Raw genomic sequence first — 144,179 nt, 5'->3', positions numbered from 1 at the left:
TAGCCCAGAGTGGACTGCCTTACAGGGCAAACTTCACAAGTTTACATTTCAGGCAAGCTGTAGCCCCATGTCTTTTGAGAACTTGTGATGGTATTAAGAACTACCACAGTTTTACTGCACATCACCTGAGACGGACAGACTCCCTTCGAGACGGACAGACTCCCACGGCCCACCCTCCCCTCCCCAGGGACATTGCGTCAGACATTGACCCCCAACACACCTTCCACCTCTCCCCCCCTTCACCCTGCCCCTCCCCAATCAAGACTCAACGACCACCCCCACCCTCCCCAATCCAGACTCAACGACCACCACCACCCTCTCCAATCCAGACTCAACGACCTCCACCACACCTCTCACCCCCCTTTCCTCCTCCCTGAAACTAAGAATACACACTCAGGATGTGAGCCGACTATTCCAGAAACAGAAGCCCAGGAAAGCCCCCGGACCAGATGGCGTCTCACCCTCCTGCCTCAAAACCTGTGCTGAACAGCTGGCTCCCATCTTTACTCGCATCTTCAACAGATCCCTGGAGCTGTGTGAAGTTCCCTCCTGCTTCAAATGCTCCACCATCATCCCTGTTCCCAAGAAACCCACCATCACAGGACTGAATGACTACAGACCTGTCGCCTTGACGTCTGTGGTCATGAAATCCTTCGAACGACTGGTGCTAGCCCATCTGAAAGACATTACAGGCCACCAGCTGGACCCTCTGCAGTTTGCCTACCGGGCAAACAGGTCGGTGGATGATGCAGTGAACATGGGGCTGCATTACATCCTGCAACACCTTGACCGCCCGGGAACTTATGCCAGGGTCCTGTTTGTGGACTTTAGTTCGGCTTTTAACACCATTGTGCCTGAACTCCTTTCCTCCAAACTCTCCCAGCTCAGCGTGTCACCAGCTACCTGTCAGTGGATCACCAGCTTCCTGACAGACAAAAAGCAACAAGTGAGGCTGGGGGAGATCACCTCTGAAACCCGGTCCCTCAGTATTGGTGCCCCTCAAGGATGTGTCCTCTCACCACTACTGTTCTCCCTCTACACTAACGACTGCACCTCCAAGAACTCGGCTGTCAAACTCCTAAAGTTTGCAGATGACACCACTGTCATTGGCCTCATTCAAGATGGTGATGAGTCTGCATACCGGCAGGAAGTTGAGCGGCTGGTACTCTGGTGCAGTCAGCACAATCTGGAGCTGAACACTCTTAAGACTGTAGAGATGACAGTGGACTTCAGGAGACATCCCTCAACTCTGCTCCCCCTCACCATATCAGACAGCCCTGTGTCAACTGTGAAGACCTTGTTCCTGGGTACAACCATCTCCCAGGACCTGAAGTGGGAGACCGACATCAACTCCATCCTCAAAAAGACCCAGCAGAGGATGTACTTCCTGAGACAACTGGGGAAGTACAGTCTTCCACAGGAGCTGCTGATCCAGTTCTACACTGCGGTCATTGAGTCTGTCCTGTGCTCCTCCATCACAGTCTGGTATGGTGCAGCCATTAAACAGGACAGGAGCAGACTGCAGCGGACTGTACGGGCAGCAGAAAGGATCATCAGCGCCCCCCTGCCCTCCATCCAGGATCTGTACCTCTCAAGAACCAGGAAACGGGCAGGGAAAATCATCGCAGACCCCTCACACCCTGCACACAGACTTTTTGATTTGCTGCCCTCTGGCAGACGGTACAGAAGCCTGCAGACCAGGACCACCCAACACAGGAACAGTTTCTTTCCCCTCGCCATCTCCCTTCTTAACAGTTGACCTGTCACACTGCTCCCACTGCCAGACTGCAACTGCACCTTATGTACATTTTGTAGTATTCATTCCACCTCATTCATTTCTGTATTTTATGTATATAAGTTTAGATTCGTTATTTATAGTTGGTTTACACAGCTTTGTGTATGTATGTGTAATGTGTATATATAGACACTTGTGTGTGTGTGTGTGTGTGTGTGTGAGATTTACATTGCTGTGCTTGAGAGTTACCATCTACCGGAACCAAATTCCCTGTATGTGTCTGCACATATACTTGGCCAATAAACACGATTCTGATTCTGATTCTGATTGTTAAATGCAAGACACAGAACACAATCTATAAATGGTTTATTTTTTAGGTGTTCAATTTTAAGGCGGTAGTACTCCTCCTGAAGGGAAAGGACTTTTTTGTTGTTCAAATACATCAATTGTGAGTTGCAATCTGCTCTCCTGCAGGGATGCTGACGGAGCAGGTGCTGCGGATGGGAATGGTGTTTGATCCGCCGGGCTATCCTGAGTAGCAGCTGCAGATGGTTCAGGCGGCAATCTCATCTGCAAACTTGATGGGTCCGGTTCTTGTGATGGCTCCATGCTACAGAAATACATAGGCCTAGTTTAATTATTGTTTTGATTAAATTAATTTAATACAATGAGCATGGATAACACATGAAATGGCTTCTGCAATGAATAAACACTGTAGATATGAATAACCCTGTGTCCTACCTTTGCTGCACTTCAAGGGCCTGCATCATTGATGTGTCAATGCCTGTTGGCAGCCCGGTGACATTGACCTCAGAGTGTCCCAGGACTTGAAAGACAGTGTCGGCCACCTGGGACAGCCGCTTTGCAGGTGGTCCACCCCCTAGAAAGAAACAGTCAATGAACACAGTATTAGGCATGTAAATTAAGTTTGTCAGCAGGAGCAAGTTGCCAGATTATGTGGTAGGCTATAATATTTTGCTTACCTGTGAGTGAGGATTCCTGCTTGTGTGCTGCAATCTCATCTTTTGCCTTGGACTGCAGCACATACCACCTTTTCTCACAATCGTCGCCTGTCCGCGCCACCAGTGGAAAAGAGGCATTGATTGTTTGGGATATTGTGTCCCAGGCGCACCTCTTGCCTTGGCTAGTCGGGCCAAATTTTCCTCGTAACATACCTTTATGTTCGTTTAGCAACAAACCTTGCTCCTCAGTCCAGTTCGGCTTGCGAGTCCTTTTTTTTCTCCATTTTCTGTGTTTGTAGGATATTCGTTAACAAGCCTTTATAAATAGACCAGCCAGCAATCACAGACATTGATAAAAGCTGAGCCGTGTTACCCTTGTTAAGACCACACTGGACTTGTAACGTTGTGATTTCTACTTCATTAAAGACAGCCCCTTGAGATAGGCCATCTTGTTTTCAATGGGGTCCATATGGGAGTGAAAGTACACAATATGCCAGCTAGGATATTAATATGAGCAAATAAGACATGACTCATTATTTGAACAGGGTGTAATGAGTTTAAGTTTTCACATATTTTAGATTCTAATGTTAGGCTATAACCCCTACAACTTACTATTCATTTTCCGGATATTTTTTTGAATGTGAAATATTATTCACAATTACAGTCAGCATAAGATTAGAGTGTATAATTATGTTTATTGATTTGAGGGTACATCCTTTGCTCATTATCATCAAAAGCTCATTTCCATCAAACTTGTAGGATCAACCAATCACGGCTTTTGAAATGATGAATCATACCTAGCAACGGGGTCAACCACACCTCCTCACTAAGATAGGATTTTCCATCCATTCCTTGCTCAGTTCACTGAAAATGTTCTGGAATCACTTCTAAGCTAAAACTCCTGGCAAGGAATTTTTAGGTTAAGTTAGGAGCTCTCTGAGAGGATTCTCAGAATCTTTAGGGATACGGGCCCAGAACTCCCTTTGCAAAGAATCTGGGATTGTTCTTTGATAGCAGTTTTTCATTTGAGAAACAAATAAATTCTGTAGTAAAATCCAGCTTCTTCCAGCTCAGGGCCCTTGCAAAAACTAAGAACAATTAGTCAGTTGCTTACTTCGAGAAAGTGATGCATGCATTTATTTCATCCAGGCTTGACTACTGTAATGGTCTTTATTTTGGTATCAGCCATGCTCTGCTCTCTCATCTTCAGCTAGTTCAAAATGCTGCAGCCTGTAGTTATTCTTAAGTTCTGTTATTGAAGTTTAAAATGAAATAAATAAAAATTGTTGATGACAAAAAATGCTGCAGCCTGACTCTTGACAGGCACTCGTAAACATGACCATATTTCCCCAGTCTTGGCTCATTTAAACTGGCTTTCAGTGCGTTGTAGAATTCATTTTAAGATTTCATTGCTTGTTTTTAAATCTCTAAATGGATTAGCTCCATCATACGTCTGATCTGTTAACTAAAAATACTCCAAATAGAACTCTCACGTCAGCTGATAAGTTGTTTCTAGTTGTCCCTAGAAGCAGGCTAAAAAACAGATGTTAGTGGTTGTAAAATAGTCTGAAGTCACACAGTCTGTGCTCCAGAGTGAAGGTCTGTTGGCCAACAACAGGATAATGTGACATGCTTAAAAAATTTGATGCAGTTTTACTGAAAAACTTTAAATGATGATGAAAATTATGACAAATTTAACAGATGATGAAAGTCAGAAGTCATTTAGCCATTCATTAAAGCTTCATGAGGTGTACAGACGATGAATGTTCAAAGGTCAGCCTGACGCCTAACCTGACACTCCCTATCATAAGTGAATATCTACAAGCCTGCTGCAGGCCTCAGTTTTTCCCTAAAAACCTGGAACACGTCTCCCTCCTGTGGTGAAAATGTGTTTGTACAAACACTCTCGTAGAAAATGTGAATTGAAATTTTACAAATCACCTAAACTCACATGATACATTAATTTCTCTATTTCAAATTATGATGTTCAATTATTTCAAATGAACTATTAAATATATAAATTCCCCTCTTGCCTCTGTGGGCGGCCTTTTAGCCTTCAAGCTCAGGTCCAGAGGCCTGTGAGCTTGAGGGTCCTGCTCAGTATCTTTGCTGTTCCTAGGATTGCGCTCTTCTAGACAGAGATCTCTGACGTTTTTCCTGGGATCTGCTGGAGCCACTCACCTAATTTGGGGATCACTGCACCGAGTGGTCCGATTACCACTGGGACCACTGTTACCGTCACCCTCCACATCTTCTCAAGGTCTTCTCTGAGCTCTTGGTACTTCTTCAGCTTCTCGTGTTCCTTCTTCCTGATGTTATCATCGTCATTCGGTATCACTACATCTATCAGTTCCTCAGCTTGTCCACCACTGCTAAGTCCTACAATGACATAGTAGGGCTGGTTCTGCTAGAGTTTTTCCTTCCCACTGTCACCAAGTGCTTGCTCAAAGGAGTCATGTGATTGTTGGGGTTATCTCTGTATTGTTGTAGGACCTTTACCTTATAATATAAAGGCAGCTGTTATTGTGCATTGGTGCAATATAAACAAAACTGAATTGAAATGACAAGAACATCGATGCAGACAAATAAATAAAGTTTCAAACTTTAGAATCCACCAGTATTTATTTTTTAATAAACAGAGTATCCTCTGTTCCTTCAGTATTATAACTACTTATTATAACATTGCACTGCTAAGCAGTACCATGAATTTGTCACCAAATCCAATTATATCACTAGAGACTTTGTTCCATAAACACAGTATGTTGATAATAAGAAAGTTACAGTTTTTCTCAGTTGCTTTGGTGCATTTCTCACAACAGAATTAAACTTTGCACAATAGTTAAATCAACCTCCACAACATGTAGTCGTTTTGGCACAACCTTGTGGCGGTTTCATGTCCAAAGGCAAATGCCTTTGGACATGAAGCAGTTGAGTAAGTACAACTATCTAAAGAATGGTCACTTTTGACTTGCTATTCATCACTATCTCCTTGCTTTTATCATGAATGTCACAATTATTTATACTTGTACCGGCTGAATAGTCATTGTCCTTACAACTAATAGTCTTCATTTCATTGCTTGTGTCAGTGCACTCAAAATTGTTGAACATCTTGTCAAACAATTTGTACAGCCATTTTGAAAACCCTATTTTTAAGGAGTTTCCATGAAAATCTCCATAAATTACTTTTCTCAGGTGAACCTTATCTCACACTAATGAAAATTGGTGTGTGTTACTCTTACTTGCAACCAATGAAAAGCCTCTTCTACCCAGTCACAGGTGACGAGTGAAGGAGCTCCGTCACCAGTATGTACAGGTAAAACATGTTTGCATATGTACCTCTGTTTACTGTAAATGTTTAGGCCATGTACTGCACTTACATTTATGCATGTTACTGTAATCCTATTTACAATTCAAACTGTACAATCTGTTGTGCCAAATGCACCATTACAGACTTTTTTATTCTCATCCTTTGTATAGCGTATCCTGGAATTGGAAGCCAGGGAACCCCTGCACATGTTTGTATATCTTGACGAAGCGGGATTCAATCTCGCAAAAGGCAGACAGCGTGGACGAAATCACATTGGGGAAAGAGCCACCATTGATGTCCCAGGCCAACGAGGAGGAAATATTACAATGTGTGCAGCAATCTCAGAAAATGGCATCCACACCCATATTCCTCGTATTGGTGCATACAATACACAACCCCTGTTGGCTTTTCTGGACGCTCTTTATAGGGACCTAATCCCACAAAATGAAAGGGATGATCCTGGTGACAATCGGACAATGTATGTAGTGGTTTGGGATAATGTTAGCTTCCATCACTCTGCTGTAGTCAGGCAGTGGTTTGCAGGACACGACAGGATGCTTATGGAGTTTCTTCCTCCTTACACTCCATTCCTAAATCCAATTGAGGAGTTTTTCTCTTCCTGGAGGTGGAAGGTATATGACAGGCATCCACATACCCAAATGACCCTGCTAGCAGCTATGGATGCAGCTTGTGATGACATCACAGCAGAGTCCTGCAGAGGGTGGATTCGACACTCCAGAACATACTTTCCCCGATGCATCGATAGAGCTGACATTCGCTGTGATGTTGATGCAAATATGTGGGCAGACAGACGGGAGCATCTAGATATCAATGATTGATATGCAGCAGTGTCTGTTTTTCAGGGGTTTTTTTTGCTTCATAACTACTGCAGTAAGGTTTACTGTCTAAGTGAGTTTATGTTTGCTGTAAAATGTTTGATTTACTGTATTTCCCCAGTTGCACAATGCTGTGAATAGTTTCAATTAAATATTATCAAGAGTGCATATGAAGTGTCTTGATTTTCCTTTACAATTTATGGTTTTCAACATGCCATGGATGCTGTCCAGACTTGACATGTCATTGGGAAGCACCTACAAAGAAATCCGTCACAATGAGAACATGTTCAAACCATTTGATTTTGTGACCAAAGGTGCTGGTGTAATGACTTGTAATTGTGACAGCCCTGAAACGTTGATTGATATAAGTACTTGCTTTTGATGGATATATTATCTGTTTTGATTAAGGGACTTGCTTTTGAAGCATTGACTACTTATTTTGAACAACTGACTTTTCTTTTTGATGAAGTGACTCACTTTTGCAAGTTATCCACCATGTTTTGCAGTTTGCACTAATTGTTTTGAGAAGAGCCTTAGTAGTGGTGCAGAGATCAATTCTGTTGTGAGAAATGCACCAAAGCAACTGAGAAAAACTGTAATATTCATTGGTTTTTGGAGGAGGAAGCCTCAGAATTTGCAGCAAATTCTGCAGATACAGGGGTGCAGCAGCCACAGCAAATGTGACACTTGCTGCCACGGTTCTCTGTGTTATAAAGTGTCTGTGGGAAAAACAAGAGACATGAGCACAGTGTTCATCTGTAGCATTATAACTCACTCTGTTTATTTTCACCACATGTGGAGGAAGCACCAGAAGACTTCACTGACAAAACACATTCACTCAATATTAAATTGGTTAAAAGTATGTGGCCAAAGTCATTCAGTTAATGTTACCTTCCATGAGTCCACTGATACTTCCTCATGTGCTGCTGCTGGATTGTCCATGCTCATTGGACCCTTCAGTTCTTGTTCCTGTTAGTAAATTATTTACAGTAGAAGCCATATTTATTTAAACAAACATTTGTGGCATATAAGCTAATTTACTTGGACAAAGTCAAGTTGAGCACAATAAGCACCACAAATCCAGCACTGAATGTCGTCATATAGGAAAGTTTGAGGGGTCCCGACTTGGATTCTGATACTGTAACCTCTGTGATATAAACTGAGAAGTGCATTTAACATACAAAATGAAAACAACAGGCTATTTTATTAAAGCTTGTGTTAGCTTTACCATTTTGGATGTACTGACACATTATCAGCACCTAATGACAATGATTTTACTTAAATTGTAAAACTAAGCCGTTAACTCTAATATGATTTTTAACCGTGCACAAACTTGTTACTTTACTTGATCATGCAAAAATATATGAAGTATGAAATTACAGGAAAAATATTAAGCAAATAAATACCTGGTTATTATAAAAATTAATAGAAACAGGGAAGTATTTATATTCTTTCTTTGGCCAGGTTAATTCTTGCATGCAGTGTTATTATTTGTGTTGCATTTTAATCCTCCTGTCAGCTTAGTTGTTATTAATTTTTATTTATCATGTATTTGTTTAATATGAGCTGAATGTGCTAAATATTTTCTCAATGAGCCTCCTGGTATCAGCACACGATCCATGTGTTTATCAGTCATTAAAAGTACAGGTTGAAACAGCACTTTTGAAAGTGCACAACTGCTATTCACATTCCTCAAAACACCAGATGGCACTGTCACACATGGGTCTTTTTTATTACTTGTGGTTCCCTCTAGTTCTAAATAAGGTCTTCATAAAATGTATGACCAGAAAATGACTTGAATTGCTGACTATAAAGAGTTATCAGTAAACCTGACACTGGTGTTGATACGGTAATGAAGCTCACATTATATTTCCTCTTTTCGCAAATCTTGCTCAATGAGTATTCCTTTTTAATTCTCTAATCCTCACTGTGTGTGTCTGTATGTGTGAGGCATTATTTCCCCAAATGACTGTGGATTTTAAGCCTAATTACATAAATGATAAACTACAAACTAGCAAACACATCTAATTAAAATATTAACCTTAGCATTTATTTCTATGTTTTATTATTGTCATTATTATTTTGGGTGTTTTATTATTTTAGTTCTCTGTTACTAGTAGAGAAGTCTTCCCAGCTGTCAGACACTAAGAGAAGTTATTAAATATTGTGTTCAAATAGGTAGCACTTTTCAGAAGAAACAAAGAGCAAACAGTAAAAGACTCAGTAATCTGTCAGTTTGTGGTATAATTCTATTTTCAAATTTAAGTAAAGGCATATGTGTCGATGTTTAATATGTAACAGACGTCATGTGTTCATTAACAGGTACTTTTACTGCACTGTTATTTGATTTTATTGCTGTGATGACATTAGGTTGGCACGGCAACGTATTTTATGCACAATGACCTTTGAATTTATTGCTGCAGTTAAAATACAGTTGCAGTTAAGAGTTTCATTCCTGGAACTAAGTTTATTTTTGTATAATTAGGCTACAACTACTTCCTCCTGCAGTTACACTTCTAATAGTTTCTCCGTCTTTTGTTTTATACCTTTAAACTAAGTAAACAAACACCAAAGAAACTGTCAACAGTATAGTTGCAATAATAAATGGGCCTTCATTTGCAGCCCTCTTTGGGTCTTGTGAATAAGAAGATATTTATGTTCCTGTTCTGAACTTCTTTATTTTTTCAGTTACAGTTCCTTTCTTGTGAAATTTTAAACAACAGATAACAATCAACTACTGTGTCATTTCGTCTCTGGAAAAACAAAAACAAACAAAGAGACACATGTGACTTATGCATGCATTTTAAGACAGAAGTAAAAGTGTCACTAAAGCAGAACATGCTCTGTAAACTCAGTAGTTGAAAACGCATTTTATTCATTTGAAGAAGTATATTATTACAAATACATTAAAAATAACATGCAGCTATCATCATTGCACTCCTGAGTGAACAGGTGCAAACTGGTTACACATTTATTTAACTTTCATTTCGGCATGTGGCAGAAAAAAAGACATCACCTTTCAATGGACATAAAACACCCACAGGGACAATGCACATGTAGCTTGATCTTCAGTAATGGGTAACTAATGGGGGGAGGGCTGACTGAGATAACCTCTAGACAAATGCTGATGATGGGAGGGAGTCTTCTCTCATGGTTTCATGTGCTCTAAACTAACGTTATTGTTTTACACAGAAGACCAACAATGACCCAAGTACAGATTGCACACACAGTCAGAATTGATACATTTGATTTGAACTGAAGTGAATTGAATAGAAAGGGTGAATGACAAGTGTTGTTGGTCCACAGTTAAACAATGAATGGCATTGATTCAATGAGTTTAAAGCCAGAGTTAAGACAAACTACTCTTATTTGTTAATTGAAGCCTTGTTCTTTAAATAGACATAACTCCTTGTTACCAAATGCACACTAAGAAAAGGACAAGTGCCATCTCTGTCACGCATTTATTGCTTGAATGATTTCAAACACAATCCTTAGCAACACCTGCTAGGATCCAGTGCCTACTTGCAAATGAATTAGTTTGATACATGAAGCACACTACTAAGACTACTAAAAAATATTATATATTTCCACAGCAGCCACAGAACAAAGTAAAAGATGTTTTGTTATATGATGTCTTCATTTTATTTACAATACCCTTAAACTGAAGTCATACAGTTATTGACTGTCAACAGTTTTCAGTTCATTCAACATTAAAAAAAAAAAGAAAGAACTTTAAATCTGTAGTAAAACTCTCTGATCATATTTTACTCTCAAGTGGGATATTCTGATTTATTAAAAAGACACCTTAAAATGTGTGCAATTCTACTGCATCTAATGCCTTTACTGAAACATCGCACACTACAGTATCATTAAGCGCTGTTTATGTTTGCACTATTGAGATATAGATATTGACAGAGGAGGCAAATGCCTTGCTATCTTAGCCTGCAAACATGCATGAATGACCAGTGGACAATTTTGTGTAGAAATTTGTTTCTGTGTTTTTCAGAATTAACATGGCAGAAACATTTCAGACACAAATAGAAATGCACAGACAGAAAAGAATAGAAAACAGGAACAAGTAAAAAAAATAAAATAAAATAAAAAGAATAAGCCCTGCAATTCCCACATAGCACATTATACATTACTTAGCAAACATCTTAATAAAAAACATGGTGACAATTATGAAGATGAAGTCATCTAGGCATGTTGAAGGGATTTAAATGATAAAGTAGCTCACTGTTATCATACTGTCATCATAACTATACTCATCACACAGGTTCACCTGTCCCAGGAAAACATCTACAGTTCCCTCATGTTTATGTAAACCCTGACAAAGATAAAGCGTGCCTATATAAAGCATTTATTGTTATTTATCAGGGTAAGTAAAAAAAAAAAAAGATGTAGTATTATTCTGAAATATGATCCACATTCTGCTATCTTTTATGGCGTGGTCTGCTGGGGCGGCAGCATCTCTGCTGGGGACAGGAAGAGACTGAACAGGGTGATCCGAAGGGCCAGCTCTGTTCTAGGATGCCCTCTGGACCCAGTGGAGGTGGTGAGTGACAGGAGAACGGCGGCTAAGCTGTCATCCCTGTTGGACAACATCTCCCACCCCATGCAGCAGACTGTGACAGCACTGAGCAGCTCCTTCAGTGGGAGACTGCGGCACCCACGGTGTGGGACGGAGAGATTTCGCAGGTCTTTCCTCCCCACTGCTGTCAGACTCCATAATAAAGACTTTAACTGATCAAGCACACACATCCATACATATACAATAATACTAAGTGCAATAATCCTTTCTGTCATCGTTGTATTTTTACTCAGTTGTATATAGTATTTGTATTTGTATTCTATTTTTATCTTATTGTATATTTATTTTATTTTATTCTACTGTATATAGTATTTTATTCTATTCTGTACAGTTGTGTACTGTATTTATTCTTATTGTATTCTAATTTTTGCCTCATAACTTTTGCACTGTCCACTTCCTGCTGTGACAAAACAAATTTCCCACGTGTGGGACTAATAAAGGTTATCTTATCTTATCTTATCTTATTATTGTCTAGTGTGCAATGGATGATTTCCCCAAACCTGCCCAATAGCACCAGAAAATGTTTGAAAGTCTGGAGTCATTCAAATGATTTTAAACAGAAGCATTATTAGTTATTGTCACTGCTGACCTTTCGTTTGCAGGGACGATAAAGCAGATTTCATTTAAATCTTTAAATTGCTGCACCTTTACAGTTCACTAAGATAATGAAGTAATGAATTGTTACACTGATCATCAAGTAGCATCCAGGAGTGTTGCTTTTAAAAAATTACTACTTCACTATTGGCCACAAATAAGAATCTTGTATGAAATCACATGATAATATATTATGACAAAAGTGACAGATAAATATCTGAATCAAATAAAAAGAATATCACTGCTCAGATAACTGCACTTTGCACTGTACAAAGAAAATGCTGAACATAAGAACAGGAACACTATGATATGCCGTTTACTCAAAGTAATAAGGAAACATTGTTCCCATGGCAATAAATTTCAGAGCTGGTTGATTATTGACTACTTTTAAAGTGCTTTGACTCAGGAGTTCAAGTCCAAGCTAGCCCACAATAAATGGAGTGCGATTGACTGCTTCTGGCCGGCTTGGATATGAATCTATCAGATCCAGTACACTCAGCGTACGCGAACCTGAGCATAGGTTTCTGCAGCATTAGGATCAGGCTGAGGGGCGGGCCTCCTCACGTGGTGCATGTGAGCATCATATGTAGGGAGGGAGGATGCTGCAGGAGCCCTGCTGTTCGCTTGAACCTGAGCATAATTTGAGGATTCACTCTGTACCCCCATCTGAACTCTCCCATCATTTCTCTTTGGGAAAAACCTAACATCTACATAGTTCAACTCCTACAGAGGAAACAGAGAGTAGAATAAGATTATAACTGTGAAATACAGGGAGTCTTATCGTATTTGTTTTAGACCCTTTAAGATCCAACTTTCATTCAGTTACATTGCAATAAATTAAATATTAAACACATATATGGCTAATTTTATGAAAAACACAACCATGAGCCCGACAGTTGTATCCAGCTGTTAAGTTGGGTTTAACTCAAAGTCTGACAAGGTTCAAAGTCTGATGCTGAGCATAAGGTACACAAGTGTTAGCTGTATGTTAGGAGGCATACTCTGTTAATCGGTCCATATAAACTATATATGGACTAAGCTTTAGTCCATAAGTGTGTCTCAAAACTCCAAGATTATGAATCTGTGATCATTTTTCTAGCAAAATTTATAAAAATAAGAAAATAGTTGATTTGAGGAATATTGGTTTTAATTCGTCTGATGTTTCTGTAAATGATTTAAGTAATGGGTTTAGGGATGAAACATTGTTTCCTTAAACATATACTCAGGTATATAAATACTCATGTGAATTTAAAGGAATTAGCAACTTTTACCTGATTTGAGGAAGCTGCAGTTCCCTGGCCTCCTTTAACACAACAACAAATAATAATAACAGGAGTTAAATGTAGGGAGAAGCAATAATTCCTTTACATGTACTCAGCAGGGGTAATATTAACTAAAAGAAACTGAGATTAATACAGCATGTAAATTAAGACATGTAAATTAATTAACTTTCACCATAAACTGATCCCAATACAACCAGTACAGTTTTAGTACAGGCTGCATTTACTGATTCATATACCATTTTATTATTATTGTCATTATTTTTGTCTTCTAATGCTTTAATGCTACCACTCAAACACACACAGCTGGGGATTAAATGACCAACCTTCTGATTAGCAGATGACCCACTTTATCTGTTGAGCCACTAGCTGCCAATACTACAAAATACCCTTGATCCAGACACACACACACACACACACACACACACACACACACACACACACACACACACACACACTAACCTGTTGTAGATTTCTTCAGAGGTCCTCTGTTGAGAAAGATAAAGACTTATGACTACATTACACATATAAAAATTTGCCAAATAACAATAATATAGTCAATATATATTAAGTATTAATATAATCAATATATCAATAATCACTATATTATCAACATTACTAGAAATTGAATTTCTGTTTGACTCTTTTTATACTTTTAGTCCCTGTTTTTTTTAAGCATGTCACACTATCCTGTTGTTCAAAAGGTGCAAATATTAATCATATATTTGCACCTTTGCAAATAATAATCAGTAAGTCCAAACTATTTTTTATTTCAAGTTTTTCAAGTGTTTTACTCAACTGACATTTTTATAACAAATACTGATAAAACATATTATCAATTTAAAAAAAATTTCAAATACAATTTTCCAGCGTCCCCATAAGAAGTAGCAATAAAGACTTGTCAAATTAAAGCTGTAGTAATCATTAAAACCACACAGACAATGCACATTCAGAAAATGGTGCACTTTTAGAAAAATGTCCACTTGTTTCCAACTTACTTTTTCTTATAAAAGTAGTATCCACCACCAACAGCTGCAGCAACAAGGACTAAACATGCAATTACTATTCCAGCGATGGCACCAGCAGATAATCCTGATGATTTTCCTGGGAATGTACAAAAAGCAATAAATATTGGATGATAGGAATTACTCCATCATCTCACAGTCACTTAATAGTTTCCTTTGAATTTGTAACTGGTCAAGTTTCAGTGTCAATTTATTACACAGCAGAGCTGCTGAACTCCTTGCGTGGGGAACATTTTGTAATTTAATTTTTTAATGTTCTGTTATAACATTAAAGGACATTAAAGACACTGCAGGACATTATGGACAATACAGGGCATCCTCTATATATGGTCATAAACAACCAGAGGAGTCTGCTCAGCAACAGGTTGCTTCTCCTAAAGTCTAGGACAAACAGACTTAAAAACTTCTCTGTCCAACATGCCATCAAACTGTTTAACTCCTCACTAGAAAGGAGAGGGAGGGGAAACAGGAGGACAAAGGAGGGTGTGGACAACTAAGCTGTCATATTCTCTTATTCCCCTTTATTTATCTAATTCTGTAATTATTTACAAAGTTCTGTCGGTGTTCTGCTACTGGAAACTGGAAATTGGAAGCTGGAAGCTACCTAAGAGAATAATAAAGTTCTATCTATCTATCTATCTATCTATCTATCTATCTAGATAGATAGATAGATAGATAGATAGATAGATAGATAGATAGACTGTGGAGGCACCGTGAGGCCTTGACAAACAACTATCTTTAAATGGAGTTCTGTAATTAAAAACACTGTTGTCTCATGAGCTTGAAATGAATCTTAACCTTATTAGATGAAAGATTAATTATTAATTCATCTTAATCTTGTTAGTATCAAAGATCTCTAAGAAAATATTAGGAAGCCTATTAGTGGCATGACAGTTAAAGCTATCTAAAAAATCCAAGACATGCAGGTACCTGTTACAGTCAGTCCATGCACCACTGATGATGATGTTCTCTCAGTTATATTATTCCATGCTTGACAGATGTAGTTTCCACTGTCAGAAAGTTCAATCTCTTCTTTAATGTACTCAACTGAATTTGTGAGTTTCTCTGTCCCATTAAAGAACCAGGTGAATCTGGCAGATGGTGTGGATTCAGCAGAGCAGGTCAGTTTTAAGGTGCCTTTGATATTTATCTCATTTGGACCTTTGATTTGAACATTTTCTGGTCCATCTGAAAAACAGGTAAAATAATAAATGTGTTCGTTACTTTTAAATTTCTGCATTACTAGACTACATATCATATTAGTTGTACCATTCAAAGTTTGAAATTATTTTACTGTATGCATGAACAAGAAGTGTAGACTGACCAGGATGTTACTTACAATTAACAGTCATGATGTATTTGGCTCCATGACTGCTGATAGGGTTGCTGATCTGGCAGAAATATTCTCCACTGTCTTTCCTCTTCACAGTGTCAAAGGTCAACACTCTGTTATTGTCAGAAAGGGTCATGTTGTCAGCCAGGGTCAGTTTGGAGCCATCCTTTATCCAGTTCCTTGTAAAGACTGAGCCAAAAGCCTCACAGGTTAAACTGACAGATGTTCCCTCAACTGGCAGGTTTGTTGATGGTTTGACAGAAGAACCTGATATTTCCTCTGTTTGCCAAAAAAATAATAATTAAGAACAAAAATATGGTAAATGGTAAATGGCCTGTATTTATATAGCGCTTTTACTAGTCCCTAAGGACCCCAAAGCGCTTTACATATCCAGTCATCCACCCATTCACACACACATTCACACACTGGTGATGGCAAGCTACATTGTAGCCACAGCCACCCTGGGGCGCACTGACAGAGGCGAGGCTGCCGGACACTGGCGCCACCGGGCCCTCTGACCACCACCAGTAGGCAACGGGTGAAGTGTCTTGCCCAAGGACACAACGACCGAGACTGTCCAAGCCGGGGCTCGAACCGGCAACCTTCTGATTGCAAGGCGAACTCCCAATGTGCAGGATAGGGATCAACACTAAATTAGAGTTATATTATCTAATACTAAAAATATTTATTATTGTTTGAAATTTTCATACAACTTCATCTTCAAGGTCAAGGCATCTAATATTCAATTTAAACTTGCCGGACACTTTTAATTTGGCTATTTTCTCCAATACCAATTTAATACTAAGTGATACCAGACACTTTTTTTACCCTATTTAAATATTAGTGATGTTTTGTGAGTAGATGACGAGGACAACGACAGAGAGAGACAACTTTTTATTTATGTCTTTTTGTGGTGCCAAGGATGCTACCTCTATAAGAAAGTTTATGAAGATGTGGAGTTGGAGGCAGGGGTGATAAGATTATAACATGAATACAGTAAAGTCCACTCTCGCCCCTGTGGGTGGTTTTATATTCTTCAAGCTTGGGTTCTCTATCAGAGGCTGGTAGCTTGAGGCTCCTGTGTAGTATCGATGCTGTTCCTAAGTCTGTGATCTTCTGGATAGAGATCTTGGATGTTTTCCCTGGGATTGCCTTGACAGTTTAAGGGTCACTGCCCTGAGTCCTCCAATTACCACTGAGACAACTGTTGCCTTCCCCCTCCACACCTTCTCTAGCTCCTCTATTAGCCCTTAGTATTTCTCAAGCTCCACATGTTCCTTCATCCTGATTTTGCTATCACTTGGTATTGCTACATCTATCACTACGGCTGTCTTCCTCTACTTGTCCACCACTTGTCTGTCCAGTTGGTTAGCCATCACCTGTTCATCTGAATCTGAAGGTTACACAGGATCTTTGCTTGGTTATTCTCAAATATCCTAAGGAAGGTATCCCAATTTGACCTCAGGGTTTTGAGATTATAGTCGGCACAGATGTTCCTGTATACTATGCCGGACACTTGGTTATAACTTTCCATGTCTGCCCTGCCTGCTAGGATCTACCTTTTTTTTTCTCAGCTTCACAAGAAATTGAATTAAAATAAAAATCATCACAGTCAAAGTGCACTTGCTCTACAGTGAAAAAGTGCATAATAACCTTTTCATTACATTTTCCTTGTGTTAAAGGGTGATTTGTTGTAAATCCTTCACTCTGACTGAGTTTCTTTTTTCTATCAGCTCCAGTTTTTTTCTACATGAGAAAATATGTCAAAAGCCTGTAGTATATGAGTAAACCATTTTATTTGAAAATTGTTTTTCTGTATTGTTTATCTCCACAAATATTTTATATGTGTGAAATTATTATCTGAATATAGCTCTAGTCAAAAATATATGCATGAATCACACAATTTAACAATAAATCAAACCTACCCAGCACAGTGATGGCTGAAGGCTGAGATGTTTGAGATCTCAGAGTTTTGCTGTTAAAGGCCTGACAGCTGTAGTTTCCACTGTGACTCATCTGAACATTCATCAGTCTGAGCTCTGATCCAGTATCAAGCAGCTGATCTCCATTCAGAAACCACTTAAACTGAGCAGGAGGTCTGGATCCAACCGAGCAGGTAAGGCTGATGTCTGACCCCACAGCAAAGTATCCTTGTGGTGGAGATAATATCAAATTGATATTTTCTGGGCCATCTAAATGTAGAGGGGACATAGAAAAGTTAATGTTAATTGTATGAAACATTTAAAGGTATACAGCAGGGATTTCAAAGTTCTTTTAAATTGTGGGCCACCTACAGTCTACTTTGCTCTTAGGTGGGTCAAACCAGTGAAACTCCAATTTCAGCCAGTGTCGAGAGATTTACTTACACAATTTATCAGCTGTCATAGTATAAGACAAAGAGGAGCTTTTTCAACAGCATGTTTAAGATTTTTCACATGATAAAGAAATAAAGTGTAGTACATTAAAGACATCTCTCGGCTTGACTCTGGGTTTAAAATGTAAGAGGTAATGTGTAAAATTACAGAAATCTGTCATTTAAGTACTTTGGTGTATTGTGAATGCCCTTGAAGGAGTTCTTTATCAGAACAAAAAGGTGTAAAACCTAAAAAGAATAACAGTTAATAGTCCAAAATTTCTGTCCTCCTTCACCTTCCAAAACCATCCAATGGGCCAGACTGGAATCTTTGTCAGGCTGATTCTGGCCCACAGGCCTTTGTATGACAACCCTGGTATATACCATTCAGTTTGGCTTATTGTGAAACTGTGACATTATTAGCCAAATCATTCCACATTATATCACAATAAATAAATCGACTTACTCTGTATGAAACGTTGGTGAATGTATACGTTTGAAATAAAAAAGAACTGAACTGAACTGAATGTATGAAAACAAAACCATCTAAATGAAACTAACTGGAGTGTGATTTTAATTATTTAAATCACCTAATAATTAAAAAAAATAAACAAATCCCAGTAACTCACAGCTGATGGAGAGGTTTAATGGATCACTGGTAACAGTACTGACAGGATTGGACACACGACACCTGAATGGTCCCTGGTCAAAGCGGGTCACATTGACTATAGTCAGATTGGAGCCTCCATCAGTGAGCTGAACTCTGTCACTTGCTGTAACCTCAGAGCTGCCGTTCAACCAGAGGAAAGAGAGAGAGGATCCAGAGGCAGAGCAGGACAGAGAGACAGAAGCACTGAACTCAACCAAGTCTGTGCTGCTGGAAGTTACCAACACATTGGAGACTTTCTCTGTGAAAGAAAAACAAGAATAAAATAGTTGTATTTTTTGGCATCAACAATAGAAAATAAGCATTAAAATTACAAAAAACTTCAATTGCAGCTAAACCTAAAATAGAAACAATATATTTATAATTAAACCTTAAAAGAAGTACTGTACCAACCAAAACCTTCAAATACTTAAATTCACATAACTGACAATATCAACTCTATTCTGACTATTCTGAACAGAATAAATTAGATTAATTGAGTTCTCAGCTCGTTCTTTATAGTATGGGGTCAATACTACCTTATAAAATAAATAAGCCATTCAGTTTCTTACAGCCACTTTGTAAAGTTTGTAATATCACAGTCTTAAGAATAAGATGAAGTATTGCAAGAATGCATTACTGCAGTGAGTAGAGATGTAACAAACATGTGCTAATCATTGCAGGTGTTTTTACATGTTCAATATATTGTAAACTTGCTTAAATATTTAAATATTGCAAAAACACTTAAGCTGTTGAATTTCTACATCTGCTCACCGTATATCCCCAGAGTAGTACGGCCATTCTGGATTTTTCCATCTTGTATAATACTAACAGTGTAATCTCCAGTGTCATTCAGAGTGAGACTCCTGAGCCCCAAAGACGCAGTAGATGGGAACAAGGTGATCCTGCCTTCATACTCAGGTCCAATAGTTTCTTCTGAGTTAATCATGATTATTATAGTCGTAGTGGAATTAAAACTCCAGCTGACAGATGTAAACGGTTTCTCTGTTGGAGACAGTGTTGTAGTGAACATCACAGTTCCTCCTACAGCTGCATTCAGACGATCAGGCAACACACCATCTCCTTCAGTGAAACCTGCGGGAGAAGAATAGCAAAGTGCTGTTGTTACTCAAACATATAAAACAGTTGATGAATATATAAAGATTAGCATGAAATATAGCAGGTCTGAAGAGTTTGAGTTATTTTCATTAAAGTCTAATGTCAGCTTTTCCAGATAATACTGCACATAATTCTGATCGAGTTTCAGGAACTCGCTCAATAATTGCGTGGTTATTAAAACTGTTAACCAGCTGTTGCTTTTGGTGACTTGTTGCTATTCTAAGCCCTTGAACAACAGAAGGAAAATCTGACTTTTTGTAAAGAGACCATAAGTTCTACTGAACATCATCATTTTGAGACTTACCTGCAAATGCCACTAAGACAATAAGAAGCTGTAGTAACAAAGCCATTAATTAAATATCCGTGAAGTGTGCAGTTAGGAAAGTTTTACTATCAAACTGACCAAAAATCTACTGACTCAGTATGGTGAATGAAACTCTACTTAACAAGATGCAGTGTCAGTTTCCTGCGCAAAGAGAGTCATAGGTTTTTTTGTTGTTTTTTGTTTTTTGTTTTTTGTTTTTTTGTAAGCTGTTGCACCAGAAAACTTGCAGGATGCCTCCCTCATGTGGTGCAACTGTGTTAGTGCAAGATGGAAAACTTGGAATGTATAAAGACGGTGATGTCCAGTCACTAGTACGGATGTTTTTCCGATTATCCCACACAGTTTAATTGATCAACAGAAAATAAACCACTATGCAGTAATAAATTCCTCACTGCATTCCATAGCCCTAGTTATTTGTTTAGTTAAAAATACTCAGAAAGATACCGAGAATGTTTTATAACCTTCCAAAATGACCTAAAAATATCAACAGAATGCAACCAATGTTGAAACAATTCATTTATTGCAAACTTTTGCAAAGTTTTTTTTCAGTATTTAAAATTCCGAGTAAGACAGTGAAGCAAGGGAAAATGGTGTCTAGCATGCCCTGAGTCCAAGAAGAATAAATGTATATCTCAAAAAAACTGAATCATTTATTTTCCTTTTGACATAGAGAATTTCACGGCAGGCATAACCAAAACAACAAACAAAATACAGGCCTTTTAACTGCCTCCCTAGACTAAACAGGAGAAAACATTTTAAAACAGTACAGCTACCACGTCTGTTCTCTTCAGAATGATCATTTGCAACATTTAAAATATGTACAAAATAATGAATCTTGTTTTTATTTATTTTGTTTAAGTGCAGAAAATCGGTCACACAACGACACACAGCTAAACATACAAAGCCTTGTTGGAAGCTGGAAGTACATATAGGCAGGGCACAGCTGGTCTGGACGGGTCCCAATTAATAGCCAGCCTTATTCAGTCTCCCAAACCAATGGTCAGCTTCCACCTGGAACTTATATAAGCAAAAAAACAGTGAAGAAAATTAATAAAACCACCCCCACAATACAGAAAACCATGATCTGGATCATAACAACTATCCAACAGAGTCACAGAGCTTGTTCCTATCCCACCTGCCCCAGGGTAGTAAGAGGCTCAAAAGTGTAATAATCTAAGTTGTGATATGTCAGAGAAACAAAAACAAGACACTATCACAGAAGACAAGATCAGAAACTGTATTTCACTTTATTTCAAACAAAGATTTAGAGGACGTGACCTACAGTACAGTTCCCAGAGGACAACATGCACTACAAACCAACCACATGCAAATTGCTCACACTGCACACAGTGAAAACAATTACTTAAAAACCCAAAAATGATCAGGATAATGCCACCCCCATCCTCTAACCCCTAAAAATGACATAGAAAACTAAATGTCTATGTTTCTATGGGTTTTTTTTTATGTCTAATATCTCCACTTATATTGATAAATAATTTGCAGTCAGCAGAACTTGTGAAAGTAATTATATATATACAATAAGTAAGTAAGTAAGTAAAATTTATTTATATAGCGCTTTTCAAAAAAAAAAAAAAATCACAAAGTGCTTTACAACACAAGGAATTGAGATATAAAACAATGTAACATTAAATAGCAATGTAAAACAATAAAACAATAAAAACAATGTAAGAGGAAATTAATAAAATGCTTTTCTAAATAAAATGTCTTCAGCTGTTTTTTAAAAGAATCAATGGAGTCCGTGCAGCATAGAGACAGTGGAAAAGACTTCCACAACTGTGGTGCCACTGCCTGAAAGGCCTGATCACCACGAGTTTAAAATGAGTGCGCGATGCCACCAGCAGTCTCTGATCTAATGACCTTAAAGCTTGAGAAGATGAATGTGGTTTCAGAAGGTCAGATAAATATTGGGGAGCCTGACCATGTAGGGCCCTAAAGGTTAGAACTAAAATTTTAAAATGAAACCTAAAACTTACAGGCAACCAGTGAAGGGAGGCTAAAACTGGAGTAATATGAGATCTTCTCTTGGTGCCTGTTAAGAGTCGTGCTGCAGCATTCTGCACAGTCTGAAGACAATTTAAGGCTGATTTGTTAAAACAAGTAAAAAGGCCGTTACAGTAGTCTAAATGAGAGGAAATGAAAGCATGAATAATCATCTCAAGTTCAGGTTTTGACACCATTAGTTTGAGTTTAGAAATATAGTTTCGGACCAGCTGCTTAGAATGCTGCTCGAGCAACACTGAGCTGTCAAATATGACACAGAGGTTTCTGAGGCTCGATTTAACAGAAGGGTCTAAGAAGCTGATATGCCGCCTTAATAAATATAAAGAATAGAACAGTTTGCAAGTATCTTTAGGACTGCGGTATAGTACATACTCCATGTTCTACATTATAATCAGTCCAGTCTTTTTTAGCCACTTAAAGTATCTTTGGGTTGTTGTTGTGTTTTGGTGCAATTTCTCCTGCCCTCTTGGCCTGAACTCGCTTGAAAAAGTCATTTTTACAATGAGAGTCATGCATTCATAAATGAAGGATATATAAAATTTGCTTTGCCAAAATCTGTTTTTTTTTTTCTTTTCTTTCTTTCTTTCTTTCTTTCTTTCTTTCTTTCTTTTCTTTTCTTTTTTACAAAAACTGATTGCAGCATCAACAGAAATGTTCTTTCTGGCTGAAAATGGCTTACTATCATTCACAAGAGATATGCTTGACATTTGTTTCACAGATTATAGGGCAAAAAGTCATTTATAACCATTTAAATGCAGAAAATGGTCCAGTTGGCTTCATCAGGTGATGGCCTCCATCTGGCCTTGGAACAGTTCGCAGCCGAGTGCGAAGCAGTGGGAATGAGAATCAGCACCTTCAATCTGAGGCCATGGTCCTCAGCCGGAAAAGGGTGGAGTGCCCACTCTGGGTCAGGGACGAGTTCCTGCCCCAAGTGGAGGAGTTTAAGTATCTTGGGGTCTTGTTCACGAGTGATGGGAGAAGAGAACGGGAGATCGACAGACTGATTGGTGCAGCGGCTGCAGTGATGCGGACGTTGTACCGGTCTGTTGTGGTGAAGAGAGAGCTGAGTGTAAAAGCGAAGCTCTCAATTTACCGGTCGATCTACAGCTCTACCCTCACCCATGGCCACGAGCTGTGGGTAGTGACCAAAAGAACGAGATTGCGAATACAAGCATTGGAAATGGGTTTCCTCCGAAGGGTGGCTGGCCTCTCCCTTAGAGATAGGGTGAGAAGTTCAGCCATTCGACTTGAGGGCTCAGAGTAGAGCCGCTGCTCCTCCACATCGAAAGGAGACAGTTGAGGTGGTTCGGGCATCTGACAAGGATGCTGGTGAGGTTTTCCGGGCATGTCCCACCAGGAGTAGGCCCCAGGGCAGACCCAGGACACGCTGGAGAGATTGTATCTCTCGGCTGGCCTGGGAACGCCTTGGTCTTCCCCCTGATAAGCTGGTGGAGGTGGCTGGGGAGAGGGAGGTCTGGGCTCCTCTGCTTAGGCTGCTGCCCCCGCGACCCGGACCCAGATAAACGGAAGCAACTGGATGGATAGATGGATTAAATGCACAAAAGTTGTATTTTTCTGTGAGAAGGCACTGATATTTTCATCAACATTACTGTTACTTATTAAGTTATTATCACTATTGTTACGTCCCCCCCGAAGGGGTCTAGGCGTGCGAGTGAGGGGACCAGTAACAAATGAGTCCAGAACAGAATGAAAGGAAAACAGACAGGTGTTCTTAGTAAATAACATAGTCTTTATTATAGATAATCATAACATAAGGAGCCGGCAACGCCGTATTACCAATAACATGCCGAAAAAGGGAAAAAAAGGTTGCAACAACAAAGAACACAACAACCAAACAAAAACTCCACACCACAAGGAGGCACTTCCAGGGGCCCACAAGCTCACCCTGTCACTAACAGCAGCTGGCTTTACTGCTGCCAAGGCCCACAAGCCCACACTACTCACATAAAGCAGCTATACTGCTTCCACAACTCCACAACTCCACAACTCCACAACTCCACAACTCCACAACTCCACAACTCCACAACTCCACAACTCCACAACTCCACAACTCCACAACTCCACAACTCCACAACTCCACAACTCCACAACTCCACAACTCCACAACTCCACAACTCCACACTTCAGGCATGCTACCTACACACCAAGCAGAGACACCCCCACACCCTGTTCACAGCTCATCCCCAGCTTATATGACCTCAGAGAGGTGATTGCTGACTGGGCCCAGGTGGTAAATGAGTCCAATGAGCAGCAGCTGTGTCCTGGGGAGAGAGAAGAGCAAGAGAGAGACAGAGGGGTAGAGCAAAAGAGGAGGAGGCGGAGAAAAACACCACGCCCACACAAGGGCAGTATCAGGAGGCCCAGCTAGGGCCGTAACAACTATTAATACATTACTTCTACTTACCTACATTGTCAAAGTCGATACTGACATCCTTACTTTAGTCCAGTCATTCTTTTTGCTTGCTTTGAGTGAATCGATCAGTCTTCAGTTTGTGTGCTTAAATCTCAGTGCTTTTCTGTCTTTATGCTTTTCAAATTTTCATTCATGTAACTCACATGCTGGCCATCTCAAACTGGTCACAAAACCCATCCAAGCCTCCATGGTCAATGGTCAATGGTGACTTTATTTAAATCGTATTGATTTGCCGTCTGCCCATACACCGAGAGACAAAACAAACAAACACAACACACACACTGATACAAACAAACACCTCCAACTTCACAACCCAGTATTGCCTTTGGAGAGGCAAAGCATGAAAAGGACAAGGTGGACCAGCGTCTTGTGTTCTGTCACTGCTGCGATGGGTCATTGGAGCCTAATTGCCAAAATAGATCAATTAATTTCTCTCTGACAATAAATCATGTTGAATTCTTCCAAGTGACACATCCTGTAACTAGCTGTTACAGTACAGAAGGAAAGCTTAATGTGACTGAACAGAATCTGACACAAAAATTTAGTAGAAAGGTTTGTTAATGATTAACAAGTTCATGAAGTTTAACCTTTCAGAATAACAACATTACTTCCTTATGACACCATATACTGAATGAACATTCATGTATTAGCAAAGGAAAAGGCAAAGAGTGAAGGACTGCTTTAGAAATGGAAACATTTTCTGATGTACTTGTGATATACTTCTTCATTTTTGGGTCCATCTCAGGTGAGCTCTCACTGCTTGATGTGGCAGAAAAAACTGTCTGCTCACACTGACTTCAAAGTTTTACTTTGTTTATTGTTTGTTTGTTTTTTACTTTATGAGACATCTGTTGAATACATTTCTAGTTTATGTTTAATCATATGTAACCTGAATACATACGCTCAGATAACATGGATCAGAGAAGAAGCAGGTTGGTACAAAAGTATTTTAAATGAGAGTAGGAGAGCAGTGACATGGTCCTTATAATTCTCTAGTAATGCTTAGTTTTCCTCGTCCTTTGTGTCGTTGTTCATTGATCGTTAATTGTTCATCATGTGGCTTTAACTCTTTTTACTTCTCTGATTTGTTCTTCATGAGTATAGAGAGAGAAGAGTGGAAACAAAAGACATTTAAAAGAAAGTTGAGTGCTTCCTTCTGAATCTCAGTTTAAATCTATTCCAATTAAATCCTATAGTTCTTGTCTCCTTTCTGCTCCGGATGCAGGAATTGGGACACCTTTTTCAAGACTGATTTCAGATGTAGGACAGAGGAGACAGGAGAAATATGGGAAGCCTTTGATCAGGTTGCTTCAGTTGGCCCCCCTGTTGGCTACCTGTTTCTAGATTATGTTGTACGTGAATCTGTCAATGTCAGTTTTGTTTCTTGAATTAACCTGCCGTGTGTGCTTCTTTTTCTTTTTTCTTTTTGAATAAATCTCTGATTAAAATAACTTGAACTTTTCAGACTTGCTTTATTTTCTACTAATCAATTAAACTGTTTGAGATTTATTTTTTTAATGTGACTGGACATCAACATCTTTATAGCAACAATTCAAGTTTTATATCTTGCTCTAACACAGTTGCACCACATGAGGGAGGCATCCTGCAAGTTTTCTGGTGCATCAGATTACAGAAACAAACAAACAAAAAAAAAAAAAACAATCTACAATTCTCTTTGCGCAGGAAACTGACACTGCATCTTGTTAAGTAGAGTTTCATTCACCACTGAGTCAGTAGGTTCGTGGTCAGTTTGATAGTTGAACATTCCTAGCTGCACTCTTCACAGATGTTTAATTAATGGCTTTGTTACTACAGCTTCTTGTTGTTTTTGTGACATTTGCAAGTAAGTCTCAAAATTAAGATGTTCAGCAGAACTTATGTCTCTTTACAAAAAGTCAGATTTTCCTTCTGTTGTTCAAGGGCTTAGAATAGCAACAAGTCACCAAAAGCAACAGCTGGTTAACAGTTTTAATAAGCACGCAATTATTGAGCGAGTTCCTGAAACTCGATCAGAATTATGTGCAGTATTATCTGGAAAAGCTGACATTAGACTTTAATGAAAATAACTCAAACTCTTCAGACCTGCTATATTTCATGCTAATCTTTATATATTCATCAACTGTTTTATATGTTTGAGTAACAACAGCACTTTGCTATTCTTCTCCTGCAGGTTTCACTGAAGGAGCTGGTGTGTTGCCTGATCGTCTGAATGCAGCTGTAGGAGGAACTGTGATGTTCACTACAACACTGTCTCCAACAGAGAAACCGTTTACATCTGTCAGCTGGAGTTTTAATTCCACTACGACTATAATAATCATGATTAACTCAGAAGAAACTATTGGACCTGAGTATGAAGGCAGGATCACCTTGTTCCCATCTACTGCGTCTTTGGAGCTCAGGAGTCTCACTCTGGATGACACTGGAGATTACACTGTTAGTATTATACAAGATGGAAAAATCCAGAGTGGCCGTACTACTCTGGTGATATACGGTGAGCAGATGTAGAAATTCAACAGCTTAACTGTTTTTGCAATATTTAAGCAAGTTTACAATATATTGAACATGTAAAAATACCTGTAATGATTAGTACATGTTTGTTACATCTCTACTCACTGCAGTAATGCATTCTTGCAATACTTCATCTTATTCTTAAGACTGTGATATTAAAGCCTTTAAAAAGTGGCTGTAAGAAACTGAATGGTTTATTTGAAGGTAATATTGATCAGAATAGTCACTTAAAGAGAGTTGATTTATTTATTTTTACAAATGAAAATATTTCAAGATTTTGATTGGTACAGTATTTCTTTCAATTATTGCTATTCTGTCTTTTTAGGTTGTGTATGTAATATATCCTCCTTAACATGACATAGTTCAGCTGGAATTGATTTGTAATTATTTCAATGCTTATTTTCTATTTTTGATGCCAACAATGAAACTATTTTGTTTTTCTTTCACAGAGAAAGTCTCCAGTGTGTTGGTAACTTCCAGCAGCACAGACTTGGTTGAGTTCAGTGCTTCTGTCTCTCTGTCCTGCTCTGCCTCTGGATCCTCTCTCTCTTTCCTCTGGTTGAACGGCAGCTCTGAGGTTACAGCAAGTGACAGAGTTCAGCTCACTGATGGAGGCTCCAGTCTGACTATAATCAATGTGACCCGCTTTGACCAGGGACCATTCAGGTGTAATGTGTCCAATCCTGGCAGTACTGGTACCAGTGATCCAGTAAACCTCTCCATCAGCTGTGAGTTACTAAACTAAATGTTCAGTAGTTTATCTGAAAACATCTGCACACAAACATCAGAGTGTTTAGATATCATTTTAGATTTCAGAATATTAGATATGTCCGATAAGCTGAATAAAAGATGGATGAGATCTTTTTTCTGTTGACATGATGTGAAGCAATGTAGTTGTGTGAAATACTTTTACAATTTCACAAGAGAAACTGAATGTAATATGCTTTTACATTTTTCATCCACCCAACGTAACTTTTCTATGTCCCCTCTACATTTAGATGGCCCAGAAAATATCAATTTGATCTTATCTCCATCACAAGGATACTTTGCTGTGGGGTCAGACATCAGCCTCACCTGCTCAGTTGGATCCAGACCTCCTGCCCAGTTTAACTGGTTTCTGAATGGAGATCAGCAGCCTGACACTGGATCAGAGCTCAGACTGATGAATGTTCAGATGAGTCAGAGTGGAAACTACAGCTGTCAGGCCTTTAACAGCAAAACTCTGAGATCTCAAACATCTCAGCCTTCAGCCATCACTGTGCTTGGTGAGCCTAATTTATTGTTAAAAAATGTAAGATTCATGCATTCTTTGCTCTCTGGATTCTCAGCCACATGTAAAATAAATTCTTCTTTGTTTTACATGTGGCTGTTATGATAACAACGTTGGTTATGATTTCATTACATATTGTGAGCTTTATGCGATTAGCCTAACATTATCACAATTTGTATAAGCCGGCAAAAAAGTCTTCAGTTCATTTCTGACATGCTAACAGGTAGTAAACATTATTCAGTTCATTTATGGTTTCAGGTTGAAAGAAAGACATTTTTGAGGGTATTTTTTTATTTGCAATTAAGTAAAGCATGAATAAATTGTTATCCACTTGTTTTAAATATATATTTAATCACCATGGGATAATTGCTCATTGGAGATTAATAATGAGTTAATAGGAACACTAGCTAATTTTAATAGCTTTGGGAGTCATCATTGCTACGACATAGTTAAGCTAAAGAACCATATCATCAGAATGTTCATAATATTAAAAATGATAGTACTTAGCACTACTTAGCGTTACATTTTTTGAGAGAGGATCATACAGGTATGCATCACCAGCAAGCAGATAAAACTCTCTTTTATCTCTTAGTTTCTAACCTGTATGTAAAGAATTGTATGTGCATTTTCTTTCTCAAAAATCTGTCTCTTGGCAAACAGAGAAAATATCAGGTCCTTCAATCTTGCTTAAATCTTCAACAAACCTGCCAGCTGAGGGGACTTCTGTCAGCTTAACCTGTGAGGTTTCTGGCTCAGTCTTTACCAGAAACTGGATGAAGGATGGCTCCAAACTGACCCTGACTGACAACATGACCCTTTCTGACAATAACAGAGTTTTGACTTTTAACATTTTGAAGAAGAAAGACGAAGGAGAATATTTTTGTAATATCAGCAACCCTGTCAGCAGTGATGGAGCGAAATATGTTCTGATTTTTAACTGTAAGTAACATCCTGTTCAGTTTACACTAACTGTTCACACGTATGGTTATATAATATTGAGGTACAATATTGGTACTACTAACAATATATTTAATCAATCATTGCAATTGTTTTTTTTTTTAATTTAATGCAATGAACACATTTATTGTTTGTATTACTTTACTATGTGTCCTTCAGATGGACCAGAAAATGTTCAAATTGGAGCTCCAAAAAAGATCCATATCAATATCAAAGACACCTTAAATTTGACTTCTATCCAGCTGTTCATGTTCATTCATTTTCAATAGTGTTCGGTCCTTTGGGGCAAGTCAGCCAAGTGACATAATCTCTCCAGTGAGTCCTGGAGTCATCCAATTCAAATGCTTATTTATTTCAATGCCTATTTCTGCTATCATAGATGTTGTCGGAATCCCTTACGCAGGATCACTGTAACATACAAGCTGCAGTAAGGTGTACATTTAAAGAGGGGTTAAATTTGACCTGCTCTTCTAAATCCACACAATCTTCCAGATCTACCTCATTCTTTATTTCAATTCAATTTATTTATATAGCACTCGTCACAGGATATAAACCACAAAGTGCTTCACAATAATATAAGAACAGATATACATATAAAACAGCCCAATCAAACATTCAGCACAAATCTAATTAAAAGCCAATCTAAATAAAAGAATCTTGAGCTGCTTTTTGAAAGAATAAATACAATCAAGGCTATGCAATGATGGAGGGAGAGGATTCCACAACCTGGGGGCCACCGCTCTAAAAGATCTATCTCCTCTGGTCTTACAACGAGTTCATGGGACTACCGTGGGGTTCTAAAAGATCAGAAACGTAGGCAGGGGCATCACAATTCAAAGCTTTAAAAGTCAGTACCAAGATTTTAAAATGAATTCTAAAATGTACTGGAAGCCAGTGTAATGAACGTAAAACTTGTGTAGCATGCTCTCTTTTTCGTGTCTTAGTTAAAAGCCTTGCAGCAGCATTCTGGACTAACTGGAGACGGTCAAGATTCCTTTTGCTCAAACAAAGAAAAAGACTGTTACAATAATGTAAGCAAGATGAAATAAAAGCATGAATAACTATTTCTAACTCAGATTTAGACAACAAAGTTCACAGTTGGGAGATATTTCTGAGCTGAAAAAGGCAATTCCTAATTAACTGTCGAGAGTGTTGTTGGCAGAATCAAAAATGGGACAGATCATTACCAATTTGGGTGACTACATAAAAATAGAGGTTTTTAAGCATCACTCTCTCTTCAGAGGGCATCATCATCCGCAGTGTATGGATTTGATGTGAAAGGTACCTGTGTGCTCTGATACTCTTGGATGTTGCAGTGTGCGTATAGTATGGTACCACTAATAGTTTAAATGATGTACGTTTCCTGTAGTTTTAATATTTTCTATGAACTAAATTTTGGAAATGTTTCCTAACACTTAACTACCCTTTATCAAAACATTAATCTTCAGCAAAATATTTGCTGAAACTACACAGTGCACTCATCATTTTGACAAATACAAGTGCTCTCCAGACAAAGACAGCAATGCACTGACCAAAAGTACTCTGAAACTTGTTCAATTATGAAATCAAACAAAGAGAGACAGTTTTGGAGAGTTTTGAGATGGTGAGACAACTTTGTGTCATCTTTATTTTATCTCTATTTGAACTTCCCCAGACCAATCATCAGAATGTGCTGCAGGTTGTATTGCTGGAATTGTAATCGCATGTTTTGCCATCGTTGCTGTTGCTTGTGGTGTAGGATACTACTTTTATAGGCGAAGGTAGGTGGATAATTTCTTAATGATCTTATTAGTCTCTGAATCTGTGTACTCAGTCCACTTCTAAACACATAAGCAAAAGCATATGCTTGTGCTTAACTTAGCAATGTTATGTGTAATTCATTTAACATCATATCATTTCATGAAACAACCACAGAGGTGCAAGTATTTCAGTGCGCTGTTTGTTTGAACAAACAAGTCTTTATCATTTATCATTAAGGTTGGCTTTAAACAATTTAAATGTTTAGTGTTACAGTTTTGTGTAACTTTGTGGACAGACTTTGATATATGCTTCATTTATTATATTTAGAACCAACAAAAATCCACTGACACATAATACAGGTGAGTAATATTTTTAATATACATTTAAAATATTGGGGGCAATCGTGGCTCAAGAGTTGGCAGTTTGTCTTGTAATCGGAAGGTTGCCGGTTTGAGCCCCGGCTCCAACAGTCTCGGTCGTTGTGTCCTTGGGCAAGTATAAATAAAATTACTGTATCAAAATCTTTTTTTTTTGACCAGGAGAACATGTGTATGAGAACACTTCCCCAAATGACAAGAAAAATTGAACTGTATTTCCATTTTAAGGTAAGTATTAAATTCACTGTTGTGTTTTATTAAGAAAGAATACCGCTATATATTATACTTATACAATGAAGAAAAGAGTGAAAGATTTTTTCTCTGTATAAAAATCTATCATTTTTCCAATAGTGCTGAAAGCTAATGCCCACTCGCATGCAGTTTATAGTGTTTGTCTGCTAGAAAACAATGTCTATGTTTTCTTGTCCTGCAGATGAAACATTTGTGAAGTCTCTGTCTGCTCCAGGAAGACAAAAGTTATTGTTTTTGTTAGTTTGTTGGTTATAATATTTTTTGGGGTCATTATGAAAATATTTTAACAGGACATATGAAGATTGTTTATAAATTATTAGCCTACAACAATAAATATGAAGGTTTTTTAAGTTGCTATTATTTTGATATAGGTCTCTGACTGTAGCCTCTTATTGATCATTAAATGTAAAATAAATACACAGAGGTTGTAGCCCTTGCTCTTACATCAGTTTATCACTCATAAATGTGGTCCTGTATGTTTTAATGGTGAACTCAATCTACATGTTGGAAAAATCTGGATGATTACAGAAAGCCTTCAAAGGTTTTGCAGGCCTTATGCTGTCTGAAGACACTGAGAAAAGCAGTACTGTCAAGTTTTACTGTGTGAGAGTGTGTTGGGGGGTAGGTGGGAGGTAGTAAAGAGTTCAGTCTTCTGACAGCCTCATGAATGGAGCTATTCAAGAGTTTAGTGGAGTGGAGGAGAGATTAGGCCTTCTTGGCCACAGAAGCACAGTAGATGTTCAGTTGGGTATGCTGGGAATGACTGTTCCTGAAATCTGCCATAATCCCTTTGGTGTCTTTGGTCTTTTCCACATTCATATATATATATATATATATATATATATATATATATATATATATATATATATATATATATATATATATATATATTAGGGGTGCAACGATACACAAAATTCACGGTTTGGTTCGATACTTTGGTGTCACGGTTCGATATTTTTTCGATACAAAAAAAATGTTCATGCCTTTTTAATTTGTCATTTATTAAAATTTTAAATATATATTTTAACTCAAAAGTACAGTTTTTAAATTTAATGTTGCTGAAACAACAAAGTAATAAAATAATAAATCTATCTGATCGAGAAATCACTCATCTTTGGAAAAGAGAGTTTATTACACAGAAATGGCTCTTTCCAATATAAAAGCTATACTATACGCTTCTTCTGGGCTATATTCTCAGCAGCATATTAAACATATCAGGTCCCCATAAGGAGAATCATGTGCTAACGGCTGTCTAAATCAGCGGTCCCCAACCCCCGGGCCTTGGTACTGGTCCGTGAGTCGTTTGGTATATACACAACAATACAGGTAGAAAAACTTTTTTTTTCCAAATCAGGTAAACCCCTTAATTGTATTATCGCTCTTAATGTTGTGTTGGCAGCAGCACTACTACACCAACCAAAAGAAGGTTTCTCACAAACTCTCACAAACTAAGCAAGTGACCTGAAGGCCCAAAGATATAAAGGTCTGGATGACCTCTAATTTTCTGCTTTTAAATTCACCTGAATCTGAGGTTGTTTTACTCTAAATACCCTAAAAACTCATGAAAAAACATGGTGCCTAGCGAGATACTTACTTTGGATGGCATTGCCTTGGCCTCCAGGAGAGTTTTCTTTCTTGTTTTTGTACATCTCTAATAATGCATAACACATTCTGTACAAAAGAGTTTGAAAACTGGATTTAAAAAAACTATAATAAATGTAATGAACTTTTATACATTTAGGTCTTACTGATTACCAATGTTAGATTTGTATTGTTCATTGTCATTTATGCTTATAAATATTTACTCATATATGCTTAGAAGTATATAATCATTTGTAGATTGAAAAAATGTCTCATCCTAGGAGGTCTGTAACAACTCTGTGTGGCATGAAGAGGGGGGTGCGTTCACTCCTCTACAGAGTGTTCTGGCATAGATCACACACCTCCTAGGAGAGGTCGTATCTTGTCTTGCTGATATATGGTATAGCAAACACACGTATATCTGTTTGAGTGTAAGAGCCTTTTGTTTAGATGGACCGCTAGACTCCTGGCACCAGCTTTGGGGAGTCTTCACAGGGTCACATCTTGACCCCCCCCCCCCCCACACACACACACACACACGCGCACACACACATACTTACACAATGCACAGGCAAGGTACTCTTTGTGTGTATGTAGATGTCTTATGTTAATGAACCTATGTATATTCATGTGAGCTCAATAAAAGAACAATGTTATGTGGGAGCGGACAAGAGCGACTGGGGTCAAGCGAAGGAACGGCGCTTGTTGTAGTTCTCTCCCTCATGCATGAGTAACACGAAGAACTTTGCCTACTTGTGTCTTGCTTTTGCTGTGTAATTAAATTGTCTTGAAAGTTCCAGCGAATAGGTTCAAACTACAAACCTATCAACCAATATAAAGACCAGGCTGGAGGCACCACAGAGTTTGGATACTCTGTAAACAAAGCTTAAACTAAGTTCTAAATTTAATATATGACATTATTGAGTCATTTTACCTGAGTACATATTCAACATGATATCAGCGAAATGATTGAAACATTTTTTAGCGGTCTTTTACTGCAACGTCTAAGCTTTTTTCAAAAATTATAGTTCTACTTTGTGTTTTTAAGCTAAATATAATATAATACAAACCTTTGAAAAAGCCTCAACATAACATAATTTAGATGGACTTCAATGAAATATTTTAATGTTTATCTTCAGCCTCGTTGTTAGCTGATATCAACGATGAAACCATTTTACCACTTCTTTTACAGAGTCACTCTGCCCCTTCGACTTTCCTCTGATTCAACAGTTACAGTCATTTAGGAACTTAGACTCCATTAAAAGTTGGATGGCTGACAACTTCCTCCAGTTTTAATGATCAAAAAACTGAAGTCCTTGTTTGTTCCCCTGACAGATTTATGCCTCAGGTAATGAAAGCTCTGAGTTTTATTGTAAATCATCTCTCAGTAACATCAGTCTCTTTTATCACATGTGAAATATTGCTAAGTTAAGTCCCATTGTGTCACACTTTGAACTGGAGATTGTTATTCATGTATTTAATTCACTGTTCATTGGTCTAAGCAAAAACTCCCTGGGACATCTACAGGTTGTTGGATTTCCAACACTGCTGAGAGGCTTCTCACTAAATTTTCTAAGTACTCTCATGTCATACGTTTGCCGATCCAGCTACATTGGATACCTCAAAATTTGGGACAGGGGCATCAAAATGTTGAAGATCTGAGCGGTACTAAAAGAAAATGCTTGTGGAGCACCAGTAACATAACTGAGTATAAAAACATCATGTTAGAGAGGCAGACTTATTTAAAGTAACGATGGGCAGATGTTAATCAATTTGAAAAAACTGTGACTGAAAATTGCTGAACATCATCCAGGAAAACTGCCTTCTTCTCTGGGCCAAAGTACTTTAAAACTGGTTTCATAAATGCTGAAAGGTGTACGCATGTTTTACAGAAACATGTTCTCCATCATGTTACTCCATAATAACATAGCTTCATATATCACCAACTGAAAACATTTTGAGTGTCATGAAGTATAAAATACAGCAAAGAAGAGCCAGGTCTCTTGAGCAGAATCATATATCAGAAAACATGAGAACACATTCCTCTCCAAAAAGTTCAGAATCTGGTCTCTTCTCTTCCCAGATGTTTACTGACTGTTGTTAAAGACGGGATGCTACACAGCCAAAACTTTTTAAAGATGTGTTGCTGCCATCAAATTCAAAATGACCTTATTTTTTAATCATACTTTAAATGGTGCAAATGAAGATTTGTACATCATTATATTTAGTTTTTTATTCATATTTTAAACCATAGCCAACTTTTATGGAATAGGAGATATTTTCCTATTCTATTATTCTATTCTATTCCTACTACTACTATTAAATGTTGTTTGGGGGGGGGACCGAACACTCATATAAATATAGAGGACAACTTTTACTGAAACAGGTTATTTATTTATTTGTTTGATTTTTGATTGCTTGTTAACTGTGCAAAAAGAAAATGAGGGGGTGAACATTTAGTAGAAAACTGTGTTGAAGATTAACAAGTTCAGGAAGTTAAACCTTTCAAAAGAACACATTTACTTCCTTATGAGACCATATATTGAAATTAGCTTTCATGTACTGGTATCAGTAAAGGAAAAGTCAGAGTGAAAGACACCACTTTAGAAATGGAAACATTTCTGATATACTTCTTCATTCTCGGTGCCGTCTCAGGTGAGCTCTCACTGCTTGATGTGGCAGAAAAAAACCTGTTCACACTGACTTTAAAGTTTTACTTCCTCATTTTCCTTTCAATATGTCCTTAAACTCATTTGTTTGGCTAATATTTATATCACTGTTTTCATGAGATATCTGCTGAATACTTCTAGTTCATGTATAATCATTTGAAACCTGAATATTCTACGCAGGAATAATAATAATAATAATAATAATAATAATAATAATAATAATAATAATCAACTTTATTTATAAAGCACACTTAAAAACCAAGGGTATGCCAAGGTGCTTAACAAGTAACATAGAGAACAGAAGGAAGATAATAGAAATAGGACCAAAGCAAGTACTAAGTATGCAAGCAGGTAGCTGTCACTGATACATAGGAAAGCAACAGGTACAGAGCAAACAAGAAATTAAATGAGCATAAAAGTGCATAATATAAAATCATAAAAGAAATATTAACTAGAGGGAAAGGCAAGATTGAATAAGTGGGTTTTTAGTCGTGATTTGAACAGTGCAATGGAATCAGATGCGCGGAGGTCGAGAGGAGGGTATTCCACAGTACCGGGGCAGCCAGAGCAAACGCACGGTCACCCCGGGACTTCAGCAGAGATCTGGGTTGGGTCAGAAGTAGTTGAGTGGCAGATCTGAGTGTTCTAGCAGGAGTATGTGATTTGAGAAGTTCACTAAGATAACTTGGCGCTAATTTATTAATAGTTTCGTTAATTAATTGTTAGAATACTCAGATAAGATCAGATAACATGGATCAGTGTCTTAAGGAGCAGGTTTATGTACTGATGGTATACATTAAATGAGATAAAGAGAGACCTGTTTTCATTCGTTTCTCTAGTAATCCTTAATGCTCCTATTTCTTTCAGTCTTTGAACACTGATTCTTGAATGTTGAAATCACAAGTTGTTTGTTTTGGGTTTGTTTTGTTTTTTGAGTTTTCCTTTTTGTTTTTGTTTCTTTTCTTCTTTTGTAACCCTTTATCTACATCTCCTTGTTGTCGCGATGAATTTTCAATACACAAATTTTCTTGTGTCACTTTAATTGATTTTACTTCTCTGCTTTAATCTTCATCAGTGAGGAGACAGAAGTCAAGGCAAAAATCATTTCAATGATACATCTGTGCTTCTGAAGATTTAAAGCTCAATTAAATGTCATCATTGGAACAGCTTCATCATAAATTGTTTTCTTTTAATTCAACTAGTTTTTTTTTATCACAACATCTCTTTATGTTTAGAGCTACCTTTACACACAGACAAATAATGAAGGACAGGAATTTTTTAAAACCTGTTTGCTCAACACGGGGATTTTGAATTCTATAAGATAAAGCCATAAATATGTGTATGTGAGTCTTCTATCAAAAGTTATAGCTATCTTTATGAAGTTGTACAAAAACGCTTTAATTTTTTGATAATCCTAAAAGACTAAAACAGACGGAAACAGAAGTTTTAAGTCTTCCTCACACCATGGTTTATATATTACAGATGTGTATCTGTTACATTCGCTGACCTCTAGTGGCTATCCCTATGTGAGAGAGCCTTTTCTCCCTCTCCTGTGATCCAGGTCTGCCTCATGAGCCACAGCTGAGGTGTGTTGCAGCTCAAGCTCTTTTGTTGCAATTGTTTTCTCCTGTTTTTTGGCTGGACAGGGAGCTCAGCCATTGTATTGTTGTTTTTGGGTAGAGAGTCCTTGGTTTGTTTTTTAGTTAGAAAGGGGGTGCTTTGTTTGTTGTTTTGGCCTTGGAGACCCTGAAGAAAAGAGCTTCCCTGTGTTCAGTTTTATTTTAGTTGTTTTGTGTAATAAATGTACTTTGCGGCAGTTTATCATTTCTTTTTCACTTTGTTACTCCCCATCCCAGACAACACTTTGTTTTTAAGTGGGGCGTAACAATTTCATTCCTCTTTTAGACACTGAATGAAAGCATTTCTGCAAAGGACACTGCTTTGATCCTTCATCATAGCTCCTCCAAAAGCTTCTGAGTACTTGAGATATATTTTTCTAAATTTCAGATGGACAGAGGAGACAGGGTGATACAAATTAGGAAAACAAGAAAAACCTTTGGTCAGGTTTTTTTACCTGTTAAGTTTCTTTTGTATCTTCTTTTGGCTCTGTTGTCTGGATTTGTCCCTGCATCTGTCAGTGTCACATCATTGCTTCTTGTAGCAATTTATATATATATTTTTTGCAGGTGAACTTCCAATTAAACACTTAAATAAAAACATTACAGCTATTTTTTTTCCATTTTCAAATGCAATGTTTTAATTTCATTTAGTCAAACAAAAATGTCTCCTATGCTTAATTAAAGGAGCTGGTGTGTTGCCTGATGGTTTTGTTGGATCACTATGACAACAATTCCACACACACCCACACAAAACTTCTCCAACTTCACAACCCAGTATTGCCTTTGGAGAGGCAAAGCATGAAATGGACAAGGTGGACCAGCGTGTCTGTTACCCGTTTTGGTGTGATATTGGTTGATCTTCACGACCAACATCTAGACTCTGGGACGGGCTGGGTTCCTGTCTTGTGTTCTATCACTGCTGTGATGGGTCATTGGAGCCTAATTGCCAAAATAGATCAATTAATTTCTCTCTGACAATAAATCATGTTGAATTCTTCCAAGTGACACATCCTGTAACTAGCTGTTACAGTACAGAAGGAAAGCTTAATGTGACTGAACAGAATCTGACACAAACATTTAGTAGAAAGGTTTGTTAATGATTAACAAGTTCAGGAAGTTTTACCTTTCAGAATAACAATGTTACTTCCTTATGACACTATATACTGAATGAACATTCATGTACTGGTATCAGCAAAGGAAAAGGCAAAGAGTGAAGGACTGCTTTAGAAATGGAAACATTTTCTGATATACTTCTGATATACTTCTTCATTTTCGGTTCCATCTCAGGTGAGCTTTCAGTGCTTGATGTGGCAGAAAAAACTCACACTGACTTCAAAGTTTTACTTTGTTTATTGTTTGTTTGTTTTTTACTTTATGAGACATCTGTTGAATGCATTTCTAGTTCATGTTTAATCATATGTAACCTGAATACATATGCTCAGATAACATGGATCAGAGAAGAAGCAAGTTTGTACAAAAGTATTTTAAATGAGAGTAGGAGAGCAGTGCCATGGTCCTTATAATTCTCTAGTAATGCTTAGTTTTCCTCGTCCTTTGTGTCATTCTTCATTGATCGTTAATTGTTCATCATGCGACTTTAACTCTTTTTACTTCTCTGATTTGTTCTTCATGAGTATAGAGAGAGAAGAGTGGAAACAAAAGACATTTAAAAGAAAGTTGAGTGCTTCCTTCTGAATCTCAGTTTAAATCTATTCCAATTAAATCCTATAGTTCGTGTCTCCTTTCTCCTCCGGATGCAGGACTTGGGACACCTTTTTCAAGACTGATTTCAGATGGAAGACAGAGGAGACAAAAGAAATATGGGAAGCCTTTGATCAGGTTGCTTCAGTTGGCTCCCCTGTTGGCTACCTGTTTCTAGATTATGTTGTACGTGAATCTGTCAGTGTCAGTTTTGTTTCTTGAATTAACCTGCTGTGTGTGCTTCTTTTTCTTTTTTCTTTTTGAATAAATCTCTGATTAAAATAACTTGAACTTTTCAGACTTGCTTTATTTTCTACAGATTAATCAAACTTTTTGAGATTTTTTATATATGTGACTGGACATCTGGACGTCTTTATAGCAACATTTCAAGTTTTACATCTTGCACTAACACAGTTGCACCACTTGAGGAAGGCATCCTGCAAGTTTTCTGTTGCATGAAACTGACACTGCATCTTGTTAAGTAGAGTTTCATTCACCACTGAGTCAGTAGATTTTTGGTCACTTTGATAGTTGAACATTACTAACTGCACACTTCACAGATATTTAATTAATGTCTTTGTTACTACAGCTTCTTGTTGTTTTTGTGACATTTGCAAGTAAGTCTCAAAATTAAGATGTTCAGTATAACTTGTGGTCTCTTTACAAAAAGTCAGATTTTCCTTCGGTTGTTCGCCAAGGGCTTAGAATAGTAACAAGTCACCAAAAACAACAGCTGGTTAACAGTTTTAATAACCACGTGATTATGGAGCGAGTTCCTGAAACTCAACCAGAATTATGTGCAGTATTATCTGGAAAAGCAGACATTAGACTTTAATGAAAATAACTCTTAATCTTTATATATTCCACAAGTGTTTCATATGTTTGAGTAACAACAGCACTTTGCTATTCTTCTCCCGCAGGTTTCACTGAAGGAGTTGGTGTGTTGCCTGATGGTCCTCTGAATGCAGGTGTAGGAGAAACTGTGATGTTCACTACAACACTGTCTCCAACAGAGAAACCGTTTACATCTGTGAACTGGAATGTTAATTTATCTACAACTATAGTAGTCATGATTAACTCAGAAGAAACTATTGGACCTGAGTATGAAGGCAGGATCACCTTCTTCCCATCTACTGCGTCTTTGGGGCTCAGGAGTCTCACTCTGGATGACACTGGAGAATACACTGTTAACATTATACAAGATGGAAAACCCCAGAATGGCCGTACTACTCTGGTGATATACGGTGAGCAGATGTAGAAATTCAACAGCTTAACTGTTTTTGCAATATTTAAGCAAGTTTACAATATATTGAACATGTAAAAATACCTGTAATGATTTGGACATGTTTGTTACATCTCTACTCTGTAATAATACATTCTTGCAATAATTCATCTTTTTCTTAAGACTGTGATAATAAAGACTTTTAAAAAGTGGCTGTAAGAAACTGAATGGTTTATTTGGAGGTAATATTGATCCCCATAAAGCAAAGAACAAGCTGAGAACTCAACTGTCTCATTTTTTCTGTTCAGAATATTCACTTAAAGGGAGTTGATTCATTTATTTATACAAATAAAAATATTTCAAGATTTTGACTAGTACAGTATTTCTTTCAATTATTGATATTCTGTCATTTTAGGTTGGTTATGTAATATATCCTCCTTAACATGACATAGTTCAGCTGGAATTGATTTGTCCATCCATCCATTCGCTTCCGCTTATCCTTTTCAGGGTCGCGGGGGGCGCTGGAGCCTATCCCAGCTGTCATAGGGCGAGAGGCAGGGTACACCCTGGACAGGTCGCCAGTCTGTCGCGACTGTAATTGTAATGTGTAATGTGTTGTAATTATTTTAATGCTTATTTTCTATTGTTGTATTTTTCTTTCACAGAGCAAGTCTCCAATGTGTTGGTAACTTCCAGCAGCACAGACTTGGTTGAGTTCAATGGTTCTGTCTCTCTGTCCTGCTCTGCCTCTGGACCCTCTCTCTCTTTCCTCTGGTTGAACGGCAGCTCTGAGGTTACAGCAAGTGACAGAGTTCAGCTCACTGATGGAGGCTCCAGTCTGACTATAATCAATGTGACCCGCTTTGACCAGGGACCATTCAGGTGTCGTGTGTCCAACCCTGTCAGTACTGTTACCAGTGATCCAGTAAACCTCTCCATCAGCTGTGAGTTACTAAAGTAAATGCTCAGTAATTTATCTGAAAACATCTGCACACAAGCATCAGAGTGTTTAGACATCATTTTAGATTTCAGAATATTAGATATGTCCGATAAGCTGAATAAAAGATGGATGAGATCGTTTTTTCTGTTGACATGATGTGAAGCAATGTAGTTGTGTGAAATACTTTTGCGATTTCACAAGAAAAACTGAATTTAATATACTTTTACATTTTTCATCCACCCAACGTAACTTTTCTATGTCCCCTCTACATTTAGATGGCCCAGAAAATATCAATTTGATATTACCTCCATCACAAGGATACTTTGCTGTGGGGTCAGACATCAGCCTCACCTGCTCGGTTGGATCCAGACCTCCTGCCCAGTTTAACTGGTTTCTGAATGGAGATCAGCTGCCTGATACTGTATCAGAGCTCAGACTGATGAATGTTAACATGAGTAACAGTGGAAACTACAGCTGTCAGGCCTTTAACAGCAAAACTCTGAGCTCTCAAACATCTCAGCCTTCAGCCATCACTGTGCTGGGTAGGTTTGATTTATTGTTAAATTGTGTGATTCATGCATATATTTTTGACTAGAGCTATATTCAGCTAATAATTTCACACATATAAAAATATTTGTGGAGATAAACAATACAGAAAAACAATTTTCAAATAAAATGGTTATATACTGCAGGCTTTTGACATATTTTCTCACGCAGAAAACAAATGGGGCTGATAGAGAAAAGAAGATCAGTCAGAGCAAAAAATTTACAACAAAATGCTCTTCAGGAAAAACAGGAAAATCTTCTCTGTCCAGACGATCGTAGACCTAGAAACAGCATTGATACCGTGCAGGACCCTCAAGCTACCGGGTCAATGTTCGAGGACATGAGCATGACTGTAATCATGTTATAATCTTACCACCCCCGCCTCCAATTCCATACCTGCATAAACCTTCTTATAGAAGTAGCATCCTTGGCTACTTCAAAAAGTCATAAAAAAGTTGTCTGTCTTTGTCAATGTCCTCTTCATTTGCTCACAAAACATCAGTTATATGTAAATAGGGTTAGAAAAAAAGTGTCTGCCTGAGTCTTGAACAGTGTTTCCACATATTCATATCAATTAGTATTAAATTGGTATTGGAGATAAATAGGCAATTTAAAAGTGTCCGGCACATTTAAATTTAATATTATTCGTCTTGACCTTTAAGGTGAAGTTGTTTGAAAATGTCAAACAATAATAAATATTTTTAGTTGTAGATAATATAACTTGAATTTAGTGTTAATCATTATCCTGTAAATTATTCTACAGAGAATTACCATACCATATCTCAAGAGTTCTCCTCATCTCTGGTTTTGTTTGGTGTTTTTAATCTCATTTTATAGATTTTCCAGTTGTTCTCTTTTATTTCACCATCACTGATTTTTTGCTTTTGTTCTTATTATGATATTATTTATTTTCTAAATCAATTTTTTTTTGGCAAACAGAGGAAATATCAGGTTCTTCTGTCAAACCATCAACAAACCTGCCAGTTGAGGGAACCTCTGTCAGTTTAATCTGTGAGGCTTCTGGCTCAGTCTTTACCAGAAACTGGATGAAGGATGGCTCCGAACTGACCCTGACTGACAACATAATCCTTTCTGACAATAACAGAGTGTTGACCTTTGACACTGTGAAGAGGAAAGACAATGGAGAATATTTCTGCCAGATCAGCAACCCCATCAGTAGTCATGGAGATAAATACATCATGACTGTTAATTGTAAGTAACATCCTGGTCAGTCTACACTTCTTGTTCATGCATACAGTAAAATAATTTCAAAGTTTGAATGGTACAACTAATATGATATGTAGTCTAGTAATGCAGAAATTTAAAAGTAATGAACACATTTATTATTTTTACCTGTTTTTCAGATGGACCAGAAAATGTTCAAATCAAAGGTCCAAATAAGGTAAATATCAAAGGCACCTTAAAACTGACCTGCTCTGCTAAATCCACACCATCTGCCAGATTCACCTGGTTCTTAAATGGGACAGAGATACTCACCAATTCAGCTGAGTACATTAAAGAGGAGGTTGAACTTTCTAACAGTGGAAACTACATCTGTCAAGCCTGGAATAATATAACTGAGAGAACATCATCATCAGTGGTGCATGGACTGACTGTAACAGGTATCTGTGTGTGTACATACTCTTTGATGGTACTATTGAAAGTTTAACAGGTGGTACATTTGCTCTAGTTTTCTATCTACGGTGTCCCCTAGAGACAAAGCACATACAAACTCCAAAGCACACACAAACACAACGGAAGTGCTCCAGGACGCTACGGGCACTGTTGAGCTTTTGTTACCTAGTGGCTGAAAAAGCCAGGAAGTACCAATGACCGGATTAGGTGTGTTGTAGTTACAGGTCAATTTAAAATGTAAAAACTATTTGAATACATGAGTGTGGTTGTATCCAACTCCATGTGTTTGCAACAAACTTGCCGTTTAATTTGCAAATTGACCTCAACACTCCCCCTAGCATGCTGGAGCACATGCGTTGTGTTTTGGAGTTTGCATGTGTTTCGCTGTTTTAACGTGCTTTGGAGTTTGCGCTTTTCAGTTTGTACGTGTTTTTTGAAGTTTGTACATGCTTTGTCTCTAGGGGCCATCGTATCTATCAATAAATTTTGGAGGTTCATCTTCAGATAACATAACAGTTGTTTCTAACACCACACTACCCTTTAGCAAGACTTTAATTAATTGTCAGCATATTGTTAACTGAAACCACATAGTGCATCCACCACTTTTCCAAACACAAGTACTTTCGATGCAACAAGAGCACCAATCAAAAGTCCTCTGATAGTTCTAAAATTATAAAAATCAAATAAAGAAAGAAGCTATTGGATGGTTTTGGGATGATAAGACAATTTTGTATAAAAAAGTATTCATTATCTTTACCAATATTTTTCCAGAGAAATCATCAGGATGTGCTGCTGGTTGCATCGCTGGAATAGTAATCGCATGTTGTGTCATCGTCGCTGCAGCTGTTGGTGGAGGGTACTACATTTATAAGAAAAAGTAAGTTAAGAATGTATTTGAAAAATCACCAGGAAAACATTTTTCCTTTTTGAATATACATAATTATTGTAATCTTTGAAATATGTCTAGAATTCAGGGGTACGATTCAACAAATGGTTCATATTCTGCAAACAGTCACTTGCTAACGTTCATCTTCTGCTGGTCTCAGAGTAATCACGAAGAAGAATTAATTCTTTTCAGTTCTTGTTTATGTTAATCATGCAGAATAAACACTTTTCATAATAAATTTGTGGATTCCTTGTTAAATTCAAATAAACCTTAGTGTTGCCGTTTTGTGTTGCATTTAATTGCATGACCACATTTTAATAATGCTTCATTTCAAATATTTAGATTCAACAAAAATCCTCAGAAGCAAAACACAGGTATGGTATTTTTTTTCTTTTTGAAATCTAAAGTCATCTTACATGTCTGCTATAGCAAAATAAAAAAAATTAGAGAATCAAAATTATTATCTGAATGGATACCTACATGCACTGTTACAAATCTTTGTTTTCTTAGAACAAGAAGAAAATATGTATGAGAACATTTCCATTACAAGAAAATAAAATATATAAACCAAGTGATGACCTTGACATTTAAAGGTAAGTTTGACATTTGTTCTCAATGTTATTTAAGAAGGAACTATTTTGTTAATTAACAAGAATATTTTTCTATTTCTGTAGATGATGCATTTTTAGAAGTCTTCACCTGCTGCAGGAGGAGTAACATTATAATTTTCATTGGCTTGAGATCATATAAAGTTAAACAAGATATGTTAAGATTTTTTTTACCTAATAGATTATTACTCTTCATCTCAAATAACTATTAATACTTTCTCTGTAATAAATCTTCTAATATTTGCTACTTTATTTTAAATATATATAAAACAATCAACACATCACAGTTGTGTCTCTGTGTCTATATGTTTATATAAACTTATTACTTATCAGTTACCAACTGTAGTATAATAATTACATGACTTTGCACGTTAATGTTAAAATCTACCTTCAGAGTGATGTCCAAACTGTGGACCGTGGCCTCTTGTTGGGACTGCAGGCGTGCCGCAGTGATAACAGAAATTCAGTTTGAAATTATAGTATTTACAGGTATATATTTATGTAAATTTATTTAAAAAGGGAAAGTTATACAAAGCTTCAAGTAAAACTGGTAACAGGAGTTTGTTAGTTTGGTATTTCATAAATTACTCTGACATTGAGTCTCTCATCTTTGTATCTCAGTTGCTTTGCACGTGAATGGGTAACATTAGCAATTTTTAGCCAACCGCCTGTGTTGTTTGCATGTATCGAATAAAACATTCAATGAAATACTTCGCTCTTTCTCTTGTATTTTAATTAGAGTGAAGATTCAACATTGGATGGACCCCACAGGATTTTCTGGTTTTTAAGTCAAAAAACAGTTGGCTGAAGGTTTTATAGCCACTGATAAGACCTTACAGTGTGCAAAGGATGAAAGTCCAAACTCAGAGTCAGCCTAATGAGTCAGTCGGTTCAGTATGATTCAGTAGTTATGGGGGCTAGGAGATTCATCAGTACTGGAGAATAATGGGTATTATTGGGAGTTTCTCAGAAGGCAGTGCGTCACGTTTTTAGTGTTCTTTGTCTCAACCTCAGGAGACAAAGCTGATTGAACACAATCCACCTTGTGTAATATATATAATTGTTAAATGGCTAAATAGTTCAATGAAATGCTGTAGCAGATTAGCCGGTGATGTTGGGCTACATGTTTTTTTGTGGTTTTTGAGTGGTCACTTTAACAGTGTTTCACAGTGCTCCAACCTCTGACTGTCCTCTCTATTATGCAGGAATAAAACTGTTCATAACATATTGCTATAAAACCAAATGTTATACTTCTTATAAATCACACAAAGATGAGAAAGGGTAGAAACTTTTATCAAAATCTTATATAAAACTTATAGATTCAGGCAACTGTTTGGCTGAGTCCTGTTACGAAATCAGTTTTACCCCGGTTCTTTTTATTCCTCGAGCATCCAGAGATGGCACCGGACTCAGTAGTCATTTTCACAAAATCTTTATTCATATTTTACTCATCTTCATTTATCTTTACTCTTCTTCATTTATCTTCATTTAAGCATGCACTTCTAGAAGGGAAGACGAGGCCGGTGTCCCTATCCAAATCTTCACCCCTTTGTTAGTTACAGCCAGCTTTATAGAAGCAACCCCATCATAAAACCCCCACGGTGTGCTGCAAACTCTGTCTGTGTCTATGTGCACGAGCACATGAATGCCTACATGTGCGCGTTTCCTCGTGTCTATGTGAGTGCTCGTGTGTGACTGTGTACGCATACCTGTGTGTATGTGTGAGTGCACATGAGTGAGTGTGCGTGTGGATGTGTGTGCATGACAGTTAAAACACTGTGGGTGTAGGTAACTCCCTAGAGGTCATAAAACCCATCTCCCTTCCAGACCACAGTTACAAATGTTGAGACCCCCACCCCAAACATCCTCTGGGGAATTTCCACTCAGTGGGGGAGAGGTCTCCTACAATCTACTCCTAAGTTCACGACACAGTCAGCCTTTATTACTTTAAGGGCAGTGTCTCTACAATAGTTCTACATTATATTTTAACACATTTCTAAACTCTAAAATCAGCTAAACATTCTACAGTCCTCACATCATTGTTCAATTCTGTTCAATTTTATTTATATAGTGCCAAATCACAACAACAATTGCCTCAAAGCGCTTTATATTATAAGGTAAACCATACAGTTACACATACAAAGAAAAAGCCGACAATCATATGACTCCGTGTGAGCAGGCACTTTGGTGAAAGTGGGAAAGAAAATCTCCTTTTTAACCGGAAGAAACCTCCAGCAGAACCAGGCTCAGGGAGGGGCGGGGCCATCTGCTGTGACCAGTTGGGGTGAGAGAAGGAAGACAGGATAAAGACATGATGTGGAAGAGAGACAGAGGTTAATAACAAGTATGATTCAATCCAGAGAGGTCTATTAACACACAGTGAGGGAGAAAGGTGACTGAAGAAGAAATACTCAAGAAATACTGCTGTCCTGTAAGTATATAACAATATAACACGTCCTCACTCCCAAAGCGTAACATTTTATGCTAAGTGACAAATCATCGATATATATTATGCTTCTGGGCACCCAACACATCCATATATTTTGGAAAATTGAGGAAACCGTTTGGAATGAATCTACACATGTAAATTCATTTAACTTAAATCACTTCGGAAAACATTATCTAACATTTGTATTTGTATTTGTATCTTTATTTATTTCAGACATAATAAAACAAACAAAAAAAAAACCAATATATACTCGTCTACATGTATTTTCATTTACGAATATGAATATATGTGTAGATATACACACACACACGTATTTGTACAGACAAACAAGAAAAATATAATAAAATAAAACACATTCGTCTAACATGAGATAACAGTTGTTTGGTCTGAAAAGGAGTAGGAAGAAGTATGCACATACTTATTAACTCCTACCCCTGCTCAACATCTTATTAATCCCACATATTTACCTAATTCTCCTCATCACATATTCCACACAATACACAAGAAAACTTATATCAACAAGGCTGGCACGATATTTATAATTTAAATACGAGTTGACATATTTATACATACAATGGGTGATTGTCTTTTTCAATATCATATCCTTCCAAGAGTAATTTTCGAAGTGTCTTTATGAATTTGCCAATTCCTGAGCATTGCTGTAATTCTGCAGTAAAGCTATTCCACAGTTTTACTCCATAAATAGTTACGCAAAAGGTTTTAACATTTGACCGTGCTTTAAGAATCTTCAGATTCAATTTACCCCTTAGTTCATAGTCTCCTTCTCTGTCATAGAACATCCTCTGTATATTTCTTGGTAACATATTGTATCTAGCTTTATACATAATTTTTGCCGTTTTGTATTTTATAAGATCCATAAACTTCAATATTTTTAATTTCAAAAACATGGTGTTAGTATGGTCTCTATATCCAGCTTTACTAATTATCCTGATTGCTTTTTTTTTAATTTTACATATTGGTTGAAGTGACGTTTTATATGTGTTTCCCCAAATTTCCGCACAGTATTCCAAATATGGCAATATAAGTGAACAGTAAAGTACCCGGAGTGATTTGGAAGGCAAAAAATATTTAACTTTACTGGCTGGCAACATCATTAAAGTGCTGGTTAAGGTTAGGGAAAAGGTTATGGTTAGGGCTCGAATACATGCCTGGAGTTTGTATTACCATGGGAATATTAACTGGATTTCATCCATAACCCAGCATGTTTGTAGGTTTATTTATTTAACAAGCAGCAGCACCTCAGAGTTCTGGTTACCCTGCAAATTGTCAGTGAATATCTGCAAATGTTGTTGTTTTAATTTGTGTCCCTTTTATATGAATGTGCTCAGGAACTCATTGTCTTAAAACTCACTTGTGTTCCTAGTTTTAGCATTTTAATAGAGCAGTTCCATGTGCAGTTCCACATGATTATTAAGGTTCACACTCCCTTGCTACCTCCCAGAGTCCTTGAAGAGACAAAAGACTCTTCCTGTGGAGTTGTGTGCTTCCCCCAACTTTCCTACTAGACCCCACCATTTGTCTAACTGTATGAGTGTGAGACATGTTAAAATCCAGTGGCACCAAGGCATTATACGATAAAATAATGTGATTAATACATAAATAAAAGGAATTCCTATACAGCACTCACAGTGTTTTAGTGAGGAATTCATTGAACAAAGGAAACAGACCCTACTTACAGAAGAGTCCGCCACCCATCTTTACTACCCTCTTGTCAGGTAGATCAGTCACTTCACACAGGTCACCCACAGTTCAAAAGGATATATGAAACAAATAAGTTAAAAAACTATTATCTTGTCCAGAGACAGGAGTCAGGCACTGCCTTAATTACGAAGATACTGCAAGCCTGCACTTTTCCTACATGCGGGGATCAAAGGGTTAAACATAACAGGCATGGGTCAAAGAAAACTGTATCTTAGTATATAACAAATAATCTTCTACAGAGGGTCTTTGGGAACAACCCCCACTAGAGTTTAAATACCTGGGATCCTCTCTTTTACTTTTATAACTCACTTTCTTAAATAAGAGATGAAACATCTGCACAGAACTTCCTAAAATCCTTAGACTACAACGACCTGGATGACTGAGAACCTACACCGATCTATTATATTTATCTCAAATTCTATTAAAAAAAATACTGCCAGAAGAGTTTTCTTCTTTTTTTTTGTACATCTCTACTAATGCATAACAAATTTTGTACAAAAGAGTTTGTAAACTGAATATAAAAAAAACTATAATAAATGTAATGAACTTTAATACATTTAGGTCTTAATGATGATCAGTATAAAGAAAAGACTGGCGGCACCACAGAGTTTGGATACTCTGTAAACAAAAGCTTAAATTAAATTATAAATTAATTATTGAAATTATTGAGCCATTTTACCTGTGTAGATATTAACCACGATGTCATAGAAATGATTGAAATATTTTTTAGCAGTCTTTTACTACAACCTTTAAGGGTTCATTTTATTCCTACTTGTGTTTTTAAGCTAAATGTAATATAATTCAAACCTTTGACATCAGCCTCAATTCCTCAACATGACATAATTTAGATAGCCTTCAATGAAATAACTTTATTTTTATTTTCAGCCCTGTTGTTAGTTGATATTGGAACCATTTAACTTTTTCTTTTACAAAGTCAGTCTTCTCTCCTCTGGATCTCCCAAGTCTTTCCTCTGATTCAACAGTTACAGTCATTTAGGAACTTAGACTCCATTAAAAGTTGAATGGCTGAAAACTTCCTCCAGTTTTAATGAACAAAAAACTGAAGTCCTTGTTTGTTCCCCTGACAGATTTATGCCTAAGATAATGAAAGCTCTGGTTCTCATTTCATAACTCACTTTCTTAAATAAGAGACTATTTGCTAAATCTCTCAGTCTCTGGGGTAACTTTTGACTCTGCTCTCAGTTTGTATGTTTTATTCAAAAATCTGGTTCAATCTTAATTTTTTCACTTAAGAAATATTGTCAAGTTAAGTCAGATTGTGTCACACTCTGAACTGGAGATCGTTATTCATGTATTTAATTCATCGTTCTAAGCAAAAACTCCCTGGGACGTTTACAGGTTGTTGAATTTCCAACATTGCTGGTACTGCAGATATTACTGTCTAATAACATAGCTTCATGTATCACCAAGTGAAAAAATTTTGAGTGTCGTTTAGTATAAAATACAGCAAAGAAGAGCCAGGTCTCTTGAACAGCTAGAATCCTATATCAGAAAACATGAGACAAAATTCCCCTTTCAAAAAGTCCAACATCTGGTCTGCTCACTTTCCAGATGTTTACAGACTGTTGTTAAAGAGGGATCTTATGGAGATCTTTCATAAATTATTTGTCTGCAACAATAAAAAATTGGAACATTTTCTCTAAATTTGTAATTTTTTTAGTTGCTTCTATTTTCACAAAAGGTCTGCATCTAGCATCCTAATGATTACTTTAAATGTAAAATAAATACACCCAATACAGAAAAGTTGTACCCCTGGCTTTCACATCAGCTTATCACTTATAAATGTGGTTCAGTAATTACACAGCGTTTTAATGCTGAAGCCTGTCCACCTTATAAAAAGTTTGGATTTACATAAAGACTTCAAAGGTGACCCTTTCAATTTATAAGCTACAATATACTGCCCTCATGTGGCATGTCTGTGGTTCTGCAGGCACTATAGTGTGTAAAGACATTGGGGAAAGCAGTATTGGAGCTCTTCATCTCTCCATCACACCTTAGTCTTCTCTCTCTAACAAGTAGCAAAATCAGCACATCTACACAACTCTTGCAGTAGGTATGACAGTGGTGCCGATAGATGCAGTAAAAAGATTTTCAGCAGCATTACAAGATTTAAATGTAGCTTTGTGTGACAGAGCTGTTCAACAGTGGAGTGGAGTGGAGGAGATATTGGGCCTTCTTGGCCAGTGATGTGGTGTTATTCGACCATGAGAGTTCCTCGGAGATGTGCTCATCCAGGAACACTTTGCTTAGATCAGTGAACTTTTACATCCATACGTCCCCAGCAGGTCCCTGAGGTCAAGTGCATCATACGAGGAGGAAAACTAAAGGTAACAGAGCTTTTACCATATAATTTACAAATGTTATAGAAAGCTTGACATTAAACATGCTGCCTTCATGGGATATCTGTTGTTATGCAGGCAAGATTATGACTGAAGACAAAAGCTGTGTAGAACAAAGACTGTTTAATGATTACTGCTTTTATAAAACCCTCGTCTCCTCAGTTGCCAGATGTTTACAGGTTACATTTAAAAGAAGATGCTACACAGAGCTCAACGTGGCCTTGTCCCATCTTTTTTCATGCACTGCTGCCATCAAAAAAATGTAAAATGTCTTAGTTTAAACGTTTAATGTTTTCTATATGCTATTGTAAATAAAATATGGCTTTATGAGATTTGGAATCATTTGATTCTATTTTTATTTATTATACATGCAAATTCTTATATTTATTTTACACAACAGCCAAACTGTTTGAACCTGGAGTTTTAATTTTAGAAAGAACAGATTGAATTTCAAATAGCCATAGCCAAGCTGTAGGTGTGTGATTACAAATGGTTACACATTGTGTTAACCAGAGCATACGCCATAGTCTGAACAACCATATGGTTCCCATTACCCAGATTTGGATAAGTGGCTAAAAAATCTAAAATCAAATAAAAAAAATGGATAGGTACATCTATCTAATAAAGAATTTACAAGGTATAAGTTATTCTATCAAGCTGCATTTACCTGTAAAGTCAGATGGGTGTCAGGATTCCTGGGTCATTGACCCAGCGTTTTCAGTTCATGTTCTGTTTTTTCCACTCCTACCATTTCCTGTTTCATTATGTTCAGCTGTGTATTCCCCTGTGTCCAGTTATCATCATCATCCAGTCTGTGTATTTAAGTTCCTCAGTTTTACCAGTTCTCTGTCGTGTCATTGTCGCTGTTAGGTTGTCCTATGTTCAGTTCCGTCAGGTCAGTCAGTCAGTCAGTCGTCAAGTCGCTGACTTTTCACATTTCATACTTCTGTTATAATAAACACCAACCTTCACCCACCTGGGAGTCCAGCGTTTGGGTCCTTCCCTCATCCGCACTGCAACCCCTGACAATGGGGACTGTAATTTAAACTCAAAGTATATAATTAGATCGGACCAATTGTCTATTTCAGCATGTGACTAAATGAATCCAGAAAAAAGGTCGTACTTATTAACTGTGTGCCTGCAAAATATGGAAATAACTGCAGAATCCTTAAACTGACATAATAAATGTTTCAAGTGCTTTATGGTGTTTCTTGTTCTAAATTAGTCAAAGGAGCACGATAATGTTTCTTGTTTAAATTTGAAATTTTGAGGAAACCTTAGAAATGTGTTCAGAAGTTCTATGTCATAAAATTTGGTGCTTTGGTGATTTGGTGATTTTTACACTTGACTACGACACAATAAGAAAACGGCAGCTGTTGAAGAAATCATAAGTGTTTTATCTCTTGTCTTAAAACATCTTTAATATTTAATCTAATAACTTTTTTCCCCATACACTGACCTCTTTATTTATCTAAAAAAAAGTCAAGTAGTTGCTGTTGGATTTAGTAATATAAAAGACGAAATATGTTATTTATCCCATATTCAGGATTTTTTTTAAAGGTGTAGTTTTCTTTTATTTGTATTTACTTTTATGAAAAAAGTAAAATAAGAGCAATATGCTTTGCTTTCAAGTCAGTAACATCAGGTGAACTCCTGTGGTATATTTGGCAGCAGCACTATTTCCCTAGCAGAGGGCGCCACATCTTATTTTAAAAAGTTTAAATCTTTCTCTCATTCTCAAAAACTATGAGCAAGTGGCCACTTTTTTTTCTTCCAGTGATGTTTTTCTACAAAATAAAACTGATGCTTGTGAATTTGAACAACAAGTCTGTTTTTATCATAAATTCTGTGGATTTTCTCAATTTTGGTAAACCATTCACCTAACCCTCATGATAAACTATCGGAATCTGAGTAATCCCCTTAATTTAATTTAGCACCACCATTTGATTGTAATCCATTTAAGGAAACAACAACAACACTAGTCTTTGAATTTAAAATTTTCATGAATTTAAATGAGTGCCCTATAAATTGTGTTATGATATCAGTTTAGTGCTTTATTGTTGCCAATAATTGCATCTCAGATACGATCAAACATACTTCTGGGGATAAAATTAGTTTGAATGAAGGCAGTCGAGTGTTGTCTATCAGCCCAGTGCACAGGGCAGACACTGGATGTCAGGGTCCTGGGTCTCCTGACCCAGTGTTTTCAATTCTTTGTGATTTTTGTATTATGTCAAGTTCATTTGTGATTTATTCTATGGTTCCTAGATTTTGTTCCCTTGCCCCTCATGTTTCTCTGTGCCCCCTCTGCTCTGTGTTTAGTCTTTTCTGCCCATGTGTTCCCTCTGTGTAAAGTCCGTGTTTCTTGGTCTGTGTCTTCACATGTGTGAGTTTCCTGTTTTATTTTGAAGGTCTGTTAAACCAGTCTTAACACTACTTGACCCTCCAGGTGTTGTGTAACAGATGTGGCATTCTTTGTCCTTGTGTTTTTCAGGCTTCAAAGGTAATTATCTTTACCAAATCTGATAATGTCTTATCAAATTCTTACTAGAATAAACTTTTATTAAAATTCTCCATCTGGTTTGTAGTATGTAAGAACACCACTATATCCCTTGCATTGTTTTCCACAACACTGCGCTGATGCAGCTCCAATAAGATTCAACTGGTGAAGCGCCCTTTTACTTAAAATAGCTACCATCACCAGTATCAGCAGCAAATGATAATTACTGTAAATTGGAGCAATGTTAACTTTGCAAATGTATAAAGTACAGTTTGTTGTGTTATTTTGGCTACTATGGCATACGCATCAGTGATGATTCTGTATTTTTATCCCACAGCACAAGTATCCAATGTGAAGGCAAATAACTAACACCACAGCAGCAGCTCCATCAGTCTGTCCAGCTCCTCTGGCTGAACAGCATCACTGAGGTTGTAGCAAGTGACAGAGTTTATCTCACTGATGGAGGCTCCACTGTCACTATAATTAACGTGACTCGTTATGATCAGGGGCCGTACAGATGTCATGTGTCCAATCCAGTCAGTAATGGCACCAGCGATCCCATTAACCTCTTAATCTGTAAGTTAAATTCCAGACACTTAAAAATGAGTAATTTTTCATCTTGGACTTGTTTTATACTAACAGCACTACTGTACAGTACGTGACATGCATGTACATGTGCCTTTAATATGTATTCCCCTCAAGCCTGTAATTTTATTAATCTTGTTATTATTTTCAGTTTTTGCCTCATATTTTATTAATGACAATATCTTTTTTATGTTTCTCGCTGCAGATGGACCAGAAAACATTCATCTGACTCAGTGTCCATACCAAGAATATTATGACAAAGGATCTGACATGAACCTCATCTGTTCAGTTGACTCAGGTCCTGTTCCTGAAATTAAGTGGTTTCTGAATAGAGGCCTGCTCTCTGATGCTGGATCAAAGCTCAGGCTGGTGAACGTTCAGAAGAGTCACAGAGGAAACTACATCTGCCAGGCCTTAAACAGCAGAAGTCAGAGGAATCACACATCTCAGGCTGAAACTATAACTGTACTGACATATTTAATCAAATGTTAGTAACACAAATGGTTTTGTTTGATAAATAATCAGTAACACCTAACATCGTTTCATTTTCTTTTCTTATAGCTGAAATCTCCAGTGTGGTGCTGACTGCTAACACCACAGATCTGTCAGAGTTCAACAGCTCCATCAGGCTGTCCCGCTCCTGCTCCTCCCCCTCCTTCTTCTGGCTGAACAGCAGCTCTGAGGTCACAGCCAATGCAAGAGTTCAGTTCACTGATGAAGACGCCACTCTCACTATAATCAACATCACCCGCTATGACCTGGGGCCATTCATGTGTTATGTGTTTAATAATTTCAGTAATGACATCAGCAATCTGGTGAAGCTCTCCATCAGCTGTGAGTTATCGTGTCTATTATATAGCTTTTTAAATTTCTTCAGCTTGAATTATAATTACTACAAAACATTATCTTTCTTGCTTTCTTGTGTGAACTACTGTTTAATTTGCATCATGTGGTTCATAGTGAATAAATAAATAACTGTATTTAGTTCATTTATGCAGTTCTTCACGTAAAAGTTGATAATTCTGTACTGCTCACCGCTTTTTACCAGGTCGCCAGAAAATATAATTCTGAGGACATCTCCATCAGGAGAATACTACGAGGAAGGATTGAACATCAGGCTGACATGCTGGGCCATCTCCAGACCTTCTGCCCTGTTTTACTGGTTTTTGAATGGTGTTAAGCTCACCCATACTGGACCACAGCTCAGACTCATGCATGTTACATCAGTCAGGCCTTGAATGATGAAACTCAGTGATATCAACCATCTCAAGCTTCTGTTATATCAGTTCAGAGTAAGGTTTTAGTAAGATAAATTGTTACAATATTCGTCCTACATCCCATTTTTATTCCTTTTTCCACCCTCGGCTGCAGTCGCAGATGTGTCGGTGATTTCAAACCACAAAGTTTTGCTGGAGTTCAGCAGTTCTGTCACTCTGTCCTGCTCCTCCTCTGGATCCTCCCTCTCTTCCCTCTGACTGAATGACAGCTCTGAGGTTACAGAAGGTGCCAGAGTTCAGCTCACTGATGGAGGCTCCAGTCTCACTATCATCAGTGTGACCTGTTATGATCAGGGGCCATTCAGGTGCAATGTGTCAGTTATGAAATCAGCCGACCAGTGAATCTTTTCATCCAGTGTGAGTTTATGGCAACAGTACAGCACACCTGCCAGTTATTATCAGACTCTGTACAAATTCCACCTGTTTCAGCAGAAACTATGGCTCTAAAGGTTATATTGAAGCTCATCCTAAAATCTGAGCCCATAAGTCTCATAGACTGTAAATAACATGACCTGTGGGCTCCAGTGGTGCAAGAGATCCAGACTCCGCAGTATTAAATGGCTCAGGGTTTAATAAATGATCAGTCATCAGACATCCTAGCAGTTTTAAAGCACTGAATGGTCATTATTCACTTTCTGAGTATATCAGCTTGGTCTTACATAAAGAGGAAAACTATTCTATTGTGTGAAACTGAGAACAGTATTGAAACAGATTAAAGACAGCCTGTTGTTTTTATCTTATTCAACAAAACAGAAGATACAAAGTATGCAAAGTAAAGCAAAGTATTCATTGCATTGCAACGGGAAACAAACAACTTACTGTAATCACATCTTGTTAGATTAAAGAATGAAACAGAGCGAGTGTCGCACCCTGAGCCCACTCACATCTGTGTGTTTGTGAGTCTGAGCTTTGGGGCTTTTTTTCTTTTTTTAACCATCTCTATTTCAATAATCAGACATGGTTTGGAAAAACTGAACACAGAAGGTAATTAAGTTATTTGTAGATTAGACTCCAATGATTTATCATAGCAGAAACATTTATTAGGGTATAGATGCTGGTTTTGGTGAAGATGAAGATGGAGGCTTTGATGTGGCTCTGAGGGACCAGGATGAGACTGAGATGGGGAGGAGGCGGGTCGCATGGATGAAAGTCAGAAAGAAAGAAGAGCACTTAGACTCTCACGGAGGTTGATTGTCTCGTAGAAGACAACCAACAAAATGACTTGATCAGAGTAATGATGTCAGTAGTGAGTTTGACAGCATGGGAAAATTAATAATGAAAGTAAAAAAGTTAATATAAGTTAATATAAGTTTTACATTGTAACTTCAAAGGTTTATCTAAATAGTTGATTGACTTTTTAGTCAAAGCAGGCTCACCATATTTTAACAATAGGATTTTTTTTTCAGAGTAAACAACAAAAATCCAACATTTGAAAAGGTTTCTCTTCAGCTCATTTAAATTCTTGTCTTATTTCATTGCAATGGAAAGACTTAATAGCCAATCATAAGTGAATCATTAGATCTAACATAGCTCTGTTCTGACTCCTTGGCAAAAATGAGTGTGAAGCAGATCCATTCAGAGCTGTACAAGAAATCAGTACAGAACGATTTGTATTCATTTCCCACAAAGGTGAGTCTGAATGTTTCTACAGACGTAGTTTTCAACATAAATACTGAATCATCCTTTTAATGACTTCTTAACTTCTCCTCCTCAGAATGAAAACAATGAAGAACAGAAAAAAGGACTCGAGTTCTTAGTAAATACATTTTAGAAAAGAATAAATTAATTAATTAATACTTGTGTTAAGTGTGCAAAAAGGTCCAAGTAATTAAAATAATTATAAGGTGTTTAAAGAATGTGAGTTTTATTTTTACACCTTGTCTTTATTATAAGACACATGTATCTGTATGTAAATGCATTCCCAATAAAGCTTAAAAAGAGTGCCTTTTGTATGATTGCTTCTGTCACAGCTTACTACAGAGGGATAAATACACCTAACTTTACTTGTGAAGATAGGCAAAAACAAAAAACAAAAAAAAGCAATACAAGTATGAAGTTTTTTCCAGCCTGTATTAAGGCCACCAAATTGAGCACCATTTCAGGTCAGTGGTGCCACATGAGGCCGCATGCTGCTGGAGGCTGAAGAGCAGTGTCCTGGGTTCAAGCTCAATCCACATCCCTTTGCTGTGTGTCTTTCCCATCTTTCTCTCTCCCTACTTTTCTATCCATCTTTAACATCACTATGAAACAGGCAAAAAGCCAACAAAACAAAAGACCATGTTAATGCAGCCTTAGCTTATTGGGAGAATATTTGTAATCTGCAGATGCAAACCAGCAATTTGTGTACCACATTTCCCTGCAGTTTGATCCATTCATCTATCAGTTTTCTTCTGCGTATCCAGTTGAGGGTCAGTTGCCTGTAGAATATCCCAGCTATCATGAGGCAAGAGGGGAGGTACACCCTGGAAATGTCACTAATTTGTCACAGCTTACAAGATACAGAGACAGACAACCATTCACATTTACAGCTATGGTTGTGAATCGCCATTAAAAACCACCATTTAATCTTAACATGCATGTGTCTGGATTGTGGGAGGAAGCCAGAAAGAATCCACACAGGCATAGGGGGGACCAAACATCAGTGCACAAACTCCACACAGATGAAATTCATCCCATAGCTGTCAAAATGTTTAATCTAAATGGATTAATCTTATAGACTCAGAAACACTACAATGATCAAACGACTTGAGGAAGTGTTGGCTTCACTTTGGATTCACACTCACACTGATACTGGTCACACTGACAGTGATCACACTGGAGGTGGAGTGGGCTGATTGCAGGACTGATGAGGCACTGTTGACGAAATTTCCTCCCAGTGAGCCGGCATTTTATGGCTGACTGTTGGTTTGAAAGGAAATTGAGTGACTCTGTGAATGCAGTCACAGAGGGGGTTGATTGTACACAAAGAAGACAATTTGTGACCTCCTTTGTGGAGTTTTTGTTTCCCCTCAAAGTTCTTTAAGCATCACCTTATCTAGTTTTACAAGCTGTGAGTGTTGATGTTAGATACTGTAACGATAAAGGTGATAAGCTGATTGTAATGCTTTCCAGCTAAATTAATGCTCACAATATTGGTCACTTCTTCATCAGATGGTGATGACCACATACATAAGGTCAAGTTGTTCTGCATTACTTTGAATGTTACTCAGCTAATCTTATCTTTAAAGCTCATACAGCAATAACAATATTCTTAAACTGCTTATCTCTTTTACTCTTTTCATGTGCCATATCTTAAATTCACTTTTTATTTAATGAGCTTTAGTCAGTTGATGTAATTTGAAAGTATTAAGTGATTCTAGCTTTTATCTTTATATTATTATCTTATAAGTGTCAAAGAAATTCCAGATTATGCAGGAAGTTCCCAAACTGTTTGCCCTGTTGATTCTTAAAATAAATTGCCATTGTTTCTTGCATATACTGACTAAATTAATGCTAACTGTGTTGGAGAAAAACTGTCATGGTCCTGGGTCATTTTGACCCAGCGTTTTGTGTTTTCTTGAAGTTCATTTTTGTGCCTTGTGTTTATTCTGATTTTGTATTAGTTTAGGGTTGAACCTGAAGTTTGGTGTATATTCAGCCCTACCTGTGTCTGTCCTTGGTGCTCTGTTCATGTCCCCGTGTTGTGTTGTAAATCAGTCTGTGTGTTTCCTGCTTTACTTTGAAGGCTCGTGTTCTGGATTTCCTGCTCTATTCTGAAGGTCTGTGTCTGTTGTCATTGTATTCAGCTTGTGTCCTCCAGTCATCATGTGTATGCAGATCAGCTGTTCTTCCCTCCTGTGTGCGATTACCCGATTACCTTGTGTGTGTGTGTATATATAGTGGGTGTCGGTCTGTGTTCGTTGTCGGCTCGTCTGCGTTCTATGGTGTTTTGGTCCTGTCTCTGCGGCTCTCCGCCCTGCACCCCTTTTATATGGTCTCAGGTTTGTCATTTAGTTCTCCCAGTTTAGGTTTCTTCGGTTGTTTTGTCATGCCTCACTGCCTGTTTTTGCCACTCCACCATTTGTAAATAAACATCACTCGAATCATCAGTCACTGCCGCATTTTGGGTCCTCCTTTCCTCCAACACCACACGGCTCACCCCGCCAGCCGTGACAAAAACAATGCAAATGTAGTGACAGTTATTTTTTGCAGTCTGTAGCTCTCTCCCTCCTGCTGCTGAAAGGATTGCTGGTTCCCAGTACTTTTTGTAGATCCAGATGGAAAATGACCATCCTGTTTACTAGACTTTTCAAATATATTCAAATTCAAATTCAAATTTTATTTGTCACGTACACAGTCATACACAGTACGATATGTAGTGAAATGCTTGGACAACTGCTCGTGACCTAAAGAAAAACAAAAAAGGAAAAGGCTATGAATAAGATAGGAAATAAATATGAAAAATTAAAAAGGGTAAATTTAACTAGGAAGGAATAAAATATAAATTAAGGTTAAAAATGAAATAACTGTACAACACAAATTAGAATGAAGGGTAAATTTAACTGGGAGAATAAGATAAAATATATAAATTAAAGTTGAAAATAAAATAACTGTACAACAAAATACACAATATAGAACTATATAAGAATGTATGAAGAAATATAAATAAATATATACACAATAACAGCAGCGTGATTTAAGTAATGAAGTGAAAACAATGTCCAGAATGTCCAGTGTGTGTAAGAACTGTATGTGTGGGTCAGTACTGTGTGGTTGTGTGATTGAGAGACCGTATCGCCTGCGGGAAGAAGCTCCTCCTCAGTCTCTCTGTGTTGGTCTTCAGGGAGCGGAATCGCTTTCCTGACCTCAACAGAGAGAACAGAGAACATATATTGATAATGCACATGAAACAACAGAAAATGATCTTTGATAATAAGAGGGTAACTCACTGAAGGGAACCTTCATAGTTTAAACAAGGCAAACCAACATTATGAAAATGGATTGATCTAATTTATCTGAGAGTTGTGGCATATTAAAGGGAATGTTAGTTTATTTCCAACCTGTGTTTATGTTGATGTACTCACCCACTTGCTGCACATAATGCCCTCTTTGTATATACTCATTCACTGTATATAAAGTTCTGTCTCTCTTTTTCGCACAGTCGAGGAGCGTATCAGGTCACATTTCACTGAGTGTTATATCTCAAGGATGCCAGCTGCCGTTAAACCCCGAAGAAGAAGAAGAAGAAGAAGCTGTGTCCCAGAATTTACAGCGCTCTTAGCGACTTTTTTTCTAAAATGTGACTAGCGACAAATCTGGCGACTTTTTCTGGTGTTATTGGAGACTTATTTATGACGTGAAAGCACGTATTGCTCCTACTCTTATCAAGCAGCGGATGCTGGAATGGGCACCTCGTCCGTGCCAAAGCACTCACAGGCGGAGGATAGTCCTGCCCCAGCTGCTATCAGGGCAGAAGATGTTCACACCTATGTGTCCAAACTGCAAATGAATCACTCATGAGCGAAGCCGCTGCTCCCGCACTGACTGTAACGCAGTCAGTTCTTCTTTAACTCTTATGCTGTTTTGTGGATCACAAGGTTTAAAACTACTTTTAATCACACACACACACAAAGTAAACTCCACCAGGTTTAAAACTACTTTTTTTTTTAAATTTTTTATAAATTTTATTTTCAGTCACAGCAGCATGTTAACAACAAAACATTGAACATACAGTAGTTTGCTGTTCAGTATTTACAATACCCCAAAAGATAACAGAAATAGAGAAGGAAAACAAACAAACAAACCAAAGAAACCCCTACAAAAAAACAAACAAACAAACAAACAACAACAAACAAATATAAAAATAAAATGTATAAGGGATATTCAGTGTACAGTTAACTATGATAGTGATATAGAGATATGGCATCATTCAAAAACTCATGTCTCAGAAATAAGCACAGCTGTTCATGTTTGTCATTAGAGTTTTATTTGTAAGAAAATTATGAACTTCATATTGTGCATTAAATAAAAGAACATTTCACAACTCTGAGTCAACAGAAACAGGTAACAGAAATGTCTCTAATGTAGACATGTACAGTGTAGTGTAAGCATTAAAAGATCATAAAGGAAACACTAACATTTATGTGAAACTAATTGTAATAAAAAATGAACAGGTGCTTTATAGATTTAAAAGAAAGAATCTGAAAACAACACTTTTTTGGTCTAAGTGATCAAAGTAGAAAACAGAACTGATGTTCAAGAACAAACCGTAGCTGCACTAATATTACACATCTCCATTGTTGTGGTGAACAGACATGTTGCTTTTAAAACCACATGCAGTGTGTGACCGTGACTGTTCACTGAGACCATGAACGCCACTTCGCTGAAGCCTTCGCCTTCTTCTTCTTCTTCTAAAATGGAAGCAGAAGGAGCACGAGCTGCTCTGATCTACTTGTAAGAAACTCCATTCCGGGTTTCTCTGAGGCGTGGGCTTTCATCATCAGAGTTCATCCTTTAACCTATAACAATTAAAATATTCTCAAGTAACACTCAAATATGATCAATGGTTAATTACGGCACCGGCCGGAGTACCGGGAGCAGTTTGGAAGAACAAAAAGACGCGGAGACTGTTCTAAATTGTCATCCCAAACTAACTCAAAGGTTTATTCATCATACAACAGTTTATATAGAGGAAAAAGGTTCGTGTGTCAGCAGATTCTCAGTTCAAACCGGTACAGACCAAATAAGGAAGCGTCTTCCTGCCCTCTGAGCAAAGAAGTATCCTTTGTATAGTTTATCAGTTCAGCTTCAGTTCAGGCTGGGAAAATCATCAGAGACCCCAGTCACCCATCACATGGACTCTTCACCCTCCTGCCCTCTGGGAGGCGCCACAGGAGCCTCCGGACTAAGACCACCAGGTACCGGAACAGCTTCTTCCCCACAGCTGTCAGACTCCTGAACTCTGCCTCCTGACATCTGACCCACGTTAAACTCATGGACTGGACATACACACACCCACAATGGACAACTGTACCCTCAAACACACAATAATAACATGGACTGAACCACCACTCACAACCACTAGCACTTTATATAGCCTCTGTAGAAACTATCTACACCCTCACTTATCTTAACTGCACTACTGTATAGCTCTGTGTAAATAATCATTCTGTACATTCGATAATCTTTAATCCTACAACTGTTTACAACTTGCATAGTTCCCATTTCTGTATAGCTGTATATCTCAGATTCTGTAAAGTTATTTTATTTCATATTCTGTATAGTTTTTCATATTTATATCCTCTTCATAGCCTGTACATACTTATAGTTATAGAATATTCACAACATACTTCATACCGTGTACATTATAACATACCATAATAGACCCATTTCTGTAATATACTCACATATCTATATTATTGCTAATATATATTGTAATATATCTATATCATGGCTAAAGCACTTCTGGATGGATGCAAACTGCATTTCGTTGCCCTGTACCTGTGCATGTGCAATGACAATAAAGTTGAATTCTATTCTATTCTATTCTACAATTTATGATTATCCCAGCGAAATACACTCCTAGACATAGAATACAGAGCTCTTTCATTAGTGAATTCTGAAACAAACCACCTGGCCTTTAACAAGCCCTTTTCTAAGAGATAAAGAAGGGAGGATGGGAGTAAGGGAGTGATCTCTGTGGTATTTTCGACCTTGAGGTACCAGCCTGTGATTCTTACACATCAATTCTTGGGTCACAGAGAAAGTGAAAAACTACTAATAAATGGGCCTTATTGAGTAACAGTTTTCCTGTATAATATCACTATAAAACAATATCCTGTAAATGCTCCCATGGTGCTAAAATACATAACACTACTGAAAGGAAAAAGCAGAACATCTGAGCTGAAACCAGTCAGCTGAAATCATTAAGACAGGAACAATCATTCAATGCAGTGGCTCAGGTGGCTTAGCCTGTTACAACTGTTGATACAAGCTAAATACGGTTAACACACAGTGTCAGGGAGCTCCAGTGTGGGAACTAGTGGCTTTAGGTTTGTAGTCATTTAACTTTCATCCATTCATTCATTTAATTCAGGAGGAAGAAATGTCAGGTTGATGCAGACTGGTTACATGCATTTGGTCCCATGCTGTCTTTAACTAAATGACTTGGCTCACTTTATGGCAGACCTGTCCCCAGGAGTACCTGTCCCCTGTTAGACTTAGAAAGTTTCTCCATAAGCAGAGTTTCTAACTCTTCTAGCACATCTGTGGCTGACAGCTTTTTGGTGGCTCTTTTTACCCCACACTGGTTGTGAGTGTGTAAATACCACTAGTTCTTTTGGGTTGCAGTTAACTAGGGAGGAAGAGGTAGGTCTGCCATGACTAGATGAATAACAATTATCTGGGATACATAAATTTCATAATGCATGCATATATCTCTATAAACCTGGCCTGAGGGCTGCCATTTTTTACATTCAGTTATTTCTTTGTTGGATCTAAATAATGAATGTGTTACAGTTAAACTGACACTGGTCAGTGTAAATGGCTCATAGGGACACAGAAACCTTTAAATTAAACCCCATCACCTGATATCGAGTGTCAAACAATATCAAAGCTGTAAAAGCTGTTTACAGTCAGAATTTATAAAACTATGATTGTAAATAAATTCAAACAAGTGAGCTTTTCTCTTTGTGCTGAATATCAACACTGTGGTTTCTTAGACTGTAAGCTTTACTTCAGCACAACCAGTTGTAGAAGCTGCCACTCCAAATGTCTTTGATAACAAGAAAAAAATACCTTTTCAGTCCACGGCCTGAAGTTCTTCTCTGACATCTTCTGCCATCAGCTTTGTCTGCTGGTTTGAAGACAATAAACCACAAAAAAGATGATTTAGTCACTTTGTCTGCGTCATGCAGCTCGAATGTGTCGTGTAACGATGTTGAATAGCCGTCGTTATCCCTCTGCTGTGTCAGTAGGATTGTACTGTACAGCATCTCATTGATATGTGAGGAATGCTAATGTAACACGATAACAGACTTACATCATTAAAACATAAAGGGCAGGAGATATTTAGATATTTTTATATTTATATTACATTTTATAGCTGACGGATATTACTAAATAGATAGAATTTACTAAATAGCTGGATGAACATGAAAAATATGTCTATAATAACAAATGACCATGAGAGCCAGTAGAATTAATTCAACTGGACACTCAAAAGACGTCCTTAAATGCTCTTTAAGTGGCAGAACAGATGAACAAACAGTTAATCGCTTACTTGAGATGAAATCTGCTCAGCTACTTTGAAAACAGCTTCTAACTGGTTCCTCCTTTAACAGGATGACGGCTCAGGGGTAAGGCCATCATGCAGTCCAGCAACCTTTATGGTTCTGCTTTGATTCACCAGGAACTATTAGGGAAACCTTCCAGCGCCTCCTGTGAAAGACACAGGCATAAACACACAAACATTTATTAACATGTTCCACAGTCTTCCAGTTTGAGTTTCTCATCCTGTGGACAACAACGTACATGGATGCAGGTTTATTGTTAACTTTTGTAAGGTTTATTTAGTGAACATATCAAGCTGCAGCTCCACTGTGATCCTGAACTGGATAAGCACTTAAGAAAATTTGTCAATAAATGGACAAACATCAACTAACTATATTTATCCAAACAGACGGGACCAATAATGCTTCACTGAGTTAGAGACTTTAACAGACTCTTCTATGTAAGAATGTCTCGTGCTGATATACCTGCAAACTTGACAACAAAGGTTTTTCAGACTGCATGTAGCTCTCCTCTATGTCAGCTAACACATTTACATTCATGTCACACTTATTTCTGCTTTCCCATTTTATAATTATTACTTACATTTTGATTAGATACCTTGAGTTTGTAAATGATCAGATTACATAATTGGAATACAATGTATCCAATTCAGGGTTGCAGGAGGATGAAGCCTATCCCAGCTGATACAGGACAAAGACAGGCTGCCAGTTTATCGCAGGGCTAACACAATATGTGTAACAGAAAATCCACTTAAATGTTTGATATTTCTTATAATAATCATAATTATGACTATTATTTAAAGGTTTCTTTATAAATACATTTTCATTTTTTTATAACCTCTAAACTATAAACCTGAGCTGTTTCAGATTCTGACCTCTGACCTCAGTGACCTGGCTGTGTCCTCACTGCAGCTACCTCTTGGAAGTACGTCTGCTTCTCGTCTACCCCCAGTGTTGACCGCCTGCCCTTGATATCACGTACTGTACCTGAGGAACAAAAAAGGACAAACACTTGCCTTCATTTAAGAAGTACATTCATACAGAGGTAATCTATGGAAACACACTAGTTCACCCTTTGGGAGGAATCAGTTCCTGTGAAACATTTCTGTAAATGAACATCATGTGGAGAATGAATGAAATGAGTTCTTCAGGTGACTCAGCAGTCCCACACTGACAAATGAAATCTAGTTAAACTATTAAGCATATTTGCTCTTCTGAAATCTGTGTTAAACAACAACAAACATAAATTAGTAACAAAAATACAGCTGAGTAGAGGCTTTACAAACCACCAGCAGCCATAATGCTAAATTTTAATCTTTAAATGTTTCTGAGCCGTCTTCAACCTGCTTTTAACACATTAAAGTCCCACAGTCAATGCAGCCTGACTCAATCCTAGATGTTCAGCACACAGAGACACAGAGGTGCCGTTTAAAGTTTAGTGTTAACATGAGTCACTGATCATTTGCAGTATTACAGAGTCTGGCAGTCTTTGCATGATGTCCACGTCACTGTAAGTTTCTAGCTGACTCTCAGGTGTGACAGGTGTGCCAGCAGGAAAGAGTAATAATAACCTGCATCCTGAGGTTTGTCATGCAGGATTAAAGGAGCCAGGCTTTGTTCACACAGCTAGGATTGTATTTTACACTGACCCTGGGTCAGTATAAGTATCATACAGTTTAAACGAAGCACTGAAACTTGCACATATTTATTATAGATGCACTGAAGCTAATCGAGATATTTGCTGTCAATCTGTGGCTGCGATTAATCACTTTACTGGAAACTTTATTAACTAGTAACTTCATCAGTCATGACAGAAGCTAATATTTCTGTGCTAACATCGTTTAAACAGTAACAGCTTTACTCCAATATAAGCTAACGTTTACACCGTAACTTTAAGCTAGCACCATAAAGACGGTAAAACACGTAATAATATCTACAAATGCATCTTAAAGCTGTTATATTAGCACTCGGTGTATTACTAACATAACCACATTAACATTACTGACACTCGCTGACTTTTAATAGTCATTCTATAAATGCTGTCCGTTTAAATGGTCTTACCTGTACACACTGCATATCCACCGGATTCCAGCCAGAGTGGATTCTGGAGTCTTCCACGCTCCTGTTAGTGATCCTCCATCTGGATGGATGAGAACAACCTTCTGAACAATCTAGCAGGAGATGGCCCATATCTATGGGACTGATTTGTGCTAATAACGCCCATTGTATGGACTGATAACAGCCGAAGCGGGTGAATAAAGTCACCCAGTAGCTAGCTGTGCCATTACCCAGCATACATCACTCCCTCCATAAATGCAATAAACGATACAAAAGTATCGTTCTACCTGTTTTTCAGGTAGTTGTTTACATTATATAATTTATTGTGTTCTGTATACGTCACTACAATGTGATTTGGAAAATGTCTAAATATACCGACAACAGGCACTTCCGCGGCAATCTCTTCAATCGGAGGACCCTTCACGTCAATTCCCGACGCGAGAGGGGTACCCTGCGCGTCCATAAGTGAAGCAGAGGGAGCCTGACCATGCGTCACACATTTGACGAGTTGGGAGTGAGAACATGTTGCTCTGGCAGCAAGGGCGCTGCTGAAGCACCCCCAAAAATAGGCTAAAATCGCCCCTGGTTAAGACAACATATGATCTGATGACTAAGGTCACTACAGCAGTAATGTGGTCTTTTCAATCATGTCACATGATCTCTATCAGCAGGTTTGTAGAATTGTTAAACTTCTGTTTATTTGGGTTTAAAAAATCTCAGGGAAGTCTCAACAAATGCAGCAGCTTGTTTAGTTTCTGCTCATGCCTTCGTGCCTGAGGCGCTGACACAGTATCAGGTGGCACTGCCGCCCTCTAGTGCTAAAACTATTTAATGCCACCAGCTGTGTCGCTGCTGACCGCAAAGCCTGAAAAATGTGATGTGACAGAGAAAACCGAAATGACAGAATTAAGCGTCTGCAGGGTGAAATCTCTCAGTACTTCCTTTTGGAAAACCTTTAGATTTTTAGTCACATGATTTTATTATGTCTTTTGCCTTTCAATTATATTGTACACCAGTTTAAAAAAAAAGAGGTTAGGACAACATGTAATCATCACAGTATCCTATAACACAAAGTCAGTTAAACTTCAGTGATGTCAGTCAGACCACTGTGGATCCATTTTTACCTGCTGTGGTGAAAATTAAAGTCTTTTTTTCAGATTTGCTTTTTTTTAAAAGTGTCTTTGTAGCTTGAGATGGTGTATTCAGCTAGCCCAGCACCCAGCACAGCGTCAGAGATAAGCCATCACATGTGTGTAGAGGGCATCAGTCCAGCAGCAGGCCCAGTATTTACTCCTCTGTTCAAGAAGGAAGAGGAAGATGATTACGAGGGTCCCACAGAATGACCTCCAGTGAGAACCCATGTGCATGTGTTTGGTGGAAATGTTAGAAACAGAATCTGTGAGCATGGAATCAGAGCAGGGGCGGGGAATTAATTTCCCCAAGAGGCTGTATGAGAAATCAGGACTCAAGGTGGGGCCCTCCACAACAATCCCAGTTTCTCATGTGGACTCTTGGGAAATATAATTGCCATCCCTGCTTCAGAGGGACGTGCTCACAGCCCAGCACGGTGCAGATCAACTGACATTCGCCAGAGAACATCAGAACTGGCAGGACTGCCACTGGCGCCTTGTTGTCGTCACAGATGAGAGCAGGTTCACTCTGAGCACATGTGACAGATGCCACAGCATCTCCAGACTCTTTCATATGTGCACACTGAACTATGACGATTGATTTTTCCCTAATTTTATTATTTTCCCAGTTTAGTTCAACTTTCTGTTTTTCCCTCTTCTTCATTATCTTTGTTTGTGTTGATTATGTTCAGCTGTTCCTCTTTCCTGATATAGAAACATGAATTAAGCAGCTGCATCTTAACAATATGGTCACACTATAATATACAAGATTCAACTTTGAAGTAATGCAGCCGAGAAAAAAAAAATGCAGAATAGTTATAACCGTTTTAATCTGTTGAGTGGTGAATGTAAATACTGTCCCTTGTTCTAACGTCACCTTTTTGATTAAGGATATAGGGAGTGGACCAAACCACTGTGACCCACAGGAGGGGGGAGTCCACTTTTTTCATCTTCAAAAGTTGGTTTTCTTACCACAAGAGCTGCCAGTGCTTATTACTAATATTTAGTATCATAAAGGTATCCTTCTAATATTGCATTGAGGAGGACGAGAGAGAAAGCTGATCTGGACACCCTCGTCTTACTCAGAGTTTGCACCCCTGTTGCACTGTCTGTCTGACTCAGCAAAGATGATATTGGATGAACAATAAAAGGAATCATGAAAAGATCATAACATAGTTTTTAATGGTGGGAATTGAGCATTACAAAGCAAGCACAGACTTCATCTATCCGTCATTCACAGATAAAATCCCTGAAGAGATAACAATGCATTTTATGGATTATAACAGCATGCTTCGTGAGCACAGAGGACTTTAAAAAAAAAAAAGGTTTTCCATCATTACTTTTAGGGAAACGTCCACACGGAGATAATGGTAAAACTAAACCCATTCTTCTCTGCAAACTGGAAAAAATAATACAGGAAAATATCCTATTGGAACCTAATGAAACAAAACAGTAATGTGAATAAAAGCGTTTTGGCTGCTATCATAAAAAGAAACACCGTTTGCAGTTTACTGTATCCCCTGAACTGAAGTGGTGAAACGAGTTTTGATGGTTATTTCTGCAGTGAACATGCAGGTCTTGTGTGTCGAGCCTTTTAACTGTTAAACATTCCCAGTGAAAATGCTGCCATACAGCAGCTTATCCACAAATCAGCGTTTTACATAATTTTCATGTCAAATTTTAAAGAAAACTAAGAAGAGGCTGTGAACCAATCACTGGGTCTGACCGGCCTACACAATTTGTCAAAGGCTGAAAAAGCTAACAATACTGCATTCTGTGGCCAAGTTATGTCACTGGTCAAGTAGTACTTGTAGTCATACTGGGAAATCTATAATAATGCACTTAGTATAAGGGACAGTCGTTTTTCTTCATCCTCAGAACTCAAGCAGAGGTGTGAAGGTTTTTATAATCTTGAAAGCAATCAGAAACTCAAGAACTGTCACACACCATAAATACCTATTGATAAGTATCTTCTGTAGCCTGCGGACTGTTGTGGAATATACAAAAATAAATTAATATATGGAAATAAATGCAAGGAGCTGTAATGGTAACGTCACCATGCACTGGAAGGTTTCAGTCAAAGAGAAAATAAACGAAAGAAAATGTTGAGAATCTTTGACGTTTCCACAGATCCTATCAAATGTTGGTGTAAAAGGACAAAAAACTCAATGTGCCGTTTCATAAAATCCTGCAACGCGCATACATGAGCATTCCACTACTAGGTTTATAAAACAGCAAATGGCTTCAGGCTTGAAATCATCAAATCATGTCCCACACTAGTTTTTGGTTTTGTAAACATTAACATTCAGAAAAAGTCTTCACTGACGTCCTATTAAGATACAGTATATAAGAATCCGTAAACTGCAGTCAGATGATCAGAAGAGTTAAAATGGTCAGTCTGTTGAACAAAAGGCCAGTGTATGAATGGATGAGTCAGAGTTACTCTGAATCGATTACATGTGTGCTTGTGCATGTGTGAAAAAGGCCCACTACTTTGACACACCACTGCTCCTCTGTCTATGACTGTAAACATTTCCATATTTATTCCTTGACATTCCTTTCTTCCAAACTGCAGTATCTCATTAAATAAACCAATCAATCAATAAATAAACAGATAATAACATAGAATACATTCAAGTACATCAGCTTTGATATTGGAATGCAAGCTTGCAGCACTCTACAGTCTGGCTCTTGGCTATCCATCTGGTTTGTTTGGTACAGTACGTGCACAGCTAGTCAGTCACCACATGCGCCTCGGCGATCTCTGCCTTGATAACCAGAAAAAAAACTGTTAACCGGCCCCAGTTTTTTGAGCTTCCTAGGAACAGCACCGCAAGCCAAGAGTCCCAGGTCACACTTATCCACACCTACAGCAGCTGTGAGCTCACTGGTGACCTCACGGATGTGGAGTTGAACGCCACAGGTCGCAAGGCTGAAGGTAATTTCTCGAAGGGCTGTGGTCGCCTCAGAGTGCAGTGAGGGTGCGGAACAGCTGAGTGAGGCAGAAGACTGAGGCGGTGAGTGCTGTGCACTGTTTGGCTAGCAGCTTGGTGCTCAGGTCCTGGCAGCTGCGTTTGCTGCTGGCACGCTCCGCTGCCAGGCAGAAGTCCCTGAATGAGCGGGCCACGTCTGCCAGACCTGCGACGGCCTCTGCGTTCCTCCGGTCGCACCTGTCGCACCCAGAAAACCAGAGGCACACGCCTGCCAGCTCCACCAGGGTCCGGAAACTGTTGGCCAGAGAGTGAAGCATCTCCTCTGGGCTCTGTCCGATCCCCACCACCTTTTGGCAGCCTGACATCAGCCGCCGTGCTTCCATCTGGAGCACCCTTTTGTTCTCTGTAAAGTGAGCAGGGCACGTTTCTCTTGGGTGACGAGCTCTGTGTCCTCCTACAGATCGGTCAGCATTGCTACTTTCTAGAATGGAAAGAAGCTGGTCTACATCTAAGCGGAGTACTTGGAAACCCGTGGGAGGTTCTGGGTAGCGCTGCTGACCCAGCCGACTCATGGTGTCCTTGTGCGTTTGAGAAGTGAAAGGGTCAGAGGTGTCGGAGAGAGGCGAGAGGAGAGGGCTGAGCTCAGAGGTAGAAGAGGAGAAAAGAATGGAACGAGGAAAAGAGGGGGAATGGGAGGACGTAGGGGAAAGAAAGGAGGGAACAGGGGAAGAGCTCATTAGAGGAAGACCTGCCCCAGAAGTCTGCGTTACTCCGCTGCTCTGTGTGCGGCAGGAGAACTCGTAGACCGTCAGCTCATCATCGAAGCTGTCCTCGCTGCCGAAGCAGTTTGTGTAAACAGCTGGGCAACCACAAGCATCCAGTGGCACCTGCACCCCCTCTACGATCGACTCGCATCCAGAAGATAGCACAGAACCACACCCAAACTCTGACTTCAGAGGTGGAGCAGACACCACCTCGGCCTGGGCCTTTGTCTCTGTTGGATCCTCACAGATAGTGAATACTCTGCAGCCTGAAGGAGGTGTTTTTGGTGAGCCTGAAACTTTCTCTGAAGGTCTACAAAGATCCATTAAAGGCCTGTCGCTACTTGTCCTTCTTATTTTCTGTGGCTGAAAAGGAAGCCTGGGCCCATTTAGATTCTCTGTGGTCACCACGATTGCAGGAGGGATGGAAGGTGATCGATTGGTTGTTTTATAACCTGGTACGTCTGCATCTGGACTTGTGACTTTGGAGTTTGGTTCTGGAGAGTCTTTTATGGGACCAGGAGTGTCCATCTTTAAACCTGCGGCATCTCTTTGGAGTTGGCTCACTATGGAGGCTGGGGGCTCTGTTATCGGTCCTGGTGTGTCCTTATCAGATCCAGAGTACAACAAATTTCGATGTTGGGGCTTAGGCTCAGTCTGAACAGGCAGGTCAGAGCTGACCTCCTCCTTCACCTCTCTCCCTGAATTAAGACTCTTTGCTGATGTTAGTTCTACAAAAAACTCCCCGTCCACCTCTGATCCTGTGACCGTTGTATCCGAATCATCTGACTCTACCGACTCCGCAGTGTTGCCAACTTCTAAGTCAGCATTTTGTTTGACACCATTAACGTCTGTTACTTTAATGGTGACCTCTGCTTCTTGCTTGGTGTTGTCCTCAGCAGGACTCTGGGCCACGTTCCCAATCCCGGGTTGACTGAGAGACTCTTGAGATCGTGATAAATAAAGAGGAAGCTGTTGAATCTTCCCCCTAAGCGTTGATGCAGATAATCGGCCCATGATGGCAGGGGAACAGGTTTGGAAGAGGAAATGAGTCGGAGAAGTAGGCCGTTTAGCGAGATCGGTGATTGTAGCAATGCTAGTCTTTTCTAACTTAGAACTAACTAAACTTTCTTTATCTTCAGCACTTTGGGTTTCACTTCTGGGTCTATCCACGGTTTGATTTAAAGCACTGAGAAATGTGATCTCGCTTTTCAATCCAACACCTGAATTAAAAGTAGGAGACGTGGCGCTTGTTGCAGCTCCGAGCTTTGCTGTAATTGAGTTTATAGCACGAGTATAATCAGAATGAATTCTTGTGCGAGACTTGATTTGTGACTCGCTTTGACCTGCTGATTTAGCTCTACACTTTGTAGCTTTAGTCCTGTCACCTCTCCTGTCACTCAGTGAATTACTCACTTCATCATCATCATCATCAAAAACATTGTCAGAAGTGGTGCTGTCTGTAACTTCATCGCTTATGGTCACAGCCCCGATGGCATCATCGTCGTTAACGCTTGTGACTTTTACGTGTGCCTGTTCTTTGTCATTGCTTGTCTTGGGATTGTGTTCCATATAATCTGAAGCTGTAATTTTGTTTTGGATTTCCATGTACTCGCTGCCCTCTTCCTCCTTCACTAGACAGCCACTCTGGGATTTGTGAAGGACTGGTACTGAGGGCAGAGGGGATGAAGGTGGGGGTGGTGGTGGTGAATATGAGGGGCCTTTAAGCATGTATTCCTCTGCATCTTTCATCTCTGGTGCAATCAAACTGGACACCAAAAGGCCGTTACTGCCCTTTTTATTCCCGTCTGGTAAACATGTAGACAATATGTGGATTTCTGGTGGCGCCTGCACACCCACAAGTGGTCTCTTTAAGCTAGACGAGTATGCTCCCACTCCCTCTTTCTTCTCTTCCTCCTCTTTAATCTTCTGTTTAGTGATTTCTTGCAAAAACATATGACTAGTGAACGGTCCATTCCCTGTCAAACCTGCTGACTCCGGCTTCCCTTCCTCTTTCCCTTCCCTATCCTGCTCCTGTCCCTCCCCTTCCTCCTTTCCGTCACCCCTCCGATCGGCACTCTCCTTTCCGTCTGGATCCACACGGCAGCGGACAACAGTGATGGTTGGAGACACTGATTTCACCAGATCGGTGACCGATTTGGACTCCATTGCGTCAGGTTCCATCTCCATTTCCTGTTTCCTGGTTTTGGGAGCAGGCTTTGGGTCTCTAGGCTGATCAAGAGAACCAAAACCTGGTGCACGCGAGCAGAGTGTTGACAGAATGGGCTTTGACTCAAGCTGAGCAGGTTCCCCTTCAGAGTGAGTAAGTGAGGAGACAGTGGGGCTAGGATTCTTGGTTTGCTCTGAAGGTTCAGGATCTGAACTGAGGATCTGGGCATCGCTAACTTCTTCCAAATGTTTTTTATGACATCGCTTGGAAGCCAGGGCCTGCTTTGACTCTGGATCTGGCTCTGGATACGACACCCTGGACGTGTAATCGGTTTCCATGAAGGAACGCCGCTTCTTCGATCTTTTCCTGAGCTGGAACAAAGTTTCTCTGCCTCCTCCTTCTTCCTCTCTCCATTTTCTATCATCTTCTGCTTCTCTAACTTTGTCTGTGTCCGGCACAGAGACTCTGATATCACTGAGGCTCAGTGTGCTGAGGAAGTCCAGCTTCATCTCTGTGCAAATGTCTGCAAGATAGCACAAAAATTTCAGCTTTTGTGTTTAAAGCAGAACAAATATCACAACAAAATTTATATTCCTCTGTGTGCAGTGCACAGACACACAAAATAGGCCATAAATGTACATTCAATGAAAATTACAGGTTTTGCATCACTTTTTCCTTTAAGGTTAGTTTTTCGTTTTGCACAGCAGCTGCCATTAAACTATTTGTCTGCAATTTTTTGTATTAGTTTTGCTCCAATGTTTACTGTTAGTAGCTAATGTGGTGGTAGATGGACACTCTACTTAAAGGGGATATATTCAGCTCATTTCCAGTGTCATATTTTTATTGTACTCTACTAGAGTAGAGTGGGCCTGGAGTAGCCCATCAGCTCATCATCTCTGAAATAAGCTTGCTTTTAAATCAAATCAAATGAAAACAAAAAATCCCGTAAATTGGAGCAATTTAAGCTTCAGCTTTTTTCCTTCATGGGAGTAGAGGTAAAACATAACATTACATGTCAAATGTAGAACAAAAACATTAAACAATGTAAAGGAAAAGTACATAAGCATTATTCATGCATTATATTTAAAATAGTTCTTCCATTGACATGTTTATATAGGTCCAAATTATGTATTAGATTAATAGATGAGTCAATAGAGTGAAATCTAACTTTTATAGCTAGTCAAAGCTGGATCATCCACCAAAAGATTAAAAGATAAATAAGATGGTATTAATGGGGTGTGGAGAAAACATGCAGTTATAGAAGATTATATTCACTTTGGTACTTTTTTCCAATAATAATCCCCTGTAATTCTTTGCCTTTGGAAAGTAATCGGTAAGAACATAACCCCTTAAATGTAGTAGAATAACGGTATGAAGTACTGTAGTGGAGTTTGGAAATATTTATTTGAGGCATATCATAAAAGCCCTCAGATGCAGTTAGACTATACTTCTATCCCACCTGGACTGATGCAGTAAAGGAAATGGCAGTTTTTTTCTTGCATAAGAGTGTCATCAGGATCAGTAGACCACATCTACCATTATTGTTAGGTGTGGCAATTATGTAACATGTTCTGGCAATTATGTAACATTTTCAGTAATCCAGTAAATATTCTAACTCTTTTAGGGAGTAACCACTTCAGCCACTAGATGGCAACAAAGCAGAATTTACAACCTTTATTGCTGATCGGTATACAAGACTTGAAAATTCTTGAGATCAGCCTCACAGTGAAAAGTAAATCACCTCTTGGCACAGCCCCTGATGTCGGGTCTTCAGGTGAGGTGAAACGATCCCTGGCGTCAAAGAACTCCTCATCAGAGCTGCTGTCTCCAAAGCCAGGGGGCGGGTGCAGGATGGGTATTGGCTCCAGGTCTTCATCTTGAGTCTCCTCTCCCTCCTCCCTCTCTTCTCTCTGTTTATGAGAAAGGCTGCGTGCACTGTCGGGGGTGATGTTGGAGCAGATGTTGTAGTAGCAGCGTGCGTCGCTCTGGTCAAAGTTAAACACAAAGTCTGTGTTTGAAGAAGGGGAAGGCGATGACGAATATTCTTTAAAACCACCTTCCTTGCTTACACTTCCTCCCTCTCTTCCCCCATCTGTTTCTTTTAACGCATTCCTCCTCCTCCTCAACTCTTCTTCGTCGTCGTCTTCCTCGCTGGCCTCTGGAGGGCTCGGCAGGAAGTCCACGAGGCGGGAGAGCTCCGCGAAACACAGGGAGCTGTCATCAGTGCAGAGGTTACCTGAAGATCTTTGGGCATCAGCAAGGCTCTGAGAAGAAGTGGAGACGGGTGAGGTGAGCTGGGGATCGGCTCCATCGCCAGATCTCCTGCAGGCCCCTCCTCCTCCTCTGTCAGGAGTTGTGAGGTGAATCAGGGGATGAGAGTGCGCAGGTGGTGGGGCAAGCAGGTGAGGCTGTACATGGCCATGAGAATAAGGGTGAAGGTGAAACAAAGAGTGGACACTGGTGTGACTTTGTGAAGCAGCACTGGGGTGGATAGAGGAAGAGGAGCATGACATCAAGTCATCTTCCTCCAGGCCATCGAGAGTGTCACTGGAGGCGCTGGTGAGGACATGAGAGTCCGTATGACATGAATCTGATACAGACGGCTCCTCCTCTGCTGCTCGCACATCCTCTTCACATCCCATCTCCCCTTCCTGTCTAGCGTGTCTCCCCGAATCATTGTCCGTTACGTGGATCTCTATTTGTCCACAATCCTGCACTCTCTTCACCTCCTTCCTGTGCTCTGAGCTTTCATTTCTCGTCATTCTTATCGAGCTGAAACTTTTCTGTTTTAGTGTCAGAACCCTTTTCATCTTTTAGCCTTTTATCCTCGCCAGGTTTCTCTCCCCTTTCACTCTCATCTTTGTTTCTCCGACTGTCTTTTCTGTTCCGTCCATCTGGATCTGACGAAGATCTGATTCGAAGGCGGGGCTTCTTTTCAGACACCAGGTTGACCAGCGGTTCCATGTCTAAGTCTGAGGATTCATCGGAGTCACTGCCACACCGTGAAACATAACCTGTGAACATGAATCCAAATTAAAACGAGATAACATTTATTGATTGTTACAGGTGTGATGAATGCATTGTTGTCTTTGTACCTTCCTCAGCAGAGATTCTGTGCTTCTTGGAGTCATCTATCCAGGGAAAGACGTTGAGGTCAGGGTCAACAAACACTCGGCAGTACCCTGCTATTAAGCAGGACATATCCTTAGCTGCAGCTGACTCCAGTAGTAAAGTAATGGGCTTTATGAAAGAGAATGGAAAAAGAGAGGTTGTGGGGAAAGACAATTCAGCAGTGTAAAGGCACTTAGCATAAAGTTCAACCACTGTTTCGCTGAGGTTTGTATATTGTATGCAAGGGGGTGCAGAGAATAATATAAAGAGGTTATGAAAAACAGAAATTGTTCATCTTAATTCATTAAAACACTGCAGTAAAGGTGGGTCGTGTTAAGATGAATGCTAATTAATATTGTGCTTAAGCAGTTAAGGAGGTCTGGAAGTCAGCAGCTTATTAAGAGAGCTTTTAAAGCTAATTAACAATCATCCAAACAGAACAAAACTCTGTTTCCAAACTGCAAAACTGATAAGGATCTGCACAATTACTCGTGTTCACCTAATGAAAAGGGGAAACATGCAGATCAAAACAACATGTGCTAAATACAAAATGCACCAATAAAGAGATGAAAAATAATACTAATTCGTTTCCAGCTTAAGCAGAAACCTCCAGAGCTGACAAAAATGGATAGCCTGTGGATAGACATTGATATAAAATATCTAGCTAATGTGAGAAAGACATTATTTAATGAAGGGCTATCCTAAACGTCAAGCTGGGTGAGTGACAAACTGTGGGAGATGGCTTCCTCATCCGGTGACATTTTGACTAACATTGATCATAGCTCACAAAACTAACAGGAAATGTCATCAGGAAAGTGTTTACAGTGTTGCAGATGAGGTATTCTGTTCCTCTTGCATATTAGGTTTGGGTGTGTATCCTTTTAGGTCTCACCTTGATGTCCTGCAGGTATATTTTGACCAGGCTGACCTTTTCCGATTCAGGCAGCAGCTCGATGCGTGTTATGCTGGTGAATTCTGTGAGGGTGGACAGGATGCTCAGCTTGTGGTTGACGATCTGACTCACCCCGTGCCGTGCTCCCACTAATAGGGTCACCATCGACTCCCTGTCCTGGAGCTGAACAACACAGAGGAGGTGGAGAAAGTGCAGAGAAAGAAGATGATTCAAATTAAAATAAACAACCAAATCTCAAGAACAAAAGTATACAGATCAAATCCTACCATCATGGTGGCACCAAAAGATTTCCCTCCAAATGATTTGAGTTCACTCAGCTCCTCCAGATAGTTGATCCGTGTCTGATCGACTGACAGGCCCTTTTGCTTGGGATCGTACAGGGATTGGCTCTTCTTTATGTGGTAGCCGATGGCCTTTCTCAGATCCTTTTCTCGCATGTTCCTCAGCAAGGTGGATGACACAAAGTTCTCTATGCCCCAAGTCTTTCTGAGGGAAACACACAAATGCAGATTGAAAGGGTTTGCTTTTGTTTAGAAGGATATTAAAACTTTTTCACACACAAAACAACTAGCCTGTTAAACCTGCATGTTAAACAGGGAAAGGCACTCATTTAAGCAAAAAGAGATTTGTGGTCGTCTTCATTTTTGGACCGCTCGCTTTATGAGTCGCCACAGCAGATGATCTGCCTCCATCTCGATTGCATCTTCTTCCCTCACACCAACCGTCTGCATGTTCTCCTTCACTACATCCATTCTTTCTCTTCAACATATACTGTATATCCCACTATCTCTCCTCTGCAGATGTCCTAACCATCTCAGCCTTGCATCTATGTGTCTCCCGATCGCTCAACATGAGCTGTCCCTCTGATGTACTTATTTCTAATACTCTCCCTTCTGAACAATCCCAATGAAACCCTTAACACCTTAAAATCATAAATCATGACAGGTGTCACTACCATCCTGTAAACTTCACCTTTCACTATTGCTGCTATCTGAGACACTCGTCTCCACCCACTCCAACCTGCCTGCACTTTCCTCTTCAACTCTCTTGTGCACTGTCTTCTGCTTTAAATGGTAGAGGCCAGCTGTTTAAACTAATCTCACCACAGATCACAATGTTGTCTGCAAACATCACAGTCCAAAGACACTCCTGCCTGACTTCATCTGTCAAACTATTCATCACCATTGCAAACAAAAAGAGGCTCAGAGGCTCCACAAGGTCCCGAAATAAGAGATGATTTTAGCTGCAGGTGATGCACTAATAAGGCAGGCTCAGGTTGTTAATTGTGATTTGTTTAGAAAAAAAAAGGTTTTTTAAAGTCTTGTGTGTATCTGTGATCTACATCTCACGTACTGTCAACGTGCACGCAGCTGAATTTGTGTAGGCTTGAAATAAAAAACGTGTTAGAGCACAGCTCATGAGAAAGCTGTGTGCCCTGTCCATGGTCCTGAAATTAGAACAGTTAAATTTGAGCGTAATAAAACTTTATTAAGGAAAATGTATTTTAAAGCATATTAATGTAAATGTGCTGGTCAGAACAAACAAATAGTACCTTTAAACTATCAAACAAATTCCAAACATCAAATTGAAAAATGGGCTATTAAGACTTCCTGTGCCTGATGTCCGTGCCATATTTTTTGCATTTGATATTAGTGGTGCAACGGATCAAAAATCTCACGGTTCGGATCGGATCAGGGTTTTAAGTCACGGATCGGATCAATTTTCGGATCAGCAAAAAAAAGAAAAAAGACAAAAATTTAACATTTACTTATTGAAGTATTTTTTGCCTGTTAAAAACATTCAACTGAAGACTCATTCCACGCAATTATTAAAAAAATAATAATTATGGTACAATATAGGGCAGTATAGGTCTTTGTATCTACCACTCAATTCAATTCAATTTTATTTATAAAGCGCCAAATCACAAAAACAGTCGGCTCTTTATATTGTAAGGTAGACCCTACAATAATACATACTGCTCATTATATCGCAATCCGCTGTGATATAATGAGCTGTCACGGTCACGTAGCTTTGAAAGTAGCTTGTCCTGGAGGTCCCTATGGGCTCAAATTGCGGTCATAAATATTTTGTACTTGTAAATCAGTTTTGCACTTGTAAATCAGGATTTGTATGCGTATAAAAAGATTTGTGTGTGCCAAAAAATACGTGTGAAACTCTGCACTCAAGTTTCAAGTTACAAGTACAAATTTTGACCCTATTTTTCTTCCTTTCATCTGATTGGTCAATGTCATGTCAATCACAAATTTAACAATCCAATCAGAGAACAGATGGGTTTGGCTATTGAAAGGGTGCTTTTTTGAACTGCAGGTCCTTGAAGGATAGTTACAAAGCTTTCTTCGTTATGAATTAGCGATTCATGTTTTTATTGAACATTTGAAGATAAAAAAAAAAAATAATTTATTAATAAAGTTTTATTACACTCAAACTAAACTGTTATAATTTCAGCACCATAGACAGCACACAACATTTCTCATGAGCTGTAGTGTAACATGTAACTATTAGTGGTGGACCTTCACAAATTCAGCTTCATGCCCTCTGACAATACATTAGTATGTTACTACAGTTGCAGACACAGGCAGCTGAGGGTTTTAACACAGACAACTGCATGTCTCCTTGCGACTACTGTCGGCCATTGCTGACCAAACAAAGAAAGCAGGTTTACAGCACTTCCACATTAGCTACGCCATCTTTTCTGTACAGTCCACGTATAAAGGTGTGTCTATATCTCACGTGATCATCTTCAGGTTGGTTTTGGGTGACTGTCCACAGCTCGCTAGCCTCTCCATAATGTGTAGTGCAGCAAGTCGCAAGGCGGTGTTACACCTCATCTCTACTGCAAAACGCTCCTGCAGTACATCGTTCACCCCCTAGCACAAACAGACAACATACATCAGAATTAATCATTGTGTAGCAACTGATTTGTCTTGTTTGCAGCAGTTTGTAGCTAATTGGAGAAAAACGTCCAAAATAGCAGGGTCAGCTTTGGTATTAAAACAAACACAAACTTCCTTCTTTTAAGAGAATCACGGTGCAGGTGGGATTTAATGAAAAACTGCACACTTACAAACAAGCTGACCTTTCAGTCTGATGATTTGCATCACGGTGAAATGAGCCAACTGCAGCAATAAGTGTACTTTTGGAAGTGTTACAACACTTTGCCTATTGATTTGATTCAGAGTTGAGAATCCTGTTTTTCTATTGATGCTTTAGGTCAGTTTGCAGTGACTCAATTAATCAGAATTGATATTAATAGCAGCCATTTCATATGAATAAAGTAACTATTAATATCCTTAAATAGAAAAACAATAATTATAACAGATAATAAAAGAGAGTAGTGATCTGACAAGCCCAGCAGTGTGCACATTCATCAGTCTACCTGCAGGTAGAGGTACTCAAAGGCAGCGGGATCCTGCTGCAGCAGCATCTGAAGGTTTTTGGGCATGAAACAAACACGAAATAAACACCTGTAGTCATGGGCCTCTTTCTTCTGGACCACCTGCAGAAACACGGATGCTTATATTATTTGGAATGCATTTTATACTTTTTTTGCTTAAATGTAATTTGTGTGTGTGTGCGCATACCTGCTGTATCCTCTCCTCATCATGTAGCAACAGCAATTTGCTGATGCTGTGCTGCTGCTCCAGCACTAGCGAGAAATGCTCAATGCGGCTCAGAGAAAGCTTTTCCTTCAGTGTCATCACAATGTCCTGATGTGCAAAGAAAATTACACCTTCAGAGATAATATTTTATAACGTCAGGGAACACATTTGCTGAGGTGAGCTGAGTTAAGGTGTTAAGGTGTCAGAGTGGTAACAGAAAGTTTCAGAGTAGCTGTCAAATCCAGGAAACAAATGCATGCCTAATACTAATAACTGCTGAGGAAGTGAGTAAATCACTCGGCTGTATCTGGTAAATTCAATTCAACGTTATATGGTTACAGTTTAATGTGGAGCTTGCTGTCAGACTGATTGACATTCAGGAAGAAACGCACTTCTACAGGGTCTAGTTTAAAACTTTGATTTAGTTTTTGTCTCAGGAGGAAATCTGAGATTTTTTTCCTGCTTCACGAGCCTCAGCTTCAACTCTGAAACTCTGCTAGAGCTGCTAGGTGTGTGTCATTATAATGCCACACTCCAGTATCGCTACAGAGTACCTTGACTGTGGTACTGGGCTCAAATTTGAAGGCCTTGGTCTGCCCGTTCTCGAGGTACACCTTCAGTACATTGGGCAGGAAGAGCAGGGAGTTCCCCTGTGAAAAAAATAAAAGCAGTCTGAATTTAGTTGGTTTCAGGAGTAAAAGTCTGACAGGGAGCAGGGTGGCTCTTTCTGTGTGCAATAATGTGGGAAATCTTAAAGGTGTGTTGCAGTTTCTGGGTCTATGAGTCTGTTAGGGTCCACTTGGGAGCGAATGTCCGTGTGCCTGTTAATTTTTTATGACGGTACAGGGTTGTCCGCAGAGAGACTGTACTACAATGTACCAACGAGGCATGCTTCCTGCGGGCAGACTTCAGAGTATAACAGGATTGACTGCTGATCTGTGGCGCCTGCAGCTGTTCATGTCTGAATCTGTAATTCCTGTCTTGCCATCATTGAGCTGTAGTCTGGAAGTTTCTTCTCCATAAAAAAAAAACAAAAACCTTCTTACACTTATGTGTTTAATTTTATGTTGCATTACTGTTGACTTTAGCTGCTGATCTGTCTGATAATCATCTTTGGGTTCCAGTAGGTATATATTCATGGTGGGAAAGTTACATTAGTGGTACAGCACTATCACAGTCTATCACCAAAATAGTGTACCCTCAGAAACCCATCCTGAACCCCACCAAAAATGCACCACTCAATGCTGTTTCAATAGCATCTAACCCTAACCCTTTTCATCTAACATGCTTGTCTTTTAGGAAGAAACTCTTCAGAAAGTTTTAATTCCAGAACTTTCTTGCTGTGAGACGACTGCACTGTTCTCTGTACCGCCACATCGCTGGCATCCAAAACAGAATGAAACCTCCAACAATGTTTTATGAGTAAAATATATCAATTTTACAAAAATAAAAGCAAAAAACTCAAGGAACTGCCTTCCGCCAGCTTCACCCGGTCACCCTGATTTCTTCACAGCCTTTGAATTAAGCTCGTCTCGTCTGTCATCCAGTGGGGAAAGTGGGAAAAACGGAGCCTTTTAAAATGTGGGACACATCAAGTGGGAGTCCTGGTCATGAGACAGATTTGCTGAATTTTCCTGACGTATGTTTGTCGCTTGAACACAACCACTGTTATTTTTAAATGCTGGCAATCCCGACTGAGAATACTGAATATGTTTAGCACATTATAACAGACCATAAAGTGAGAGAGCAGTGTTATTTCATCTTCAGCTCTTCTCACAGAGCATTTTTCTTCGCATCATATCCTCTGGCCTGTTTCTGTCTACCCGGCTCGTTCTCCGCGGTGACTCATCTTTCCCGCTACATCCCTCTTCTCTTATGATTTAAGAAAGTGTTTTTCTGTATTGACACTGTGATACAATGCAACATTGATGTCTGCATGTTTTGAAGTTGAAACAGAGGGCGTTCAAATTTTAGACAACCCCTCCCTTGCCAGCTTCCCATCCCCCGTTACATATTTTGTCTTCCTTTTAACGATGATAAAAACATCCCGCCCCCTCCCCTCCACCTCTCTTGGTCTCTTTACCATCTCCTTCTACCCTTTTTTCTCCTTAATCTGATATTTATTGTCCTGTAATCACAGACATTAGGACCGGAGAATGGGGAGGATATTGATCTGTGTTTTCTCTGTGTTTAGTAATGGGCTCTCCGGCCTCAGTGGTTTTCCTCGTTCTGCTAATTTCACATCCGCTTGCAGGGTAGGAACCCTGAACAACCACAGGCAGATTTATAAAGGAACAAAGTGCATCGAGTTTGCAGTAAAGCTGAATCTAATGTTGGTTTTACTGACAAGCACTCATCGTCATAGTGCAAAGGAACATCTAGAAACCATAAATCACGTTTTAAAGCTTCTCTGCGGTTTCCACTATTTTCTTGTTCAGGACAATACAATTCCAAATGAAAAATTTCTTTGGGTCTTCACAAATATGACACACCACTTCAAGTGGTGCTGTTAGCATTGTATGTTGTGTTGAAAATGTGTTCCTATAGCACAGAATACATGTTTATGACACTTAAGGCATTCTGTAAGTAAAAGAATCTGAGGAAAGATCCTGCTTACAGCCGATTTTAAAGAAAAAAATCTGAACTCTAACCGAGTTATGTGTTCATCATTAGTTACCATGGTGATCGAGCTAAATAAAAAAGAGAGAGCCACCTTTGGGTGACTGAAAACTCATCACAGAGGCCACTAACCATTAATATCCCTTTCTTCAATGGAACTCCGGTCTCTTTGCATAATTTTACTACCTGCCTTTATTAGTTCTTATCTGTGTTTGATTTGCTACAACTGTTCCCAATTAGCCAGTCAGACTTCCTTTTATACCCCTGGTGCAATACTTCCTGTTGCAAGCGTGCCATATTCACACCAGTCGAGCTTTTCCAACTACTGCCTACAGTTTCTTATTGTCCCTGTACTATTCTTTGTTTTCACAGTGAATGACACCTAGGACTGTTTCTGGATTTTGCCTGCCGCTCACTTTAATCGTCTGCTTCGCTGTCTGATCTACTGTTAATGACCCACAGCTGGCTGGATTAAAGCTTTTGATTTTGAACTGTGATACATGGCATCAACTAAACTTCTGTTCTGCAAACTAGTGCAAAAAATCTGAGAAAGTTTCAAAAATCCTAAAAACCAACATTATGTCTTAAATGTAAGCAGTCAGAAATTTTCATGGTTCAAGCACTTAAAATCTCTTAAAGTACTTTTCTTCTAAATAAATGAGCTTTACATTCAGTCTTATTGAGAGAACGACACAGTGTGTATGACTGAGATCTAAGTACAGCTTTGGATGCCTTTTTTAAAAACACACATTATGATATATTTTTTTAAATGCAGCATTGATGAGAGCCATGTTCACTTGCTGTGTATTAAATCAACCTCCCACATGCCTGCATGTGCACACCACAGACTCTGAACCTGCTCACTAAATGGCATCTCTGTTGTGCTACCCCACATCAAATCAGGAAACCTGTCAGAATAAATTATCCATGAAGTGTCTCAGAACTGAAAAAATAGACTTTGTCTCAAAAGCTTTGAAAAATATATCAGAATACTATGAGCTTTTAGGTCCATTAATCTGGTATTTTAATGTAAATTCTGGTCATGTGTATATCTCGTTATTGACAGTGGAAGGCTGAGTGAAGATTATAAAGATAAAATTATTTTCTATTTTTGGACAATGTATTGGTCAGAGATGCTTATGCAGCACTCTGGTACTGCCTTATATGGATTTATTTTGTGTTGTGCCCGTGGCCTAAGCCCACTTGTATATGCAGTATATTCCAAATGTACATCAGGTTACAGTGAAAATATAAGAAGCACTCTGAGACTGCAAACCTGCGCCAAGGCCCCTCACTCTCTGGGCAGTATTTACTTTTTAGGGAATAGCATTGTATTTTGTATACAAACATTATTTTGGAGTAGATAATGGATAATAGGTATTCATTTGTAGATAGCTGGACATGAATAACTTGAGGTTATTATGTATTATTGTACTACAACACTCTGGGCAGCTCATTCTCTTTGTGATGACAATACTTTATTTCTACAAATTTTGAGGCCAACCTGAAAAAAGGGCAGATGTGAAATGTAAAAGTGATATCACAGATAAAAACTGTGGTGTGACATTCAGATGCAGATTATAATGTGATATTTAAAATCCCCATATGTGAGCATGAATACTTAAACGATGCCAATGCAAACAAGTGCAGTAGAATTTTAAGTTTTAAAGACAAAAGACATGAAAGTTTGACCTTATCTGACTTTGAAGGAGAGGCCAAAGGTCAAATGTTACAGTGTTTTTTTTAAATGTTGACAATACACATCGCATTTGTAAGAAATCTAGTTTCTAAGTTATAAGGCTTTTTGTCAATATTCACCCAATAAATCATGATGCTGACCTTGAAGACCTTGGTAGATGTAGATCAAATTTTAATGAGTTGTTAACATGACCCCGCTCTACAGCCAAATGAAGTTTTATCAGAATTAACAGTCAACTTTTTGACCTCTCTTGTTTACAGACAGATGCTATGAAAACCATAATCTCCTTGATGGAGATAATGAATTAAATACTGAAAGTGTCAACCTGGCCATAAGCAAGACAAACGTGTAACGATATATCCTTTGGTTAAAACAGTCAGACCCTCATGTATATAGAGTCATGTTTAAATATTATCTGTGCAGTTTGACTCCATTCAGGAAAATAGGTGACTGAATACAATCAGGGAACTGAGTCGTGTAAAATGTGCTTCAGCAAGTCATAATCAAGACTGTAGCACACTGATGCTTCTCTATATTAAATCAGTCTATAATATTTGCATCCTGAACACAATGCAGAAAGAAATAACACGAAGAATTATTTATAACAGACGTAAATGCAAGTAGCAGTCATCAGATTTGATCACCCAGACCGTGTAGAGCTGGTTTAGATGGGGTGTTAATGACTCCTGTGCACTGATGTAAATGTGGAGAGCTGAGCATGATCTATTACCATCACATGACATTTCTATAAAACTTCAAATGTGACATCATCTATCCACAATCACATAAGCTGTCTCAGAGACACAATGATACACTACAGAGGCAGCCAGAGGATTTAAAGTTGGCAGTGCTACGAATAGCTGCATAGTATATTTTCAAACTCACCTGTGTGTGTCCGTTAACTTCCACCTCCTCAGCAAAGTGGACTTTCACAGGGTTGGACCTGAGCTTGGCCCTCTTCTCCGGTGTGATAAATGATGACTTTGGGCCCTGTGAGAAATACGAGTCAATAAGCTGTGAAGCAGTTTCTCACAGGATACGTATGTTCTCTTTCTTTCTTACAATCTAATCAGGGCTGAATTTGGTGCAGTGCAGAGATGTATAAATACATATAAGGACATTATAAGACACTCTCTGGCTTTTGTTTTTCCAAGCTGTAGTTTAAACAAGCACTTATAACATGGAGTTGAGTTTCATATATAAGACACACACATATATATATATCTATATATATATATATATATATAACATTCAAGGTTATAAATGACCACTGTTTGCTACTGTTGTTCTTTATAACATGTAACAACACTAATATGTAAAAAATGTCTAAAAGGTTCATGAATGTGATGATTGTAATATTGGTCATCACATCACAGCATCATGATAAATCGGCTGAAGGACTTGTTTGGGATTACTGGTGTTGTTTTAAAATGGTTTATGTCGTATCTATCTGAGAGATCCTTTACTGTCTGTATGAATCATGTGTTGTCTGAAACATCAGTTCTGCCTTCTGGGGTACCTCAAGGATCTGTTTTAGGTCCTATTCTCTTTTTGCTGTATATACTCCCTTTAAGCCAAATTATCAGACGTTACAATAATATTTCTTATCATCTCTATGCTGATGACTTTCAGTTATACTGTTCTTTCAAAGCTTCTGAGTTTTATAAATTGTCTTGTTTAAATAATTGTCTGTCAGAAATCAAACAATGGTTAATGACAACTTCCTCCAGTTAAATGCAGATAAAACAGAAACTTTGATTATTGCACCTGATCACACGCTCTCAGAAATTAAGCAGCATATCAGTTCTTTAGACCCTTCATTTCAGTCGAGTCTCAGAAACTTGGGTGTCTTTATTTACAGTGGTGCAGAATCAAACAAATATCTGCATATGAATAAGCAAACTTTGCATGTACAGGAAATTTAGTATCTTTTTAGTATCAGAAGCTGGTTTTCATTTGAAGTCTTGCATTCTAAGTTATCTTGACCAGTAATGTTTGAGGAAGCTTTATGTATGGATTAAAAAAGCTAATGTGCAGAGGGGAGAATAAATTTTCCAAAATGAACCATCAACTTACATCTGGCAAGGATTTCTTGTTTGTTTGTTTTTTGTTGGACCTTTTTTTTTTTAAAAGAAAAATGTATTCATAAACAGTGAACGATGCATGGGTCATGGCTCTTGAAACAGATAATCGTATCGCAGCGATAATGAAAAATCTGTTTCAAATCAGCAAGCTAGTAAACAGGTTCAGTAATTATTTCTTGGGGGAGCTGTGAGCTATGAAACACACAGTAGAGGCGCTTCCATCACCAAAGTGCTGATGCAGCCATTTATTTACTGATCTATTTCACCTCAGTGCAAACACATACGTCAACTTCACCAATACAGGCTGAGGTCCACAACGTGTGCCCGCGCACACGCACAGTTTGACTGATGAAGGATGTGTGTGCAGAAGAAGAGCTGCCAGTTTGAATGTGTGTACTATGGCGTCACAGTTAATGGGGATATAGCGGTGAGACCCTGAGGACAGGACTGTTGTAAGCAAGGATGCCTGATCCCGAGGTATCTGAATAAGTTTGCTGACAGGCTTCCATACATAAAAACACTGTATATGGACAGTATGTATTCATGTGTGCACACAGTAGACACATTGTGCGAGTGCGCTTTTACTACCTAATGAAAACTGGAAACAAGAAATACATTAAGTTCATCTAAAGTGCTGCTGGAAGAGGACCAGCCATTATCCACTTAACTGTAAGTCTGTTTGTGCTGTGTATGTCTTTGAAGTGTGTTTCTCTTTGATAGATAGGGCAGACTCACCAGCATTGTTCTGAGTACCGTCATAGTCAATGTATCTGGGCACTCCCTGAAAAAAAAAGAAAGTACAGAAAGGGAGGGTGTTAAGATGACACATGGTATGCATTGCTTAATTTTAAATAACTGCAGAGTATGTACCAATCATCATGCATATGCATGTGTGTTTGTGAATGCAGCTGTCTGTGCAGACCTGATTATCTCAGTAGCTTGCTCTGGGGTCAGGTCATCGACAGAGACGTTATTGATCTTCACAAGCTGGTCGCCAGGGACGAGCCGACCATCTGCAGGCCCACCTGCACACACAAAATGTCCTTGTGTTGTCGTGCCCGAGGGTGTTCAATCAGCCTGCGCTCATACTGCAACTGGCGCTGCTGACAGGCTGTAGCTTGTATTCTAGTGATTTCCTTTCATCTCACTCAGTGCATAATTTTTCATACAGCTCTCCAAATCTAACTGCGGGACGACCAATCATTGTGCTTCCAATTTTGGGCACATATAACAACTGTGCTATCTCCACCTCATTTACTGTACTTCTCAGTACCGACATAATATTTTATTTATCATCTCTATAATCCAAAAACGATTGGCTGCTGTCGGCGCTACTGACGACATCTGTTATCTTTGTCCTTTCGGTGAATGAACATGTAAATGTGTTTCAGTGGCGATCAAAAGCTATAATTAGAAGCACAGATTATATTCAACTACTACACATTATTGCTGCTGCTGTGCCTTTGAACTCTGCATGTTAAACTATGCTCTGGTTGAACTGGTACAAGATGTGAAAGAAACTGTATTTTTGTGTTGCATACAGTTAGCTGATAAATTACTACATTTTACAACATCACACTTTTCACCATAGACTGCATATAATAGCTACTTCAGTTAGAGCTGTGCTACTTTAAGCTCAGTGTTTTCCCCACGGCAGATTTGGTGTTTTAAAGTCAGGCGTGACAAGCAAAGGGTGGATGTGAATGAGAAACCAAAAGATGCTGCACTCTCATAGGGTAGTGACTTGTCAATCACATCCCACAGCATGTCTTGCTTTATCATCGCTTTTAACTCTAACGGGAACAGCACGCACATTACATCATATTCCATAAAACTAGACACCAGCAAACAAGATAAAAAAAATCATTTGAAATTTGTTTACTGTGTTTACAAATTATGGGAGTCAAGCCGTTTTCAGAAGCTCCGTCTGTGATTTCGGCTAAAAAATAAAACTGCAATCGATCTGACTTGCTAACAGGAAAGCAAAAGAACTGAGCCTCAGATCACAAATAGCATACGTGAATCTATTCTGAGGGACATCCATCATCTCTGTTACTTATTAATAAACCATATCATCCACCAACATGTGTTTATTCTGTACATCAGGTAACCATATAATTCAGAGAAAGCATTGAATACTAGTATGTTATCACAATTAAATAACTAAAATAAACATAGACAGATGTGGGCGATATTGATGGGCCTGAAAAAGCCTATCGAATAAAGGATTCATATTTCACAGTCAAGATGCTGCAACACGTGCCGCAGACAGACGGACAGACGGACAGGGAGAACGAATTGAGCCAAGACTCGGTGGGGCCACTGGAGACATGAGCAACAGCATCTTTATGCATGCGTGTGTGTGTGTGTGTGTGTGTGTGTGTGTGTGTGTGTGTGTGTCTGACAGGCAGAAACAGATGGTGACCAAGAGGACAAGAGAAAGAAGGTAATCTGACCCTGGACCTCAGGGGGATTCAGACCCATGCGCTTTTCTAGGAGAAATAAATGTAGGATATAATACAGATATGCTTTTAATAGCAATAACTGTTGTTTAGTTACATTTCAGTGATTTCTTTTCAGAGTCTGTATGTTACAGTATTTGATATCCCATCTTTGTACTTTAGGATGCATAAAGAAACCATATAGTTTTTAATTCTTGAAATTTTGAAGTCATCAGGCTGCTGACCACATGATGATAACTCTTCTACCATTTCAGATCTGTGACAATGTTGGGTCACAGAATAACGCTTCAGACACACAAGCCTGGAGAAACTACTAAAAACCTCTGTGTAATGGTTTTTGTTGCTATTCACAGAGCATCTGTGAATATTTTCACCATTTCTTCTGTAGGTGCAGGATGGCGCCATTATCTGTCCAACGCTATCAAAAATGGTATATCCAGTATTTTCCTGGGTATCAGTATTGAGTATGAAACTCTATAGCTGTGTCCCAAAACATAGGCTGCATTCTTCGGAGGCCGCATTTGAAGGCCGATTACGTCACAGCCAGGCGACGAAGGCTGTCCCAATTCGTCGAGTCCTTCAAAAGCGGCCGACAAATGCGTCGTTCATTTCCCCGATTTTGAAGGATGGGTCGGGTGTATCCTTCGTGGCCCACCATATCCCAGAAACTTTTAACATATTTTCAGGCGAGAAAGTAGCTGTGTAAACTTCAAATATCTGCTTGGTTTATCAAGACATTGCATATTTGCAAAAGTGCGCCGACGTTTTCGGAGACGTCTGTTACCCACCCGCTCAACAGCTAGCCGGGGGGTTCAATGGTCACTTGAGCCGGTGAGAGCTGCGGACTCCCAGCTTCATTGTTTTCGGACCCCCGCTGTCTTTCGCTACTGAGGTTAAACATGATACATAAGTCACTCGGATAACTTAAAAATGTAATTGTTTGGCTTTTTTCAGTGTTTTATTTGTTCCGGAGTAAATCGGTTTGGCTGAGAAAAAGTTATTAGATTATTAGATTAAATAAAACTTTATTAATCCATCAGGTGGGTTCTTCTGGGATTTTCACACAGCTGAATACAAGTCAAACAGAAAACTGATTAAACAGAAGTGTGAGACGGTCGAGAATTTATGGCAGTGTCCTGTTATATTTTAGATAGCAAGGAGCAGATGGCCGAGTTTATTAAACTCCACTGACACAGCGGTGATGCAAATCTGAAGGCTAGACCGTCCCATTTCACAGCCTCACACTTCTGGCCTTCTTGGTCTTCGGAGGACCCGGCCCACGTAGACCGTGAAGGCCGGGTCCTCCGAAGGATGCAGCCGACGTTTTGGGACACAGCTTATGTTATGACAACCCTGTTTGTTCTCTTCAAGAACATGGCAGCACAATTTGCAGTGTTGCAGCTGGACAAACACAAGACTTCTGGAACAGTGTCTTTTTTGACAGAGCCCAAATATGCTTGGCTGTAATTCACAGTGACAAGTTTGCTAAAAAAACAAACAGTTAATCAGCACAAACACTTTACACCAACAGCCAGCACGGTGGTGGAGGGGTGACGATTTGGGCTTGTTTTGCAGTCACAGGATCTGAGCATTTTGAGGTCACTAAGTCAATCATGAACTCCTCTGAATAACAAAGTATTCTAGAGTCAAATATGAGGCCATCCGTCCGACAGCTAAAGCTCAGACAAAAGTGGGTCATCCAACAGGCCAATGATCCAAAGCACAAAAGCAAGTCTACAAGAGAATGGCTGAAAAAGAAGAAAGGTGTTCCAATAGCCCATTGACTGAAAAAAATGCAATACAGTGAAAATAAAGTTACAACCTAATGGCGCAAATTGAGAAAAACAAAACATGGTTGAGCCACTCTGATGTGGTGGGATCTTAAGAGAGCTGCAAATCTCAATTAATTTAAGAAATATTTTAAAGAAGAGTGGACTAACTCCTCCACAATGATCTGAGAGACTGATAAAGTCATACAGACAACAACTACTTAAAAAGATTCCTGCTAATAGTGGTTCTACATGCTACTGAATCATGGAGTGTACTCGGTACTTCACAAAATTGTATAGATTCCATGATAAATCTCTTTCACAAATACTTCTTTTTTTTTTAAATATGCAAAACAATTTTGAATGGTGTCATCAAACCGAAATAAAATCTGTTGTGCTGTTGAAATTAAAAAAATTTTCATCCAGTTATATATTTATAATTTTCCTTTTTATTTTTTGTGATTAATAGTGTGGCGTAAAAAAATTCTGTATACATTTATTAAACGTCAGACTTCTAAAAAGGAACTGATTAAAGGAGAGATTTCACCTCTGCTTTAGAAGTGATTTATAGCAGGCTATTGCCAGAGGGAAAAAACGAGGTTCTGACTGAGGAAGCCTTTTGTGCAGCATGTGCTGGCAAATCCTTACATCTCTGTAAATTAATTTAGTTAAGAGGACTGATTTAAGGTTTCCAACCACACCCCCCAGCTGCATACACATTCCACCTCTTTGAAACCCGAACCATACTTCTAATCTTAGTCATATCCGTCTATTGCATATCAGGCATTTGCCTGGAAGTGATTCTTGGAGACAGTGCATCGTCCGAATGTATGTGCTCCCTGAGAGCCTCAATCGAGGGCTAAAAACTCCATCTTCCTTGAATCCTTCCAAATGTGTTTTGGAACACACACACACAAACACATAAGCACCACAGTTCATTTCCTCTGTTAATATAATTTTGTGTGCATGTATGCAGTTTCTGCAGCCTTGGAGGCTTCACTTTTGTCAGTTTGTGTTGCACAGTACACTGGCCAGAGGCCTGCAGGGGTCTGGCACAGCTCCACGCCTTCATTTGCTGAGGAGATTTACTTTATGCAAAATAAGGGCATGGTTCTAGAGACAACAGGGAGAATGAGCCAAACAATATTCTGTTCCTGAGTGAACTGTATATACAGTATTTTACCTCCTAACAATCACAGCCTCGTTGTCAGTAAAGCTTTTAGCTGAGTAAACATATCAGTCCTAAACATATTAGTAATAGCAGCTTAAACAAGCATAAAGTAGAATAAAACCAGAGGTGCATTAAATCATGATTCTGTAGGTTTACATACCAAAATCCTTTAATTTATGCTGTGGCTGTGGAATTACTTGTTCTTTGCTACTCTCCGCTCATGAGGTGTACAGTGGCTAACGCTGTCGTAAGTTTTCACCTACAGAAAGAATAATAAAGGTGTGATTTTAGGTGGGAGACATTGACAAAGTACTAGAGCTCTGCAGACTGTGGCAATAGAAATTGACTCTTGGCAGGTAGGATGAAGTCTCTGTGGGAGAAGAAGCCTAAGCTGGTGAAGAGGTTCCTATAGCAGGGCTCAGGTGAACATGCAGTGTCAGCTTTAAAACAAAAGGCCCTGATTCAAACTAATAATGCACTCCTTCTACTCCCAAGGTAGTGAAAAGTGCTGCAGTAGATTTAGGGACAAGAGGGCTACAGATCACTGCATAGAATAGTTATTTATAAACACAACAAGGTTTAGTATAGAGACCCATTTGATTTAAAGTTCAGAAATCTGTGTCACGGCTATTTCCTTAGAACGGTGCTGTTGCAAACGTTACCTGAGGTGACCTCCTCCACCAGAATCGGGTTCTGGGAGGAAAGCGTGAGGCCATGAGAGTTGAGGTTTGGGTCGCGCTGGATCTGAATATTGAAGCGGAAGGGATAATTCCTCTGGTCAGAGCTACTGGACTCTGCTGTCTTCCCTTCTGCTGCAGCCCGATCCCTGGAGGAGTAATTCAGGAGTGACATCTTACTGCAGTATCTGTATTTCTGACAGAGCAGTACTACTGTGAACAGCCTTATATTTGTGGGGATAACAAAAACAAGGAAATAATTGTGAAAAGTCACAAATTAAAGCATTAATTTATTTGTTACTGGATGAGAGAACCTGTTTTAGAAGGCTTTACAAATATGGGCTTCCTTTGATGATGACTGTAGACAGGTGCATCTCAAGGCAAAATATATCAAAGATAGTAAAAATGGTAAAATAATGGATTTATACAAAAAACAAAAAAAAAGACATAATACCTGCTCAGAGAGTGAGATCTGCTGCCCAAGTCTCTGGACCGTCTCAGCCATCGTCCCACTACCTGCTCTACTCGGCTGGTCCTGCGAGACGGGGAGCGGCTCCTGTCCTGCACCTCCATTTACCTGGCAGGGGTTGTAGATCAAAGGAGCCATTTGTGTCGTAGATTTAGTTAAATGGCTCCACATTAAACAAATATGCAATGTACAATGTAAATGTTTCATAAAAGAATCTAAACGGGAGGCTGGAGAGCTTCCTGGTTGTTTTCCCTCTAGGTGAACGTGACAAACAAGCCTAAGACCACAAGCACCGTTCACAAAAGTGTGCAAACACAAGAGGCAATACCTGGCAAAGCTGCAGCACATGTTTGACTAGAATGAAATGTAAGAGTGTAAGCCCTTAATCACTCTCATGACAGGAGAGACAATCCCTCTTCAGCCAGAGCTCCAGGGAGCTGGTCAGAGTTACAGTTTTCAGCTTTTGTTGCTTCGTGTTAAAGAAAGCCCAGCTGCAACACTAAGACTGCACTCCAGATGCAAACAATCCTGCACATGGCATTTGTGTGCTTATGCGTAAATCTGTGCTGTGATATGATGATGTTAGGGCGTACAAATCAGACTCTATTACATTAGTGTATGCAGAATACAAATTCAATGAAAACACCCTGCAAAAAAATAAAGGAAAAACAGTAAGTGGAGACAAAGTACCCACACGCACACACACACACTGGGTATTAGATATTTAATATTTCAGCTGAGGCCAGCAATGATGTTACTTGTTGCATCATGCTACTTAAAAGGCTCTTAGCCCGAATTATGAACCAATCACTTACTGCATGGTGCCTCAATAAACATCAATATTGGTAGTTTATCATTCCAATAACAATGGTGTTTCCCTTAAATGTGTCCCTGTTGTGTTGCTGTGAGACAGGTGGTACTTATAAATGATTGTTGGTTGGTGAGAGAGATGTAATGGACATGGGACACCTCTGGCGTCTGCGGGGCTCGGTCAGACTAATGCACGGGCCTATGATGCAATACTAAGTTAATGGGCCTCTGTGGAGCCATACAGTATTTGAGGTAATACAATATCAGCTTACATGCACGTGTGAGCTCATTAAGACCTACAGACTTGGGGAAATCTCCACAATTTTGGACATTCTAGCTTTTGTTTTGTGCGAAAACCCGTGCGAAAGTTGAGTCAGTTCTAAGAAGAATGTTAAGCAGGCTGAAAAAAAAAAGAGTAAGAAAGGCATTTTTCTTCCTGACAATTCCCTCTGCAACATGTCAGCAAAGAAAAGCAGCATGACATCACTTTGCTGACACAGAATATCAAGTTCTGCTGCTGATGCCTCGTAACAGTTGAATGAAAGTTAAAATACCCGTCTCCTCAAAAAAGGGGTTCTGGATTGTCTCCCTAATGGCTGCACCTTACAAAAGTGGTCACAAAACATTTACTCATGCTGCAGCCAGTCAATTTTGGTGTTCGTAAAGCAGATCTCCACCATATGCATCTTTTACATGCCGCTATAAAATCCAGTGCAGGCAGATGATAGTAGCAAAAGGAAATGTTGCATTCAGTGAAGCAACGGGGTGAGAAAAACAAGATCAGTCATCAGTAACTGTAGTCTTGACAGCAATTAAGTCAGGCACATCATGAACAGGAGGAGCTGAGGTAAAAGTGGGTTACAAAGTGGTCTGAAGAGGAGGCGAGCTACACAACTTAAATAGCTCAAACTACATGAGATTTGTAGTGGATGTGTAGGAAATATCATCTGAAACATTACAGATTACAGATCTGCTTTTATCGTGTAAATGGGTCATGTGCCTACATAAAATAACAGTTCCATAGGTTGGGCTCCACTGATACAATTAAATGTAACACATTTAATTAAATTAATTAAATGTAACACACTTAATTGTGTGATGAAAGGTGTATCCATCGTCTTTTAAGAAAAGTAACAGGTTTTCAAAAAGCCTAAATGTAGCACCTGAAGGTGTTAGGCAGAGCTTTGCAGATGCACATCTACATACTGTAGCTGTTAGCTGTCACCCAGTGGCAGTGTTGATACTGTGAGGAATGTGGACCAGTATATTTGTGCTACATGTGCTCATGTTTGTGCCATTGTTGGTCCTTTGTTAGCCCCTGCCACAGAAAAGACAACAGTCACCATATTTGAAGAACTTCTTGCTGATAGCCATTTCATGGCTCTTCTTCTGTGGTTCCCTTTTGTTTCAATTTTCAACCAATAAGGATTCTACCTATGCACAACGCTCTGTTGGCTTTTTGGAGGAGTGCACACAAGTGAGTCTCCACTACCTCTGCACTGGCCGAATTCCCACAATCCCTCTCTCTGCACAACCAAAGAGCCATGCAAACGGAAACCAACATGGGACCATAAATCTGGCTTCCCTCACTCCCTAACCACACATACACAAGTACGCACACATACACGCACACACACACACACACACACACATACACATAACCTTCCTCCCAGATGACTGAAGCAGTCAGACAAAGACCTGGGCATTAGCTGATACCTTATACCCCCTTCACATCCTTACGGGCTGAACCTACTGACTATGACTGGGAAAGAGATTCTCTGACAGTAAGCATTCATGGAGAATCACCTTACTTACTATGAATGATACAGGGGTGAATGAAAAAGTGAACAAATGAATGAATGACTGATTTATTTTAGAAATGTATTAATGATAATGATTTCATATAGAATAAATGAGTAACTGGACAGATTGATGAATGGATAAGGAGATGCTCTGAATGGAACAATGACGTAAAGCACAGTTAGCCCTGTGACAAGGTGATGAGCAGAAGGATGGATGAATTAATGAATAAAGTTTGGACTCAGAGATGTAATCAATGAGTGAATAATCTCACAAGGCCTTCCCAGTGAGCAGCTGCAGGAAGGAATTTCCCCCAGATGGGCGTAATGATGGACATAGAGGAAACAAAAGATTAGAGAGGAGAGGAGACGGGAGGAAATGTGTGACAAGTACAGGAAACTAAATGAAAGGGCAGAAGACAGGCAAGTGTGATAGAAGGTGAGACAGGAGGCGGGCTTAGTGATGAAAGTGGTGAGTGACATAAGCAGACAGCAGTGGCTCCTGGGGGATCTTGACTCATAAGTACATTATCCATCCATCTGTCTGTGAATAACTCTCTCCTCCTCTCGTTCCCTCTGTTCTCATCCTATCGGCACCTCACTTCTCGCTATTCCATATCACACTCTACCGATTTGCTTCATCTGCAGTATCTCACTTCTCAGGTTGCACAGACCCAAAACAGAAGTGTACTCAGCTTTGCTAGGGACTGACTAACCCAAGTACCGCAGCAGCACGAAGATCACACAAGTTAAATGGTTACATAAGAAAAGGTACAGACCCCGAAACACTGAAGTAATGGATTTACAGAGCAGTGACTTACTTCTAAAAGTAGATTAATCAGGGATGGATCGTAGCCAAATGTCTGTGCATTTTAAAATACAAACACTGGGACAAAGCATTCATCTACATCCAATCCCCTCTAATCCCATAAACATGGTTTCCTTCCTAAGTAGCTTTGATTGAGTATACTGATGAAGTACAAGCCCAGGGAATTAAATTCACTACAGTAAAACATAGGAAAAAATCTATTTTCCAATGGACATATTCAAGGCAGAAACCAAGGCAGCAAAGGAAACTGAGACTGTACTTTCCTCTCTCATCAATGATACAACATGTCAAATATCTCTTTCATAAATATTCTAGCTCCATTGTTAGTGTTTCAAAGCTCTAACTCCTGGTTTGACGTAATGAAAAGTTAAGAAAATAGGAATTTTATCCATTTTCAGTCGTGTGATTTGTATAGGATGGACTGTTATTGGAATATTTGAGGCTGAATTGTGAAACTACACCTCTAGATTGTTGTTCTTTAGATCTAGTTTGTTTTGCTCTACTTTACTACACGATACAGTAAACTATGTGAATTTATCATGTGCTCATCTTGGGAAATCAAATGCGTATGGTAATGTGAAAGAATGCACGGGACACTGGCATCTTGATACATCGCAATGGTGCAGCAAACAGGAACAGAGTCGGAGGCTCTTGGTGTCGTAGTGGTACAAGTCACATGTCTGTCAGCTCGGGTTGTATCCTGTTTGGGAACTCTGTGTTTTGCACTTTTTACTTCTGCTTTCACTTGGTGGCACATTAAATCTATGATAATCTTATTAACATTGAGCTAAAAGATCAGCCCTGCACTTCAAAAAATTAGGCTTACCCAGTATATTTAAACACAATGAGGAGTGATCTTTTACAAGTTTCCATATGTGATGAGTTTTAAGGAGACTGCACTATACGTCAGTGTGATATTTGCTGCAGGTTGCTTATTTATTTTTATGAAATGGCCACAAAGAGTCAACAAAGAAATAGATTAGCATGAGGATTATTAATATGCAAATGCAAGGGAACATAACATAACATTTAAAAAAGGGACTTCATTTTAAGCGTGGGTTTAAACAGAAAAATATAAAATACAGCAGTTTTTCTTGAACCGTACTTTGACATAAATGCTGCTCTCATCACTGAGTTAAGTCTAAGTATTGTGTGACTTTTCTTCTAGAAATGTTTTGAATAATATGCATGTCTCATATGTGTGGTGAGTTTCCTGTGAGCTTTATGAGCAATGTGACTACTTGCTGCATGTCATGTGGCAAGTGTTTAGAGGATACTTCAGTGTGGTTTAGTCATGCACCGCCTTACAACCCAGGAAAAATATTATACCACTTTTATGTGATTTTTATGCCACATTATCAGTATAAAAAAGGAAAACACATATTCATGATTTTTGTAATATCGTGATATTTTGTTGACATCTTACTTGTTTGCGTACACTACCGCTCACAAGTTTTAGAACAGCCCAATTTTTCCAGTTATTTATTGCAGTTGAAGTTGTTCAAGTCCAATGAATAGCTAGAAATGGTACAAAGGTAAGTAGTGACCTGCCAGAGGTTAAAAAAAAAAAAAGGTAAGGTTACCTAAAACTTTAAAGTAATGTACATTTCAGAATTATACAAAAAGTCCTTTTTCAAGGTACGCAAAATGGGTTAACAATTTAAAGCTGTTCTGCAGCAATGGAGGTTGATCAAGCCTTGAAAGCTGGTGCTACTGATTCCTACAGGTGTTCCAACCTTTCTGGATTACTTACAACCCTCTTGGTTAGAACACACTCTGGTACCATCATTTGAACAGTATTATACTGCAGAAAGTAGTGTGTTGTAACAGAAATGGCGAGAAAAAGGCAATTAACAATGGAAGACAGACAGACCATCACAACACTTAAAATGTAGGTCTTTCCTACAGAGGAATTGCAAAATCAAAAGTCAAGGTGTCAGTGAGTACAGTTTTCTTCACCATCAAAAGGCTCAGAAACAGAAGCCTCAACTGAATCAGAGGACAAGTTTCTGAGAGTTAACAGCTTGCGTGATAGGCGGCTCACAGGACACCAGCTTAATAGTGGTCGTAGTAAATATAGTGGCTTGCAAAAGTATTCCCCTCGAACCTTTCCCACATTTTGTCACATTACAGCCACAAACATGAATCAATTTTATTGGAATTCCAGGTGAAAGACCAACACAAAGTGGTGCACACGTGAGAAGTGGAAGGAAAATCATACATGATTCCAAACATTTTTTACAAATAAATAACTGCAAAGTGGGGTGTGCGTAATTATTCAGCCCCCTGAGTCAATACTTTGTAGAACCACCTTTTGCTGCAATTACAGCTGCCAGTCTTTTAGGGTCTGTCTCTACCAGCTTTGCAGATCTAGAGATTGAAATCTTTGCCCATTCTTCTTTGCAGAAAAGCTCCAGCTCAGTCAGATTAGATGGACAGCGTTTGTGAACAGCAGTTTTCAGATCTTGCCACAGATTCTCGATTGGATTTAGATCTGGACTTTGACTGGGCCATTCTAACACATGGATATGTTTTGTTTTAAACCGTTCCATTGTTGCCCAGGCTTTATGTTTAGGGTCGTTGTCCTGCTGGAAGGTGAACCTCCGCCTCAGTCTCAAGTCTTTTGCAGACTTCAAGAAGTTTTCTTCCAAGATTGCCCTGTATTTGGCTCCATCCGTCTTCCCATCAACTCTGACCAGCTTCCCTGTCCCTGCTGAAGAGAAGCACCCCCAGAGCATGATGCTGCCACCACCATATTTGACAGTGGGGATGGTGTGTTCAGAGTGATGTGCAGCGTTTTGCATTTTGGCCAAAAAGTTCCATTTTGGTCTCATCTGACCAGAGCAGCTTCTTCCACATGTTTGCTGCGTCCCCCACATGGCTTGTGGCAAACTACAAACAGGACCTCTTATGGTTTTCTGTTAACAATGGCTTTCTTCTTGCCACTCTTCCATAAAGGCCAACTTTGTGCAGTGCACGACTAATAGTTGTCCTATGGACAGATTCCCCCACCTGAGCTGTAGATCTCTGCAGCTCGTCCAAGTCACCATGGGCCTCTTGGCTGCATTTCTGATCAGCGCTCTCCTTGTTCGGCCTGTGAGTTCAGGTGGCCGGCCTGTCTTGTAGGTTTACAGTTGTGCCATACTCCTTCCATTTCTGAATGATCGCCTTGAACAGTGCTCCGTGGGATGTTCAAGGCTTGGGAACTCTTTTTGTAGCTAACGCCTGCTTTAAATTTCTCAATAACTTTATCCCCGACCTGTCTGGTGTGTTCTTTGGACTTCATGGTGTTGTCGCTCCCAATATTCTCTTAGACAACCTCTGAGGCCGTCACAGAGCAGCTGTATTTGTACTGACATTAGATTACACACAGGTGCACTCTATTTAGTCATTAACACTCATCAGGCAATGTCTATGTGCAACTGACTGCACTCAGACCAAAGGGGGCTGAATAATTACGCACACCCCACTTTTCAGTTATTTATTTGTAAAAAATGTTTGGAATCATGTATGATTTTCATTCCACTTCTCACGTGTGCACCACTTTGTGTTGGTCTTTCACGTGGAATTCCAATAAAATTGATTCATGTTTGTGGCTGTAATGTGACAAAATGTGGGAAAGTTCAAGGGGGCCGAATACTTTTGCAAGCCCCTGTAAGTCTCAGTTTCAACTGTGAAGAGAAGACTTTATGCTGCAGGTTTGACAGGACAAGTTGCAGCAAGAAGGCCATTACTAAGACATCATAATAAGACAAAGAGGCTTGCCTGGGCCATGCAACACTGCCAATGGACTACTGAAGACTGGATGAAGGTATAATGGACTGATGAATCAAAATTTGAAATCCTCAGTTTATCACGCAGGATCTTTGTACGCCATCGAGTCGGAAAGGATGGTTCCACAGTGTGTGGCATCAACTGTCAAACATGGAGATCAAGGGTGATGGTCTGGACTGTTTTTAATGGATCCAGGGTCGGTGACTTGTGCAGAGTAGGAGGCAGCCTGAATCAAAATGGCTACCACAGCTTTCTACAGCGCCATGCAATACCATCTGGTATGCACCTAGTTGGTCAGGGGTTCATCTTACAGCAAGATAATGACACAAAACATAAGTTCAACATAAGTTGTGTCCATCTATCCCATTTTTATTCCTGTCTGTCCATCACATGTTGCATTGTGAGGTTATTTGTACCTGAATCACTGTGCCTAATGATAGCCAGTAATAATGCTAAGATAATGGACCATGATCTAAAATTTGATAGTGTTAAAAAGTATGATTCCACCTCTCATCTAGTGACTTTATCTTTGATAGACTTTGCTGTTTTTGTTTTGATTCACGTGATAGCCTCTACTTAGGAAACATCATCTTAATACAAAAACCAGGAAGTACAACCAGAATCTGTGTTGGGTTTTTTGCATTTCCAAAGCAATACTTTTAGATGATCCAGATAATGGAGAGTGTTGAGAAACCACAAAGACATTTTTGTCCATGATTTTAAGACTGGCCTTAGGAGATTTACAGGTAACAGGTGCTTAAGATGCAAAAGCGACTCTCAGAACCTGCTTTAACATGTTGTTTCATTCCCATCATCTTTTATGAATGGAACTTATGCACACAGTCAGGAACTGACCTTAGGACAATGAATAAAAAATGTTTTTACATTAATAAATCATGTATGTACAATGTAAATTTAAACAGAGTTTGGAATTTGAGCTGAAAAGACACTGTATAATTTTGTGGTTTGTCCACAACACAACAAATACTTCTACTGTACTGACAGCAACAGCATGCACTGCCAAGTATTAGCACTACCCAGTGACCTGCATGTCGTTTCTGGCAGAGTTCCAATGCAGGGCCAATCTGGCAACCCTGCTGCTGGGACAGGTGTTATGAGGTACTCGTCGTACAAAAAAATAACTTCAGGTCTACCGAATCACCTCTAAACTTGCCCACAATTAATTACATTATATTTATGACATCAATGTGAGTAAGCATGATAAACAAAATAACCAGGGACTAAGATGTGCTGTCCACGTAACTCTGTTCCTCCCTCCTTTTCACCCATGAATGTCTTGCAGCCATCCAACTACTGACCATGTCATCACTCAATCATGTGTCCCCTTCCATCTCGTTCTATTAGATTATTGCTCATGTGGGAGGAATCAGATTTCTCACATCTGTTTCTTGCTTTCTCTGTGTCTCAACGATACTGAAAAATGGAGCTGAAAGAAGAAACCAGAAAATCGTCTATTACACCTGATACAATTGCTTTGTTATGTTATTTTTGATAAGTACCATCCAGTCCAGTACAATTTTTAATTCATTTTGTGATACAATGATGCTCATCAGTGTGCTTACACACACACACACACACACACACACACACACTAGCAACAGCTCAAAGTGGAGCTTATTTTCTAATCCAATGCTAAAATGTGTATGTATTTATAGAACATTATTTAGATTAACACTGCATGATGGTGTCATTTTCCTGTTGAATGACGTTTTTGCCTTTGTTATTCTGTCCGTTTCCACAGAGTTAGAAGAGCTCAATAGTGATCCATAGGGTGTGGTCAAATTTGATGTCACATTAGAGTAAAATATGCATTTTTAATGCATTTTTTCAATGACATGGAGGCTTCATCTTGTGTAATATGTACTTTAGTTCTGATAAAAGATGCGATTCAGAAACATTTACCTTTTGCACACGATATCACTTTTGTCAAATGTTTGACTGTGCAGTAATCTGACTCTTGCTTCCACTGGAAATTGGTTAGTGGGCTTTCATCCAGACAAAAAAGGTTAAAAAAGGTTGGCTCTGTGCCGTTGTTATTGATCAGGATCATTAGTGGCATTTTTTTTTTATATCTGTCTGAAGAAAACCTTTGCGGTTAAATTTAGTTGAAAAGTCAAGTCATTTTTTAATGCTGTATGACTCCCTGAATGCATTTATGCCACAAAATGTCTACAGTTTGGTGTAGTAAAATGTGAGTTAAACATGGCCCTACAACAGACTTACCACTTGTTGAGTCCTGCCTCCTGCCATAAGACCATGAGCTAGCCGGTCAATGCTTAATTATAAACCAAAATATGATTCAGGCTGTAAATGAGTGAAATGCCACTGCCGGTGTGCTGAGCTTTTCCTCACACATCCTCTGAAAACTATGAATAAATGTGCTGTTTGCATTTCCTAGTTTTTTAAAAATCTATTACAAGGTTGTTTTTTCCCCCAACACTGTGATATGCAATACACACTATAATCATTACAATATTAACACAGTAATCAAATTACATATATATTAGCTCAGGTTGTTTTTTTTTCAGATAGCTGTGTCTGCTATAAAATTAGAGAAGTAAACAAAAATCTCTGCCAGAATAGTTTTACCTAATGCTGAAGCTGGGCAGGGTAAGAAATGCTGCAGAGAAACACACACACGCACACACACGCACACACACACAAGCTGACTAAAGGGGCTACAGCAGCACTTCTCCTTCCCCACACTTGTGTTTTCTCATGTACATTTATTCATTCACTTTGCCATGATAGCTATCTTTTGGTTGCTTCTTGTTTACTTTGATTTGAGTTGATCTTCTCATTTAATTTTCTGGATTTTGTTTCCTGTTTTTCTAACGTCCTTCACCTGTGTTAATTACCTGCAGCTTAGTCTTTGCAGAGTTTGTATCTATAGTGATCTTTCCTCTGTGAAGAAGATGTTCCACATGTTTGTCATAGCTAGCAATTTAAACCTACTCTGTTTAGTTCTATTTTCTCATGTGTAATTTCATTTTTATTCTTACAGTCTTTTTGTTTCCTGGTTTTGTTTTTTGGCCATTAAAAGCTTTTTTTCATTAGATGCCTCGTTTAATTGTACACAATAGATGCTTATTAGAATTTCCCTCTATCATCTTCTTCTCCATGTGAAACAGCAGCAACTGTGAGACATTCTAAAGATTGAAAAGACAGAACATTTCAAGAACTCTCAAATTTAATTCAACTTTTTGACCGATTGATCTCAGTCCACACCTCCATATGATCAATTCATATTCATCGACAACCTCTCACACGTTAAACATTGAAGTCATCTAAAGAATTTTTGACATCATAAATACTAGCAGCTTAAAGCAGTGTGGTGTACAAATTTCAAGCCTCCACAAAAAAAACAGTCAAATATGTTTAGGGTGAATGCTGGGAATCGTAGTATAGCCATGATGTGAAAGAGGGTTGTGACATTAATCTCTGGGGATGATGCTCAGTGGCAATTGCGCTTAAATCAATACTAGATGTAAGAATATCATGTATATCATGGTAAAAATGTATGTGTGTATATACTGTCCATGACAATAAAACTACATTCTTAGTTGTTATATAAAAATGTCCTATTAATCATCAATGGCATAGAAAAGCTCCGCATTTATGAGCGAAACAAAGAGATAAGCTAACACATGTCTGAGAGCAACATTTCCACAGCCTCCAATACGTCACAATACACCACAAAACTGGTTCTGGGAAAACTGGAAACAACAAAATTGTTTCACTGCTTGAGGTACAACCGTAAAGGTGGAGACACTGGTAGCCAGTGATGTGCAACAAAAAAGTAAAAAAATGACACCACCAAGCATCATCGTAGCTCTGGGGCTGTGTTGAGAGCCAAAGCAAACTGTGCATGGATGCGGTTACATACTGATCGGTCTAGGATAGGATTCCAAACCAAATGGTCGTAAAAGCCCCAAAAGCAGCTAGCAAAAAAGGTCAACCCCAGATACAACATCCCAGGTAGAAAACATTTTATTCTGGACATTACTGTGAAGCTCCTGTATTGTTATAAGGTTAAATAAGTTTAATTATTAAACTTGTTAACCTTCACCACACTCTAACCCAGATTTAGCAACTTCACACTCTGATCAGGTCATTTTCAGAACACAACATGTGAGCCATCTAAAGTACGCATTTCAAGGCCGCATCTTACGTCCGGAGACCGCGCCGCCCATGGCTGTCCAATTCATAGGCTCGCTGCGAAGGTGCCTAGTTCCCGCGGGCCCCCTGAAATGCCGTCCCTTCATTTCCCTGAATTTTAAGGCTGTGGCAGTGTAGACTTCGTGGCCCAACGTATCCCAGAATGCATAGCGCGGCGGTGGGTGTTGATAATTTTGCCGAAAAAAAACGGCGAATGAGGGGCGCCCGAAGAGTAAACTTTAAGTAAGTACTGAATATTATGTCACTTATTTATGTGCAAATGTTTAATAACGAAGAACATTAAAACATTACTGTTGGCAACATGTCGGGCAAAGTCATGTGACATTAGTGACGTTTGTACTAACTTGGTTTTAAAGCCTTTACTTTAAAATATACGCCGTTCAATAGCTGAGCTTAATCTTACAGAGAATGATCAAAGCTCATGTAGAAACAAACAAACAAATGAACAAAAGATTTTCTCCTTCATTTCTGTCAAACAAAGCTGTATGACACGTTTCCAGCTGTTAGTATCATGGTTGCTAGGCAACCTGGGCAGTGCAACGGAGGCTAGACCGTCCCATTTCACAAGCCTCGCACTTCCGGCCTTAGCGGTCTTTAAGTACGCGGCCCTTGAGGATCGTTGAGGCTGCGTACTTTAAGGCTGCAGACCCTGAATTGGGATACAGCCGATGAGTTCACCTGAAACCTTGGCTGATTGTGACCTTTTCACACCTTGGCTTGTGCGATTAGGTAGAGGATCGTTAGGGGGTCCATTGTGCTCCTGGGAGGACACTCCCATGGGGCTTAAATATGGGACTCTCCACCATTTGATCTTAGAACTGAAGAAGCTTCTCGGATGAGAGGTGAAACGTCTTAACTTAAAGAAGTCCAGACACTTTTCTTTCTAAGCTCCTTAGACATCGGAAAACAACGCAAATACTCATTGGAAAAGAAGGATGGAAAATGTCTTTGATTATGCTTGCACTATTAAATCCTGCTACCTTTAGTCTGCACTCCCCAACTGTTGCGCAGTATTTTGTTTTGTTATTTTGTTTGATGTTTCTTTATCACTAAAAATATATTTATTGCAAATTTACTGAAGCATTGCAATATCATTTTGAAGCTATATTACCCACCCCTACACGACAGTCTCTTGTCTCTCAAAAGACTGTGGCTGCTGTTGACAGGAAAGGCTGTGAGCAGAGACTGAACTCTCAAAATACAGTGGAAAATACAAATAATCCAAAAACTCTAGCCCCTAAATTGCTTTAGAAAATGTCAAGTAGGGCTTAAATATTTTGACTTTTAAACCTATTTTAATACGTTTTATAGGTTTTCCTGCTGATAAAGACCTTCCCCACAGCTTTTCACACTATACCAAAGTAACTAAATAACTGAAAGGCTCCTGTTGTTTTACTTTGGGCTAAAGAAATTTCAAAAGGACATGTTCTGGGACTTTTAAAATTACAGGACACTGCCCGATGAGCTACTATTACTTTCTTCTTTAGTTTTACATATTTATTTATTACATTTTAAGCCCAAATAGTTGTGCTGACACATTTCTTTCCTTCACTTCTTTTTCCTTTAATAAAATATCTCAGGAATTAAATGTATAGTTGAACTTTACACTGACAGAAAGGGAAGTTTTGCCAGTCTGGCCCACCTATAATCAAAGTAACCTGTGTACAGGTTACTTGATTATAGGTGGGCCTACAGGTTACTGTGTACATAAAATGAGTTTAACATCCCTGCTCTAGAGAAAAGCTGCAAACTCAAGTCTTGGCACTCCACAGAACAATCCATCCGCCCATGCACCCTCCCTGTGACTTCTCTGTATTTTTGGAACGTTAACTAAATTAGCTATGCATACACGATGAGTATAGTAAATTCTGAAACATGCATTACTTACAACTTTTGCCTAACACTCTTACTGCACGCACAGAGACACACAGGCGCGCAGAGTAGGCAAATGGGATTACAGAGTGTGTTTGCAGGCTGTGACAGGGAGTTTGTGCGTCACTCCTGCTGAGCCAGATTAGACTGAGCTTCACCTTAGCCTTACAGGTCTGTTTGGAGTAACACACTGGCTAAACTAGACAGACACTAGTTTACTGCTCACTTACCTCTCCACTGTGCGTCTGTCTCACTGTGCTTATCCCACAGTCTTTAAATCCTCTAATATTGCCATCTTTTGTTGTGTGCACACACATATCACATACACAAACACAATCGGTTTCATTTCAGTATTAGAGAGACAGACATTCACACACCTGCTCTCTGCCCTGGGTATCAGGGCTCCATGAAGGTGCCAGTTACAGTCCCGCTGCCCTCGCTGCTCGCCCATCACTCCACTGAAGAAGACCAGGGTGACGTGTCTTCATCTCCTGACGACAGGCACGAATCAGAATTAAGAGTTAGGGTTGTTGGAGCCTGAGTCTCTCAGCATTGTAATATTATTGACAATTTGAAACATGATTTTTATCTTCTCATCTGAAAAACTACGATTAGGGTGTGATATAATGGAGGAAAGCTTTCCTTTTAGATCGGTGAATCATGGGGAAAAACAAGCAAACTGGAGATGGAATGAGAGTGGGAAGCACTGAGGCGGAAGACAGAAAATGAGTCTAAGAAAAAGACAAAAACAGACAAGCAGAGAAAAAGAAGAAGAGTTTGACAGACAGTGCCACATGATGGCAGCGACAGGGGCTGGACAAAAGGGTTGAGGGCAGTAAAGTGAGTCAAGGGAGGAGGAGTACGGAGAGACAGATGAAGCAAAAAACCACACCGAGCTCCATCACAGCAGGATGGGGCTGCCTGCATCGGCTGCATGTGCTGTTTGTGGAGTCCCACTTACCCCTGCTCTGATCCAAACACCATCCATATTTAATGAGGCCCTCACAAAGCCCTGGGAAAAGAGATGCTGGGAACTCTTCTGTCCCCTCCCTCCCTTATTCCCATCTCCAACTCCCTGCTACTCAAATTCTAATCCTTCTGTCTCTTCTCTTTCATAACTCTCACTTTCTATTCATGTCTTAACCTATTAGCCCAGCATGTGACTGTGAATTAATTTTAGTCTGAGAATGTCACAATTTCCTCATTTTTTCTTAAAACAGGGAATCAGCTGTTTTAAAAAAACGACAACATGTGTGCGCTGTCACTCACTTTTTCATTCAAAAGTGAGGCTACGTGTGCTCTTTGTGACTGTATGCGTGTGTGATTGTATAACTGTATGTAAGTTTTTGTTATGTGAGCGGTAAGCTGGATTTTGTGTGTGCGTGTGTGTGTGTGGTTGCGCATGTGTGTGTTAAAGTGCTGCAAGCATCAATAATGTATGTAGATAATGCAGCCACTTCACTCTACCAACAACTAACAGGCATACCGACGCACACAAAGGAAGACAGAATGAGGAGAGAGAGAAAACGCATGAGGCTGCAAAGAACAGAAAGATGAGAAAGAGAAATGTGAGCAATAAAAGGGATCAAGAGGGTTAGGGTTTGACGGGCATGGAGAACATCCGGTTTGCCTACTCTGTGCTCCGGTGATTATGTAATTGATACCTCAGAAACACAAAACACTTCATTTTGAATATTTCATTATGTTTTTCATAATTTCTAAATCTGGTTTTAGGTTCGCTTGTCAGGCGATCTTGATTGAAGAGAAGTTGTTTTACACCATTATGAAAGTCACAATTCTCAGGAAACACGGGTAAGAGGAAAGATGTTTCTGGAGAGGAACAGAGTGAAACAGTGCAACGTTCTGCAAGAGGCAGGAAAACCATATGTATGTTTCATCTCAGTCCTTCATAACCAAAGCTGACTTGCAGCAGGCTCATTTGTGGGATGAAGACTAAATTTCACATTGTTTTATTCATTGATGAATGCTGTGTACACTAATTGGTCCAGATGGATATGGCTGGGGAAGGCTGTTGAATGGGAGCCACATTTAAGCAAAACTGCAAACATCAGCAAGAATGTGGCAGAATGATGATCTAGCTTTTAATATGGGAAGTGAGATGGTAGGTCTTTGCAGAATTCCTGAGGGTGTCACTGTCACTTTGTTCGGATTTGTTATGTGAAGCTCCATCCGAAAACCCTATTAAAATTATTTTTTATATGGTGTAGGCAAGTACACCACCTCATGCTTCAGAAAACAATCCTGTCTTTAGTTGCAATGGGAATAATCACAAGGAGGCCTCTCTCTAACCCTACTGAGAAAATGTAGAGTGTTTTTAAAAAGAAGCTTCATGTGGGTGGGCAACAGTGCAGCTTTAGATAATACTTTTAAATCCTTAAACAAAGGTGTGATATTTTTCTGACTGCTTGGGAAAAACAAACAAAAATGGCATCTTCATGATAATTATAACCATGATGTCACACATGGGCTCAAGCCCTCTGAGAAAGGGTGGGTGGGGTTTATGCAAGAAGCGTCCAAGTGTTCCTTTCCTTTGCCTGGCTGCTCAGGCATATAGACAGTTACAGTTTGACTTTTACTTTTGTCTCACCACAGTAAAACCGTAGAATTGGCTCACTGAGGCTGCAAAAACAAACTCGCTCAAGTTTAGAGATCTCTAATTAATAGCATTTACATTTGACGGTCAGTGTACAACCTACGTTAAAATACAAAATATTTTCTTATAGACGGTAGGTGTACTGGCCTCTTTATGCTTTAATACTTTAGGGTGCTTTTTAGCCTTTACTGGGATAGGATGGTGGAGCGAATATGGAAAGCTGAGTAAAAAGAGCCATGGCATGACACACAGAAAACGACCTTAGGGTGGACACAAACGTGGGCCTCTGCATTAGCTTTACAGCATATGGGAGGCCTGTTAGACCCAGGGAGCTGGTGCCCTGTTTATGTTTTCTCATTAATTTTGTTTCTTTCCTTTCTCCTCTTGACATTAATGAATTATGTTCACAGCTTGAAAGGGTAGCAGTGGGGACAGAATGCAATTAGGAGTTCACACACTTACCAGGATTGTGTGCAACCCCACGATTGTTAAGTGACACTTTGGGTGACTGTGTAGCATTGTGCATGCAGGTGTGGTTGTGTGTCTCATACGCTGCATGAGAAAACGTTCCAACCGTCTGTCCTTGTTCTGCTTTTCATCCAGAGTAGATACAGCACTAATCTAAGAAACATCGGTTCCCAGATCTCCCTGTCATACACCACCGCTTCTAACTCTTCCTGGAAGGATGAACTCCAGCTTATGGGTCTGCTTCGGGTCTCCTTCCAGCTGGGTATGCCTAGTGCATCCAAGTGAGATGTTCAAATCACATCAGCAGAGAGTCTACCCTGCACCCCTCTGAAATGGCAGATCTCCTCATATCTACCCAGAAACCTACCTCCTGATCAGTTTTAATATTGCCACCAACTGCTTATGCCCAGGGTTAAAAGTAGGAACACAGATCGAAGACTAAAGCAACAGCTGCTCCTTTGGGCTCAGCTCTTCATTCGCTACAGCTGCCTGCAGTAATGCGGATGCTGTGCTAATCTGTCTGTCAATTTCCAGTCTTCCCCACTCAAAAGAAAGTCTCCAAGGTACTTAAAACTCTGCCACTTGGGCAATCCTTCCTTTTCCAGCTGAGATACAAAGCCTTGTGCTTACAGGTGCTAATTCTTATTCCCAGTTGCTGTGCACTTTGTTGCAAACCACAGTTTCTTCACAATAATAAACAAGACATGCAGTTTAAAATAAATGTCTGTTCTACATTCAGGTTGGTGCACATGCACACAACATGGTGGCTAAGTAGTTAGCACAGTTTGCTCAAAGCAAGAAAGGCTGAACCTGAGTTCAAACCCAAGTGGGGCCATTGGATGTAGAGTTCGCATGTCCACTTGTGCTTGTGTGGATTTTCTCCAGGAATGCTGGTTTATGCTATCTACATCTGGGCAGTCTGACAAAAGAGAATTTTAATCTTAAAACTTCCTTCTTCTGGTTAAATGAAGGTTTTTTTTAAAAGTTACCATAGAAGGCTACCTAGGGTAATGCATCTTTACCATCACTGCAGGGTTTGAGCCATTCTTTTTTCCATACAAAAATACAACTGCTAAAATAACTAATGTGTCTTATTACCTACTGTTGTCATAAAATTAGGTCAAAAATTTGAAATAATTAAGAACCAGGATAATGTTATACTATCAATGAACCTGTTCAGCTGATGTTGTTTCACTTATGTATCTGAATTAGGATTTCTAGTAAGTTAAATTCTCTCTTAAGGACATCGTCTCTTGCTGGTACAGAGTGTAAAGTGTTAAATAAGCTCCCTTGTCACCTATTGTGTGTGCAGAGATGTACCTGGGGCAACACAGCTCTGCTGTTCTGCCTCAGAGCTGGTGTACTAGCAGGTTGACAGCCTCGAAGCTGCCAGTGCTAACAAGCTATCTGATGGCTTATACACAAAGCCAGTATCTATGCTCCCCATCTATTTAATGCACTAGTATTATTTTCTGAGCTAGCCTTACATAAAAGTAAATACAGCGAACGCCAGTGTGCGACAGCCAATATGTGCAGCAGAACATGTTGACCTTTGCTGTGATATTTAAATAAATGCATTGTTTCTGCTGCACTTCTTGAAAGATAACTGGCCAGATGACCAGCCGTTCTTTTAGAGGAATTTTAGAGATATTTCTGAGGAAGACAAACACACCAAACTGAGAGAAGGCTTAGATTTGCAGTGCAATTATAAATGTTAAGTCCGCTGGCCTTGATTCAGACATATTTATCTTTGATTTCCACTCTGTCAATGAAGTAAAGTGGTGTTCCCGACAACTTCTAAAATGGAATCCAAGGTTAGACATGAGACAACATGTGTATTCTTATCTACTGAATGCTGCAAAGATGTTTCTGTTTATTTGATAAGCACGTGGTTTTGTGAACTGACCGACTCCATTAGTCCCAAGGAATTATCTGTGAGAAAGAGACAAATAGTGACATCACTTCCTCTTCCTGACATCACTTTATGTTGATTATCCACTTAAGTGGGCTGCATTGGGTAACTTAAGTCCTTTAATGAGGATGATGCTTTTGAAAATGGCTGTGCCGACCCCTGTAGACAGCTCAGATGTATAAAAACACTCCACTTTGAATAATATTTTGTTTTTAATGAGTCTATTCCCATAATTATGTAATGTTGTGATTGTGTTGGACTGTGAAGCCTATCTCAAAAGAGCATTTGCTTATGCTCACCAGCCACAACACCACTACCACGAGGCAGCAACAGACCTTGAAGGCGCCTACATGGTAGTCTAGCCAAGGAAGGGAGTAGGCAGTAATACACTTCTACAGCACACTATTAAGACTGAACTGCAGGAGAGACCCTCAAAGATCTGGTAGATGAATATTGTGCAACATCAGCTACCACTGATGAGCCACTGCTGATCAATCCATGTAAAAGTTCTCACTTTTCCTCCTTCAAGAAATGTCTTGATGATGTAAGGCTCTTTTCCAGTCATCTTGGGGACAGTTGAAGCAAAAACTGAGCAAGTTTCAGTTTTTCGGAGGGGTGAAAGCACACAGCTGTACAGAAAATAGAGTCAAAACGATAAAAAAAAAAAAAAAACTCAAGTGTTGCACAATCATCTTTTTTTCTTTATTCCTTTATTGCTGGAAGCCAAATAACAGAAAACTGAATTAATTACCCAGGGCTAACTAACAACTAAGTTAATTTTAAAAGCACAGGACGTGCAAATCAGGCTTCAAGTTACCAGATTATTATTACGCTTTACTGGATAAGAGTGACATCACATCACACTTCTAGCTCATAGGTTCCAGATTTTATGTGAATAAAGAAAAACCTGTGTTGTGCTGACAAGCTCAAAAGTGTCAAACTGCAGATCTTATTTTGCGTAGTCAACTTGCAAGAGAAGTAATGTTTAAGAAACTCATTTCTGGGGAGAATGTGACTTTAAGTCGGCAGCTGCAACCTTCAAGTCATTCATACATAGAATTGCATATTTAAATGTAGTTTCATTACAAAAAAATACCCATGCCATATTATGTATTTTTTTATATATAATTAGTAATTAGAATTGCATGACTGAGGATTAGTTGATAACATTTTCTTTACATCTTTAAAATATGTCCTGCGCCGCACATTTCTGCAGAAATGGAGGACTATTTAGGAGTAACTACTGCTGTCACGGTTCCTCAGTTTTTTCTTGTGTTCTGACTTTCTGTGTTCTTTATCCAAGTCTGAGTTATTATTATGAGTGTATTCTAGTTTCTCATTGTTTCGTCATCTAGTTCAGTATTTCCAGTGTTTCCTAGTTTCGTTTTTCATGTTTCTAGTTACTCTCGTATCTTAGTTATCTCTTGTTCATCTGAGTCTTGTGTGTCCTTCCTGGCATCCCATGTATGTAGTAGCTCATGTCTCCATGTTTGCTTACATTTTGTGTATGTCAAGTTTGTGTGTCTAAGTCTGTATCTGTGTTTAAACTTTCTGTTTTATTTTGGTTAGCTTGTGTTCCTTGTGTGCTATTTTGAGTTTTGCTTCCATGACCTGCATACCCCACAGATCTTGATAGTTGTTGCTTATAACCAACAGGGTTTTTTTGTACTGCCACAAAGCAAGGAACTCGACAAAAAATGTCAGACATACTATTCACGAGTAAACAAAAGTACAACAATAAAAAAATAAAATTATCTTCACTAAAAATGTTTTGAGATGTTTAAACAGAACTATTATCTATAGAACGTCCCTCTTTTTCTGGTATGAGATATAGTAATTTAGTAATCCAAAGTATTCCAATTACTTAAAAAAAACAATCAATTGCATCAAAAGTCAAAAGTTAATTTGTCCTAATCGACTGGTTGCATTTCAAACTGCTCTGACCCAACTCTCGTCCTATCTGTTAGATGTTTGGTGGCTTTTCAGTGCGTCACAGTATGCGTGTGAGACATGGTGAGTGTCAATATACTGGACAAAACTGTGACATTCAGCCAAAAGTTGAGTGACCTTATGTCTCTAAGCTCAAACATGCAAACATATGCGTGTCTGTCAGCTTGCTCTGCCTGTGCTGTAAACTGTCACAAAGTGCTGAAATGTAAATTTTCCCCACTTTTTTTCTACAGCTGTATGACGGCTCCAGGCAACAAGACAATGGAGTGAGTCCTAAGAAAAAGCTTAAAATACTCTTTATGATTAATGATGTCATGTCATATTTAATTGTACTACTGCAGAAAAATACATTTTTCCATACATGGGTTCTAAAACATCATCAGATCTTCTTCTAAAAGAACTAAAAAAACAAATTAAACAAAGAAATCATAAATATTAGATTTGGTTATTTATTTATAGAAGAAAATCCAATATTAAATATCTGTCAGAGGCAAATGTATGCAAATCTCAAGGACTAATGACTAAAGGTGATAATGTTTTTTGTTCATACACCAGCTGGAGGTACATAAACGCAGGTATAATAGACAATGAGCCATATATTTTATGTTTATGTGCTTTAAAATGAATGGCATGTTACGCTCTGTATATCTTTTGTTTTGCAGCAGTAATAATATACTCAAGTGTAATCCCACAACTGAAACACCACATCCCATCATGCTAAACTGCCCAGAATCCCACCAACACTCAAATGAAGATCAGATCTGAAGTAAGAAAAATTTCTACTAACTCAGCAGACAGACAGCTGTCAGCATGTGATCCTCCCTATCCAGTATGAAATGATGGAAAACCTCTGATACAGTAAAAGCGCTTAGAGAACTACTTCTGCTGTTGCTGGAAAACTCTTTAATCAGGTGTTTCACACTGAAGCCAACGTGTCTAAAAGGGCCGTCTTTATGGCAGAGGAGATTAGGGTTGACCTAAAACCTTTTAGACCTCATTAGAGCAGCCATCCCGAGGTTGAGATTCACCTCTCTGCAGTAAGAAGCTGGGGAGTTTTTCGCTTTCTTTGCTTCTAATTTTCCAACGCCTTCATATTCTCAGATGTTTGGAGAAGCCTTTTGAAAGGATTTATCTCTTTCAACGTTTCAAGTAGCTTAACTACAGCACAATGTGAAGTCAGAAAGACAGCTGAGTTTTGGGAATGAGGGTTCAAAAAGTCCCATCTCGGGCTGAAAATCCATCTCATATTTTTTAGCTGGTTGTAAAGATTTAAGGCTCTGACTGTGAAGGAGGAGCTGAGGGAGATTACATTTGGAGCTAAAGTTGAAGAGTGTGCTTCTTCTCGGTATAGGTGAGAAATGTCATTTTAAGCACTTTTTAATGGTTTGAACAGTACTACACACCAAACCTCAATGATAGAACAAAAGTGCCGAAAGGCCTTTGAAGTATCCCCACACACCATTTTTGCCTGATCAAGTTTAGGCACGTGTGCACACAAAGAGGTTGACGGACACACCCGAGTTTTCACTCGCTATTAAACTTGACAAATAGGCAGCATCAAAAATGTAGTCAAGCCTAAAAATAACATCATAAATTAGTAAAGCCCGGGAGAGCCATCACAACGCAGTCGGCCCCACAGTCTTCTTCAGTTTCAATCCTGAGCATCAGGGCACGCTTTGTATTAGTGTGTCTGCATGAAACGAATCGATTTTGGGACTCACAGTCCAGCAGCAGCAGCAGACTGTGCCACCTATAAGCCAAACACAGTGGCATCAGCCCAGTCTCTGTGAAGGCTGAAGCATGATGCAGCAAAATATCTGGAGACACATCTTACTGTAAAATGCATGTAGCTGTGTGTGTGTGTTTCTGGTTGCAGTGATGCATTAGTAAAACACATTTTCATTTCACACAGACTATGCACTATTAGTTTATTCATCAATTCTTTAGCAGCAGTTGAACACAGAAACTGAGCGACTCCCAGTGCTTTAAAAGCAGCCTGGGAATGTCTCTTTAATGAATGGAGTGGAACTTGTGGAACATTAGGGACGCCTTCAAGCCCTTTCTACACAGTCTACGTCTCAGATTGTTGCTGAAGCTTCAGCTGCCTCCGCCCCTCCATTAATCTGACTGAGATGGATTTAAACAGGTGAAGCTGTGAATGGGTGCCATCTTTCACCTGCACTCTTTAAGCTGCGTGTGTTTTAAAGGGAAAGATCGGAGGAAGTTAATGAGACTTCTAAATGTGGCAGATTAACTTTTTTAATTAAGAACATGAATTGAAAATTAAACCTTTACTTTTCTTTGCACTGTGAAACTAGCAGGCTAACAATAAGCAAGTTTTTTTTCTTATTTGATTTTTAAAACAAATGTCCAGCCAACTGAGCCAAAGCACCGTCTTATTTGCTTCGAGAGCTTGCGCTCATGCACGTAAGGGAAATAAAGGTAATATCGGTGCACAGAAAATGTTTCTAGCACCTCTATGTGTGCTCAGTGTTCATCCTGGTTGGTTGTAGGTGTAAAGACCTTACCGAGTAGCGGGTTTCCGCTCTCTAATCCCCTCCTGAGCGCAGGGCGGGCCGTCCCGACCGTCCTGTACGTGGAACAACTTCGAAAAGCGCCGCAAAAAACCCCGCCGCACCTCGAAGAAGTGCAGTTAATCCATATCACCTGGGTGTGGGCAACGAGAGGCTCGAAATCCCCCACAGAAAGCAAAAGTTGCGTTTGACGAAAGTCCCCGCGCAGGTGAGCGCGTGTGATGCGGATGGGGTGAGGCGCGCACAGCTTAGGCGACGGTAATCCTCTCTATCTGTCTCTCTTCCCCCCCAACTCACCCACCCCAGTCTCTCTCTCCCCCCACCTCACCCTCCCCAGTCAATCTCTCTCTCTCTCTCTCTCTCTGAAACACTCACAGGAACTTTCAGCAGTGATGTCAGACTCCGACATTAACGAGAAAACAAACAGCAAAGAAACGTACGGCGCGAGCTCCCTCTTGTTTGCACACCTGCATCTCTTTGTATCTTTTGTCCGCTTGCGCTCATCCAGTGCTGCCATACAAATATGCCGAATACTGATATACAAACAGGGCGGGGGGACTGGGTTCAAACAAAAAACCTTCCTGTGCTTTATTTAAACTGGGAAGCCACACACGACACACGACCAGCTGGCTTAAAATAAGAAAGAAGTAGTGGAGATAACTAAATTGTCCCCTTTCGCCCTCTGCTGGCGTTTGTGTTGCACGTTTGTGTTTCACCTCCTGAAATATCCAAGGCTAGGTTTGCATGTTGTACTTAATCTTTTCATTTCCACCTGTTTTGTTAAGTATCCCCAAACAGCAGTAGCTCTATTGCTATAAAACCACAAAAATAAACAGCCTCTGTGGGTCACGTGTCCAAATTACAGTATTACAAATTACAGTATTCGCAGCTGGACAACCTAGAGGGACTTTAAGTAAAAATATCAATATGTTATAAAAAATATTAATATGTTATGGTGCATTTTAATGTAGTAGGCAAGTCTGGTAACAGATACACTAGTAAGACGAATGTATAGCTGTGTATAGATTCACTCGTCACTCGGCACATTATGGATAAAGGAATAGAAATATTTCATCACAGGATAATGGCAATGACTCAGAACCACTTTGTGCTAATTTAAATGCTATTTGATGGAAACTTGAGCGCATAAGGGTCCCAACAATTAGCAATGACTGTTGTCATCTGCAATTAAATGTGCATCAAGTATGCGTTCAGTTTTTGTTCTTCACTCATAATGAATCCAGCATTTTGAACTCAAACATACAAACACCTTTATGGAGTGAAAGATGATGCACATAGTGATGCTGAGCAGCATCACTACAACAACAACAATCAACTTATGGTACTTTATTCTGTAAGGTAGAGACCCTACAATCAGACAATCCCCTATGAGCAAGTACATCGAAGTGATGAGAAAAGAGATTTTCCTTTAATAGGAAGTTAGGGGTAACCTCAGCATGGGGCTGAGGGATAAAAAAAGAAGCATAGTAAGATGATAAACAGGAGAAAACACAGACTACAGACTACACAAGATTATGCAAAGATCCATGATGTGTAAGCATCATCAAGGAAAACAATTCAGGAACATGGAAGATCTCCCAGCAGCCCAAGCTTTTTGTACTTTTCTCACAGATTTCCTTTTTTCAAACTTTATTTTTTTCACATATGAAAATATGGGCTCATTAAAAAAATTGTTATCCACTACATCCAGGTTCATGGATGTAGTGGACGAAGATATGCAGAGGACGTATATGACAGAGGATCTAAGGATCGGGTGCAGTGGAGCAAGCTGTTCCACTGTGGCGACCCTTAAAGGGAGCAGCCTGAGGAAGAAGAAGATCCTGTAGTGGTGCAAATATGCAAACAGGGATTAACAATATCATCATCAGGAGTGGAGCAATGTTGAAACAGAGTGGAGAGGTGCTTCAAGACATTACAGAAAATTTAAAATTCAAATGCAGAACCAAGATTTGTGCCTCATTTAAAATGCAGGTTAAGCCAACTTGGGGTTAGAATCTTGCCTAAGAATATCTGGCATGCAGATTGGAGCAGATTGAACCACCAACCTTCTGATTAGTAGGTTACCCGCTCAATGTATGGGCTACGGCCATCCATACAGTAACCGTCGTGTAGTTATATTTCTCGGGGGTGCACGTTCGGTTACGCGAAGGGTTAACATGTATGTCATGAGCATAGATTCCCCACAGGAGTCTAAATCACGCATTAGTATGACAGTAAGCATAAATTATGTACAAAAGGTAATAATAGCTTCAATATTATCTAATATTGTAAAGATAAAAACATTTCCAAATCAAGATGTTTCCGTGTTGAATTAAAATAGATGAATTGATTTCCTATCAGCTGGTACTAAACACAAGCAGAGAACCCGCTATTTTAAATTACAGTAAGAACAGAAAGAAAAAGCTCCTTTAGAAGTCCAGCGCACCAGCATGTCTGAATCAAAGGCGCCATCGAGTGCAAGATCAGACAAAGTAAGAAGGAGAAAAGGGCAAGTAGATTTTGGATAGCATGTGGACAGTTGGTGGTGGGAATTGAACCATATGTAAACTTAATGGTTCAGCGTTTTTCCCCCTCCTCCACATGGTTCCTTGCATCTTCATCAGGAAGCTCCTGAAACTCTGCTGCTGATGGTGGATAAAGCCCAGCAGGCCTGATTTGGTTTGAACTCATCTTTTATTGATTCCATCTCTCCCAGCTCCCACACCTCCACCATCTCTGGGCAGGTCTAAATCTCGCTCCCTAATCGGCTGCAGATGTGTGGCTTTGCCTTGCTATGCCGATCTTACACCCAGTGTTGCCAACTCCTCAGTAAGGAAAATCGCTATTGGTTGTCCTAAAAGTCGCTAGAAGTCGCTAAATGACGTCATCGCCTAATTTGCATAATTGGTCATGCTAATCTAATTGTAACCTATGTTGTTGGAGAGAGAAATAACATCGTGGAAGAGACTTAAAGTTAGTAAAAACGTCCTAAATGCATTTAGAGTTTATTTAGAACTACAAATTAAATTTCTTTTAGCAATTATTGTTTTTTTTTAATGTCACAATTCCAACCCTGCTCCTTTACCCGGGCTTGGACCGGCAAAAGTGACCCGAAATAGGCACTCTGGTGGAGTTACTTTGTGTGTGTGTTTATAAGTAGTTTTAAACCTTGTGATCCACAAAACAGCATAAGAGTAAAAGAGTAAAAGAACTGACTGCGTTACAGCACCCGCTGCTTGTTGAGAGTAAAAGCGATAAGCGCTTTCACGTCTTTTTTTCTGAAAACTCGCTAAATATAGCGACAAAGTCGCTAAGTTGGCAACACTGCTTACACCGACCCGTGGCACCACCTTGTGATTTAAAGTGGTATTACATGAGAGTGCAGCACAGCCCTATTTCAGAGTCAGTTGATATCTCTTCAGCACAACATACAAATGTCTTGAACATAAGATAACAGCAGTTATTTTTTTCACATTCTGTTTGTAGTTTTAATAATTTTTACAAGGTGTTTATAACTTTTTAAATAACCTTGCTTGATTTTTTTGCTATAAGTAAAATGTAGAAGTTGTCATTATAACATAATCTTTGTGAATTCTGTTAACTTTTAGGGGGTAATGTAGATAAAAAATGTAACAAATGTAATAACTATCACACGAAACAGTTATCTTACAATCAATTTACACATCTGGCCACAAGATGTCAGTGTTACACAACTGCACTGCTGCTTCCACACCGTCTATTTTTTTTCCTCCCCTCTCTTCCTCTCACTTTGCCCCACTAACACACACATTCACAGGTCTCACATGCAGATTTAGCACTTGTACAGCCTCCATGCTGCTTTTATTAATAATATCATAACCACACAGTTCACTTCCAGTCACCGCTCAATCCCCTTCATCCTCTGCAGGAAGCCCACACTGCCACGCACGTCTACTCTAATTTAACAGAGATTAGGAGAGGAAGCTCTTTTGTTGCTCTTGCACCGACCCCCCCACTCCCTGCTTTGTGGTCGGTTTGATCTCTGTCCTTGGCCATCAGCTGGTGGACAGAACTATTTTGGGTGGGTGCAAGGGGATTTTTAGCCTGTTCATTGTCTGAGTCACAGAAATTTTCAACTAGAAAAGAAACATGGAGGATGCAGTAAGGGTTGAAGCATATTCTGCCATTAAAATTAGATAAATTGTTGTATTTTATCTACATGTAGTAATAACAGTATGGTTTTCTTACATATACAATACAATACATTTCTCCCCTTGACCAAATGCTCCATAGTTTCAAAGCAAAGTCCAACAAACTTTGACTACAGAACTAAGCGTATACATATTCTCATTGCTTCCTTTCCCCTTTTCTCTCTATAAGAAGATGAAAAGATCTTTCATGTTGTTTCCTCTTGTTGCATTATTTATTGCTGTGTGGTGCTTTATTAGCCGGTTTCATCTCAGATTTTGCAGGCTGTTTTTGGGGGAAGCCTTTGAAATGTGTTTCTGACTCCAAACAATCCTTTTCCCGTTTTCTCTCAATTGCTCCAGTCGCCTTCTCTCTCATGATAACAAAAAAAGAAAACCCTAGATTTTCAAAGCGAATTGAGCTACCCTCTGAAGCCAAAATCCATTCAATACTGTCCTAAGGAAGGGAGATGTTGTTCATGGCTGACATGAAAGAAGAACAGAGGAGCCTCTTTGTCATTAGCCTTATTAGCATCATTAGTGGAGTATGGATGAACTTCAAATGATTGGCTCGGAGTTATTTGTGTTACCACAGAAGCAACATGAGTACTATTTTATGTACCATGCTGGAGACTGTATATGAAGTGGGTGCATGTTTGAGAAAGCTGATATGTTTCTGTTCCAGCCACTAGATGGTGGAGCTACTCCTGATACAAAAAAAGAGACTAACTGGAAGAAAGAAAAGAAGTGAGTTACTGGAACACATTAGAGAACTGGGGATTTTTTTTTTAACCACATAATAACAAATTAAAACTGGCCAGTTTCATTCCGGTATTAACCAACACTACCAGGGTAAGCACACCTCACAAAGTCTTTGTAGATTTACTCATCACATATTTAAAGTACCAGCCAGTAAAAGTTCAAGCATTCTTAAATCGAAAGACGGAAGGATAACATAGCCAAAAGTACCCAATTCAACACTGGATAAAAATGTGTTTGTCTGGCCTGGCATGTAGTTATTAGCTTAGGTGGCCCATACAGAACATTTCATTGGTTTTTGGATGAAACCTGAGCTCTTTATTATAAAAAATAAGTTGTTTAAAAGTGTCTAAAGTTGCCTCTGTGCCCCCTCTCTATTTGAAACTTGCCACGTTGATAGTGCTAAACAATATCTATTAAAAATCCATTAAAGATGGCAATGATTTTATACAGCAAAACATTATTTATAAGCACGTTGTCATTAAGAGTAAAGATAAAAAGATTTCCAAATGAAGATGTTTCTGTGCTGAATTAAAAATGGATGACACGGTTTCCTCTCAACAGGGAGTAAATACAGGCAGCAAAGTTCCTACTGTAAGTTACAGTAAGGACCAAAAAAAATCTCCCTTTAAAAGCTTAGCGCCAGCATGACTGAATCAAAGGGGCCATCGCATCGGGTGGGAGCTGAGATGAAGGGAAAAGAAGAAAAGGGCGAATAGATTTTGGATAGCATGTGGACAGTTGGTGGTGGGAGCCGAAACCTATGTAAACTTAATGGTTCAGCGTTTTTCCCCCTCCTCCACATGGTTCCTTGCATCTTTATCAGGAAGCTTCAACCACTCTGCTGCTGATGGTGGATAAAGCCCAGCAGGCCTGATTTGGTTTGAACTCGTCTTTTATTCATTCCATCTCTCCCAGTACCCACACCTCCACCATGGCCCGGTTTCTCCTGGCAGGTCTTAATCTCTCTCCCTAATCGGCTGCAGACGTGAGGCTTTGCCATTCCCCACAGGGCTCTGCATGGGATATGGCCAAGTTTTCAGAGTGAGTGCCGAGGTGCTCTGCGCAACAACGGCAGAGACATTTGTCACTTTCAGGTAGTGAGAACTCAGCACGCCCACTTGCAGTCTTAGTGGCAGAAAAGAAGAAGGAGAGCACGAGTGGTGCTGTACCGAGGCTGAGGTCATGCCACATCATGCCTAAATGCCAGCTGAATTAATGAACTCACAGTAACAGCTGATGCTGGCATTTGAGACCAATTGTATCCTGCATCAAACGCTCACCCGTACTTTGATTCTCTGGGGGAGTCTTCCTCAAGGTTCCTATTGTGGACGCAAGTCATAATAAACACACATAAACAGCTCTGGCTTTCATGTCAGCTTTTTAAAAGAGGAATAAATAAGTACAATCCACTTCAGTGAGGCCTTTGTGGAGAGGAAGCAGCTGGAGATGGCACTGGGCCCTGGTATTGTTTGCCAGCAGCTCCCTGATCAGACCACGGTGCCTTGCAGGCGTCTCCTGGAGAAACAGACAAGACACATCACCAACATGAGTGGGACAGTCGTGAGTCTGAAAGTGCAGCGATGCTCAGCATAGGTCACCTCAGAGCATGTCCGCAGTGGATGTTCCTCCTCGATACTTCTGGACCTTTTAGAAATTACTGTAGTGTCGTCATGGAACCAAAAGTGATCCAGTTACCTTTGATAATTTCTTCAGCAAAACAGACATCAAACACATTTTCATGTTAAGTGAGGATGGAAATTGTGCATGGCTCAAAGGTTTACTTTGGACTAACCCCTAATGAAAATTCATTTGTCGGTCTTCCATAACCTCCTGAATGGGACTTGCTTTAAAGGATTTCTGGGCCGAAATTGAACAATATTGCATTTTTCCTTCTTTCTTCTTTTCTTTGCCCCGAGTTGGTGTTTTCTTGCTAATTCTGCCTCTCTCTTAGATGTGGTTCGAGCTATTTACAAATCCAACTTTTGGAAAGAGTGTCCAACTCCCTTTCGTCTGGGATTAGATAGAAAGAGAGAGGGATGAGGGCTACGGAGGGAGGGAGTAAGAGACAGATCATTGCATATAGAGTGCTGCTGAGGACAAACTTGAAAGGATTAGCAGGAGAAATACGAAATATCTAGCAAGTAATAAAAGTGCATGTTATTTGTTGTCGGCTAAAAAGTGAGATCAGTGGAGCTTCAAAGGACATCTGATTAATGCTGTAAAGTCACCAAGAACTGACAAAAATGTGTGGCCAAAGAGCTATATGGGATATTTAGTGATACACGGAGCATGGCTTGGATTTCTAGCCAGCTGGCAGCAGATACTGAGAAACAGACAGGGAAAGTGTAAAGGAGGCCAGCAACGATGATCCAGCTAAAAGAAAGGGAGAGGTGTGTTTTAAGTTAAAGCTTCGAAATGCTCAGAGGGAAATAAGGTGCTCATTAGTGTTGAGGAAACATTTGTAAAGTTCTTATTTGTCACCCGGCTGTTTGGTCAAAAGCTAAATCTATCACTTAATCATCGTCATAAATAATATGCAGTTTGTTTTGTTTCCTTGAGAACAGGGTCAATGAAGTTGCCACTACAGCGTGACTATGTTTAGTTTCTTGCTAAAGAAGAGAGCATGTTTGGAATGAATCAGTTTGTACAAACTATTATCCAACCACATCTGAGTCTGACAAGCCATTTGTTTGAAGTGCGTTGGCTCTCTTTACTGTCGTTTCATACCAAGTGAACAAATGCAGTGTTGCCCAGAGTGAGCCCATTATTTTCAATGGAGAGTGGGTCTGCCAAGCTACAATTGAGCCGTAACAGTACGCACAACTTTGATTTTCCTTCCAGATTGTGTAGCAAAAGTACAGCTAAATTGAACTCGCACCCCCAAATATTCAGACTCACACAAGCATGTCCACTGGCACTCGAGCGCTGACAGGAGGCCAAAGGTGTGATGGTGCTAATTTTGCTGAAAGAGCAGAGAGTGAATAGAGAAGCTAATTTTGTTTGACAAACATTTATGCAGTTGTACGCCCACCCTATGAGACAAGAGTGGCGTAATATCATGATTCTGCACATTACAGTTGTAGCAGTCTTGCTGGATGGGTAATACACTGCAATGTGATATTACTGTATTGGAGTTGGTCCAGCAACTTCATTGCAGTTGACCAGTGATGTTGTTGTGATGTCATTGCTTGCAGCTCAAGGAAACAGAGCACACAGCACAGGTTTGATTTCAGGATTTTCAGCCAAACCTCCACAATAAACAGATCAAGTATTATTGTTGCATAAACCTAACAAACTTGTAACTAGAAACCAAAAACAAGAGAATAAAAAGGTAGCTTAGTTTAATTAAGTCAAGATAACTTTTTTAATGACTATGACTGGGCACTGCAGGCATTCTGGTTACTGCTTGAAGTCCACGTTCTATTGATTAGACATGATTTGGGTCCATGTATCTAAATAATGAATTCAGAAAAATAAACGATTACCAGCCGACAAAAACAGAAGCCGCGAACTGGATGTGCTGGCTGCATATCTAACGATGGCAACAATGAATGGTTGAACTGTGGCAGTAGTGCTTAATGTACAGCCAAATCACTATTATAAATTAAGATGAAAAGACTTCCACATGAAGATGTTACAGTGCCAAAGTGTTTTCTCTCATCAGGGAATGAATATTTGAAAGAATATTCTGTGAGGATAGAACACCAGCACTTAAAGCGCCAGCATGACTGAATCAAAGGGTTGGTGGTGGGAACTGAAGCCTATGTAAACTTAATGGTTAAGAGCATTTCCTCCACCCACCCCTGTCTTCTCCTCCTCAGCACAGTTCCTTGCATCTTTATGAGGAGGATATCTAGATATGTGCATACAGAATCTACAGAGACAAGATCTTTGGTAATGCATTTAATGTATTATGCTTCATACAGCGGCTGTGAAGATACTTGTACTTCCTCTCAGTACACCAGAAGTGAATTAGTATGTTACTGAAGTAGTGAGTGGCATTATCAGACTGATGATGTGGCTGTTGTGCACGCTTGCGAGGCTCGAGTTGGAAACAAAGCAGTCTGTAGATCAACAGCGCGCCAACACATGCTGGCCTTATGTTTCAGAGACTGTCTGTCTTCAGTGCACATTGTTAGACCTTTTCTCTCACACACGCAGGGAAAAAAAGAGAGGCAGACAAAGAGAGAAAAACCTCCATTCTCTCTTTCCATCTGGTCCAGATCTAGCTGGTATGCAGATGGTTATGGAAAACCAGAGACTTTGAAAAACAATGTTTCTTTACATTAAACAGCCTTTGGCGAAGGTAAAGAAAAAAAAGAGCATTCGTTTACCTCAGGTTTTTAAATCAGCGAATGATAAACATTTGCCATTTTGTGGATGTTTTCACTCAAAGTACCTTGCAGGTTCACAAAGGCACCATGGGTGGCCTCAGTAAGAAATGAACTCCTTTACTGTGGAAAACTTTGTCGGCTTTTATTAAAACTTCAAAATGTGGAGAAGAAGATCATGTTACAAAAGATCCTTTTCATCAAAGATGTGATTGTTGTTTGTTCCTATCTGATTTATTAAGCAGCTGAGCTGAATACCGCAAATGTGTTTAACTGCTGTTTGGTTGAAACAAGTGCCATGAGAATATATTAGTCATCAACAGGAAGCTGATACTAATAGCTCCCAAGTTGTGGTTTGGAAGGACACATGTCGTGACAATTAACCAGGGGCTGGAGGAAGTGGGTTACTGGCAACACAATGCCCCAGAGCGGGCTGATATATGCCTGTCTGATAAACACTTTGGTCAGAGGAAAAACCAAGTGTCAGCCGGATATGCTTTTGAAGTCTGCTTGTATTGTTTTTTTCAGATAAAAGAGACAGGTGCCTTTGTTGTTGCAGGGTTGGAGGAATGTGAGAAAAGAAGCTGCCATTTTGTGTCATTATATCCTCTTTCATATTGGTTCCCACTGAAAAAGGCACGGACAGTATTTACAGGAAAGGCAAAGCTCCATTACCTGTGAGTTTTATGTTACCTTGAGGTAGTGGAGGTTAAAAAGACTAATGGCCTTTGATGAAATGGAGCAACACTTAAGCCCAAGAAACCAAGGGTCTTTGATCACTTAACCTGATCTTCTTATATTTAACAGCAAGACCCAAGGAACAAGCATGGGAACGGGCTGTACCTCCTTTGATGGTCTGCAGGTTCACATGCACACCTCCAGCAGAGGAAACATAACAATGTACTAATGGTGTAAATCATACAGCTGACACAGGACTAAGGGGACACTCACACCGAAACACACACCTCAAATTTTAGAACCAGCCACCGTCCACAATCATGCATGATTTAATTATTATGTTTTTCATTAAAGTGAATTCAAGAAGGTAAATGAAACCAATAAGATGGTAAAAATTACACCAACAAATTACTCCAAAGTTACAGTTGTGGTGTACTCGCCACTGAGAGCGACACATTCATCCCGTCATCCAACTCTAAAAACTAAAAGCAGCTCTAATTATTATTTAACTGGTAAAGTGGTTCAAATGTAATGTGAAAGATGGAGCTTGTACTGACAAATATCACCAGAATCTACACAGCTGTTAAAGCTCCACCTTTTAATCCACACTATAGACAGATGTAGTTGGTTTATGGACTCGAGTTTTGAAGTCTTGACTTTGGCCATCTGGTAGTCACCATCTTTTTTTTTTTTTAGAAAAACGAAACCTTACAAGTGTGGGTTGAGAATGCTGCACGTACATAACTTCTCAGTCTCAGGACAAAGCTACATCCTAAAGTATAGCCTGCTTTAATGTATATTAGACTGAAATTGGGACATAATTAACAAAATGAACACAGTTCTGTAGCGAAACAGACTTTAAACTAACTACGGGGACCACACATTTATCAGAAAATCTCAAAGACCTCTGTTATTTTGCAACCCGAGGATTTGCCTCCTGTTGGCCATTAGAAAGAACACACCTACACCTTAACTTAATTCTTACATTTTCTTTAAACGAATAGTTTATGTTCTCAGCTCATTTGCTTTGGTTATATTCTGATTTCCTCTCAGTTGATGTTCTAATCTAGTGCTAGTGTTCATCTGTGGGTATTTCATGTAAATAAACAATAACATTTGCTTCCCAAAGTAGGGAAATATGTTTCAAGTTGTCACAGAGTTACTGGATTTAGAGTTTAGAGTTTTCTCCTATAGTTTTAACAGTTTTTTAAGACACATATAACTCTGTCACCCTTCACTATCAGGTTCATTACATTAAGAGACAGCTGATTCCAAAACCAAGTTTATACATGAAGCTCAGCCTGCCAGTAAACCCTCTAGATTGATTGATTCTTATCTTAGTTGTGAAGCAACCATGATTCAAAATCGATCAAAATAGGTTTTTTGTTCCACGATGGTGAGAACAGCAGAAAGACTCTGTCACAGAACAGAGCAGATATCAGTGTCAACGGATGTGACACTGATGAGCAGGTGGGTCTGCAAAGCGGCTTGCAGATGCAATAGCAACTGTAAACATGCTGAAGCAGCCTAATAGCACATACCATATTAGGTTTTCCAACAGTGGGCAGCTGAGCCTCAGCTAATGTGAGTGGACACTGAGACCAGCTGATCTGCTGTGATTGCTGGCTGAGTTTGCCATGCTCTATTGCTCTATTTGAAAAGTTCTGACTTTCTTACTTGACAGGCCTTATTGTGAGCAGTTTAGTGCAGGAAATGTTTTCTTTATTTTTCTTTATTGTCTACATTAACCAACTAAAAGAAGCATGTACCTGTAAGAGCATCCTGCCACAAGGATGAGCCTCGTGTGTAGATCGATGCTTTTTCTGTACAGCGATATGAGTTTTCCCTTAAATAAAAATAAAATTACTTTGTAATTTGTCTGATTTCACAGTCAAATGATATAAAGGTCCACTCTGAAATGCCCTGACATATTCACGCTGGTACAAATATCATCATTAAACCATATCTGTAAGTAATGGCTAAAAAGTGGACTCTCTCTTCAGACTTGTGCCAAATTTGCCAGATGGCCAGTCTGGGTCTGGCTTTTGCTCTGCCTTTTTTTTTCTTCTTCCTCTCCCTAATGTATGCTACATCTGATTCACTGACACTGACCTACATGGCAGTGGGAGAAATGAAGGATAAATAAACCTTTTTGTCTCGATCCAAAGGAGAGAAAAACAATCCGTGGCCAAGTTTAACGATGATGATAGTTTCTCTTTTATTTGAGCAGAAAAAAAGGCCACTGTTTAAAGTGGGCTTTGATGTAAGCCAGCCTTTCTGACTTGTACCATTAAATTTAACACTGAGTTAAACTCTTTTTTTTCTCTCTCTCTTTCCCTTTGGTGCTGTGCTGTGCTCAGTTTGATAAACTTCCATCAAAGTGCATATGCTGATCCATCAGACATCTTATATAACCTACGCTGTTCATCATTACTGTAATTTACTTCTACTGCAGAGATCAGCTTCTGCTCACGGTCATTATTATTCCATTGCAGTTAAATGGACTCCTAAGTGTCATGAGTTGCTGTTTGGGTAGGATGAAAAGGTTTGCCTTGAGCAACGAGAGGCAGACCGAGTCAGCGAGAGAGTGGCTGATCATTGTATGAAACAGGCTTCCTCCCTTCGTACAGTTTTTGTCTTTTCTTTCTTCTTTTAGCACAGAGCTGACTTCTAAAGAGTGCACTACTGAAATTTTAACCCACATTTTAGCCTCCATAAGGTAAAATAAATCTCATAACATATTAGCTTACTGTTAATGTTGTTAAAAGAGGTCAAACATACAAAAAAAAAAGGTGCATGTGCAATCATGGTGAATGATTTTATATTTGGAGCAGATCAAAAATATTATGCCAGAGGATTCTTGTCTGTTAAAGTTCATGCTACCTTTCGCACAGACAAAGTTAGTGATTGGGAAGTGGACATAATGGAGCACTATGCGCTGTAAGAGACCAATCTTTCCCCCAGGAGCAGTGTTGGGAAGTAACTAGTTACAGTAATGTGTTCTTCTCCGTCTTTCTGCTGAACCCGTTGTGGGTAACCACAGCGCCACAGCAGATCATCTGTTTCCATCTCTTCCGGCACTCTGCGTATTCCTCTGTCATGTTGGCCACCTGCATGTCCTCCCTCACCATATCCACAGTCCTCTTTGGCCTTCCGCTTGCCTGGCAGCTTCATTTTCAACATCCTTTCCAGTACACTCACTATTTCTGTCAGTGGTCAAGTAAGTGGGAAATAGATTGGTTCTTATATATCTTATCCATCCTAAGCACTCAAAGTGCTTTATAAGACATGCCTCATTCACTCATGTGAAGTGTTTTCAATCTAACATTCACACATCCATCGCAGAGCAACTTGGCATGTTGATTGCAGTAGCCAGGGATCAAACCATCAACCTTCTGATTAGTAGATGATTTGTGCTGCCTCCTAAGATAGAGGCGACAACCTGGAGAGGTCACCAGTCCATAACAGACCACATTTATTAACCATAATTATTTAAAATGAATATTCTTCTTTTTTTCTCCTTATTTTAGTGACGTATGTAAGGTAATGTAATTTAATCACTTTTATAAAATAATGCATGATGGAAGTATTTTAATTATCTCATTATATTTACCCAAAGCAACAGGTAATATTTGGCTTACATTTCCAACAGTGCTAAGGTTTAACGTGAGAACCCTTTGGCTACGTCTCTGAAAACAGTACAGGAGGTCCGGTATAGTCAGAGGATATCAGTTCTGCACACGCTAATGAAACTCTAAATCTTCCTTAAACCATATTGAGCAGTTTCAGAAAAGTATTTTGGCAAATATATAGGATCTTCCCTCTGTAGCGGTCCCCAGGTACTGTTTACCTGCATGCTCAAATCTGGTCTGCTAGTACCAATCACAATACACAAAATTTTGTAAACAGAATTCTTGCTACATATTCCTTAAATTGATATGAAGATATCTGCCTAGAGAGATTGCTACTGACTAAAGTAGAGATTGGGTACTTTATCTTATTTCCCACGCGGTTGCCACAGTGGATGGATCTGCATGTTTGATTTGGCACAGATTTTAAACCGGATGCCCTTCCCGATGCAACCCTCCCTTTTATCTGGGCTTGGGACTGGCACTAGTACAATAACTTATGACCTCTCGAGGCAGGGTGTGTGTCTCCTCCCAGTCTTCAACCCGTGTGCTGTGTAAGCTAAATGTATCCAATTTTTAGACCTTCATGAGTGCAAATCTATTGTAGGTTTAAATATTTAAAATCTGTATTTAAACACAGCATGACTTAAGTTGAATATTTCTTACAACTTTGATATGTACAAAATCCATGCTCACTTGTGCAACAGATAATTTTCTTGTCATTTGCAGGAACAGTTTCAACAAGGTATAATTTCCCACTGAGGTTAATTTCGAGAATAAAACACATCAGAAATTGGGAAATGCACTTTGAAGTTTAAGGCGAGTCACAGCACAGTGTGACGCGGTTTTGCAAGTTAAGCTGGGCACCCTTACAAAGTACCATTGAGGGATCTTTAAAGATTTGCCCACCATTAAAGGGGGCTAGTGGTAGCAGGTGGTGTGCTGGAGGAAGAGGATCTCCCTGTGGTCTCATTCAGGCCTGACAGAGAGGACTGAGACAGGTGGTCAAGCCCTTTAATGTTTGTAGGCTTTTAATCTGTGCATGTGGCTCTAAACCAGGGCACACTGTACACTGACCGAGAACTCTTTACTGGCAGTGCTACGATATAGTTTCTGCTTCTGCTGCTGGCTGTTTCATGTGGCTCGAAAGACTTTGTACATGGCAAGGCTACTTAATCCCCTAGTGACAAATGCATTGCTTTTGGTGTTCTTGACACGTAATGTTGTTCAAGCATTTAGAAACTTTGTCACCTGTCAATGACAACTGGCAGCTGACGTATAACAATTTAATTACTCTCGTTTGTTCTTGGGTTATTCTTGGATGTTGGAAAATGTTGTTGGTAAAGATGAGAAGCGCTGCTCATGTAATCCCGGGTATCAGAAGCCATTTCAACAAACATAAAAGTAGAAATCTGATAGTTAAGATGTTTCCAGAGTTTAAACGTGTTTGAGTTTCTGATTTATGCGAAACTTCCTGTCCACTTAAGTTTGGCTCCAGCCGATTTGGAAACCAGTAAATGAGTGTTTAAAGGAAATGGCTCACAAATGGGAGTTTCGTCTGTGTTGTGGAAACAAGCAGGTGCTTTCTGAGGCCCTTAAAGCGCACTAGTATCACTTTGCATAGGGGCTGCCCCTTGTTGCCGTTTCTGCTTGATGGATTGCATCATTATCCTGACATTGTTTGTCTGTGTGTGCTAACAGGATGAACTGCCAATACGACCGTTTTGGGTTTCATGTTCCCAGGATCCCAAAGTGCCAAAAAAAAGAAAGAAAAAATTTTGTTTTGGTCGAAAGTTGTTGAGGCTCCTTTGTAGTTGGTCTGCTGGTTTCTTTGATCTTGGCAAGGTCTCTGTTAGTGATGACTTTGACAATGGTGGCAGGTTCCCAAAAGCAAATGAATCACTTCTGTTCAAATGCCTAAGAGTACCGAGCGGCAGCCTTCAGGGCCGAAAAAAAGATGAAGCCAAAAATTGCACTTCCTGTTGTGGCCACTTGAGGCAGGTTTTTAAAGTTAGCCAGTCCCCACAGACTCCCATGTCAAAATGTCCAGTATTAAAAAAGCATGTTTACAGCCTGGTACAAAAATCATTTTGGCTTGTAAGGATGGTTTGCCTTTCATCTATAAGAGGAGAATCTTTTCTTATTCCTTCATGTGGACTCTGGCGCGTCCATGTAGATCTTTTTGTGTCCGTTACAGATTTTTAAAGGTAATTCAGAATTTCACTGGAAGCCAGTGAAGGAATACAAAAATAAGTGTGATATGTGACCAACCGTCAGTTCTTGTTAGCAGCCATTCTGCTGCCTTCTGCACTAACAAGCTACGGAGGACTGAGAGATGCACGTGAAAAGTGAATTGCAATAATCAAGCCGGGTGAATATTAAGTTGTGAACTAGAAGCTCCAGATGATTGAATAATAGTAAATGTTTAATTTTTGCAACATTTTTACAACAGAGATGTCTTCCTTTTACTGAGTATGATGGAATTAGACAGCACTCACTTTCGCTCTAAAGGTAAGTGCCATCTAACACAGAAATCATTGCAGAATCACTCTAAGAAATCCAAAGACCCCACTATAAGCAGTTTCATGTAGGATATATTTTCTTTCTACCAAACTACATGGGCTAAACTGCATTTACCCTTGATGACAGGCAGCATGGCACAATGTAAATGGCACCTGCCGTCAGCTGAGCTCTCATGTTAACTACTTCTACACTTCTTTTGGCTGGCAGATGTGGACAGTAGAAAGAAAAAAACCTTCAGACAGAAGTTTCTGTAAGCAGTTGGGTTGTGATTGCCGCTGAGTTTTACAAATCTGTCTCTGGCACTTTGAGGACCACAAAGCGAGGGCCATTTAGTTCTATTATATTTGAGAAAAGGCAGCATTTCCACAACTTAAAACTCCAACACTGGGCAGCTCACACTATATAAATGTGTATGGAAGAAAAGAACTAAAGGTCACTGGAAAAGAAAAAGTGTCAGTTTCAAATTTAAGGTACTCGTATAATATTCCATCAAAACTGTATTTTTTTCTCTCCACTACATTTATCTGACAGATTCAGTTTCAAGTTTCATAGATTTTTATTAACAAAATTAGAACATATATTTAAAAACAATAATACTCTGTCAACAGGGGAAGTCTTCCAAGATTTATAAGAACATTAACCCGATGAACACATCCATGCATCTATAATTAAATAGGTCTTACTGTATAACGAGTATCATTCATTTCAGTATTTTAACTTTTTTAAGGTAATATTTTTAGCAAAATGTGCTGTAAACTGTGATGCTTGCAACACACCTGAGTTTTATATGTAAGAAGTATTTCTGGAGTATTAATCTAATATCACTAGATGTGATGTCAGATTTCATCTCTGTTGAACCAGATTTTAGGTGGGCACAGAGAACAAATTATTTTGTATAGTAAAGATATCTAGTGGAACTAAGACTCATTTCTAAGTCTTCTTCTCCTTCTTTCAGCAACTCCCTTTAAGGATATCTGCCTCTACTTCACCTTATCCCTAGCATCCTCTTCTGTCACACCAATCCTCTGAAGGTCCCAGCCACTACATCCACGAATCCCCTCTGCGGCCTTCCTCTTTTTCTCCTTCTTGGCAGCTCCATCTTCAACATCCTTTATCTAGTATATGTGTTATTCCCCCTCTGTACATGTGAAAACCATTTCAACCTTATATGTACTTTCTAATCTAATCAAATCCCCCCTCCCCGAACAAAAACTGGAAGAGGCTTGAAAATTTTCTAGAAAAATAACATTAAGAAAACACCCACATTCACCACAGCCTCTAATTTTATCTTATCCTGTGAACAACAGGCTGAATTAAGGGGCACTCCACTGATTCATCACTGTAATTCTGGGGCTTTCCAAAAGATAACTTGGAAAAAGAATTAGACCAGATGCGGTCAAACTCTCCAGACGTCCTTTAATCAATTGTTAGTCTTCAAACTCACACTGTAACAACCCAGATGAGATCATTATGAGATCATTAGGGTTATTTTCTTAGAAGCTCCTAAAAACCACAGGAGATGTGCAAATGTTTACACATCTCAAGCAAACTGTAAAACTAGTGACATACTCCTTAAAGTGGGGGAAAAAAGAACCAAAATCTAGCTCAAATATTTCCCAGGAGGACATTAGTTTCAAAAAACCAAGCAAACGACTTTCTAACTTCTCAGGTCAGTAAAAGAAAAGCACACAAGTCAAACTGCAATCTGTGACTGTAGCTGGATTCCAACTTTCCCCTTGTTTTCGGTATCCTTCTCACAAGGAAAGTGCTCGGCCTCTTTTCATTAGTGCCTGTTTGTTCATCCTTGGTAATGATCTCATAAGGGGCTTTTTAGTAGAACACGGTGCTCTGTGATTGAATGGTTTTATGTGGAGTCAAAGCACTCAGGTTTGCACAGCGGGGTGCCACTTCAGATCACTCAACGAAAATCCCTGTGGAGCTCTGGGGGAAAAACCATCGATTGCTGCTCAGCCTCCCCAATTTTTTTCCCTCTTGCAAAATAATCCACTTTAACCGTCCCACTCCTCTCTCCCTTCCCCTGGAACTAGCGATTAAGCGCTTAACCAGTTTACATGAGAGAGAGAGACGTGTTTGAAATGCAAACAAACAAACACCTGGGATTCTCAAGGTCGAGTATATTGTTACGTGAGTCGCTGTGGCAGTGTTTAGTTCCAATTTACTTCATCAGTATGTAAATGTAGACGGTTGCAGGCAGCGATAAGCACTGTAGCAGTATTTTAGCTAACAATTTAATGATGTTCTATGTAACATCAATTAAGACTTAAAAAAATTAGAATGGTTATTGTTGGTAATTTTTCCAGGTAACATTTAAGTGTGACAGTGTTACCTGAAGGACAAATTAAGGTGTGGTACTGCTTTGTATTTCTACAACCAAAAATTTAATTATCTAAGAAAAACTGATTGTTGGCAGTTGTCTATTACCAGACTGATATAGCTTTGTAAAATAAAATCCTCCAAATTAGGAATGATGTGGCCCAGATATAAACACGTTGTCTAGCAACCACCTACCAGCAAGCTAAAATGACCTATTTGTAAAGTTTACTACAGTTACTGTAGTAAGAGCATGTACTGTTGAAGGTAATATGGCTTTAAATGCTTGTCGGGCATGCAGCAATGTTCATATAGAGTTGTGCGTTTGGTCACCTGATGAAGGTGAATATGATATTTATTCTCTTTTTGGCTCTGTTTTTGGTCTCATGAAGGTTATATCTGGTTCCTTTTAATCTTTTCTAAAGATGACATCTGACTCTGTGTCATCCTATCACTAGCAGCCCTCTCCATGTCCTCCTTCACTACATCCAGGAATCTTCTTTGTGGTCTTCCTCTTTTCTTTCTGCCTGGCAGATCCATCTTCAGCATCCTTAGTCCTAAATATCCTTATCCCTCCTCCGAAAATTCTCTGCCTTGCTTCCCTAACTTTGTCTCCACACCACTTGACCTGAGCTGTCCCTCTGGTGTACTAATATCTAATCTCGTCTCTGCTGGACACTCATCTTCAGCTCGGCCTCCTGTCTTTTTAACAGTGCCAACATATCTTGTAAAACCATCTCTTTCACTGTTGCTGCTATCCATCTGTCACAAAGAAATCTTATTAACAATCTGCATGTTTGATTTTGGGAGAGATTTTATACCAGAGGCCGTTCTTGATGCAACCTTGGGACTGGTGCTGTACACCGTGGCTGGGTTAAGGTCATGTTTGGCTCCATAGCTGCTATATTGAACAGCCAGTCTGAAATTCATAGCTGACCAGAAATATGATTTGATGCATGGATGTTATTTCCACAGTCCATCGCCATTTTTTCCCTTTATTTATTTATGTTTTCTTTCTATAGTTTTGTTTTGTTTTAGAACTTGAGTATCCAGTGGTACCGACCCCCACTGTAGTATGGTTGATAATAAGCACTGCATTTTTATAGCCTGACAAAAGTATCAGCTTAAGAAAATATACCAGAGCCGTTACTGACTTTTCAGTGGCACCATAAGTTGCATGCAGCAAGTTATGTACAGCGATAATTTCAGAGCATATGTTACTGTAGCCAATATTCTTAATCTGATGATCTCATCAACCCCCATTGGTTTACATTTTTTCCCTGGAAAACCTGAACATACAGTCCCGATCAAACGTTTAAGAAAAAATGGCAAAAAAAATCATATTTTGTATTGTTGGATCTTAACAAGGTTACGAGTAGAGCTTAAACATGCAAAAAGAAGAAATGGGGGTAAGACAAAACATTTTTTGAGGATGCAATTTATTGAAAACAACACTTAATCTCAAACAGGCTGTTTTACAGCTGATCAAAAGTTTAGGACTACGCCTCAAAAAAACCTGTAAACTTCCCCAAAACAGAAATCAGAGTTCCAAACATGAACTCGGTAATGAGTAGCTCCACTGTTATTGTTGATCACTTCAAAAATTTGTTGGCATTCTTGATACAAGTGTTTCCATGAGGTGAGTGGGAATATTTCTCCAAGTGGTGAAGACGGCCGCACGAAGGGGCCAGACAAGTTGTTGTCTGGAACTGTTGTCCATTTTTGTAAACTTCCTTTGCCATCAATCCCCAAAGGTTCTCAACTGAATTTAGATCAGGGGAACATGCAGGAGGGTCCAAAAGAGTGATGTTATTCTCCTGGAAGAAGACCCTTGTCCTCTGGGCATTGTGTACTGTAGCATTTTCCTGTTGAAAAACCCAGTCGTAACCACACAAACGAGGGCCCTCAGTCATGAGAGACGCTCTCTGTAACATCTACACATAGCCAGCGGCCGTTTGACGCCCCTGCATCTCTTGAAGCTCCATTGTTCCACTGAAGGAAAAAGCACCCCAGACCATTATGGCGCCCCCTCCACTGTGACGCGTAGAAAACATCTCAGGTGGGATCTGCTTGTCATGCTGGTAACACTGGAAACCATCAGGACCATCAAGGGTAAATTTTTTTCTCATCAGAGAATAAAACCTTCTGCCACCTTTCAATGTCCCATGTTTGGTGCTCTCTTGCAAAGTCCAAACGGTCAGTTCTGTTAAAGGAGACGAGGCCTTTGAAGACATTTTTTGTTTTTGAACCCCTTCAGTCTCAGATGCCGTCTGATGCAGTCGGCACCAATCACGGCCTTAATTTGGATTGAGGATCGTCCAGTGTCTTGACGGACGGCCAATTGGATCCTCTGGCTCAGTGCTGGTGAAATGTTTTTGGGTCTTCCACTTGACGTTTTTGTTGTAAGAAATTCCAAATGACTGTCTTACTGGGTCTCAGCAACGATGACGCGCTACAAGAGACCCTGCTTATGCAGTTCACCAACCCGACTACGTTCAAAAGGGGAAAGTTATTTTGACTTTTTTTTATTTTGCCTTTTAAAGGCATGTGGTCCTAAACTTTTGATCCGCTGTAAAACAGCCTGTTTCAGTTTAAGCATTGTTTTCAATAAATTGCATGCTCAAAAAAATGTTTTGTCTCACTCCAGTTTCTTCTTGAAGCTCTACTAACATTGTTTTTTTTGTTTTTTTGTTTTTGCCTGTCCCGTTTGGTTCTTTTGCCATCAGAATTATTGTCTAAAGGCAAGGAAAGATGCCCAACGGATTTACTTTACCAAATTGACCATCCCAGCCTTGCCGTAATGGTCTATTTGATTCATCTTTTATTGTTTATTTTATTTATTTATTTTTTTTATTTTCACTTGCTGGATACGGGACAGACTTGAATGAGGAAAAGAAAAGGGAGAAAGGAAGAGGGGGGAAAAACAGTGGAGAAGAGGGACGGGGATAAAGGGCAAAAAAACAACCCCACTAACATTGTCTACTAACATTGTTAAGATCCAACAATGCAAAATATGATTTTCTGCCATTTTTCAACCGGTCTTAAACTATTGCTCAGGACTTAAAACTCACAGGAAATGTATTATGAAAACTTTACACTGAGAGCAGCTTCCCACTGCGTCTGAACGCAGAACTGATGAAACCAATATGAACAAAAACAGCAGATCTGTGGGTCAAAAACATGAGCTGTAGATTCGCGAGATAAGCGACAGATTGCAAAGAGCCCTTGAGTCATAGTTAATATAGAAATAATAATGAGAGCAGCTTCTGAGGGCACAAATCCACTTCCAACATTGCTAACAACAGCTAATCGCTTATCTAAAAGTCAAAGAAGAAAGGATGGAAAAGTCTTCTTAGCAGCCTGGTGTTTTGGAAACAAACCAACTGATCTGTCCATCTGTTGACATGTCTCATTACCCCCAACTCCCACACACACATACACACACTCACAAGATTTAGATAGCATCTTCCTTAGTGTATCAGAGTGCCATCTGCAGGGCTCAGCCTGAGCCTGTGACATCAGTTCCTCTCACAGATGCAGGCACTGGTGGGAAATTGTACCACCATGACATAATGTAATGGTTCCAACATGTGGTGAGACGAGTCGTATCCAACTGACAGTGGATATTTTCAAGTATGCTAAACTTTATAAGAAAGTCATCTCCTCTGTCCACTTTAACCGCCGTGGCCTCAGCCAGATTTAAATATCATGTTATGAGCAGATCTGGTCTTTTTTACACCTTTTCCAGCCTGCTTAAGGGACCACTTGTTGCAAACAGCTTAGACTCAATTTCCACCTTAACTTTTAAGGTGTGACTGCACATTAATCTCCATTTTTAGTGATGTCACTGTGACCTCTCCTCTCACTTTGCTATTATTATCAAATTTCTCAAAGTGTTATTCCAATAACTCAATATGACTCCTCTAACTCTTTCATCCTGCCCAAGGATCTTCACACATCTTGTATCCATCATCTGTCCCTCCCACACATAATACACTCCTCCACTGTTCTCACGTTAATCTACCCGTTCCTCCCTCACTCATTTCCACTCTCCTCCAGCCGTTTGCTCATGTGAGAGCTCTCGCTCTACTTTCTCCGACATGGTACATCAGGAACCACTGAGAAGAATCAGTTGTGTGCACTAGCTACGTTTGTTTTGGCACCGGCTCAGGGTTCTAATATTGCCACTTCAGATTAAGTGTACTAGATTACTTCTCGTGAGGCTGCAGTAAAAGATCAGAGGATGTGGGAGGAGATGCCCACTAATCCAACTACTTATGATTCTTGCACTTTGGTTCCACTAACTTAAACCAACAGTGATGGAAAAGAACTTGTGAAAGCATTTTACTGTAGCCTGCAGGACAATTGTTTTCCTTTTTTTTTGTTGAATTTGTGGGTAAAATATTCTCATGCAGTCAACTCGCTCTATCAATCTGGAAATAAGACAAAAAATAATGATAACGCAGAAACTGTTCCAAAACTTTCCAAGTTTTTGGAACAGTTCAGCTGTTTATAGTTGAACTCTCCCCTCTTGTAGTTCAAACACACACACACACACACACACATGCACTGTCAGCGAGGGTAATAGTTCTGCCACTCGTAATGAACTTCAGAGAAAGCAACCCCAAATATGTAAGCCGATGTTTGTGTATGTGTGGGTGTGTGTAAGCTGCTGTGCAAATGGGGTGGCCTTTGATGTAGCGCTGCTCGGATCCTCTAGTAGTTAGCCGTTCCCAGGCTGTCTGAGCCTGTCCTTTTCTCTTTCAAGGGCAGGACACAGAGAGATAGAAAGCCTGCCTTTCGTTCTCATTCCCCTGCCTCTTGGTTTTTAACGTCTTTAGCTGATTCTGTGAAAACAAACTAAAAAGCCATTTTTCCCCTGAAATACTTTTATAATTGTTTTAATGTGAGAGCAAGCATGTTTGTGTTGTGAAAAAAAAAGTGCGATAAAATGTGATGGTGCATTTTTAGGCACATGTGTAAATGATTTACATATAAAAAGATGGGCGTCACCCACTAATCTGAGAAGTCCGGTTTTTGAGCCTTGATTTTAAACATTTTGGCCGCGTTGTTCTAATGCAGCCACAAGTGGCCATATTTGGATGAAGGAGAGGAATGCTAAGTGATCCTGGAGTGATCAGCTAAAGCTAGCAAGCTTGTTCAGCAAGCATAGAGAATACAGGTACAGTGCACAAACACAGATACCAGCTATTTATTAGTACTATGTGTTTATTCATTTTCAATCACTAATAAGAAGAAAAAGCAGATTTTTGGGGCGGGTTGCACCTTACTGGATTAAAAAACACCAGTTCAGAAAATCTACTGAACTACCTGAAGTGAAACTTAACATAGCGTTAACAATTACAGTTAACGCTAACGTCGGATGAGTCATACTCCAACCTTAAATCATTTTGAATCCGAATGGTTGACCTTTAAAGAGTTTCACCCCATGTACAGTTGAAGTGGAAAATCATAGAGGCTGTTATCATGTTTATTTCTGCTTTAAATTTTGGCATTGTAATAAGAGCATCTATGAAATTTGGAGCCAGAGGTCGCAGCTTGTTAAATCCCACTTAATGGGAATGCTAGCAGTCAAATATTTGTGAAAGCAGCATGCACTCGCAGTTAAGATTACAAGATGTTTCCAGTGTTCCAGCAGCATTTTCATTTAGTACCTTTCATTTTAAATGCTGTGGAAGTTTCAGAAACTATTATTCAATATAAAATCTAATATAGTTGTAGTCATGTTAATGTTTGTAATATTGAATTGAGTGACAAAACAAAACAATGGCAGAAATAGTAAAATGAAGAAAGCTAGGCAGATCAGACCACTCCGCCATCCTGACACCATCCTAAACATGTTCCTCACTGTAAACCTGTATAGTGAAATGAAGTGCCTTCTTGGAGGTAGCATCTAGTGATCAATAGAGGAACTGCAGCTTCAGAAATTTTCTTTAATCACAAAATAATGACTTTTGTTCCCTCTGAGGAAATGCTGATTCTTCTGATTCAAACATGTTTTATTCTGGTACATTATTGATTTTAATAGGATGAAACTCAAGACCATCCTTTAGGTTTCTGTTAGAAATGTTTAAATATGGATTTAATCAGCTCTTTATCACCATTACCACAACATTTAATTTTTAAAAACAGTAATCATCTTTGACCACAGACTGCATGTGAAAATAGACATACCCATCATGACATCACTGTTTTGTAATGGGTACCGCACTTTACAAAATGACCATTACTTGAAACTAGTGACTGAGACTCGGTGTTAACAGAGTTATGGTCATTTCTCCTATATAACCAGAGGAACTAACTCCTATGTTTTTTGTGTGGTTTACATGTATAGTTGGGATATTTTCCAGAGTTTTCTTTTTTCACGTGAAGCCCACTTCAGGAAATAGTCCACTTCAGATGCTTTTGTACTTCTGGGAACACTCAGAAGTTTTGGCAAAGGTGCTGTCAGGGTAGAGTGCACAGGAAGCAGCACACATAACATCTAGTGGTAAATGAACCAGACTGTTAACTTTGCTAGTCACACATCTGTGTAATCTGACATCACCCCGTCTTTGTAGCTGGCAGGTTAAAGACGGGTTAACGTCTGACTGCATCAGACATTTTTGTTCTCACGTGTCCCTGTGTGGCAGAAAGAAAAATGACAGGGTGCAGTGCATGCAAAGGCTTATGATTGATGAGCTGAGAGCAGTGGAATCACAGTGATCCCCATTCACTGCAATAAAATATGTTTGCTGGATGAATTCACTGAAGAATGTTTACTCTTCCAGGTTTTTTCATATGTCAAAGATGTAAATAAAAATAATGAAATGCTAATTTTTTGAAAGCAAGTTTTTAATACCAACAGTCAGTAATTTACGCATGAAAAAATATTTTTGGGTCTGTGGAAGCCTCTCAGTCTGCTTTTTCTTTATTTTATTATTTTCTTTATTTTTTTTTAAACTGCGGCCACAACTCCAAAATCACAGCCTAGCACTGATCCTGGGGGCTTGCTTTATAGTCCTGTATAAATCACTTCCTTTGAGGTCAAAGGCCACATATTTTTTCCTCCTCACACCTTTCCTGTAGTCTCTCTAAAATAGTGCCTTTGGAAACATCCAAACTGCTCCTCCTGTGTCTGGGATGTGCTTTTAACACACCAGATAGAGTCTGTGAGTGTGTGTGTGTGTGTGTCTGTGTGTTTGTGGATGTGTGTGATTGAAGCAACCTGCAGGTGGAGGAACATCCAGTAACCTACAGTGTCTCCAGCCTTCAAAAAGCTCCTTTATGTTCAACCGCCAGATGTGGAGAGAAGCAGCAAGAAACTGTGGCACGGCGCCAGAAGGAATTGTGTCAGAAAGCTGTTTTAGCAGGTCACCGTTCTTTCTTTTTGTCTGTTTCACATTATTGTTTTAGTGTTGCTGAAATGTTCAGAATCATCAGTACACTCTTTTTTTTTATGCAAGGAGACTGACTGATCGCACAATAGCCACTTCAACCAAACCACTTAGCTGCCAAACATCTCTCCTCTTTGTTCAGGAGCAAATAAGCACATGTCAGCATTTGTTGCTTCCCCCCCCCCCACAGTTAACACTTAACACAGCTCATTCCCAACCGGCAATCTCACATTCTGTGACCCAGTACACATCCTCAAACAGACAGGCTCTCTCACTGAATTCGCCCTCTAGGGGTGGAGAGGTGAAATGCAGCCACAGAATAAGGACGCAGGCATCTCCACAACATTGGAGATCACAGAGGTTTTCTTTTTTTTTCCTTTTTGGTTTGGGATTTGGTCAAAGTCATCTCAGATCTCATCTTATCTCCGAGGCAACACATATCTCAGATAAAAAGGAACATTTATACAGCGGATGGGCAGAGATGCGTGCTCAAGCTCCGGCATCTAGTCAACGACATGACAGATAAATGCAGACTCGCGAGGGCAGCACATTATGGCCAAACGAAAGTGTTAGTTCAGCGTGAAAGTTGCTATCTGTGAGTCGTTCACTTTTCAAAGATGTAAATTTAGATGTATATGAAAGGTTTTCTCTAAAGCTTTTCAGCCTGAAAGATGAAGCTATCAAGAAGACGGTTCCCCTCAGGGAGACTCTGTATCTGT

At 39.3% G+C, this 144,179-nt stretch overlaps 4 protein-coding genes and 2 long non-coding RNA genes across 10 annotated transcripts; 3 read left to right on the top strand and 3 right to left on the bottom strand.

Moving 5' to 3' along the window:
* Window positions 1-12,137: 12,137 nt before the first annotated feature.
* Window positions 12,138-19,759, bottom strand: LOC120716969 (carcinoembryonic antigen-related cell adhesion molecule 5-like). Its single transcript, XM_040004725.1, has 9 exons — window positions 19,437-19,759; window positions 18,646-18,924; window positions 17,589-17,855; window positions 15,670-15,942; window positions 15,261-15,518; window positions 14,304-14,409; window positions 13,768-13,793; window positions 13,297-13,328; window positions 12,138-12,748 (listed from the first exon to the last, which is right to left on the bottom strand). Exons 1-9 carry the CDS (start codon window positions 19,693-19,695, stop codon window positions 12,521-12,523), a joined length of 1,728 nt encoding a protein of 575 aa, XP_039860659.1. The 5' UTR covers window positions 19,696-19,759; the 3' UTR covers window positions 12,138-12,520.
* A 5,451-nt stretch (window positions 19,760-25,210) lies between these two features.
* Window positions 25,211-32,469, top strand: LOC120717068 (carcinoembryonic antigen-related cell adhesion molecule 1-like). Its single transcript, XM_040004882.1, has 9 exons — window positions 25,211-25,307; window positions 26,733-27,053; window positions 27,520-27,798; window positions 28,069-28,335; window positions 29,001-29,279; window positions 30,952-31,057; window positions 31,365-31,396; window positions 31,577-31,642; window positions 31,848-32,469. The coding sequence occupies exons 1-8, from the start codon at window positions 25,250-25,252 to the stop codon at window positions 31,621-31,623; spliced, it is 1,389 nt and encodes a 462-aa protein (XP_039860816.1). The 5' UTR covers window positions 25,211-25,249; the 3' UTR covers window positions 31,624-31,642; window positions 31,848-32,469.
* Window positions 32,470-40,202: 7,733 nt separating this feature from the next.
* LOC120717067 (carcinoembryonic antigen-related cell adhesion molecule 5-like) lies at window positions 40,203-45,588 on the top strand. Its single transcript, XM_040004881.1, has 8 exons — window positions 40,203-40,480; window positions 41,124-41,402; window positions 41,674-41,940; window positions 42,884-43,156; window positions 43,309-43,566; window positions 44,351-44,456; window positions 44,808-44,839; window positions 44,976-45,588. The coding sequence occupies exons 1-8, from the start codon at window positions 40,222-40,224 to the stop codon at window positions 45,020-45,022; spliced, it is 1,521 nt and encodes a 506-aa protein (XP_039860815.1). The 5' UTR covers window positions 40,203-40,221; the 3' UTR covers window positions 45,023-45,588.
* Window positions 45,589-54,771: 9,183 nt separating this feature from the next.
* LOC120717089 lies at window positions 54,772-57,084 on the top strand. Its single transcript, XR_005692079.1, has 3 exons — window positions 54,772-55,523; window positions 55,738-55,981; window positions 56,061-57,084. It is a non-coding gene; the product is annotated as an uncharacterized LOC120717089 (long non-coding RNA).
* A 4,830-nt stretch (window positions 57,085-61,914) lies between these two features.
* Window positions 61,915-67,345, bottom strand: LOC120716961. Of its 5 annotated transcripts, none has more exons than XR_005692069.1 (5): window positions 67,297-67,345; window positions 66,111-66,222; window positions 65,226-65,383; window positions 64,742-64,799; window positions 61,915-62,395 (listed from the first exon to the last, which is right to left on the bottom strand). It is a non-coding gene; the product is annotated as an uncharacterized LOC120716961 (long non-coding RNA). The 5 variants fall into 5 exon arrangements; XR_005692066.1 differs by lacking the exons at window positions 66,111-66,222; window positions 67,297-67,345 and adding exons at window positions 65,608-65,707; window positions 65,819-65,978; XR_005692067.1 differs by lacking the exon at window positions 67,297-67,345 and having other exon boundaries at window positions 66,111-66,506.
* A 2,238-nt stretch (window positions 67,346-69,583) lies between these two features.
* Window positions 69,584-117,953, bottom strand: LOC120716960 (FERM and PDZ domain-containing protein 1). Its single transcript, XM_040004716.1, is given in 17 exon segments — window positions 69,584-74,810; window positions 76,029-77,042; window positions 77,044-77,301; window positions 77,383-77,527; window positions 78,291-78,473; window positions 78,578-78,797; window positions 81,063-81,199; window positions 81,709-81,828; window positions 81,914-82,039; window positions 82,486-82,581; window positions 87,135-87,239; window positions 89,069-89,114; window positions 89,256-89,358; window positions 94,398-94,561; window positions 94,867-94,989; window positions 108,543-108,656; window positions 117,638-117,953. Coding segments are annotated over 15 exon segments (6,258 nt in total). The 5' UTR covers window positions 94,986-94,989; window positions 108,543-108,656; window positions 117,638-117,953; the 3' UTR covers window positions 69,584-71,388.
* Between the last annotated feature and the right edge of the window lie 26,226 nt (window positions 117,954-144,179).

The sequence above is a fragment of the Simochromis diagramma genome, unplaced genomic scaffold (genome assembly GCF_900408965.1).
Source record: "Simochromis diagramma unplaced genomic scaffold, fSimDia1.1 OVJJ01000487.1, whole genome shotgun sequence".
Classification (NCBI taxonomy): Eukaryota; Metazoa; Chordata; class Actinopteri; order Cichliformes; family Cichlidae; genus Simochromis; species Simochromis diagramma.
Note: the sequence above shows the minus strand (reverse complement) of the source record. Positions and strands in the feature narration are given on the sequence as shown.

Bases quoted from the DNA above. Each gene is read 5' to 3' on its own strand.
- LOC120716969 (XM_040004725.1), bottom strand. From the start codon at position 19,695: ATGTTCACTACAACACTGTCTCCAACAGAGAAACCGTTTACATCTGTC. The intron at 17,856-18,645 runs GTGAGTTACTGG...CTCTACATTTAG, and splicing joins ATTAAACCTCTCCATCAGCT to ATGGCCCAGAAAATATCAAT. The intron at 13,794-14,303 runs GTAAGTTGGAAA...CTTTCTCAACAG, and splicing joins TACTACTTTTATAAGAAAAA to AGGACCTCTGAAGAAATCTA.
- LOC120717068 (XM_040004882.1), top strand. From the start codon at position 25,250: ATGGAAACATTTTCTGATGTACTTGTGATATACTTCTTCATTTTTGGG. The intron at 25,308-26,732 runs GTGAGCTCTCAC...CTTCTCCTGCAG, and splicing joins CATTTTTGGGTCCATCTCAG to GTTTCACTGAAGGAGCTGGT. The intron at 28,336-29,000 runs GTGAGCCTAATT...CTTGGCAAACAG, and splicing joins TTCAGCCATCACTGTGCTTG to AGAAAATATCAGGTCCTTCA.
- LOC120717067 (XM_040004881.1), top strand. From the start codon at position 40,222: ATGTTCACTACAACACTGTCTCCAACAGAGAAACCGTTTACATCTGTG. The intron at 40,481-41,123 runs GTGAGCAGATGT...TTTCTTTCACAG, and splicing joins TACTACTCTGGTGATATACG to AGCAAGTCTCCAATGTGTTG. The intron at 41,403-41,673 runs GTGAGTTACTAA...CTCTACATTTAG, and splicing joins AGTAAACCTCTCCATCAGCT to ATGGCCCAGAAAATATCAAT.